General features: G+C 40.9%; 2 protein-coding genes and 2 long non-coding RNA genes across 10 annotated transcripts; 1 reads left to right on the plus strand and 3 right to left on the minus strand.

Annotated features, from left to right (window-relative positions):
* Window positions 1-537: 537 nt before the first annotated feature.
* p2rx3a (purinergic receptor P2X, ligand-gated ion channel, 3a) lies at window positions 538-56,977 on the plus strand. Of its 5 annotated transcripts, XM_035425771.1 has the most exons (13): window positions 538-3,665; window positions 5,844-6,654; window positions 7,695-7,830; window positions 7,952-8,023; window positions 16,348-16,414; window positions 18,815-18,908; window positions 19,116-19,193; window positions 28,397-28,535; window positions 51,574-51,710; window positions 52,212-52,305; window positions 54,312-54,377; window positions 55,042-55,119; window positions 56,345-56,476. In XM_035425771.1, the coding sequence occupies exons 2-13, from the start codon at window positions 6,533-6,535 to the stop codon at window positions 56,474-56,476; spliced, it is 1,215 nt and encodes a 404-aa protein (XP_035281662.1). In that variant the 5' UTR covers window positions 538-3,665; window positions 5,844-6,532. The 5 variants fall into 5 exon arrangements, 4 of the variants coding, with proteins under 4 accessions (XP_035281662.1, XP_035281666.1, XP_035281665.1 ...); XR_004766127.1 differs by lacking the exon at window positions 56,345-56,476 and having other exon boundaries at window positions 54,312-54,598; window positions 55,042-55,171; XM_035425775.1 differs by lacking the exon at window positions 56,345-56,476 and having other exon boundaries at window positions 54,523-55,165.
* Window positions 42,704-58,111, minus strand: LOC118231693. Its single transcript, XR_004766128.1, has 3 exons — window positions 57,703-58,111; window positions 45,872-46,035; window positions 42,704-42,763 (listed from the first exon to the last, which is right to left on the minus strand). It is a non-coding gene; the product is annotated as an uncharacterized LOC118231693 (long non-coding RNA).
* A 4,983-nt stretch (window positions 58,112-63,094) lies between these two features.
* Window positions 63,095-65,559, minus strand: LOC118231694. The gene is made up of 2 exons (XR_004766129.1): window positions 65,522-65,559; window positions 63,095-63,487 (listed from the first exon to the last, which is right to left on the minus strand). It is a non-coding gene; the product is annotated as an uncharacterized LOC118231694 (long non-coding RNA).
* A 32,443-nt stretch (window positions 65,560-98,002) lies between these two features.
* zgc:113229 (uncharacterized protein LOC550612 homolog) lies at window positions 98,003-109,049 on the minus strand. Of its 3 annotated transcripts, none has more exons than XM_035424647.1 (7): window positions 107,626-109,049; window positions 104,805-106,687; window positions 104,517-104,671; window positions 100,906-101,257; window positions 100,444-100,609; window positions 100,022-100,191; window positions 98,003-99,708 (listed from the first exon to the last, which is right to left on the minus strand). In XM_035424647.1, the coding sequence occupies exons 2-7, from the start codon at window positions 106,128-106,130 to the stop codon at window positions 99,532-99,534; spliced, it is 2,346 nt and encodes a 781-aa protein (XP_035280538.1). In that variant the 5' UTR covers window positions 106,131-106,687; window positions 107,626-109,049; the 3' UTR covers window positions 98,003-99,531. The 3 variants fall into 3 exon arrangements, with proteins under 3 accessions (XP_035280538.1, XP_035280539.1, XP_035280537.1); XM_035424648.1 differs by having other exon boundaries at window positions 100,148-100,191; window positions 100,906-101,326; XM_035424646.1 differs by having other exon boundaries at window positions 100,906-101,326.
* Between the last annotated feature and the right edge of the window lie 9,951 nt (window positions 109,050-119,000).

Here is a 119,000-nt window from a genome sequence, read left to right on the forward strand (position 1 = left end):
TGCTCTTTTTTAGTTTGCAATGAAATACTGAGAGATCCCATATGTAAAACAGGTTAAACTATACATGTCCTGGATCAAAAACTCCTTATCCCACAAGTGCATAAAATCTAAGGGTAGATATGCAGAACTACTAAAGATTTATGAAGCAAAATAGTAAGCAGTGTACCCAGTGTCTCCCAAGTCTATCCAAAATGTCTAAATTATGCATTGCTATAAATCACAACATAATCATGTATTTCACTACAAATCAAGTGTTTTGACTCAACTCACTTTTGCATAATTTGCAAGTGGGAATTACAAGCTTTTCATCGGTACAGTGGTCTAAAATATCTAGGGGTCCAGAAACATATCCAAAATCTCTCCTAAAATACTTTTTGTCCATTATAAAGCATATAAATGTGCCCCTTATGAAGGTTTAAGATGAAACATTGATATCAGATTTATAAATAATGCAAAAACATTATCACACAATGTGGTACAGTACCTAAATGTTAACTCTCGCATGTTTTTCTGTACTCTACAGTATTTAATGTTTTTTTTGTATGGGGATGGGATGACATTAAAACAATTTTCAACCGTCCACCACATTTTGGAAATGTTCCAGCTCACATCACATCCGGTGCATGAAACTCAAACCCTGCTGAAACTACCAACGAACGCTTACGTTACAGTGTGAAATATCCTCATTATAAAAAAACCACTAACCTATTTAAAGTCACTCAATTTAAAAAATAATGTATATAACTGAAATAGGTTGAGCAGAAACACATATCAACGCAGAAATCTTATCTGTGCTCAGTAGTGTAGGTACACTCAATCAGTCTTTGGTGTCCATATAACAATAATGACTCTCTTTAAGCTCATCTGGCACGCATCTGATGACATCATCTGTGCACGCAGCATTCTAGATCCCTGTCACACACCAACGGTGTGAAGATTTTCCCCCCACCAGGTATAAATGTGAGGGATAGCTATCGCTAGCTCTTTTCCTGCATGGTCTCTTCCTGCCCCTTTCACCCACTGTCCTTTGAGTTTTCACATACTGTGGAACTCCTATGGGCCTAACTCGAGTTCTCACAACTCTGTAGAACTAATTCAAAGGCTTGTAGAATGCCTAAGATTGCTGCTGTACAAATAAAGTTGCTGTACGCAGTAACCAGGCTCTGCAGACTTAGCTTGCCTGCTGCGACTAAAGGCTGTTTTATACTTCTGCATAGTCTGCATAGTTTGCGCAGTTTGCGTTGTGTGCGGCGCTCACGAACGGACAGATCATTTATACTTGTGCGGCATGTTGTACATGGTGTGCAGGCCACGTAATTAGATTTTATTACTGACCGTTATAGTTCTAAATAAAATACCTTCATTCATATTTCCAAACCTTCTAAATACTGCACCAATGACTACAAAAATGCTCAGCTGGATTTAACTTGTTGCAACGAAGACATTCACCTGACAAAAGCACGTTGCCTAAAGGTTTTGTGAATCAACTGTTATAATGCCAGTGACCTCACGTCGGCAGTCAACCAATCATATTCTTTACGGCATATGCGGGCACTGGTTGCTAACTGCGCGCTTTTAAATTCTTGAGGAGGTACTCGGCCTCAACGCGTGGTCTGCAACCGTTGCACATGCCGCACATTCCGCACATCCCCTACGCAGACCTATTTTTACGTGTACTACGCAGAAGTATAAAACAGCCTTAAGCCTAGCCCATCCGGCATGGAAACCAGTGCACACCTAGTGCTGCGCCAGCTAACCACCACAAAGAACCTTTCCGACGATTGACTGGGGGGATGAACAGTATCGCCACTGCTAAAGAACAAGGACTCGGCTTGCGCGCCACACACCTGGAAACCTCCACAATTTCACAACGCCAAGACTGTTCTCTCCAGGACCCCACAGCGACCACCGGAGGCCACTACCTGTGTGAATGAACAGACAGTAAGACTGAGCAAACTTTCCAGGCAAACAGAAGTTTAGCTTAGTCTGTATTGAGTTTAATGTGATATTGTGTGTTTCCATTCTGTCTTTTAAAATAATTTGCGCTGGCAATGTAATAGAACACAACCACACACGTGGTCTTCCTCTCTACCTCTTTCTCCCCGACCAACTTTCCAACCCTAACGACACCACACTCACAATATAGTCGATAGTGAAGAATAACTAGCTTTGTTGCGTGTATCGCTTAAGGCCTGAAGCTACACTTCGCTCTCCGGCACTACCGAGAGCAATACTCCTTTGTAGCTGAGCTAAGTTATTAGTCATGCCAGTAACACTATACATATTGACACTACACATACGCGCCTAACCCGCCATTTGTATGTGGCTATTATTGTAGCAGAATTATTTGCAAATGCGTAATCAGATTTGTACACAGATCTGTAAATGCGTACATAAATCTGTAAATGCGTAGGCTACTCAGATCTGTAAATGTGTACATAGATCTGTAAATGTCTGTATCATCAGTTACAACGCAGGCAGGCCTCTCAATTGGCTGTCTTTTTACACATGATTTTTGCTACATTTCTGCCGTGGTAGAGATCTGCAAATGCGTGTCGCGATTTGCAAATGTGTGTGCTGTGTGGAGATTTCTAGGTTAACTACGACTCCCATGGTGCACTTCAATATGAAACATCCAATCGCCGAGTTTAATTAAAATTCTGCGTATTTACAAATCTGATTACGTATTTGCAAATAATTCTGCTACAATAATAGCCTCATACGTTTGTCCTTCCCCCTTTCGTCCACAAAGGGAAACTTTCACTCACGTACCCGAACACACACACGCACCCCTACCTTCCTGTATCTAGCATAGCCTAGTTTTCCCCATTTAGATTAGTTTGTGTATGCTCTGCTTGTACTTTTGTTTAATAAATAATTTTATTAAGCTTCTGTCTGTTTTGATGTTGCTAGAACATGAGAATCTGCATCAAAATAGCCTATCCAGAAGTATATCCTTCAGGTAATCATAAATCTTTGATATAATTATTTGATCATTAATATTTGTAATATTGATTATTAAGTTCCAAATTTATGGTTGGATAGTCTAGATAACCGTAATTTTATGAGACTGATTTTTAATTGTTATATCGCTTTGCATGGGAATACAGAAGTATAATCCCGACGTAAGTGGTGCCCCATGTAAGGCTATATTGTCATTTCCCCAACAGTAGATAGAAACAGAGCGAGAGAATCAATGCTGTCGTTCTCTTCTGACTTGGTCCAGAAAATAGTATCAGCTGAGTCTATCATATGCCCTAGCCATGCTCAGAAGTTCTCAAGAATAATAATATTTTCCAAGAAATGACGAAAATCATTAATAACGTTTCGCTGGATGCAGTGTCTTTTACTGCTCCCACAGAGTGAATGCGTAAGGGGGCGATGATGATTCACAACTTTCAGATACACAGTGCTATAAAATGCTATTCCGAAAATAAAATGAGTTATATTATACATCGCCAGAAAGCTTATTCGGTCACCTACTGGATAGATTAATTCTCAATCAAGCCAGGTTGTACTAAAAATACCGTAAACAACGTGTGGTATTACACACAGCTATTTTGGAAGGTACCCAGGTGTCACAAATTAATGTATATTTCACAAACGGATTGTTGAAGACAATAAATGACCACAGGACCTTGAATGGAGCATGTGTAAAACCAAATGTGAGTATATTTGTTCTATATTTAGTCACAGATATTGATAATAGACTGCCATAATTTTATTCTACTATTATTCATCTTGTTAATTTCAGTGTTCAGTGAGTAGCATTTTTCACATCTGTACTGGGATACCTTTGGCTATTGTTGGCTTTATCTCGTTGCTATGACGAAATACAAATTTTTAGTGGTGAAAGAATGTTTTTATGAATGCCTAGATAGACACTATTGTCCAGTGGGTGGGGGGTGGGGGGTGTAGGTGCAGATGAGACTGCAGGGAGGGGGTGCTTGTTAAATGGAGGACAGGCGTGACAACGCTGGCACTTAGAAACTCAGCAAAGTTGTTTTCAGCATAGTTGTCCTGAATCGTCTACTAATAAAGCTAGAACACAGTGTTGGTGTTTTCAACTCATAGTTTGGTTGCAGGAGCACTGAAAGTATGAGTTGAACAATCTTATGACGCCGGCACCATGGCCACTAGGGGATTGCGGCAACAAGTTAAAGAACATTAAAAGTCCTTTTTTCGTTCTCTTTTCCTCTCTCTTCCTCTCCTTTTCTCCTAATTAAATTCTCCGATGAGCAAGACTGTATTTGTGTCGTTTATAGAGGAAAGTCCATTTCCTCTATGGTCTCTTCTCCTCCCTCTCATCTCCAGTTACACATAAATGCAATTTGAAGGGTGTGACCTCATTAGCCTCGTCTGTCCATTTATTGCCTCCAGCGATCATCTCTGTCTTTCTTTCTCTGTTTTCCTCTGTCTGTCTTTGTGCCTGCCCATATTCTAACACAAACTGAAACTTCTTCAGATTGCACCAAGGCTTCCCCTGACTCCCTATAAGTAACCTTTCTATTTCTTTATTTGGATTTCCTTTTGAATACTGTTGTAGTTAGAGCTTTGTAAAGATTTGCAAAGCTCTGTCTAGTTGTACTTTATTTAGTTGCAATACAAATTGCAATACAAACTTTTTGAAAGAACAGTTTAAGTTACATTACACTTATTTATTAATAATGGGCATCTGTGTCTTGGTTATACTGCATTTCTGTATTCCTGAGAGTAACACTCATGTTTTCCACTTCTGTGAGTTGCTTTGGATTAGAGCGTCTGCTTAATAATTGTAATGCAATGTCTGTCTGTCATTTGTTTTGGTTTCCTTTTTTTGGTTTTTTGGTTCTCTCTTGCCCTGGGTGTCTGTGTCAATAATTTCTGCCCATAAATGTTGTCTTTACTGAGTAAAATATTTGGAGAGTAAAGATACTTCAGGCATTGAGTGAACTGTGTAGATGCTTGAGAGATGTTGCATTTGAGAGAGTAACCTATGTGTATACTGCCATAGTTTCTCAACATAAGTGGAGTGTTCCTGAGCTGTCAGTGTTGTGGGGAAGGCACCCATTATTGGCGCTATTCTCTACCCACCCCTCCCCTCATGAGGTAGCAAGAAGAGGTGAGGACCATGTGCCTGTGGCTCATCGCGACTGACCAGGGCACCCACCGGGTCTGCACTAAGAGTCCTTACTAATGTACACACAGGCTGGGACCGGTGTGAATGCAAGCAAGACTGAAATCCTGCTCTGACCTTTAGTGCAGCTTAATAGGGTAGAGTGGAGTGCATTCTGGGTTCTTGTTTGTGTGAGATTGCATGGGCGCGTGCGTGCTGTATGCTAATGAGTCAGATTACAAAAAACAAACTGGTTTGTTCCACTGTGTTAGACAATAGTATAGCGCTTTAGCTGAGTGTGCAAGTACATTCCATTTCATAAGGAATAAGAGTTGATAAGTGAAGTAGGTATGAACTAAACAATAAGGGAAGGGACAGGGTCCCCTGTGTGGCCTCCTAGTTTAGTGACTAGTTATTAAGGTGCATGACAGTCATGCCTCTTCCCTGTGCTGCCATCAGTAGTAGAATGAGCTTCATACAGTGATCAGGACAGCAGAGACTCTGGGCATCTTTCTATTCACACTGATCTTTTATCTTTCTATTATCACCTTCCACACCCCTTCCAGTCCCCACCCTCCTCACCCCAACTCAAGCATTGCCACCTTTTTACTGCTGCATCTCTAATGTGCTGTTGTTACAGCACTGTACTCTGATGGGGCGGGGGGGGGTGGGTGGTGGTGGTCATTTTAAGTTGATAATTATTACAGTGTTGTACAGTGTTGATAATTATTTTTTTATTTTTGATAAGCTGTACTGCTCCTGGCTGTGAGTGCTCCTACCATGGCTTCTCTGCGCCCCGGTTCACGCAAGTACTCTTGTTGACTGCACTAATATTTTCCATGTTGTGAGTCACTTTGGATGAGAGTGTCTGCCAAGTGACAGTGTCATATGTCTCGTCATGTAATATGTAATGTCATGTAATGCAGTGGAAATGATGAACTCCTGTTGCTCTGTCCAGCCCCTTCCCCCAATCCCTTGCAGCCCCAGAGATATGTGTACAGGAAGAAGGGGGAAGTCATCCTGATAAGAAGATACAGAGATAGAAAACTCTAGGGAAAAGGAGGGGGAAATTGAGATGATTCATGAGAGATAGAGAGATGTAGAGATTGGTAGAGTGGGAATTGTGGTGAGAAGGAGAGAGCTAGGAAGTGAGGGGAGGGACTAGTAATAGAGGTAATGTGTGTGTGAGAGAGAGAGAGATAGAGAGAGAGGGAAGGAGGGAGAGAATGTGCGTCAACAGACAGGTGAAAAGACAAAACGGCTGTGGAGCACCAACCGTTTCCAAAGTTTTCCTTTAACCGTCTACAGAGGAGTAGGGAGCTACAGACAAAAAAACACCCAGACCAAAAATTTCACATTCACTGGCACACACTCGCACATGCACCAAGAGAGACAGGCAACACGCACACAGTCACTTAGTACAGAGTTCTTGTAAAGATGATTGGTTGTGTTCGAGATTTCTTCACTTACGAAACCACCAAGTCTGTGGTAGTGAAGAGCTCAACCATTGGCATCTTCAACCGCGTCGTTCAGCTGCTTATCATAGCCTACTTTGTGGGGTCAGTACCAAGAGTGTGTGTCTGTGTGTGAGTATGAAAGGCTGTGTGTTTGCGGGTGTGTGCGCGCCTCAGCATGTGCCTGTGTATTTCTGAGAACATCTGTTTGTGTGCGCCAGCATGTGTCCAAGTGTGCATATGTGCGTGTCCTTTTTGGCTTTAACTGCATTGCAGTCACCTGTATGTAAAATTGTGTGTGGTAGAGGTTTTTTACTCCTGTATGTAGAATGAGTGCTACAGGTTGTTAGCGCTGTATGTAAAATGAGTGTGTGTGCTGCTGGTTGTTAGCGCTGTATGTAAAATGAATGTGTGTGGTACCGGTTGTTAGCGCTGTATGCAAAATTTATGTGTGTGGTACCAGTTGTTAGCGCTGTATGTAAAATGAATGTGTGTGCTGCTGGTTGTTAGCGCTGTATGTAAAATGAGTGTGTGTGCTGCTGGTTGTTAGCGCTGTATGTAAAATCAGTGTGTGTGGTACCGGTTGTTAGCGCTGTATGCGAAAGTTATGTGTGTGGTACCAGTTGTTAGCGCTGTATGTAAAATCAGTGTGTGTGGTACCGGTTGTTAGCGCTGTATGCAAAATTTGTGTGTGTGCTGCTGGTTGTTAGCGCTGTATGTAAAATGAGTGTGTGTGCTGCTGGTTGTTAGCGCTGTATGTAAAATTAATGTGTGTGGTACCGGTTGTTAGCGCTGTATGCAAAATTTATGTGTGTGGTACCAGTTGTTAGCGCTGTGTGTAAAATGAGTATGTGTGCTACAGGTTGTTAGTGCTGTATGTAAAATGAATGTGTGTGGTACCTGTTATTAGCGCTGTACACAAGATGAAAGTGTCTGGTACTGGTTGTTGGCACTGTATGTAAAAGGAGTGTGTATGGGTACAGGTGGTCAGCCTTGTATATGAATGCAGCACATGTGAAATCAGTGTGAACAGAAAAGTCCATATATTAAAGAATGAACAGAATTGAACTAGAATTGGGAAATTGAATAAAATGAAATCAGCTGTGGAGTTTTTCTCTCTCTTTTCTCTTTGTTCCTTTCACCAGGTGGGTCTTTCTGCATGAGAAGGCCTATCAGGTGCGAGACACGTCCATCGAGTCCACGGTCATCACCAAGGTGAAGGGCTTGGGTCTGTATAACAACAGAGTCATGGATGTAGCGGATTATGTCACCCCTGCTCAGGTCAGCAATGCAACAGTAACTACAAATATTAACACCGCACTGGAGACTAAAGAGGCAAAGTGTTGCTGACAGTGTTGCTGGAGTTTGTTGCTGGTCTTGTGTAATTTATGTTTTTTTCCAGGGTGCCTCTATGTTCTGCATAATCACCAAACTCATCAGCACAGAAGACCAGATTCAGAGCAACTGTGCAGAGGTGAGACACTCTCACAGCCAAGGTTTTATATTTATGATTTTACCCCTCCAATATGGACTGTCCAATTAGTTTATGTTAATGCATACCACAGTACTGTCAATTAGCAAATACATAGACAAGCGTGCACTCTTCTCTGAAAAGTGGGATGTCAGCCTCACATTTTATTGATCATGCAGTCCACAAGTTAATCTCATACAGATATAGGGCTGAGTCGGAGAAGAAGGCTTCATGTGCAGATTATGCAGACAGACTGTTAGGTGCCCAATTCACTACAGGGAGTTTCTGATGCGTTAGAGGGGGTTGCTGGTAGGGATGGGCATTTGGATGATTTTTAGTGCTTTTAGTATCTGGGGAGAGCTTGGATAGAGTATTCGTGTGCGCATTTACTCCAGTGATTATTGCTATTTTGGCAGTTCCATTACTTTCCCCATTTTTACCATTTCCACGATTTCCTCACTTTTCTATGCTTTCTGTGGCTTTTTGGCAGTTTTTGATGGGAACTGTCAACCTTAACATAGCCTACAGTGTTATTTGTAGCCTATGGGCTAGGCCAGTGGCACCGGAACTAGCTTTGAAGTGGGGGGGCAGCACATGGGCAAGTAGCAGTGACGTCATGATTAACAACAAGGTCTCACACTTCGGTGTGGATGAAATTATTAGTAAGCCAATGTGTTGTATTGTGGAAATAACTAAGGGTTTTCGTATTTTGTTTAATTCTAAAAATATTACTAGAGAAAAGCTAATGTTACTGCTGGACATAGTGTTGGTGGGATGAGTCATTTTTTTATACAAACAGTCTACATCCCTTGTCTGCACTTTTTCCTGGCTAGCAATCTCAGCAAGCTAGCATGCTACAGTTGAGGCCAAAAGTTTACTTACTGCTAGGGTAAAGATATTCAAACTCAGTTTTTCACAAGTCCGCACATTTTATGTCACCATACATTTATTTTGGCAAGTCAATTAGGGCATCTACTTTGTTCACATCAGGGGTAATTTCAAAACAATCAATTAGAGACAGATTTATTTCAGCTTTAATTCACTATATCAGAATTCCAGTGGGTCAAAGGTTTACATACACCAAGTTGACTGTCTCTTTAAACACTCTGGAAGATTCCAGAAATTGATGTAATGACTTTGTAGAAGCTTCTGATTGGCCAATTGTCATAATTAGAAGTTAATTGGCACCTGTGGCTGTATTTAAGGGCCTACCTTTAGAGCCACTGCCTGTTTGCCCTTGATACCTTGTGAAAATCCAAGCAACTCAGCCAAGACCTCAGAAAAAAAATTGTGGACCTCCACAAGTCTGGTTCCTCCTTTCTAAATTGAAGGTACCATGAGCATCTGTACAAATATAAAAATCTTGGGACTACACAGACACTGCATCGTTCAGGAAGGAGGCACAAATGAACTCCCAGGGCTGAACGAACCTTGGTCCGAAAAGTTCAACTGAACCCAAAGACAACAACAAAGGAATTGGAGTTGGAGGCATCAGGTACCAAAGTATCTACATCCACCATTAAGAGAATCCTACATCGCAATGGCCTGAAAGGCTGTCGCGCAAGGAAGAAGTCCCTACTCGAAGACCGGCATAAAAGAGCCAGGATGAAGTTTCACCAGGATCACCAGGATGAAGACCTAGCCTTTTGCAGGAGTGTTCTCTGGTCAGATGAAACAAAAATTGAACTTTTTGGCCATAATGATCAGCGCTATGTATGGAGGAGAAAGGGTGAGGCTTTTAATCCGAAGAACACCATCCAAACTGTGAAGCATGGGGGTGGCAGCATCATGTTGTGGGGGTGTTTTGCTGTGTCCCTTTGACTGGTGCTCTTCAGAAAATAGATGGCATCATGAGGAAGGAGTATTATCTAGAAATACTGAAGCAACACCGCAAGACATTAGCTGGAAAGTTAAAACTTGGTCGCAGCTGGGTCTTCCACCAGAACAATGATCGTAAGCATACCTCCAAAGTTGTAACAAAATGGCTTAAAGACAACAAAGTGAAAGTATTGGAGTGGCCATCACAAAGCCCTGATCTGAATCCCATTGAAAATTTGTGGACTGAATTGAAAAAGCAGGTCTGAGCAAGGAGGCCCTCAAACCTTACCAAGTTACACCAGTTCTGGTAGGAGGAATGGGCAAAAATTTCGGCAAATTATTGTGAGAAGCTTGTGGAAGGCTACGCCAAGCGTTTTTGTTTAAGTTAAGAAATTAAAAGGCAATGCCAGGAAATACTAACAAAGTGTATGTAAACTTTTGACCCACTGAAAATCTGATATTGTACATAAAAACTGAAAGAAATCTGTCTCTTAGCTATTTTGAAATTACCTCTTATGGAACTAAAGTAGATACCCTAATTGACTTGAAATTAAATGTATGGTAACATGAAATGTGTGGAGTTGTGAAAAATTGAGTTTGAATGTCTTTAGCCTAGGCTAGTGTATATAAACGTTTGGAATCACTTGTAAATGCAGATGTCACTTTAGTTACTGTTCCTATTAAAACACTAGCCAAAATATACCAAAACTTAGTCACTAAAAGACTGTTTACGATTACATACATTTGGATTCCTTGACACACACACGATATAGTAGCTGAAAAATACTTCTGGTGAACAAATTCACTTGCATGTAGCCAAAACAGACTTGGCAATGTCTCCCGAAATATTTATTGAACTTTCCCACTGTTCGTTGGAGACAAAGAGATTGTAATTCTGCTTGTTTAACCTGAAATATGTCATTCAACCTCGATGCATCTGCCTAAAAGGTTTGTGATACATTTTACCCCATGTTAGGTTTTTCCCCGCTCTCCCCTACATTAAAGGTGTGCCGTTATCGTTGCTTTTGTGCAATAAAATCCGTGCTTGCTTGGCCCTGAGGTACAATCACACTTGAGTGAGTAGTTTTATACTTTGTTCACACATTTTACAGTAATGCTGTCTGTAACCCTGTGGCCTAGCCAGAAATCAATATTTGTGAGGGCCGTGAAAATATTGGGTGGACTAAGAACCAATGTACATGAGGTCTGAAGCATATGGCAAGCATACAACATAACTACACGCATACTGCAAAGGCTTTTGACTGACATGGACATGAAAATTGATCAACAAAATGTAAGCCTACATAAAACCCAAAATATAAAAGATAATTATCTGCTGAACATTTCCATTTATGGCCATGTGAAGCCTAGCCTACTGTCAGCTCACTATTGAACTGTTGAGCTTAGGGAACTAACTTTCTCTTTGCTCAAACCTCCACAACAAGCTGATTTAGCCCAACAAAGTTATCCAGTTAACTAGCGAGGTCCTCACTTCAATGGCTAGCCTTGGTTGTTAGTTTCTGAATTTTGCTTGTAAATTTCTCCTCTGTTGCTAAGTGTTGTTTTTTCAGTTCAATTTACCAGCTCCAGCTGCAAAATGCATAATGTATGTACATACATACAAACACACTCGCACGTTATACTTACTTTCTCCTGATAAACGTGAATGTGCTCATTATGCAAGATTGGGGACAGCAAACACTGGCACACATGCTCGCCACCAACGTGATGACAACCAAAGCCACTTTTCTTACTTGAGTTTATTATTTATCTTATTGTTTCACCACTAGCTGTTTTCCCTTCTCATACCTACACAATGGTGCTCGCGGGCTAAGATTAAACACTTCATTTCATCCAGCTAACACTGCCTATCTGCTGTATTGTTGGTGCATTTTGATATACTTTGATTTGATTTAATCACTCTGCTATCTCCGGTTATTAGACTAGTTATTAAGAGGCAGAATATAGCTTACCTTTGTGCAAATGCAGCTTGCTGTATCTCTCTGCAGTATTGACCTGTACATGTCTAGGCATGAAGTGTCCAAGTTTTATCCACAATAGACACCAGGTTTCTCTTTAGCTATAATGTTGCAGACAACGTTGGAGCTAGATGTGGGAGGAAGTAGTATATAGCAACTGTCTCTCAGCAGGGATTGGTGGACTGGAGTGTTAATCATCCATTTTCAAAAGGTCTATATTTTTGCAGCATATAATCTACAAGGCTGAACTTCAGGACAGTCTCTCAGACCAGCCTTTCCTACAAATGTAAACAACTGAATCATGCTAGCGACCACTCTGCCTTGCCTGCCTGAAACCCACATTGCGTCTGTTGGCGCACGATGAAAGGTGACATTTGAAAACAACCACCAAAAGTGTGTATGTGTGGGGGTTTTTTTAATTGTATCCAACTCGATTAAGTTATGAATACGATAGAAACGGCTAATGACTACTGACATAACAATGTTGATTGAATTATTGTGCTAGGCTAAATATTTTCTGAGTAAATTAGCAAATTCCAAAAACTAACTCCTACAATGCGAGGTTCACTGATCATAGAACATTGTGACATCCCATTATCAAAAAGTTGGGGACCCCCATTATCAAAAAGTTGGGGACCCCCATTATCAAAAAGTTAGGGACCCCCCCCCCCCCCCCCCCCCCTCCCCCACCCCCACCCCACCTGGCACCTGTGAAACAAAGTGCAACAATGTTGATTCTACAATGTGCTGGGATCAAGATTCCAGTCCTTGGCAGTTGTTGTAATGAAATGTTTGATGCCCCCTGTCAACAAAGTTGCTGTTGACCTCCCCTTCCCCCGTTACGGTAACGTGTCAGTAACAATATGCTTCAAAAAAGACTCAATCCTCGCAATGTATTGCCATCCCGCCAAGTTACAGTACTGAGAGTTTGGCACTTTTCAGGGTTTCCTACAGAACCAGACTCTCAGCCTTTAAAAACATTAATTTCTGTACCTTTGACCTCATGTCAACAGACAGAATTCACAGACAACTTCACACGTCCCCAAATAAAGCCCCAAACTTTTTGTATTTTTTGTTTTTTTCTTGTTGTTCTTTTTCCTACCAATTACATCGTCACAAATGCTCCAGGCCCACAAAGAATATGTTTCCCCTTTGAACATTTAGGTACATCAACCAATAAAAACATTAGATACACACAAAATTGACTTATACATAAGTGCACATATTTAAAAGAACAAAACTTTGCAGCCATGATGTCTACTTATCTTGTAGCTCACTGGGTAGCATACTTGCCTACGGAGGTTTTTGGATGAGTGACAGACCCGGGTTCAAATCCCCCCTTGGACTCAAGTGAACCTCTAACTCATTACACTGGCTTACCTTTGTACCTTCAACATATTGAGACCTTAAATCAATCTGGACTCTTACAAACCGATCCACGCATAGGTTTGCCCCATTAATATGCTGTATGCTTGTACACACAGGGCCGATTTACTTGAAATAGTTTAGGAAACATTGGGTAGCATTACTTTGGAATACAGCTTGTTTAATTTGTGTGAAGTAAGATAGCCAATATTGTTTCTTGTAACTTAGCATAATTTTGATATCAATACTATTATTGGCAGGCCTAGATTTTTATTGTTTGAATTAATGACTTATAGACAGTGCTTTTGTGTGAGTATATTGGCATTTTTGTACGTTGAAAACGTTTTTTTATTCAGATAACGTATCAAAACAAACTTTTAAGCAATAAACGGACACACGGTAGCTCAACCATGTTTTATTATTTTAGAAGGTCTAATGCAATTTGAGCATGATGTGTTTCATGCTCTAGTGAAAGTAACAAAGCGTGCTTTCTTTCCATGATGGACCAAAGTGATTAAATATGCTCTATCAATCGATGCATTTTACTGGTATTTGTACAGCAGCAACTCCCCGCTGATTTTTATCTATTTTTTTCACGCGCCTGTTACTGTTGCCGCAGTTGCGTATGTAATCTTGGTTGTTTCGTGCATGAGTTCTATTAATGTAATGTATTTAAAACAATTTAACTTTTTCAGTTTTTCATGATTTTCAACAACTTTACCGCGACTGCTGAATGACTAGCTAATATTTTCTGACAAACATCTAGCCTTAATTCTATTTTTACATTTTGTATGATATATACCACATTGTGGGTGGTGTTAAGAAATGTTTTTATTGTATATAGGCTATACAGTATAGAAGACAATAAAAACTGGAAAACGTATGTAGTGCCCTTGGAAGATGTTTGCCAATTTGATCTGATGTTTGCAATGTATTTTAATTAATTCATTAATTCTTGGATTTGGGTGGATGTTGTTCAGAGAGGCCAGTGTTTTTTTCTGTGCCATTCGTGTGGGGCTAGCTGCAGTTTATCCTATGCAACTGTGTGATTTAGATAATTGGTTCACGTGATAGAAGCTGATAAAACGAGAACTACTTTAGAAAGTTCACGGAGAGTGAAGGTCTAGTTAAACTTTTAGTGAACTCTCTGGCGCCTATTGCTGTGCTGATTAAAAGATATGTTGTCCAATCACGCTGCGTGATGGGGGGTTCGACAAGAGGTCAAGTGGAAACTAGTTAGGGGTTGCAGGAGAAGACTAACTGAAGAGAGAAGCAGATGTGCAGGAGAGATCGTAAAACTGTCTAGTGACATTTAGTTGAATGCACGTTTTGGAATTGATTATCGGTTTTCGCCATCGTCATTGAATTAAGTCGCGGTACGGGATGGGAAGGTGCGGACGTTTTGGTGTAAATTCCAGTTTTTCTTATTTTCTTCTCGACGAAGTGTTTTCTCTACTGTTTCGGGTAGCTAACCTGACGAGTGTGTTTGTGTCGGACCTGCATTCGGATCGCCAGTGACTTGTTTTCCTGTGTGTGTGAGTAAACCTCAACATTATTCTTGTGTGGATTCATATGAGCTCCAACATGCGCGCCAACGTATAAAGACAAACTGTGCACGAACAGCCTAAAACCCCGGGTTATTTTCTTTAGTTTGTTATTTTGGTTTCGTGTTCATTTCTTTCATTTAATACTGTGACAGTTAAAGGGGCCATGCAGTATGTATGGGCTGCCTAAGTTTGAATGGCGTCAAGTTGATGGCACTTTGGTGTTTTTTTTTTTTTTTTTTAAATAAATGCCACTATTGTAGTTAATGATATATTCAGGACTGTGTATAGTGTTATTGCATATTTTTCTCTTGAAATTGATTAAGCCCATTATAATTTGGTGTATTTTGGTATTGTGGTTTTACTCCTTATACATGGAGTCAAATGTTATGCACAAGTAGAGCAACATTTTAGGTTAATAAAATAACTGGTTCTTTGAGTGTGAGTGCTCAAAGTGGGGGCTCGTGAGTCAAAGTGTTTATGCATGGGAGTCATTGTTCACAAGCAGTATAGCTACATACTAACATCTTTAAAGCTACCTGAGGCCTCCCAGTCTCCCAGGTGAGATCCCTAGACATAGAGTAAACTGGTGCATCCCATCACAGCTCCTCCCATGCATTTTAGTGTATTAGTGGAAGTTTCATAGGTTTCAGTATTACCTATGTATATTATGTAAATGAGCATTGTGGTGGGAGGGCTACACGTAGCAATAGAAAGGATTACAAAATTTCTGCAAATCAATAAAAACCTTAAATGTATTGTAGACTGAAAAATCCTTACGTTTTAATGTGATACATTTTTTTTTACTTTAAACACATTTTAACATATTTTCAAAGCAACTCAAGATTGTTTAGAATCATTGACAGGGGTCATCATACAATGTTGTTGATTGGGCTTGTATCCTTTATGAGGCCTACAATGCAGCAAACTGCAACGTTTTAAAGTCACAATACCTGCTGAAATAACTACATTAGGATTTCTGAAGCTAACATCATTACCTATAAAACAACCCACTGCTAAAGCTGCCATGTAAAAATAAAGAATGAAACCAAACATGTTAGTTCATGTGAATTTATTTCAAGTAATATTCAAGTATCAAGTAATTTTTTATTTCAAGTTCATTTTTCCCAAGTACTGTATAGTGCTCGAGCAGTCCTCGTCTTTTGAGTACTCAAGATGGGGTTGCTGGTGTGCTAGAAGGGGATGCTGGTGCACTAGAGGGGGTTACTGGTATGCTGGGGGGGGTGCTGGTGTGCTTGAAGGGATTGTTGGTGTGCTAGACAGGGGTGATGGTGAGTTAGAGAGGGGAGCTAGGATGCAGAACCTCCTGCTGACTGAATCCTTCTCTCTCGGGAATTATGGGTGGCCCTACGGGGCAGCTGGCCACAGTCAGCACTGAATAGTGCCAGAACACTGGGTCCATCCACACACTGGCAATCATTGCATTTTGGTGTGTAAGTTTGTTTTTGTTTTTATTTTGTTTAGTGGTCCTTCCAATGTCCTTGTGATGAGCTGTATTGTGATATTTGACTTTACAAATGGAACAATAATGTGCTGCTCCACTGCAGGTCTAGCAGCAAGAGCTTCTAACCCCAAATTTATCCCTGCTGTCCTTGCACAGAGTGAGGTTAAGAAAGCCAAATGTACCAACAACAGCAACTGCACGGAAGGTGCATCCGCACCTAACGGTGAGTCGTGGCACCTAACGGTGAGTTTCTCCTTGCCCATAATAGCATATATTTTCTCACACCTACCCATCGTAGTGTCGTTAATGCACAAGGCAAGCCTCCATCTTCCTTTTGCTTCTGTTCATTTATGAGTGGCTGACGCAAAACTCTATGAATGAAGTTAGCTTATTACATCAGTGCTGTTCCGGTTCATTTGTGGAATGGTGTGTGTCTTGATGCAGCCTCTCCCTCTTTCTCTCTTTCAGTCTCTCACTCCCAGTTTGCTGGTCTGGCATGAAAATTTAATTATTTTATTGGCAAAGCCAAATAAGCACACACAACCAGTAGAATACACAGTGAGCCCCGTGTTGTTTGGGACAAAGCCATATTCTTTTCTTGATTTCGCTCAGTACTCCATAATTTTAGATTTTCAATCAAACAACTCATACAGTTGAGGCCAAAAGTTAACATACACCTAGGCTACAGATATTCAAACTCAGTTTTTCACATCTCCGCACATTTCATGTTACCATACATTTCCTTTGGCAAGTCAATTAGGGCATCTACTTTGTTCACATCAGAGGTAATTTTAAAACAATCAATTAGAGACAGATTTATTTCAGCTTTAATTCACTGTCAGAATTCCAGTGGGTCAAAAGTTTACACACACCAAGTTGATTGGCCAATTGTCACAATTAGGAGTTAATTCTGAGTTAATTGGCACCTGTGGCTGTATTTAAGGGCCAGCCTTTAGAGCCACTGCCTTTTTTCCAAGCAACTCAGCCAAGACCTCAGAAAAAAGATTGTGGACCTCCACAAGTCTGGTTCCTCCTTAGAAGCAATTTCCAAACAACTGAAGGTACCATGAGCATCTGTACAAACAATTGTATGCAAATATAAAAATCTTGGGACCACACAGACACTGCATCATTCAGGAAGGAGGCACAAATGAACTCCCAGGGCTGAACGAACCTTGGTCCGAAAAGTTCAACTGAACCCAAAGACAACATCAAAGGAACTGGTGAAGGAGTTGGAGGCATCAGGTACCAAAGTATCTACATCCACCATTAAGAGAATCTTACATCACAATGGCCTGAAGGGCTGCTGTGCAAGGAAGAAGCCCGTACTCGAAGACCGGCATAAAAAAGCCAGAATGAAGTTTCCAGGTGATCACCAGGATGAAGACCTAGCCTTTTGTGGGAGTGTTCTCTGGTCAGATGAAACAAAAATTGAACTTTTTGGCCATAATGATCAGCGCTATGTATGTAGGAAAAAGGGTAGGGCTTTTAATCCGAAGAACACCATTCAAACTGTGAAGCATGGGGGTGGCAGCATCATATTGTGGGGGTGTTTTGCTGTGTCCCATTGACTGGTGCACTTCAGAAAATAGATGGCATCATGAGGAAGGAGTATTATCTAGAAATACTGAAGCAACACCTCAAGACATCAGCTAGAAAGTTAAAACTTGGTTGCAATGCAGAACAATGATCCTAACCATACCTCCAAAGTGGTAACAAAATGGCTTGAAGACAACAAAATGAAAGTATTGTAGTGTCCATCACAAAGCCCTGACCTGAATCCCACAGAAAATTTGTGGACTGAACTGAAAGAGCATGTCTGAGAAAGGAGGCCCACAAACCTGACTGAGTTACACCAGTTCTGTCAGGAGGAATGGGCAAACATTCCAGCAAAGTATTGTGAGAAGCTTGTGGAGGGCTACCCCATGCATTTGATTCAAGTTAAGAAATTAAAAGGCAATGCCACCAAATACTAACATGTATGTAAAATACTGAAGTGTATGTAAACTTTTGACACACTGAAAATCTGATATAGTACATAAAAGCTGAAATAAATTTGTCTCTTAGCTATCATTTTGAAATTACCTCTTATGGAAATAAAGTAGATACCCTAACTGACTTAACACAGGAAATGTACAGTAGCATGAAATGTGTGCAGTTGTAAAAAATTGAGTTTGAATGTCTTTAGCCTAGGTGTATGTAAACTTTTGGTCTCAACTGTATGTGGTTAAAGTTTGTTTTCTCAGATTTTATTTAAGGCTATTTTAGTGCATTTTGGGTTCACCATGTAGAAATAACACTTTTTATATATAGCCCTCCCTGTTTCTGGGCATCACAATGTTTGGGACAAATGGCTTCACGGGTGTTTCTGATTATTTCCCATATTTCTGAGCCTCTTAATGACTTCCTTGACTTTCATTGGCACAACTCTGGTCCAAATGTTGACAAACACCAATAACAGATTCCAAAAGGCAATCTAAAGCCTAGAATCAAGAGTATTGAGCTAAATCAAGAAAAATAAATATTGCTTTGTCCCAAACATTATGGCACTCACTGTATCTCCACAAATGGATTATAATTGCATTATAAATAGCCTGCTTGGAACAACATCTCTCTGTCTCAGGTATAATGACTGGCAGATGTGTGGACTTTGACAACTCCTCAAAGACCTGTGAGATTCGAGGCTGGTGTCCTGCTGAGATTGACAGCTTAAAGATGTGAGGCGCTGTCCGTGGTGCTATCTGCGCAATTGCACACACCCTCACCCTGCCAATCATCCACCTGCCAATCATGCCCCCGCAGTCAATCACTGAAACATCTCTCCCATTCTGGACTCAGCCACCTGTAAATCTCTCTTCATCTCTCTCTCTCTCATTCACTCTCCCCCCTTTCTTTCTCCCTCCTTCTCTCTTTCATTCTCTCAGTGAGCCCATGATGGAGGTGGAGAACTTCACCATCTTTATTAAGAACAGCATTCGCTTCCCCCTCTTCAACTTTACCAAGTGAGTCCGACCATGATCAGTCCGGCCATGTTGAATCTGACCACAATCATTCCGACCCTGATGAATCTGACCAAGAGCATTCCGACTGTAATAAGTCTGACTGCAATGAGTCAGACCACGATAAGTCTGACTATGATAAGTCTGTCCCTGACCAGTGACCGCGATGAGGGACCAGGATGAGTCTGACCATGATGGGTTTGATTGTGATGAGTCTGACCATGATGAGTCTGTGCATGATGAGTGATTGAGTCACCCTTACTCATCCTTTATCTTTGTCCTCAATTGCCTTCCTTCCCTTTGGACATGTCTCAGCAGGGTTTCAACAATCCCTAAAAATTCTTAAAAACTTGTGTATGAGGGTATATGTGAGTGTGCATAAGAGTTTACATGCTCATATATCTACAGTAAGTTTGTACCATGATTGCAGCATGGTTGAAATTGTCTATAGGTCTCTGAGTGACCACAGGAGTCACTACTGCATCATGCAGGGCATACCCTGATGATTAAATCTCCTCCCCAAGTGATGCTATGACCAATCAAACAGCTCCCAGTGGTTGCGATAGCTCATTGAATGCTACACCTTTGGAACACAGGACATTTCAAAATCTGTGTTTTGTACTATTTCACTTGTATTCTGATAAAAATAACTTTGCCATAAAATGCCTAATTGCAATAATAGCACAATAGATGTTTGTCCTTTATAATTTTATGACACGTAACACAAGCAGGATGAAATAAGCTATAAAATAACACTTTGGCGTTGCGTAGAAAGAAATAGGAAATAGGCGGAAATATGTTTTTGGGCCAGCCTGTGAAAAAGTGGGTTGACTTGGTGGGTTTTTCAGAATACATTTTCCACATGTCTCCAGTGCTCCTTATAGTTATCCTATAACAAACTAACGGCAGTGCAGTCATCATCCTAACTGTTCCAACTCACCTTTGGGTGTTACAAAACATACAGTTACATAAATACATTTTTCTTTTTAACCCCTTAAGTGTAGGGCTCCTTTTTTTAACACAAGCCTGGAAATGACACATCCAAAAAAAATGGTTACTATTCTTGAACCCTTTTGACTGCAGACGTAATCCTGGTGTTTTCTGAAAGGCAACAATTGGAGTTTTTTTTCAAGGGTCAGAATTACTCAGAATTAGTAACATAAGCTCAAACACAGTGGAGGCGGAAGTTTTTTTTTTTCTCACCTCAAATATTTTTATTTTAAGTGGATACAGATGTGTGTGGCTGTGTCTGGTGGACTTTGAAACACAATGCAGCCCCAGCCACAACGCTGGACAAATCCTGGTTCAAATTTGATGACAATACCACCAAACATTAGCATTCTGCAATGTTTTCTTCTGAGCTAGGTCTCGGCATGTTTCCAAAAAGGCCATTAAAACCACCTACCTAATATTGTGTAGGTCCCCCTCATGCCGCCAAAACAGCTCTGATCCGTTGAGACATGGACTTCACCTCTGAAGGTGTCCTCGGGTATATTTGGATTTCTGTATATATTTGGATTTACTGTATATTTGTATCTGATATTTTGTATCTACTGTAAATTTGTATCTGTGTTATTTTGTTGTCTTTGATGCTGCAACAGTGCAAATTCCCCCCGGGGATAAATAAAGTACATTACTACTACTACTAATTACATTATTAGTTTTTATTACATAAAAAATTTGAAATGGATTACATTATCGGGAGTTATTACACTATTGGTAGTTTATTACACTATTAGTTGCTACAGGGCTATAAGAAGCTAAGATATTGTTAGAGGGTGAATTATTTCCACATGATTTTAAAAACTCTCGATAGGTCAGAGCTGTTTTGATGGCACAAGGGGGACCTACACAATATTAGGCAGGTGGTTTTAATGTTGTGGCTGATCGGTGTATATCTTAAGAACAACATCTTACAAACATGTTTTCAACGTACAAAAATACCAAGTTACTCACACATACAAACCACTAAAAGTCATTAACACTTCTAGGCCTGCCATTAAAAGAACTGATATCAAAATTCCGCCAAATTACAATAAATGGCTGTACTCCAAAGCAATGCTGCTATCCAGTGCTTCCTAAATTATTTCAAGTAACTTTGCCTGGTGTTTTTTCATCTTACCATGTGAACACGTTGTGGCCATTCAAAGTATATGTGTCGTATCTAAGTGTGAAATGGAAATCATTTATACCGGGAATAATCTTGCTGAATAATCTGAGAGAACACAGGGCCAAGTTACTTGAAATAATTTAGGAAGCATTAGGTAGCACCATTTCTTTGGAATACAGCATGTTTAATTTGTGTTAGGTAAGATTGTTAGGCCAATATTGTTTATTGTAACTTGGCGTAATTTTGATAGCAGTACTTTTAATGGCAGGCCTAGGTTTTTCAAGTGGTAATGTCTTATAATGGTTTGTATGTGTGAGTAACTTGGCATTTTTGTACATTGAAAATGTATTTTTCTTAAGATTCTTAATGTATCTTTGTAATGAGAAACTGATAAGACTAATTCACATACATGTAGACTATGAGAATTATGCGTACACATACATACATACATGCAAACATGCATACATCGTAGCCAGTCCCTGATGTAAACTGGTGTGATTGGGTGGCAGAACGAGATTTTGGGGAGGGAAAGTTTATCACATAATTTGTGATGAGTAGCGCAGCGGACCTGGGTGTAAAAATGCAAAGTAACCCTTTAAGAAACGCTTGTGGATGACTGTAATCCTTGTATTAATTTGTACAGTCTGATCAGTATTTACCGTTTAGCAGTGGCACTTTGCTATATACTGTATATATAAAATAAAGGCTATGTCATATGGCACGATGGCGCAATTCAAAATATAACAGGCTGGCACCGTCAGGAACGCAACAGAAATCCCCCTAGTTTATGGCCATCCAACGAGTGTTCATTTACAAAATTCGCAGCTCCTGAGCTGGAAAGTTGTGTACGCTTATGTCCTGCTTCGTTTTCTGTTTTTGTTCTGCGATGCAGTTTTTGTGTTTGTATGGTTTATAAGGCATTTTCATATGCTGAGTTGTATAGGTAGGACTCCTGTGTGCTGTCTTCCTCAGCTAGATCACTGACAACGTGACAATGTGAGAAGCAAAACTTGGTAACAGTTCTGAGAAATTGAAAACTTGACATTGGACAATAGCATGCACAGACATATTTCCCAGCAATCTTTGCATATCAGAAAATAATAGTAGTACTAAAGAAATGAACACGAATGATTGAATAGTTAAGACAATATGTTTTCTGCAGAATGCGCATTTAGGTAAAGTTTAATATGATCACAGACTATTGTACAAAGAAAATATACAAACCGTGACTGAGATGAGTGGTCCTTATTGAACGGTATATAAAACAGGTGGTTTGAAATGATCATATATGCAGTTGTTCAAGGAATGCATGAAATAGTCTTTAAAAACTGTTGTACAAATGTTGTTTTTTCACATAGACTAGTAGTAGTTATAATTGTGAATGCGTCATGTTTTAAAATGGAATGTTTTAAATGGGCGTTGTTGACACTACAGACGTTGTAATAGTTTGTATGTCGGTAGATAGAGAACAGCGCAAGGTAACATGAATTTAGAAACCTGGTGTTTGCTGATAATAACATTTTCCACAGTAGCCAAGTAAAAAAGTACGCCACAGTGGTAAGCTGTTGTAACTTAGTATGAAAAGCAAGAAATGTGTCATTAAATGCTTATGGCTGCCCATGTGTGAGTTTTGCTATTCAAGATTTTGATATAACTGAAAAAGCAAAAGCAATAGTTTAAAAGCAATAGGAAATGATTAGTTGGCAAATAAGTGTGTATAACAAATTAAAGATTTACATGAGCCTTAGGTTGGATTTTATCCTCTGACTTTGAGATTTCAAGGCAACAACATTACCAGTGAGCCACCAACAAAGTAGCTGTCCAACGCATTCATTTTCTAGGTGAAATATGTAAATTTTGCATGTGCATGTGAAACGTATGCATTGAACATTCCGATAGAATGTGAATGGAAATATTACATAAGGGAATGAAGTTATAAACACATACTTGGGCACGAACGGCTTTGCAATACGAAAAGGTTGTTTCATGCCATCATGCTCATGGTTTTAAATAAGCCAGGTCAGTAAGCACAACTCTGGTGCGGTTTTATTCCATATGGCCTGGCTATATTCTAGCCGGCTAGAAAACGTTAACATTGAAAGCAAATGTAGCCGGTTAACTGAATGTGTAGATGGTATGTCACAATACAGTGTATACGTTTGGTGAAAGACCAGCTAGATTTGGTGCAGAAGAATTATACAGTTGTAAAAGCAATAGTTGAAAAATAATAGACAATCATTAGTGAGCAAATAGCGTGCATAAGAAATGAAAGATTTGGTGAAGGATTCAATCCTGCGGCTCAGCGGTCCAAAGGCCACAACATTAACAGTGAGCCACCAACTAACTGTACTGAGTTGGAATTTTCTTGGAGAAAAAGATAAGTCCATTTTGCACTTTATTGTGTGGACTTGTGAAGTTGTTTGTGAATTCCGTAAGTTGACATGAGATCAGAAGGTACAGAAATGAATGTTTTTAAGGGCTGAGAGTCTGTGGTCATTGTGGTTATATCTGTTGGAAACTCTAAAAAGCGGCAAACTCTCGGTGCTGTATAGGTATGGGGCAGGCCATCCCAATACATCCCAATTTATTATAAATACGTAGGCTTACTGAATAATAAGTGTACTGAATAATAATACAAATATTTTGAGAATGTATTTAAATGCACGCCGATATAAAATGTAATTAAGTCCTTTGCTGAACTTCTGCAATCTATGCCCTCTGCTGTACATTCCAAGCTGTTTTCACTGCCCTCGGAAATATTTGGACGAGTGATTTTCTCCAAGGCCTCCAAACACGGAGTGTTCTGTCTTGACTTAGCAATTGAAAGATAAATTTGTTGTAAAACAACATTTGTAGGCATAAAGTCTCAGAAATGTTGAGACTAATGCACAACATTTGTAGCATGTACACTGAAAAAGGTATGGTTTGTTTCACAGGAGAAATAATGCATGTCTTTTTATGCAAGCATAATAACCGATACACCGTTAGAAACAAAATTACAAAAATTGTATAAAATGCTTCTCAATCATCACTACTGACAGTGTACCGGGCACAAGTTACACTGTCCATGTTGTGTCGTTGCATGTCCTATGGGCTATATTGAGGGACTGCTTGGCCAGGGCTGGTCAGAGCTTATAGGTGGGCTCGTTTTGCCCTTGAGAATCTATACAAACTGGAGATAACAACATTATTTTGTACACAATATTTTCAGCCTGTATGCTACAGCAAAACAGACGGCAATGATAATTCCTCCTGAGAATTTCTAAGTAAGCAATGGACATTTTATTGAAGTTATGGATTTTGTTTGCTGGAATTCTTGCGGTGACAAGCATATAGACTTTTGTGATTTGTGTTGTCTGGAATACCAAAACGCAAAGGTGAGGACCCCCAAACTTGTTCTGCCACCCCACATGTTAAAAAATAAGGAACCATGGTCACTAAAACATTGGCATGGAAAAACAGTTTATATAGGTACAACAGTGAGTTTTTCACCACTTTAAAATGGTGTATCATGTGCCCAGATTAATTGAAAATATCACTGACAAACACGCCTGCCACAGGCCACCGAAGTGGCTTTCCTTGGGGCCCTCCAGCACAGAGACACAGGGAGATGATGTTCAAGCAGTCCACATTTATTTACGAGGGTTTGGCAAGATGTTATAGCCAAGTGAGCAGATCTTAAACACTCATGACAGAGAAGCTCCCTTGTGTGGGTGGGGATGGCAGATTTAACCTGTGCGCAGTGATTACCTCACTACACACAGGTGCAGCCACTCCTGTTCCTGGGTCCAATTTGCCTGGCCAATTATCTAATTCTTAACCAATTATCCAATTGGCCAGGTCTAATTAGCTTGACCCAGGGCAGGTGTGTCTGCTTAAACCAGCCATCCCCACACCACATACCCCCAACTCTAAACTGAGGCCAAGGAGAATCCCTGGCCGAAGCCTACCCACCCCCACCCACCCACCCACCCACCCCCAACAAAGCCAAAAACAAAAATAAAAAACACTCCACTAAAGAGTCAGGGTGGGTGGCCCCGGAACAGTCCAGTACATGCTGTGACCCTCCCCCTCCGCCCTTCCTCCTCCTCCCTCCCGGAGCACGGGAAGTCCTGGGCTGCTCTGCTGGCTGGTGGGGGCGTCCCCGGGCTTGGGCTGTTCCAGGGGCTGTGGTGGGGTGGCTGGGCTGGTGGGCTTGCTTCCGTGCGGCACTGGGGACCGGGAACCCTCGTAGCTGTGGTGGCCGCCAGTCGGCTCTGCTGGCAGGCTGCTGCAGGCTTACCCCCTCATGGGCTCCGGGCAAACCAACCAGGCCAAAACAACGAACCAAAACACCCAAACGGACAAGAAAGGAAGCAAAACGGCGTGGCCACCGCTCGTGCGCCGCCCGTAGCTGACCCGCCTTCCCGGCCAAGTCCAGCTCACGGCGCGACCACCTCTCGTGCACCACCCGTAGCTGACCTGCCTTCCCGGCCAGGTCCAGCTCCTCAGCGTCCCAGCTGAGGATCGCTTCCTTCCCCTCCCTGGTCATCTTCCGCTCTCTGTTTTTGGCCTGGAGGATCCGCCCGAAGCCCTGTCGGGAACACCTCAGCTGCCCCTCCTCCAGTGTGCTTCCTGGCTGGCCCTCCTGTGCTTCTTTCCTGTGCTGGAGCAGCCCCACGTTGGGCGCCACTGTGGCAAACACGCCTGCCACAGGCCACCGAAGTGGCTTTCCTTGGGGCCCTCCAGCACAGAGACACAGGGAGATGATGTTCAAGCTGTCCACATTTATTTACGAGGGTTTGGCAAGATGTTATAGCCAAGTGAGCTGATCTTAAACACTGTCATGACAGAGAAGCTCCCTTGTGTGGGTGGGGATGGCAGATTTAACCTGTGCGCAGTGATTACCTCACTACGCACAGGTGCAGCCACTCCTGTTCCTGGGTCCAATTAGCCTGGCCAATTATCTAATTCTTTACCAATTATCCAATTGGCCAGGTCTAATTAGCTTGACCCAGGGAAGGTGTGGCTGCTTAAACCAGCCATCCCCACACCACAATCACTTAAAAAACTGAATGAGAAAACTGAATGTGAGAAAAGAGCAAAAACCGAGCAAGAGCATGAACCAAGTAAGAACCAGGCCTGAAGCCCCAAAATAGCAAACACATGAGGTAGAAAATTCCCAGTGGGGAGAAAAACCTTCAAACAGAGGCAAGAAAAAACTAGCCCATCTTCCACTGGCTAGCCTGGTGTAAAGTAGAAGTAGAATGGATATAACAGAAATGTAATAAGGGACCAATCACAGCAAATAAAATGGGTTCAATAGGTTACAGGTAATAAACTAACTGGAGTAGTAGAAGTCCAGATTGTATAATTCAGGATAGTGGAGTTTAGAGGGGCATGGTAATACATCTGGAGCTCCAGGCTGCATCAAGGCATGGGCATGAAGCAGGGCTGCATTTGTCCACGGCCAAGGAATGAGGGACAGGGCTGGAGCGATCCTGTGAACTCAGGGCGAGGGAGGGGCAGGAGCCCCAGGGGAAAAGAAACAGAGAAGATGAGGTTAGTCACTATAAAAATTCTCTTTACACAAATGGTAGTCTCTGTGCCAAAAATCCTAGAATAAACACTTGGATAGAAGCTCCATCAAGCTACTTATACAATCCACAGTCACCAGTGAGCAACCTATGATGGCTATGGCTAAGGCAGCCACTACTAACAGTCCTCCTACTGGAACACAAACCTGAGTGCAAATTATGTGGGAACCTTGCCGGGCTAACTCAGACCACAGAATGAATGTATTAGCCCTGCAAGGTTCGAACATAAATGGCTGATAAGCCAACATCTTGTCCTGCTTAATCAATCAAATCAATTTTACAGCAAGACTAAGTGCACAAGGAGAGCACAGGCTTCACATAAACCCAGACCAACAATGCAACACCCCTCCCTGTAAAGTGTGTCCCCCCTCATGACAAGCACAACATATTAGTCCTAATTATGAGGAAAAATGGAATTAGACAGCTGACATGGCCTACACAAGAAAGTTGAGGGATAAACAAGAGGTTAAACAACAAAATTAAACCCATGGATCAATCTATGCAGTTGTAATCAATCCAGACCATGTATATAGCATATAATGCTGGGTTAATGATTTAGCACCTGAAATGAAGCATAAGGCACTTTGGTAAACTGTCCAAGACATGTGAAGTAGAGGAAGCATGTATGTAAAGTATGTCTCCATAGTCTAAAATGGGTAAAGAAAATGTAGCTATACTGAGTTTCTGCATGATTTTATTACTAAAACAAGATTTATTCCTGACTAGAAGCCTAAATTTCTCCTCAGTTCCTGTTATTAATGTAACTATATGCAGTTTAAAAATAAGCTCAACATCAAGCCTAAAAAAGGGCAGCACAGTGTTTTTTATTGTCAAGGGCTTGTACTGTCATTAATTAGGGCAGAGGCTGCAGTAATTGTACTACGACCAGACCTGAAACCTGGACTGCACATTACTAAGTATAGTGTTGTCATGTAAGAACTGCTTGATCTGAGTATTAACCAGGGATTTCAAAATGTTTGCCAGAATAGGGAGTTTTTAAACGGGATGGTAACTATTTAGATCAGAGGGATTCTCACTTTTAAACAAAGGGAGCACATAGGGTGCCATCCAATCATTGGGAAGAGTGTGAGTCAAAAGAGACTGATTAAAAATGAAAGAGGATAGGCAATAAGATGTGCAGCTAGCTTCAGAAGCCTAGGGCTCAGGACAGCCTAATGGATCAGGACAGTGATTTTCTAGGATCTATATTCCTTAATGGTTCAAGAACATGAGCAGAAGAAATAGGACTAGAAGCAAGTGGCTCAGTTATAACTGAAGGTGGTGAAATTTCAGGCCTAATAATTTCTGATGACCCTGTATTATGATTATTAAAGATGTAAAATGTTTGTTAAAAAGATTGACAATATCATCCTTGTTAGTTATTGGCTGAATATCCAACATGATACAATTGTATATAAAAAATAAATGTTTCTTTTGAAAAAAGTGTCTTTAAGTTAAGTATTTGACCCGGGGGTGTGCTACTCTCTCCTCACTCTTTTCCTCTCCCTCTTTCCCTGCAGGGGGACCCTGCTGCCCAGCATCACAGTAGATGAAATAAAGAACTGCAACTTTAACATGAGCAACATCTACTGCCCCATCTTCAGGGTGGGGGACATCCTCAGCTTCGCCCATCAGGATTTCTACAGCATCGCCAACGAGGTGAGGAATTCCCTTTACCTGAACCACCGCCCCCAACTCTGCCCCAAATCCATTCTTATAGCGCTCATCACCTATTTTGATAACCCTCTGGTGAGCCAGAAGTGAAGAACTGCAGTTTGCAGAGCGATGAACACTAAGTATTAAAGGAAGCCTGGGGCAAGAATCATTATTACATGTCTGTAATATTGTTATTATCCAATTCACCGGTGTATTTGTGTACCACTTGTATCAAGATAGAACCTAAATTGGATGTAAATAAATTGCATTTTCTTTGCTAGGTACAGGTGTGACATGCTCATTTATCTCTGATGAATGCACTAGGACCAACAACAGCATATAAATAATAATATAAATTAGAAATAACAATAAAAAATACAAATATAGCTTCAAGCTGTGATACACGCTGTGATACTGTCAATATTATGCCACTATGGCAAAGATCTCATGGCCTAAGGGGTGTATGATGTACCACTCGCACTGCAAGCTTCAGAGGTTTCCATGTGGTTAGGCCAAAACCAGGAACAGAGGAAAATGGCTAAAAGAGCAGGGGGAATCCTAATTCCCAAGGAGAAAGAGTCCTTAGTTTTAAGCCATTATCGAACCATATCCCTCCTGAATGTAGAAGGTAAGATTTTCTTTAGTATAGTGGCACAGAGGCTAGCAAACTATTTAGAAAGGAATAGTTTAATAGATACTACAGTGCAGAAAGCAGGAATCCCAGGTTTTGCAGGGTGCATAGAACACACTAGCATGATATGGCACCAGATTCAGGCAGGCAAGATAGAGAAAAGAGATTTACATGTGGTATTTTTAGATCTGGCAAATGTGTTTGGTTCAGTACCGCCTTATTTGGAGTGCTTTTGATTTCTTTAGAGTGCCAGGGATGATTGTAAACTTGATGAAAGCATACTTCCAAGATATTAGAATGTGTTTTAGTACTACAGATTTTACAACAGCATGGCAGAGACTAGAGATAGGTATTATGGCAGGGTGTACTATTTCCCCACTAGCATTCACAATGGCGATGGAAGTCATTATTAGAGCATCAAAGTGGGTGGTAGGTGGGGAGAGACGGCAGGGCGGGCTGCGCCTCCCACCAATTAGGGCTGATATGGATGACATGACACTGGTGACCATGACAGTGCCTTGTACAAAAAGGTTACTAAAGAAGTTAAATGAGAATCTTAAATGGGCTAGGATGAAGATTAAGCTTAGTAAGTCGAGAAGCATTTCATTGACCAGAGGGAAGGTAATAGAGAGAAAGTTTTACGTAGATAAGGAAGAAATTCCATCTATAAGGGACAAGCCAGTGAAAAGTTTGGGTAGATGGTATAATGGGGAGTTGAATGACAGTGAACAGATAGAACAACTTAGGAAAGACGTTGTAGAGGGGATAGGAAAGATAGAGAAGTCAGGGCTTCCAGGCAAGTTGAAATTATGGTGCTTGCAGTTTGGTTTATTCCCTAAGTTGATGTGGCCATTGTCATTATATGAAGTGCCAATATCAAAGGTGGAAAGGCTTCAGAGGTTGATTAATTTGTATATTAGGAAATGGCTAGGAGTTCCTCTGTGTATTAGTAGTGTGGCATTGTATGGGAAAGGCATTCTCCAGCTACCAGTAACTAGTCTAACAGAGGAGTTTAAGTGCACGAAGGTGAGAACAGTGTTGTTGCTATTAGGAAGCAACGATACAGTAGTTAGTAACTTGGTCCCAAATCCAACTAGAGGGAGGAAATGGAACCCAAAACAGGCAGTACAGGAAGCAAAGGCAGCTCTTAGGCATACAGACATTGTAGGTAAGGTGCAACAAGGCTGGGGGGGCTTAGGGCTCAGCTCAGGGAAACCAGTATGGAGCAAAGTAGGTCCCACAGAAAGGAGGAAGCTGGTAGTAGAGCAGGTGCGTCGACAAGAGGAAGTAGTGAGTTGTACAAAGGCTGTGGCCCAGGCTAAGCAGGGACAGTGGATGAACTGGGAAAGTATAGAGAAGAGGAAGCTTAGCTGGAGGGAACTGTGGAGGATGGAGGAATATTGTATAAAATTCCTGATAGGGGCTACTTATGATGTGCTGCCATCACCACAGAACCTAAAACAGTGGGCAGATGGGGACCCGTCGTGTCCACTGTTTTCAAAGATGGCAACTTTGACGCATATTCTGTCAGGCTGTAAGACTAGTCTTTCTCAAGGTCGGTATACATGGCGACATAACCAAGTTTTGAAAAGCTTAGCGGCAGGAATTGAAAGTAAAAGAGTACAGGTGAATTCAGGATGTAATCGGGTAGAGAGTGCAGCCATTCTATTTGTCTGTGAGGGAGAGAAATGTAGAGGAGGTAGGTTTTTAGGCAGCCATGAGTCAGGCCACCTAATGGGAGCTAATGTGATTGGGAGATGCAGGCAGATTTGGGAGGAAAGCTCGTTGTACCAGGAGAGATAGTTAGCACTAACTTGAGGCCTGACCTAGTGCTATGGTCTGTGAGTCAGCGGATAGTCTATTTCATAGAATTGACAGTGCCCTGGGAGGATTCAGTGGAGGAGGCTTATGAAAGGAAAAGGCTTAGATATGCAGATGTGGCAGCAGAAACTGAACAGCGAGGATGGAAAGCTAGGGGTTGTCCGGTAGAAGTGGGATGCAGAGGGTTTATAGCTCGATCGACTATATCATTATTGGGAGAGTTGGAGATTCGTGGGCAGAGTTTGCGAAAGGCGGTAAATTACATGTCGGCAGAAGCATTGAAAGGAAGTCAGTGGATTTGGTTGAGGAGAAATAATGTCAGCTGGGGGCCAAAGTAAACAAAGGGTAAGAGTATTCCTTTTCTTCTCTGTTTCTGCTTCACGTGTGATATTGTTATCAGGACTAGTTCTGTTTTCGACATAAGGATAGGATAACACAAGGAAGTTCTGCATGTGGGTACCATGGACAATGAGAGCTAGCATGGAGGGGGTGGTTCTGGGACGCTGGAACTAACTGTTGAGCCTTCCCGAGGTGTCGTGGGCCTAACTTGACAAAACACCGGTGAAGGGAGGTGCCCACTTGATAACCCTGGTGATATGCTGGCTCGCACTGCCTATGTATCTACACGTTGGGTTGTGGTGGCCAATGGGGGGCCATGTGGTAGAGTATGTAGCATCCACATTGTCAATACCTGGAGCTCGCATCAATGGAGTACGGGTCTGTTGAAGTTGGCAATGCTGTTTGGGGGCCGCTATGGGCCATGTAATACATTCGTAATGTATAGTCCCATAGTATTGGGATGGCAGGTATGCCATCCCGCCAAGTTACGCCTTGGCGGGGGCATGCCCCATACCTATACAGCACCGAGAGGCACTTTTCAGGGTTCCCCACAGAAATAACCACAACAGCCACAGACACTCAGCCCTTAAAAACATTAAATTCTGTACATTCTGACCCCATTTCAACAAACAGATTTCATAAACAACTTCACATGTCCACACAATAAAGCCCCAAACTAAGGGGATTTTGCGTTTTCTCCTTCTTCTCATTCTTATTTTTCCTGCCGCCTATCCCACTAATAACATGTCTCCCCATTGGACATTTTACCGACACCCACCAAATCTTCACCTACACGACCCAATGAAAAACTTGCATACACACGCAAAATACCCATACCTTTTTACTCAGAAACATTTTCAGTACAAACAGCTAGTCCGCCTGTGGCCTAGTGGGTAAGGTTACAGTCTTGGGAACACAGGGTCCTAGGTTCAAGCCCAGCTAGGAACACCTTTCTTTTAAAGTTACCATGGTGATTTTCACACTTTCTCGGTTTTATGTGCTATTTGCACAAGAGGCATTGAAGAAACACAATGAGTAAAGTATTAAATATGTCCGTTCTGTATTTTTGGAGAAATATGGGTTTTAAATTTATTGTCCTATTTTCAACCGGTTGAGAAAGTTGTCAACTTGGTGCGTCACAAACACAGTAACCACTCCCCTTTCCACGCCCCGTAAACCCATGGATAACTCGAGACCCATAGTTTGCGCCGCTGGCTTACAGGCAAGTACAGGCTTACAATGCAAATATTTGACTAATGTTAGGTTCACTTAAATTAGAGTGCCTTTTAAGGACTATTAGATTATTTCTTGTTATATTCATTTAGCTAGCTAACTAACGTTAGCTAGCTAGGTAGTTTGCTTTCATAAGGCAATGTTATCGATAACGTTAGCTAGCTAGTTTGCTTTTATGAGGACGTTATAGTTGTGCTTTTATCTTAACTTGGCTAGCTAGATAGCAAAAATTATAATTGGATATAAGTCAACGTCCTTACCTTAGCTATCTATCGATACTTCATATACTACCAAACTAGCTAGCTTGTGAAAAGTCTCCCAAAAAGAGCACGTATCATGGGGGTAGCTATGGTAACGGGGCACGGTCTGTCAATCATAGCTAACTGACAGTTCTCATTACCACGCCCAGACGGTTCGGGTGAACTTTTATAGTGGGAAATTTAGGCTTAGAAAAATACGTTTTAAAGTACATTGAAATGACTGAATAATAAAAAAATTATACACATTTGTTTTGTTGTTGCCTAAAGACAACTGGGAAGTGTCACGTTCAACCACCATGTTACTCCTTTAACCTGCTTTTACCCTCACTAATAATTGTCTACTACTTCTCAATTATTGCTTTTGCACCATATCTACCAGCCGTTCCCCGAACGTATACACTGTATTATGACGTACTGTCTGCACGTTCAATTGTTAACCGGCTACAATATTGCAAAGCCATATGGATTCAACGGGAGCTCTTCTGCGCTTACTCGCCTGTGTTCTTCTTTAAAACCACGGACAGGTTTGCTAATGATATTTCACGCATTGCATAGCTATGTCATGGTGCTGCCCTAACAAAGTGACAGACTGGTAAACCTCCGGTTGAACGATTGAATCCCGCCTTGTCCTCAGGCAGATAATTTCCTCTTTTACACTAACGTTCTCATACGCTTATATTTGCTTTACCAAAACTCACTCATGGCCACCCATATGCATTTCATGACGGCAAATGTATTTCTTTCATTAAAAAGTTACACCACTTCACCGCTGTGCCATTTCTACTAACTACATTTCTTCACTTGGCTACCATACAAAACCTTCTTATCAGCAAATGCCACGTTTCTACATTCATGTTACCTCGCCCAGGGCCAAGTGACTTGAAAGAACTGAGGAAATATTGGGTAGCATTGCTTTGAAATACATCTTATGTCATTTCGGTGATTTCGGTGAGGCAAGATAGCCTATATTGTTTGTAGTACCATAACTTGGCCTCATTTTGATATCAATACTTTTGAGTAACTTGGCATTTTTGTATGTTGAAAACGTGTTTTTTATGAAATAAATATTCACAAGCATGTTAGACGTTCTTTTGGCAATGGCATTGGGTTTCTTCATTGAGCACTTTTCCTTAGGGCACAAGTATCTTGTGTTTATTTATTTTTTGAAAAAGGCAACAGTGATTTTTCATGAATTTATTAATTAAAAAATATATATGTATTGGGCCCTTTAGCACCATCATGCCATTCAATTGGGCCAATATTTTAGGGTTCGTCTAGGAGGAGATGACTTTTAAAGTTTTCAACAAATTCAAAACAACAGAAACCTAAAAATGCTGGATATTATGTGTCAGGATGAGGCAGGATTAAAATCTCTACCTCAAAAGGGGAGGGAATTGCAACTGTTAGAATATTGGAAATTAAAATGACAGTTACACCGATCAGCCACAACATTAAAACCACCTGCCTAATATTGTGCAGGTCCCCCTCGTGCCGCTAAAACAGCTCTGACCCGTCGAGAGTTTTTAAAATCATGTGGAAATAATTCACCCTCTAACAATATCTTAGCTTTTTATAGCCCTGTAGCAACTAATAGTGTAATAAACTACCAATAGTGTAATAACTCCCAATAATGTAATCCATTTCAAATTTTTTATGTAATAAAAACCAATAATGTAATAAGTAATAGTAGTAGTAGTAGTAGTGTACTTTATTGATCCCTGGGGGGAATTTGCACTGTTGCAACATCAAAGACAACAAAGTAACACAATCAGATACAAATTTACAGTAGATACAAAATATCAGATACAAATTTACAGTAGATACAAAATATCAGATACAAATATAAAGTAGATGCAAATATATACAGAAAACCAAATATACCAGAGGACGCCTTCAGAGGTGGAGTCCATGCCTCGAAAGGTCAGAGCTGTTATGGCGGCACGATGGGGACCTACACAATATTAGGTAGGTGGTTTTAATGTTGCGGCTGATCGGTGTATGATGCCGTCAAGTGTCACGGCCAAAATCATGAGTTGCCATAGAGAGGTACTCTCTACTAATAATCAAAGTTTTCAGGTCTCAGAGGAACCAAGGAAAATTAATAATAGCATTGTCAAAATGGCGGCTATCCCTAATGTCGGTGACCACTGATGTACGAATATATGTTCCAGCATCAGGTTGAGAATTTATTTGTGGCAGTCAACTCCGTGTAAGTGTTTGGGGCAGGGGGGTTCGGGATTGGTTGCGGAAGGATTGTTTTTACTGTTTACTAAACTGCATTGTTACAATTAAGAGGTTATTAAATTTGGATGTGCAGACAGTTTTGTTTTGGGCATTTTATTTAGTGTTAGGGCAATTTAGTGTAGTTAATTTTACTTCAGATGAAAATTAAATCTGTATGGCACTTTTGCTTCAAGTTGTACTGGCAACAGAGAGAATGAACAGAATGCAAAAGGAATCCAAACTATAACAACTTCTTCAGTAATGGTCTCAGTTACAGACAAACTGTTATGCTATCAGAATGCTTTGGAGGATAATATCGTATACAAGTTCTAATCATAAGTTTAATGGCTTTAAAGTCATTGGTGTCTGATATCCTAAATGACCTCATTTCTAAGCACAATGATTTTCATCATTTTCAATGAAAGAAAGTAGGCCTAACTGTTAACCATGATTGTTACTATATCAGTAATGTGAATGCAAATTATCTGTGGTGCGGTTCCTCCCTCCTTCTCTATCCTTCTTTTTTCAAAAAGGAATTTTTCGATACTCATCTGTCAAAAGTGAAAAGTTAATGTTTTCATTATCTATCTAAGCTGCAATAATGTTAGCTGGGTGAACACTGATGCTTGCTAAATGCTAGCTAACATTAATCCAAATAATGTTGATACGTTGCAGTCTTGGTCAGGGCAGAGGACATGTTCTTTTAAAGAAATGATGCAGTACAACAGATAAATTTTACTGATTTTGAAAAACTTTAAATATTTTGTTACCTGGCACAGATATGGTCACATGACTGTCCTTCTAATTATGTTTGTGTTTAGGCACTGTCCTCCTTGCTCTGCACTGCATACGCTGGCTGGGAGAGGGAAACTAAATGAGCTCACACAGTGAAACAAGAGTCGGCTGTATGTCACTTTGACATTAAAAAAAAAAAAATAAGGAACAGTAGTAAGGAAATGTATAGTGTGCTGCTTATGGAAATTAACAACTAAATACCAGAAAAACTTTTTGGGCAGGGGTAAATCTACAGTAATTAGACAGGCTGTTGTTTGGAAAACGCTGTATTACAGATAAGGAAATTGAGCAAGTTTTTAATGTCTAAAAGACAACAGTGAATTTTCATGAATTTAAAAAATGTACAGTGTGCTCTATACTGCACCACCATGAGACTCAATTTGGCCAATACGTTTGCCTGGGCTTTAGATGTACAGTAAGTCCCTATATACAGTGCCTTTGGAAAGTATTCAGACCCCTTCACCTTTCCACATCTCGTTATGTTACAGCCTTATTATAAAATGGATTAAATTCATTTTTATTCCCATCAATCTATACACAATACCCCATAACGACAAAGTGAAAACCGGTTTTTAGAAATTTTTACAAATTGATTAAAAATAAAAAACTGAAATATCACATTTACATAAGTATTCAGACCCTTTACTCAGTACTTTGTTGAGGCACCTTTGGCAGCGATTACAGCCTTGAGTTTTCTTGGGTATGACACTACAAGCTTGGCACACCTGTATTTGGGGTATTCCTCCCATTCTTCTCAGCAGATCCTCTCAAGCTCTGTGAGGTTGGATGGTGCACAGCTATTTTCCAGATATGTTTGATCGGGTTCAGGTCCGGGCTCTGGCTGGACTACTCAAGGACATTCACAGACTTGTCCCGAAGCCACTCCTGCATTGCCTTGGCTGTGTGCTTAGGGTCATTGTCCTGTTGGAAGGTGAACATTGGCCCCAGTCTGAGGTCCTGAGTGCTCTGGCAAAGGTTTTCATCAAGGCTCTCTCTGCACTTTGCTCAATCATCTTTCCCTTGATCCTGACTAGTCTCCCAGTTCCTGCCGCTGAAAGCCATCCCCACAGCATGATGCTGCCACCACCATGCTTCACCGTAGGGATGGTATTAGCCAGGTGATGAACATGTGCCTGGTTTCCTCCAGATGTGACGCTTGTCATTGTGGCCAATGAGTTCAATCTTGGTTTCATAAGACCAGAGAATATTGTTTCTCATGGTCTGAGAGTCCATTAGGTGCCTCCTGGAAAACTCCAAGGGGGCTGTCATGTGCCTTTTACTGAGGAGTGGCTTCCATCTGGCCACTCTACCATAAAAGCCTGATTGGTGGAGTGCTGCGGAGATGATTGTCCTTCTGGAAGGTTCTCCCATCTCCACAGAGGAACTCTGGAGCTCTGTCAGAGTGGAAATTGGGTTCTTGGTCACCTCCCTGACTAAGGCCCTTCTCCCCTGATTGCTCAGTTTGGCTGGGTGGCCAGCTCTAGGAAGAGTCCTAGTGGTTCAAAACTTCTTCCACTTAAGAATGATGGAGGTCACTGTTCTTTTGGGACGTTCAATGCTGCAGAATTCTTTTTGTACACTTCCCCAGATCTGTACCTTGCACAATCCTGTCTCGAAGGTCTACGGACAATTCCTTTGACTTCATGGCTTGGTTTTTGCTCTGACAGGCACTGTCAACTGTGGGACCTTATATAGACTGGTGTGTGGCTGTGTGCCTTTCCAAATCTTGTCCAATCAGTTGAATTTACCATAGGTGGACCCCAATCAAGTTGTAGAAACATCTCAAGTAGGATCAATAGGCCTTTATCACACTTCCTATTTCCCAGGAGGTTGGAATTCAGTGAAGCAGTGTATCTGTACTTCCGGTTTATCGAGAAGCAATGGCCGAATCCTCTCACCGGTGTTATTGCAGCGCACCTGGCTGCTCTAACTCAAAACAGAGTCATCCATACCTTAGTTTTCACGATTTCCCGAAAGACAAAGAAATGCGGAGCACCTGGGTGAAGTTAATAGGAGGGACGAAGGTCCTTCTTTTAACATAGTCTGTGGGAGCACGTTCATATGTGGCATGCACAGCTTACTGACAACTGATAACTTACAACTTAGCCTGCTAAAAAGTTAGTTTTACTGACAGCTGATAACATGAAATGAGTGTCTAATGTTGTGTTATGTGTGCGTCTGAGAGGCCGCCAGGCCACAAATTCTCCAACTGTCAGTGATTTGATGGTATATACTTGCAGATTGGGTCTTGTATGTGTGAACATGGCTTCCATTCTGCCTGGAAAGTAATTTTTTTCAGTGTCCAAGTTTTGTGAAAAATTGGAAATTGGCGGGAAAACGATCCAGACGAGAAATCACATCATAGTGTCCATGGAACAGAGAATCAGAGAAAAATAATTTGTGCAAATCGGACAAAATTGGAGTTATAAGCCGAAATGTGCATCCTTAAGTTATAGCACCCCCAGTGGTTGACATGGTCATTATTTTTGTCTGAGGTGGGGGGCCGAGCCTTCAAATGAGCATGTAAATGTGCCATTGCTATCATGTACGTTTTTTCCAGGCAGTCACTTTTAGCCCAAAATAGTCCAAATGTCTACTTTGCTGTGCTATAGTGGGTTAGACAGCCCAGCACACCCACATTTCTCCACTGGGCTTCCTTTTTTTAGTATATATTTACACATGGGGTCTGGCTACATGTGTGTATATGCGTTCCATGGTGCCCTTCGGATAAATATTTTTACAGTGTCCAAGTTTCAGCAAATAAATAGTGCCACCAACTGGCCGTTTGGTGCATTTTTAATATGCACCATATGACAAAAAGTATGTGGACACCCTTTGGTCTGGGGCTGTTATTCATGGTTTGGGCTAGGCCCTTAGTTCCAGTGAAGGCAAATCTTAATGCAATGACATTCTGCTTGTTTCTGTGCTTCCAATTAGTTGAAACTTCAGTTTTTCTTTCCTGTTTCAGCATGACAATGCCCCTGGGCACACAGCAAGGTCTATATAGAAATGGATTTATCAAGATCGATTTCAAAGAACTTGAGTGGCCTGCACACAGAGCCCTGACCTCATCCCCATCCAACATTTTTGGGATCAACTGGAAAGCCTGCTGCGAGCGATCAATTGGAAACTGCGAGCCTGGCCTAATTGCCCAATTAGTGCCCAACCTTACTAATGCTCTTCTGGCTGAATGGAAGCAAATGCCTGCAACAGTAAATGGTAAATGGACTGCATTTATATAGCGCTTTTATCCAAAGCGCTTTACAATTGATGCCTCTCATTCACCAGAGCAGTTAGGGGTTAGGTGTCTTGCTCAGGGACACTTCGACACGCCCAGGGCGGGGATCGAACCAGCAACCCTCCAACTGCCAGACAACTGCTCTTACCTCCTGAGCTAGGTCGCCCCTAGTGCTCCAACATCTAGTATAAAGCTTTCCCAGAAGAGTGGAGGTTGTTATAGCAGCAAAGGGCAGACCAACTCCATATTAATGCCCATAATTTTGGAAGAGCTGTTTGATGTCAGCTTTTGGCCATGTTGTTAGATCTTAATGGCCCGCATCTTTAGCAGTCCAACCAGTTATCACCAGTCCAAATGCACGTAATAAGCCGTTAAGCCAAAACCTGTGAGAATATATGTATATATATATATCAGTGGCGGCTGGTGACTCAAAAAATTGGGGAGGATAGGAAGAAAACCAACCCACGGCGTCATGTTATTTTACACTAGTTGGCTACTTATCTCTACTTTATTATGTTCAAATTATGTTATTTTCTTATGTTCAAATGTAGCAATAATTCAACTAGCAACTCTGAAGGAAAACCTCCTCTTAGGTTTGATGGGTTAGTCAGCGATGTAAGAAGAAAGACTAGAAACTATGATTTCTTCTAATACTCTTTTACTTTCTTCTTATCTTTTTATTTCACATAGGCCTATGGGAGGTCTCCAGTACCATAAAGACACAGAGAGCTCTCCGAATTACGTTTTAGATCCTTTTTTATACAATCAGATCTCCCTCTACCATGATGTATCTTCCCTCTAAAACAACCAATCCCAGCCTAGGTCACACTTATGTTTCACCAGCTAGTTTAACAATAACTGATAACTATTATATAATTTTCAATTTCAATAAATGACAGATATTTCAACACACACTTACAGAGGTATGTATATGCGTGACTTGAATAACAAGTATTTGTTCTCATGATTAACAATTGTTTACTCTTCCAGTTCCAATGTACATGCACTTTAAATGCATTCAATACATGCTGTAATCCAAGTGAAATATTCAACTCATATACAAACACACCAGCATGTTCTAACTGAATATGTGTATATTATTACTGTTGCTGTTATTAATGTGATTTTCATTTATTCATTTTAATAGAGTATAATCTATACAATAACAGATATAGCAAAACAGTTCTTTCTAGCTCGGTGTGCCCTTTCTCTTCTCTTGCAACTCAAAGGTCTTCTGCACAAGACTGTTTCCCAACATAAGTTACTTACAAAATTCCAATAAGTAAACGTTTACAATTTTCCTCCTGAAACTGGGATTCAAAGATTCTCTAGATCGTATGCATCAGCCTTTCCATAGTTACAAATTCTTAGACATAACATAGAACACCTGCTGTTCTTCATCGACCTTCACATAATCACATACATTAAATTATATTCTTGATCAATACAATCTTTAATAAGAACTTTTAAAAACATTAAAAGCTTATAGGAGAAGCATACTTCCACACAACCTAATGCAAACTTACTATACAACTAAGGTGAGGTAATGCACCCGAAGTTTATCCCCATCTTCCATAAGGAACAAATATCATATTATCATTTATACAACGGCTTGGCTGAATACTCGATTCTGATTGGTTATTGTTCTCAGGTTGTCCGTCCGTCCGTCCCGATTCTCGTGCACGCGATATCTCAGGAATGCCTTGAGGGAATTTCTTCAAATTTGGCATAAACGTCCACTTGGACTCAAAGATGAACTGATTAGATTTTGGTGGTCAAATGTAGGGTTGGCTCGATTTCCGGTTTTGCCGGTCCAATCCGGAGTATGAGCTTAAACTGGTTTGATTTTATGCGAACCGACTAAACCGGCATTTGTCATTATGAGACGTTCTGGCAAATTAAAAAGTAGCCTACATCTGCAACCTGTGCCGACGGCACTAAATCCAACTTGTATTTCATTAGTAATAAGTAATATGACGACGTGATTAACATAATATTGTTTGTTTATAAACGGAGCCACTAGTGTCTGAGTGCAAAAAAAAAAAAAAAAAGATTGACAGGCCATGCAATTTAGTGCCGAGGCCAGCAACAAGGAGATTAAATTTCATTATACGATGGCTTGGCTGAATACTCGATTCTGATTGGTCCAAGGTGGGCATTATTTCTCAGTAAAGGGACACCTTGGCATTTTAACAGTTCTAAAATCAATGCGCTACAAAATCAGCATTCTAAAGTAGTTTAAACAGCAAAATTATTCTTTCGCTTTTGAACTGTTGTTACATCCCCTCCCCTTTTAAATGTCCAATTTCACAATTGATGGCAACATTGAATCACATTTTTTACTGCTGCTTGCTTACGGTTGCCAACCATCCCGCAAATCTTAATCGTCCCTTATTTGGACAGTAGAATAGGTGTTCCGCATTTAACTCATGGCTACGGGACGCATTTTCATCCGTATGTTTGTGAACGACTGCGTTTATAGTAACTGCTGTTTTCAATACAGTTCAATAGTTAGCTAGCTAGCTAGCCAGGATAACAAGCATGCCGTGAGACCATTCTTACCTAAAATCAATCGTATTGGCTAGGTGACAAGTGACGGCGAACCTATCCTATCATAAATCTAGCTGGCATGCAAAACCCGTTTCAGAGGGTCTTAGAAAGACGTTGTGTGTACACTGCGCTACCACACCATTTAAAAAGCAAGACAGTGCTGGGAGATGAATTTGATTGACTTATGGTTTCATGCAGTTTTATTAAATAATGTAATAACAAAAATGACCAAATTGGTGCTAATTGTATGGTATAAAATGAGAAGGAACTATTTTCTCTTGATAGAATCTTTGTTTTCATTGAATTAAGGAGGTTTTTGCTTAACAACGGTGCAAATAGAACTACCAGAGAGAACCAGAGTTTTGCTTGACAATGGTAAAATAATATGCCCACACGTATGGAGTGAATTTAGTGCCAAAGACGTTTTTGAAGCTCACTTCCTGGTTTTGTTGAGAGACGTCCACGGTCCACCTGTGCGAAGTCAGAAAATGCAGACATCCCATTTCGTAGTGATTTCATTATGGCGTTCGCTATTTACAGCTACACTGATCGACCATAAAATAATCCTCCTCCTAAGTTTTGTCGGTAGCCAAGTCATTTTTACTTTTTCCTTTAGCCTACTTAACCAAATAATTAGTTGGCAGAAAGCGTAATCAGCTAACGCTTATTTGCTATATTGGGTAGTCCAGTATGCTAAAACAGTTCGCAACTTCGGCTACCAAGCCATTTGACTAGCAAGCTACCTATCTAACCCTATCCGGCAAATATTCAGTTTGTCAAACGTGTTTGACGGCTTGTCAGTCGTGTAGCCTACATTCCGTAAACCTGGGTCATGCTTCACGGATGTGACAAAGCTACTATAATCCCGATTTGGGATAAATTGCAGAATTTTCAGTTTCACGAAGCGAATTAAGAGTCTTAAGCCAGGTTTATGATTTAATTTGTTGGATAACATACAACACACGGTGAAATCACACACACAGAATTTAATGCAATTAACCATTATTGTAAGACTGGCATTTAGAAAGGAACATGTTTTTAGCATTTAAGAGACCGACAAGAGCATTTAAGCCAGTGGTTCTCAGAATCGGTCCTGGGGGCTCCTTGCGTATGTTGACTTTTCTCCATTGGTTTTGATGATCTACAAGAAAAAAACAAATAATTAGAAATTCAATGTACATTATTTTTGTCTTCATGCACCAGGTGGAAAACGTTCTCTACAAATTGCGTTGTCATATTTACACGCCTCCAGATCAGTTATTAAAATACTTGGTAGATTTGTTAATTACCGCGGATAGTGTTAATTCTTATTCGTTTAAAAGTGACTTGCAAATGATCGGTCAGCTAGCGTCACCCAGCAAGTGAATACCACAAACGGCGGTGGGGTAACATGGCTCATTAACTGACTCTGGCGAAAACCTATGGTGATAACTTGCTCGGTTAACAGCAGGTCTACCAGACAGTTATATGAAAATGAGCCTAGTCAAAAATCACCAGTGATTTTGCATTTGTTTGAATCCAAATTGTATTTGTTTGCAAATATAGTTTAATAAATTCCATCTTCTATTGTATACTACTTTTTTCCCTTTCTTTTTTTCACGTACTGGTCCATCTTTCCTGAACATCCCTCTGAATGACCTAGGGAAAGGTGACTTCCGCATTAAAACTTTAACTTATTACTGCAGTCATTAGGAAACAAGTTATGAGTTTTGCCCAATTTTAAAATGTATCTGACCTAACCTTGACATCTCTTCCTGCACTGATCTACTGCCACTAGCTTTCTGCCTGCGTGCACTATCCTGGACAGTTGGTAGAGCTTCCCTGGGCATAATTGGCCCTGCTGCAGGAGGTGGTCTCTGGGTCTCCTCCAGTGTGCGGGCAATAACAGAGACGATCCTCTGACTACTTCTCTCACCTGGGAATTCTGTTTAGAGCATGTTGAAAAAAACTGTAATGGGTAGTTATCTCTAGTGTTCAGAGTAAGAATACATTGTCCATCCACAGAAATAGCTAATCAAAGATGTTTAAAATTGATCTTCATGACAATATTAAACTATATTTGCAAAAAAATGTAATTTGGAATCATACTGCTATAGACAAGACACTCCAAATAAGTAGACGCTAATGTTTAATCATATCCATGCTCCATATTATTTTTAGCTACAAGCAATTAAAAGCCGACTAAGTCAATAACTATTTTAGCTTAATGTATATACAACAATAAGCTTATATATGCTACTTACATAGCAGTTTTCAAAACAAGGTTACAAAGTGCTTTAAGGATGCTTCATGGAAGTATGTTAACGTTAATGTTAAGCTTGTTGTTGTCTGCCTTTCATATCAAATCATAGTTAAAGTAATAATCTCGAAGATTTTCATTAAAATAAATCTCTTAAGTCACTATCTATCGCTGCATTAGGTAACACAATGGTGATTGAGCCTATTTTTATATGAATTTATAGTATTATTATTATCATAATTCATGATTAAAAAACTTGGTGTCTGTGGCGACATTCGCGGGAAAAAATCACAAGCGGCGCACAGTTAGTGATGCATTTTTCATCACCCATCAGTGGTTGGTCCGCCAGAGAGGGTAGGCAGAACTAACGCAACAGGCTCGCTCTTCAACTCACTTGTGTGTGAGCGGCGTACTGTTTTTTCCGGTGTCTGCATACGTTACAATAACAGAGAAAGGGGGGGTTGGGGGAGTTATGGAACCCTAAAAAGTTTTTGTGTAACATGAGAGATCATATTATTTGTTGATGTAGATTTCGTATTACATTTACTGACAATGTAACTTTACTAAATTACATAGCTATTTGCACAGCTAACGCTAGCTACCGGACCATGTCAAGAAAGACAACGTTGCGCACAGTATCCATCTCTCATATCAGGTAACGTTGCGTTAGCTAGCTAGCTAATGTAATTAACACAATCTAATGTCAGCTAACAATTAGAAAAAAATGCTAGCTAACGCTACCGACCGGTACCAACCTCGCAAACCGTCTCTCAAGTGCAATGCTACCTTGTTGCAACGTTGCAGTGTAGCTAAATTAAGGCCAGTTCAGATCAATGATTCGCAACGAGACTTGGTGCAACTTGCAAAATTCCAAGACGTCTGATTGTAAACGTTATAAAACTGCACTTGGCTATTTGACAAGGACAGTCTTTTAAAACCTCAGGGCAGGCAACGACTCTGCTACTAGCCAGTTCACACCGCTGCAATTTTCTCTGCAACATTCTAAAACCGTTTCGCCTCATTGCGAATCATTCTGAAATGGCCTTAACGTTACCGTTATTTACATTGCCATCGAGTTCATCAATATATTATAATGATCAGAATAAAGCCGGGGTATGTGGAGCAGAGCCGGGTCTGATTTCTGAAGACGTCATGCAGGAGAAAACTAAATAAAAGAATACGGCAGTATGGATTAGCATTGTTATTTTATCACGCGTCCCCATATGTTCCTTCAGCCTTTATGCCCTTTTTGATGAAATCACCTTTGTTTTTGTTTTATTCTTCTTGTTCTGATTGCTAATTTAACACCCAGCTCAGCTTTATTCTCGAACAGTTTAGCTAGCAAAACCAGAAACACCAGGGGTAACATTTTGCAAGGCAGCTGTTTCAAAAATACCACACAACAATCATTCACGAAAAAGACTGCTTATTGTGCACAAGATACATAATTGCACGAGCTACAGCGAATCCCGCAAATTCTTCTCTGCAGTGTAAAGATGTTCATACCGGGCAAAAGGTGGATAAAGAACGTTTGCAGAAATTGATCATCACTAATTCTACCCCAGGTTTGCTACGGCATTTTAACCCGGCTCGGCAGTGTAAAGACATTTTGAGTTAGCCTAATGTTAGACAACAAATGAGTATGTACATAACGTTACTTTTATAACAACCGTTTTTTATTCAGTAAATAGTAAGTGTTATAGTTGGCGTGCCAACTGACTGACGTCACACAGGCGACACTGGTTGGATCCGGTTGGATCTATGGGAAGTGAGGTCCAAAAACACACCTGCAATTACCGCTTCTCGCCATTGGCACCGCCATAGAGAACGAAACTGAAATCTTCGAGATTAACGTTAGCTAGCATAAAGTTGGTCCTAGACAAGCTGACAATTCTCAACCAACAATTACCCATTGAAAAGTTATCTTTATGCAAGTGACTAATCAAATATGTTTAAGTTTGATCATTATATTCAGTATGAATACATTTTAATTAGATATTAGCTACTCACCTGAGCATCCGCCATGCTTCATCAGCTCCCGTCCTCTCCAAGTATGGGCCGCAAAAGGCTATTCCTTGCTGCTCACTGATTGGTTGTGAGCTCCTCTTCCTCTGATTGGCTGTAGGTACCATAACTCTGATTGGTGCATACACGTGTGTATTTTTTTCCCATCACTACAAGGAAAAATAGTGCCAAAATGATTTGTATTTTTGTGTGTCCACAGCTTGAGATTTGTATTTTGCAATTTGTAGTCATACATTATTTTCCAATAACGGGACAGTCGTGGTTTATTCCTTATATCATATTACAACACAAAGGATGAATATAAAAAAGGGGCCAGGTGAACGAGAGGGAAAGACACATCTAATCACTGCAGGCTCTGAATGGGAATGAACCTCGTGTGTGCGTAATGGTGTCACTAGAATTAGCATTTTTGATCATGGTTATCCGTGGAGTTAGTCGTCCAGCAGTCTTGATCCTCACCTTTGCTGCGTAGTCCAAACTGTGGAATGGCTGTGACAACAAATAATCCACAAGATGTTCTTCCCCATCCCACTCCCTGCGTCTGCGTCCATGCCTTATTGTGACCCCCACACTCACGATGCCGTTAATTGCCTCGTTAGCAATAGCAGCACCACTCTCCTCCAAATCCATTCTCGTCGTTAGTTTAACAGTCCTTCAGGGCTGCTACAACAAGCTAACTGTTGCGTTGGCTAACGCAAGTAGCTAGCTACTGCTCGATAAAAAAAGGAAACGTAAATCTGAAAAAAGGAAATTTGGACAACCTTCTCTGCCTCTATGGACCAGCCTCCTCTGAAAAGGCATAAATAAAATGTAATTTTTTTAGTGATGTGTTTTAAAAGTAGTTCGCAATTTGCACGTTATACTAAAATACAGTGGTAGAGAATTGAAGATGAAATTTGGAAATTATCATTGGACCAAAGCGATGTCAATATTGTATTCTGGTTGTTGATTGGTTAGGGAGGACGTCCTCCGTTGGAGCATCATTTTACGTGTTTTGGCCAATAACAGATTAGCATGAAAAAAAATGAAGTACATTAAATTGATAGAAGTGATCTCGCCCTAAGGAGGACAGCAGGGGCCCGTCCTCCTCTGCCCCCCACCACCACTTCACACAGACTGCCCTTTCCCCTCTTGCCTGCCCTGCAGGTGTTGCTGTTGAAGCATTTTAATCAAAATTTCAATAATGGATTTTTTCCAAAGAAGAGAGAAAATATTTTATAAATGATACTGAGATTTGGTAATGGTTTATTTCAACTAATTACTCTTTTTTATATTTTAATCTCCCTCTTGCCTCTCAAAAATAGAGGAGGAGCAACCTCCTCTGCCTCTATGGACCAGCCTCCTCTGATATATATATATATTATATATATACATACATACATATACATATGTACAGTTAAGGCCAAAAGTTTACATACACCTTGGCTAAAGACATTCAAAACTCATTTTTCACAACTCCACACATTTCATGATACCATACATTTCCTGTGTTAAGTCAATTAGGGTATCTACTTTATTTCAAAAGGTAATTTCAAAGTAATTGCTAAGAGACAGATATATTTCTTATTAAATCTGTCTCTTAGCTTTATTGCTTTTATGTCCTATATCAGATTTTCAGTGGGTCAAAAGTTTACATACACTTTGTTAGCATTTGGTGGCATTGTTATTTCATTGCTTGACTTGAATCAAACATTACATCACATTTATTTAGCAGAAGCTTTTATCCAAAGCGACGTACAAAAAGTGCATATTGTGGTCATTGGACAACTACAAAACACACGTTCAATAAGGTACAATACTAATTTCATACAGCTACTTATAGCCAAGAACACAGTTCAGTTCACGCAGTGAACATTATTTTGACCTAACTTATGCGAAGCCAAACTAGGGAGAAGAACAAGCTACAATATTAGGACAAATACAAATTACAAAAAGTGCTGTAATGGGGGTACATGTAACATTAGTGTCATGAAAGGGGGATTTAAAGTGACATGATACTTGGGGTAAACACTTGGGGTAGCCTCCCACAAGCTGCTCACAATACTTCGCTGGAATTTTTGCTCATTCCTCCTGACAGAACTGGTGTAACTCAGTCAGGTTTGTGGGCCTTGTTGCTTTTTCAGTTCAGTCCACAAATGTTCTATGGGATTCAGGTTAGGGCTTTGTGATGGGCACTTCAATACTTTCAATTTGTTGTCTTTAAGCCATTTTGTTACAACTTTGGAGGTATGCCTAGGATCATTGTCCTGCTGGAAGACCCAGTTGCGACCAAGTTTTAACTTTCTAGATGTCTTGAGGTGTTGCTTCAGTATTTCTAGATAATCCTTCTTCCTCATGGTGCCATCTATTTTATGAAGTGCACCAGTCCCTCCTGCAGCAAAGCACCCCCACAACATGATGCTGGTGTTCTTCGGCTTGCAAGCCTCACCCTTTTTCCTCCAAACATAACGATGGTCATTATGGCTAAACAGTTCAACTTTTGTTTCATCAGACCAGAGGACATTTCTCCAAAAAGTAAGATCTTTGTCCCCATGTGCAGTTGCAAACTCTAGTCTGGCTTTTTTATGGCAATTTTGGAGTAGTGGCTTCTTCCTTGCTGAGCAGCCTTTCAGGCTATGTCGATATAGGACTCGTTTTACTGTGGATATAGATACTTTTGTACCTGTTCCCTCCAGCATTTTCACAAGGTCCTTTGCTGTTGTTCTGGGATTGATTTGCACTTTTCGCACCAAAGCACGTTCATCTCTATGAGACAGAACGCGTCTCCTTCCTGAGTCGTATGATGACTGCATGGTCCCATGGTGTTTATACTTGCGTACTGTTGTTTGTACAGACGAACGTGGTACCTTCAGGTGTATGGAAATTGCTCCCAAGGGTGAACCAGACTTGTGGAGGTCCACAATTTTCTTTCTGAGGTCTTGGCTGATTTCTTTTGATTTTCCCATTATGTCAAGCAAACAGGGACTGAGTTTGAAGGTAGGCCTTAAAATACATCCACAGGTACACCTCCAGTTGACTCAAATAATGACAATTAGCCAATCAGAAGTTTCTAAAGCCATGACATAATTTTCTGGAATTTTCCAAGCTGTTTAAAGGCACAGTCAACTTAGTGTATATAAACTTCTGACCGACTGGAATTGTGATATAGTGAATTAAAAGTGGAATAATCTGTCTGTAAACAATTGTTGGAAAAATTAATTGTGTCATGCACAAAGTAGATGTCCTAACTGACTTGCCAACACTATAGTTTGCTTACATGAAATCTGTGGAGTGGTTAAAAAAGACTTCAACCTAAGTGTATGTAAACTTACGACTTCAACTGTGTATATATGTGTGTGTGTTTGTGTGTGTGTGTGTGTGTGTTTGTGTATAAATCCCACTAATATATAAAACTCACTGACAAATGTTTAGATCTTAATCAGTTATTATTTTTGTATATTTAAAGACATTTAAAACCTTTTTACATAAAACCGTGGTTGTAAAACATTTGTACAACATTTTTACGTGCATGTCTTCACCAAGATCGTGTTTACAGTGTGGTATAAAGCATTTTAGTTTTACAAAGGAGTGTTTTTTTAATTACAGTGAAAAGGAGACGTGCTTTTTCGATTCAGGTTCCCAACCTACTGCCAGTATGCGATGATTTGTATCTCTCCAATGAGAGTGATTACACAGCACAGAGAAGTGGCTAATTTTTAAAATAATATTAAAACAAACAGCCGTTATTTTTTGGCAAATTAGTGATTTATATGGTGTTATTTGATCATACTGTAGCATTTAAGACATTATACATTAAAAATAAACAAAATTACCAGATGCATAGACACATTTGAATGCTGGTTAGACTGACCACTCTCCTAAAGTATGCCAGCCGATACCAGCCCAATATTAGCTGGGATTTTCTTTTTCCAAATAAGAATGATATCTCCAAATAACAGAGCTAAAAGTGTTCCTCATGAGATGGTGAGTCACCCTGAAATGCTACACGGTGTGACATTAACTACAACTTCTCAATACATAATGAAGGAAACTGTGCTAATGAGGAAAAATTGCACTCTGCTGCCCTCTACTGTCGGAACCCAACAAGTATTTCCCTCTAGCCAGCAGAACCTCTGCCTTGGAAGCAATTCATCAAATGAAAGCATAAACCACTGTAAATGTCTAAAAGACATCAGTTATAATTCATAAAATAATGCATTTTTAAAATTATGCCCTGTAGCACCACCATGTGACTCAATTGGGCCAATACTTTAGGGGTGAACTCCAGCTGTCAGTGCAAATATTGCTGCCAAATTTAATACATTTTTGAGAGTTATTCACATTTTTGTGATAAGCCCTGCCCACAGCCATTTAAATTGGCTTACTGCAGCCAGGTTGTTTTTAGTATTAACTTTATGATAAATTTTTAGAGAAATTTATTTTGCATTTGTCAAACACAGATGCCTTCTACCAAGCTGCAAAGTTCCATAGGTCTCAGCCATGTGGTTAAACCAAAACAGAATACAGAGGAAAATGGGTCATAGCATTTCCGAAATGGTGGTAATCCAAGATGGCAACAACAAAAGAGGTACAGATTTATGTTCCAGGTGAGGAAGTTGATCGGTACAGCAAGTTTTAAAAGTCTAAAAGACAGCAGTGATTTTTCAGGAATTTATGGATTTTTAAAAAACATTGTGCTCTATAGCACCACCATGTGACTCAATTGGGACAATGCTGTAGGGCTGAGCTCAAGCTTAGGAGTGCCAATGTAGCTGGCAAGGTGGTGCAGTGGGTAGCACTGTTGCCTCACAGCAAGAAGGGTTTGAATCCGGTCTGGGCCTTTCTGTGTGCATGTTCTCTTCATGTCTCTGCGTGGGTTTCCTCTGGGTACTCTGGTTTCCTCCCATAGTCCAAAGACATGTAGGTAGGAAAGCATGTAGGAGACTCTAAATTGCCCATAAGTATGAGTGTGTGAGTGAATGGTGTGCGTGCACTGTGATAGATTAGCGGCCTGTCCAGGGTGTAGCTCCAGCACCCCCCGAAACCCTGCCCAGGATAAGCAGGTATAAGCGGGGATTCATGGATAGATAATAATAATAATAATAATAATAGTAATAATAATAATTAGAACACTAAGACAATAGGGTTCCAGCAGCTTCACCGCTTCAACCCATAATAATCAGAACAAAAACAATAGGGACCTGCAGATTTGCTGCTCGGACCCCTAATAAAAATTTAAATCAGAACAAAAACAATAGGGTTCCAGCAGCTTTGCTGTTGTCAGAAATATGGGAAATGTACTGTGGATTCAGCCCAGTTCTGAACCCAGAACCTTCTAAGTGTCTGTTTTTCATACATTTTCAAGCTTTGATCAGAAATACATTACACAAACATAGAAAGGGTGTAGTGAATCTGTGATACCTATCATTTAGGCTGTAGTGTACTTGCTGTCCTGCGGTGATTGAATTTGCATGTCTGTTGACTTGAGTATCTCCTATTCTCTCACTCCCGCCCGCTGTACGACTGTTAATCAATGTGTATAACTGTATTGTAATCGTGATAATATTAAGAGAATGTGTGGCCAGCAGACATAATGGCATCAGAGAAAGATATTTCTTACTAATTGTACAGGTATAACTATTCAATTATTTGATTATTATATATAAAAGTAACTGAACTCTCTCACTGTCTCTTTGTCTCTCTCTTAGGGGGGTGTGATCGGTGTAAAGATTAACTGGGTCTGTGATTTGGACAGATCAGCAGAGGAATGTAAGCCTGCTTTTTCCTTCACCCGCCTGGATGCTGTCTCCCAGAGCAACACAGTGTCAAAAGGGTACAACTTCAGGTACTTAGCACAGCCGAACACCTGATCACTTGCTCAACCTGTAGAATACCGTACCAGTGACTCAATACTCCATTCAGCCAAGAATGACATTCCATCATTTCTCTCAAGTTTGACTGCTGATGTGTTTTATTCGTGGAAAAGGAAAAATAGAGAAAATACAATGCAAAATACACCTGGACTCTCTCTCTCCCTGTCCTCACTCATCCATCTGTCCACAAAAACCAAACTCACCATGGTTCCTGTAGATAAGTGTTTCTGACTCCAAGCAGAAAAGCAGAAAATCTCTATGCAAGTAACTTATTCCCCCTCTCCCCCTTCTCTCTGCAATTATGTTTTGATTGACACTTTTATGTGTTGCGGAACTGTGACAATAAAGGTGGTTTTAAATTCTCTCTCTCTCTCTCTCTCTCTCTCTCTCTGATTATGTTTTGCTTTTTTTTTAATCACCAATTGCATATGTTATCTCCCTGTCTCCGTCTTCCACCTTTCCGTCACACACAGGTTTGCCAAGTACTATAAATCACAGAACGGGACAGAATACCGCACACTCATCAAGGCATTCGGCATCAGATTTGATATAATAGTCTCTGGCACAGTGAGTCTCCACTGCTGATTTTGCTTCTCATTCTTTTACTGTTTAGCATGAAAGTGAGTGCCTGGTTTCTGTTATGTGGACCTTTAAAGAGCATAATTGTGCATGTGCTATACTCTGTGATTATATGCTATACTTGGTCTTCAGCATACCGGAAATGTCAAATGTTTCCATTTTAAATGCAAGAAATGTGACATTTTTCCGGGTAGTATGATATAACAGCCAGATGTTGACCCTCACGCTCATTCCATAGCCGCGTTTCCACCGCAGGAACTATACCCCGGAACTAGGAACCTTTTGAGGAACTCAGTGCGTTTCCACCGCAGGAACTAGGGTCTAAATTTAGTTCTGGGGGCTTTGTTTTACCCCCCAAAACGTTCCTGCTCGGGGGGTAGTACTTTCCGAAAGTACAGGAACCTTTTGGGTGGAGCTTTCAGCGCTGAACATTTCTGATTGGTCGAGTACTCGTAGCATTTGTGTTGTATTTATTTTCCGCCATTACCCGCCATGTTTGAAAATATGCAGCGGCAAACCAATTTATTTTCATAATAACTTCAAATCAAACTTGTATGTTATGCGGCGCAGTAGCCTACTTTTGGTTATAGCCTGTCAACGTCTTGGAATTATAACGTGTGCTCTTCTGTTCTTTTCTTGCTTTAGTATTCGTTTTATAAAATGCTAAGCATTCGTGCTGGGACAGCATATTACGTAGGCTACCAAAACATTCAAACGGATTAATTCGGTTGCTGAATATTTTCTTCCGGATTTTCTTTGTTAGCCCGTTGTAATTGACTCAAAACGTTTGATACAGTTATGTGAGGTATGCGGTAGTTCTGCATAATTAACATTGGTGATACAGTACAAGCAAACTGGAAATCACCTTCCGCACTTTTTATCCGGGTAAAATAACAGGTTAATTCTAGTAATCTTCCCTTTAGCTTTTTCAGACTGCCGTAATTTTACTCAATTTTACTGCCATTTTTCAATTCCACGAAAAGACCAGGAAGACTATGGACTCATTTATGGTGCATGGTTCGCATCTGGAGGGCACACTTCGCTGCTCGGCTAGCAGTAACTTCGAAGGAAAGCAAACGGTGGCTGTACCACTACTAATTTACATTTTCACGCAAGTCCGAGTTTTCGTTCTATTCTTGTCATTTTGCGATTAGACTATATGGAATTGACGGCGAGAAAGTAATAAAACAGCAAATTGTTTACAACGTGTGCATGTTTTCTGCTGTTAATGAATGTGTTTGAGAGGATATATGAAAATCAATAAATACAAAAGTAACCATATATAGTCATTGTTGGTAACCCGTTGTATATAAGTGGAATAAACCCCTCCGGGCTGTCCCGGTTATTAGAAAATAATGTAGGCTACTTCGGTGGTAGTATGGGGTTACAGAAGAAATCATATGACAGATGGACCGACGACAACGTCAGTGGGCTAATTTGCCTAATCTTCGCGGTACTTTAGACCCCGGTGGAAACGCAGACAACCATTGGCTGAAGGAACCTTTTAGTTCCTGGTAAAGTAGTTCCTGGGACTGAAAGTTCCGGGTAATTTTGGTGGAAACGCGGCTCATGTTCAGTGTTCCTGAACTACAGGAGCTCTTGGTTAGTAATGGAAGATTTCAAGCGGCAGCTTAGCCAGCTATACCTGTATAGAACTAGGTGGGGGTGGAACATTTCTACCATGCTTTGAAAGATTAGATATTGGGGGGGGGGGGGGAATTGTGATTGCACAATTGCTAGTCAGCCAGGATATTAGGTGGGTGTGGGCCACCCTGGCCCCCCATACCTAAGCCAGTGGCTCCGGTGCTGCATTTGCTTTTGGAAAAGCTTGGAATCTAGAATGTTCCAGCTTTCAGGGGAAGGGTTAAGAACCCAGAGTCAACCTTCTGGTTTGTCTATAGTAATATCTGAAGTAATATCTGTGATATTAGACTATATTTTACACACATTCCATAAATGATGTCCTCAGATTGTGTGTGTGTGTGTGTTAACAGGCACGGAAGTTCAGTGTGATACCAACTCTCATCAATGTTGTGGCTGCCTTCACCACCATTGGAGTGGTAAGGGTTCATACCATTTCATTCAGAACTGAAATGGTCCTAGCTTAAAAAGTTATGTTGAAATGCACATTTTAAGAATCTGAAGCCTTTAAGTGATTGAGATCATTACTTGACATTTTTACAGTGACATTATTTTTTTTAAAAGAGGTAATGAACGCAAATCTGACCAAGATAACAGGTGGAGGTATGAAGACTGACAGACTTCATTGTATATACTGCAGGTAATAGGTTGTAGGTAAAAACATTGTTGGCACCATTATATTTGTTTTGAGATCATGTCATGTCAGTGTGATTATTCCTTTTTCCTACAAACTTTAGTTTAAATTCATAAAAAGATGGACAGGCTACTAGCCACAGTCTGCACTCAGGATTTTATCCCAGACTGATGGACCCATCCATACCCAAAACAAGAACAGTGCCTGAACAGGATGAGCCACTCAGCAGCCCCTGTCTCTTATTTTCCTTTTTAAATTATGTGTAAAATGGTTGGTCTGGTAACAGAGGGGAAAGACACCCAAGACAGCTGACAAAATAGAGAAAAAATCTATTTGAACTCAACACACTTTACAAAAGGAAATAAGGAAATGTGTAGGTCAGGAGCTTTAGTCTGAGGGAGACCGCTGTACAGGGGTTCTGACTTTCATGCTTTTTATCTCTCTTTCAGGGTACGGTCCTTTGTGACATCATCCTTCTCAACTTCCTGAAGGGCGGTGACAAATACAAGGCTATTAAATTCGAAGAGGTGCATGCCAAGCCTGGCTGGCCTAATTGTCTTTTTTCACATTTTAGATTCTGCCAATGAAAAATTTTTTTTTCATTGCTTGAATGTGAATTCTCTGACTTGTGTGTGTATGTGAGTGTGTGCACATTTGTGTGTGTTTGTGTGTGCATGTGCCAGTGTTGCCACATTTCATTTTGGCTTTGTCGTCAGAAAAAGACCAAAAGAAGCAGAACAGCAGTTGGGGAAGCAGGGGTAGAGGGGGCTGGGGAGAGCGATTGTGAACCGGGGGCTCAAACGATATCTACACTTGCAAATTACATTTAAAGGGTAATTAAACCCTAGATCACTTTTTTTAGCTGTAAACATTTGTATGTCTACTTTATAATTAAACATTTTAATCCATGCTGTTATTTCTGAAATAATATCATTTGGCAGAAAAATAAATGGTAGAAAACATTTTGGTGCTGCCTTCTAATGTTTGAAAAATGCTTTTTGCATTCTGCACTGGCGGCCCCGCCCCAGTCATGATACTAGAGTATCCCTTTGGAGGTACTAGCACGTCATGTAGATGTCAATCAAAATATCCAGCCGGAAAATTGCTGCCACCCACAAATTTGTCCGTTTACTTTTTAATACAACGGAATACTGCCGAGTAGAGGAACTGATTTTGGCCCAACATTTTTCAAACCAGAGAAACCTGGCTGTCTATTCATAAACTTCCTCATATTCCATTTAAACAGTCCACTAAAATATATTTCTGAAAACATTTGAGGCAAGTAGAAGGCCATGTAATTGCTGAATCTTGGTTCATATATAATATGCAACACCTAGCTTGGTGAGTGGCACAGTGGTCGGTAGCACTATTGCCGCACAGCAAGGTCCATGGTTCGAATCCCAGCCGGGATGTCCAGGGTGTGTTCCTGCTTCTCGCCCAATGCATGCTGGGATAGGCTCCAGCACCTACTTGTGACCCTGACCAGCAATAAGTGGTTATAGATAATGGATGGATGAACACCCAGTTTGGCAGTTTGATCTGAGATTCATGAGCCAGGCACAACTACATTGTACAAATTAATTTGCACAATGAATATGAAAAAAGGGGTCCCTTGTTACACTTTAAAATAAGCAGCCAGAAGAAGCCCAAAGTCACATTTTTTAAGCAGACTTGGCAACTATGGCATGTGCCTTCCTGTTTGCTGTATCTCTGAATTTTCTGTTTCTTATCCCTCTTCCCCTCTCCATCCAGGTCTCAGAGGTTACAGACTCTCTCTCCAACAGCAACGAGCTCTATCAGGGAAGTTCCACCCAGCTGTCAGTCCAGCAGTTAGGGAAACACTCTGAGGACTCAGGGGCTTACTCCATTGGACAGCATGGCTGATAGACAGTAGCTCCCAGCCAATGGGAAAAGTCAGAGCTGTGGAACAGGGTTGGGTGTATCCAATCCCATAAGTTCCTACGATTGCACTCTTTTGCATGGCCATGCCTGCGTTCACAAATAATCAACAGACTAAACTCTCAACCTCTGACCCGTCATCAAAAAATGCTATTCGAAACCTGCCTTTCACTTGGTTTTACTTTCATCTTATGATTGTATTTATTTTATGATCTGTAACTTCTATGTGTATCTGTAAGTGCCACCCTGTTGGCTGTTGCACAAAGAAACACTTCTGAATGAGACACACATTTCTCCCCCCTCTCTACATCTGTGTACATAGTTTATTTTGTTTTTTTCCTTTGAATTTGGCTGTCAATACTGTGCAGATGATAACATGTAATGGCACTGAGTGAGATGGTCATATGAAATTTGTGCTTTGAACCCAGGGCATGTTAATGTGCCTTGGTGACTAAGAAAGTGTAAATAAACTGCTTCATATCTCAATCTTTCACTCTCTTTGAGTGCTTGTCCGTGTCATGCGTACACATGAGAAAGCAGAGGTGTGCATGTATGCATGTGTGTAAGTGTGTGAACGTGTGTCTGTGTCTGTATGAGCAAATGTGTGTGCATGTATGTGGTATTATTGAATAAAGAGGTGGACTATGTCATTCTCTTTCTTCATTAATACTAGAAAGGTCAGAGCTGACACCATTGAGGGTTTTGACTTTAAAATGCGAATTACTCCAACACAGCAAATGAAATGCCCTCCTTCCAAGACTTTTCCTAAATATCTGGACTTAAAATAACTGTGTTGTTAGAATAAAAAACAACTCATTAAAAAAATACAGGCATTTTGTCCCATTTTCTCCACAAAACCTCCCTGCCAGGTAATAGGTAAAGCGGTGCTTATACTAAGGTGTGAATGGGTTGCTGTCTCCTCTGGCACGCTCTCAGTAACTGAATGACCGACACATTGATACGAATTGCTGGGTCAAGCGCTTTTGGAAGTAATTTCATATACATATAATCAAACATAATAAATTCACTGCAATCGTTTGATGAAGTTGATTTATTTTTATTATTGACTTCAGCATGGGGATCAATTGTGGGCATTGTAGTCACAGAAATGATGGGTTTATAAACTGGATAGACTACAGGATGCAACATTACTCAAGCGAAAGGGACCAGAGGAAGCTCTGGAATTACTAATAAATGATTTAATCTTGTACCTGACATGTGAGCTGCGTGAAAATTACAAGAAGTCGAAGAGAAGCAGCAGCTGCCAAAACAGCCACGCTAGCAGCATTATCTTGCACACCCATCACTCCTGGGAAGAAAACACAGTGCCAAGTAAGCAAATGCAATTGGAATAAGGCTAAAGACAACTGCGTGAAAAGCAATCAATTTGTGTGCAACCCGTGCTCTCAAAGTCAACCAAAGATGTGTGTTGTTCTCTGTTGAATTGATGAGTAAGAGGAGAGAGACAGTACATATGTAAAAGCTTAAAGGGGAATTGCACTTTATAATGCTTAGGGGCTCATTTTCACACCTACCTGGAGTTTTGTGTGCATCCCAGACGGTTTTTAGGTTGCTTGCACTTGCTTCAATATTTAGATTATTTTAGTTGTAGATTTTTGATTCCTGTCTCTCTCCCCCCCCTCCCCCCCCCCCCCCCAACCAATAGAAGCCCATTCAACATCAAACTCCACGTTAGACTCATTGTAAACACACGTCCCTGCTTCTCATGACTGGTATTGTCCTTCTAATGAATTCGTCGCCCTTCAGTTTTCGATTAGTTACTTCATTTTAAATTTCTAACAGCAGAAACAAAGACCTGTTTTTTTTAGCGGAAGTCCACATAGCAGTACGGTTTCCCGTTTTTTCTTCTTCTTTGATTTTGTTTCGCACCAAAATCGAGAAGAAGCAAAGCAAAACATTCTGTTAAGGCTCATGCAGATATTGGCAGACTATGTCATACAAGTTCTAGGCATCATTTCGATTGTCACTCTTGCTAACTTCTTTCATGTGTCAGAGATGTAACGTTACAGTCTTGTAGTTTATCGGATGCGCCAAGCCCTATACCTCTGTGTTCAAAACAGGATTTTACGGTAACGTTACTCTCAGCGAGACACATGCATAGACTATCACACATGAACACCAGTCGTCAAAACTAGGATTTCCATTAGCTAACGATAACTGACATTATTACGGTATATAGCCAACACACTTACATTTCCGAGAGAGTCCCGTTTGGACCATCCGGTGTGGAATGTCATTTCCAATTGATCCTTGGCATTCGGAACAAAGTCTCCAAGACTCCGGGGTTGGTGACAGCCGAGAAATCAGAGTGCCCTGTCGCTAGGGTTGCCACCCGTCCCGTATAATACGGGATCGTCCCGTATTGACTCAATACGGGACGCAGTTTGTCCCGTATTTTCGTGCATGTCGTTTCATATATAACACTAGGTCTTCAACGTGCTGAGAATAACATTCAAACCAGTTTTACAAGCGGAGTTGAGAAGTGTAATTTTACTCTGCGCGCTGCTGCGTGACGCCGGGCACCCACCGCACGCGTAGCGTAAGCGGCGCGTAAGCAGCACGGCGAAGCAGCACGGCGCGGCGCGTAGCGTGTCTCCACTGGTTCCGTTTGTGTCGCGCAAAGGCTTGCTTAAAGCTCTATATTCCTAATAGCTCTGTAATCACGACTGTTGATTATGGGTAAGTGAATACTTGGTGAGAGACCTTTTTCAGTCTGTTAATATGGTAATATTTTTTAACACATGTAAATACGTGAGAAAGTAAATGTCATGCCCCCGTGTTTCGGTTGTCATGTGGATTTCCTTGTGTTCCTATTATTTCTGTTCCTTGTGCTTTTGTGTTCTTCACCATGTCTTTGCTTTTCCCCACAGGGTGGGCGTGACCTTTCCCCATGCACTCCCTAATGACTTCCAGCCTTCAGCCATTTTCTCACTCGTTCAGGTCGCATTCCTCACACCCTCCCTTATTAGTTCTAATTAGTACCAGATTATAAAGTCACGCTTTTTGTTTCGCCCCTTGCCAGATCGTTGATTTGTTGCCTAGCTTCGCACCACGCAATCCGCGCATAACCCAAGCCTAGTTCTATTTTCCGTACCCCGTTTCTCTGCACCTTCTTCGTTTCCCTTTCCTTGCACTGTTCTCTTGGCCACTGAGTTTTGTTTATGCACTTTGTTTCAGTGTTCCCCTGTCTGTCGAACCTACGTGTTTGTCTTCGTCGCGTCTTGTTTCGTGTTCCCTTGTTCCCCCCAGTTTACCTCCCCAGCTCCAACCTCCCGGTCCAGCCCGTCCTTCGCCGGCCTTCCAGTCCCCAGCCCAGCTCCACCACCGAAACCGGAGGAATTCCGTCCAGCGCCACGCCCAGCCAGATCCCGGACCATCTCCTCACAAACCCTCACGGCCCCTGCTCCAAGCCTGCCCGGGTTTCTACCGCATCCCGTTCAGCGCCACGCCAAGCCGGATCCCGGACCTCCTCACCAACCCTCACGGTCCCTGTCCCAAGTCTGCCCTGGTCCCTACCGCCCTCTGCCGTGTACTCAATAAAACCCCTTTCCTGAATTCCATCTAACTGCTGTCACTGAGTCCTGCATTTGGGTCCAGGCCGAGCCCGGCTCCTAACAGTAAACGCTTTAAAGAATTACCATAAGCTTAAATTGCAACGTAGCCTACATAATAATCAATCTCAAACTGCATTAATTTGCTTGGTTAACAAGCGTACCAACTTTGTGAAGAATATGTAATGCTCATAATAATAATAATCCATAATCAACTATTGGGAATTCCGGTGTCTTGTTTTCACGTCAAAACATTTATATGATCATATTTAGTAAAATCAGTTAATCGTCAAAAAGATAATAGCGTAACAGTTTAAACTTGAAGGGATATGAACACCACAACGTCATGAACACCGGAAGCTTTGAAGTACAAGTGCAATAAAGGCTTGCTTACAACTTCATTTATAAAATAGGTGCATTTTCATCGGCAAGACCACTTTTTGAAAGCACGGCGAACGAAGACATCGGAAAAGTCATATAGGCTGAGCAATGGTTGGTTAAAAACTACCTTCCAACACTCGAGCTAACAAACCGCTGCTCGGTGCATTCACTTCTACATCAAATATAAATCAGAGCATGTATACCTAGCATTTTAGAGCATATTTCTGTGTATAAACAGGCCATCGTGACGCGCGACAAGCCGGAAAACTAGAACAGAAGCGAAAAACTACGCTTCAGTTCGCTTGTGTCGCGCGAGCTTCGCAGCCGGTTCGCGACGCGTTCGCATCTGGTGGAGACGACGTCGCCCGCTGCCGTTGTAATAACAGTACTTCAACTACGCTTCAGTTACGCACGTAGTGCGCTCGCGGTCGATACGCGTGCGGTGGATGCCCCGCTTGAGAATGCACGTTACGTCAGTGTCATCATCGCTGCCTCACTGATTGCCTGTAAGCTGACCAGATTTCTGAAATGAAAACCGGGGACATTTCCAGTTCGGCGGTCAATATATTAAAATATCCAATGTTATTATCTATGAAATAAAAAAGGGGGACAATTCCGGTTTCATGTATTTTGACCATGGTAACTGTTATACTGTAATAAACTATGGTACTGAAAAGACGTTTGTGGTGATGTGGATTCACTTGACAGTCATGCTAGCTTCTGGCTGAGTTTTTCCACAGCAGTTTTCTCTAAAACTAGCGTGAGCAAGTAGTTAGTAGAAGAAGAAGAGTGATATGCTGCTATACCAAGCAGCCCCCTCTGTTAGCCAAAACAAGCACAACGCGATTGAGACGTCAACCGGTAAGATCTGCTGCCCAGTCTTTCTTGCCACGTAAAATATTATTTCACTTTGCGGTCTGTTTTTAACGCACAGTTAAAAACGGGGACAGCTCCATTCGGGGACAAGCCACCAAAAACGGGGGCTGTCCCTGTAAAAGGGGGGTGGTGTGGTCACCCTATAGGGAAGTGAAGTGGCTCGCTGTTTTTTATATTTTCACGATGTCTGCAAGTGCGCATCTGGTGAAAAAAAAATTGCACCCTATATCAGCCTGCAAATTAGCCAGCTCTTCTTCTGTGTATTCCGGCTCGAAACGATAGGGAACAACAATCCCATGATCAAAAACAAAATCTCCTTTGTCTTCAGACATTTTCGGTTTCGTTAACTAGTAGTAATACAACACTACTTCTACGACCAACCTAGTTTTATTGTCTGCAGGTACGCCCACATCAGAAGTCGCACAATGATATGCATCCTTGAGTTCGACACTAAACTGCCTCCTGGAATCTACGTCCTTCCCGGGTGCTCACACGGGAATCAAAAAATCTACAAATATCTAAATATTGAAGCAAGCAACCTAAAAACCGTCTGGGATGCACTCCGGGTAGGTGTGAAAATGAGCCCAGAAGTGTTATAAAGTGCAATTCCCCTTTAATCAAAATAGGAAAGGAAGGTGTGATGTCCCTCGCTCTCTGTCTGCCAGTGCTTGCTCCCTGTTCTGGTTTTCTCTTGCAGGTGCCTGGTGGGCGGAGTTGGGAGGGCCATCACTGTTAACCTGGAGCACCTGGGCATGGTGCTCTCAGGGCTTAAGAACGCCCCTACTCCAAACAGATCGAGCTCACTCTCTCCCCATGCACATTTGTTTGGTGTTTGTCTTTGGTTTTTCCATCCAACACCTCCGCACTACACCTTACACACATCCACTCACCTACACAACTGATCTTTACAGACACACACCATTGTAACTTTTTTTTATTAATCCTGTTCATTTGTCCTTATTTACAATAAATTGCGTTTTGTTTAATGTTATCCTCGTGTATCCCTCACTTTTGTCCCCCCTCTGAGCCGGGTCATGACAAAGGGAAGAGGGAGAGCGGAATTTGTTATAAAGAAATTACTTTTTTAAAATATTGCACGTTGTGTTTCTTTAACTACTTTCTCCATTTTGTGTTTTACTTGTTTTGCACATTTTAGCGCTTTCCTAAATGTGCCTGTAATATGCCTGAGTGGATTTTCCCTTACCTCTATATAACAAAACCGATATTATTTAGAAATAAAGATGTTGAAATTGCTGCAGCTGCACCCTTGATTTCAATATAATAGTTTTGCTACATAATATTTCATAATCTTTATGAAATTAGGTTGCTGTGGGTGCTGAAATCGATGCTGTAATGCTGGTGGTTTAAGGTAGTAAAAAATGCAGCCTTTGTGGTGTTAACTAAATCTGTTAACATCAGTTCTATCAATTAATCTGTTTACCACGCTATCTGTAGTTCTGTTCTACTGGTTCCATTCCAGTTCTCGTGCTATCAAGGTAATGTTACAGACCAGCTGGGTCATAAGGTTACGCCCTGTCTTGGGAAATCTAGGCTACCGCTTGGCCACCTATCTGCAACATAAACAAAAAGACACAAATGCTGTTCTACGTGAATGCATTAGTGTGATCGTTAGTCCTAACAATGTGTAGTGCAATTAGCTTGGGGAGGACGCCACAGAGAGGTCACGTACTGTTGGTAATGGTTTTTCTCACTTAGCCCGGATGGTGTTTCATAGGAACAGCCCTTGCGTTTCGTTTTTTTTCAGAATTTTTTGTTTGGTGGTGGTGTTCCTGAAACAATATGGGTGGATTTCCCTAGTCCACACTGCCGGTCCGCCTTGAGCCTCCTTCTTTTTCCCTCCTTTCCCAGACACCTTTACACTATTCAAATGACTTGCCAGTCCGTGACGTCCAACTGGAAGTCAGTTCTGTCCGTAACCAAGTGAAATGGAGTTGAAGGACTGTATGACTATTCCTGGTTAGGTGTAGTAGTGTCACAGAGGGGTGCCGGTCAGGACACAAGGAAGGAAATGGACAGCTGAATCTTCTTTGCAATATTTATTTAGTTAACAGTGCACACCTGGCCTTTGTTTTATTGTCCATAGGAATTACTCATATGAATCTTGGTGTTAAGGCTTGCACATATAATAGTTGCATACGTGTGTGGTCTAAACGAGAAAGGAGAAAATAATAACAGAAATATTACAAATAAGTTCTCTCAAAGGGTTCACTTGTCACATTAGTGCAATGCCACTTTTTCCACAAGATGGCGATCTAACCATAAAGAAAGCTATAGGCCACTATCATCATAGCTGAATTACAGGAGGCGAGCATAGACACACCATCATAGGGAGCTAGCATACACGCAAATGGCGATAACTAAATTACTAACAGTGCACACAAAGTACAGCATTTAAAGAATAAACAGAAATTATTAATCTGAATAATTAACTCAACAATGAAATGCGCTCCGCTGATATATAGGAACTAGCGTGAGGCATATACATAGCCGATATAGACCGCACTGGCTTACATCGTTACGTTATCTGTTAACAAATAACAACGACTGTATAACAACAGAATAATGTAACTCACTTGTTTGTTAATTACGCACACTGAAATTAGATTATTAAGGGTAGTTTGTGACAATGAAGTCTCAAGGGAAAGGCAAACATCAGAACGTTCTCCACTAAACTTGTGATAGTGCTGGAAGCTATTGCTACTCTGAAACACAAGCTAGTTGCACCCCAGAAACCTTCGCGGCCAGAATGGTTAACGGGACTGTCGTAAATCAACTGCAAATACACCGATACACTATAAATATACCGAACATATTCCAATACAATAACGAATAATACTGATAATATTCACCATGAACAACGATGCCTTTCTTACACCAATTGACAGGCTTATTTCCTAACAGTAACTATACTACATCCCTCCTTTTGTTCAAATTAAATTATCCTGTAAACAATACAGTCACAAGTTCAAAATGAAAGCATCAAGTTTAAAACATTAATCTCTTTTTACAGAATACGAATCTCATAACAGAAATATTTATTTCTGTTCAATCACGTTTCAAGTATCAAAATGAAATCTCAGTACAAACAATCTTTTTCCTCACTACTCAGTACGTTCTATCTCATAAAAAACACGTTTTCAACGTACAAAAATGCCAAGTTACTCAAAAGTATTGATATCAAAATGACGCCAAGTTACGGTACTACAAACAATATAGGCTATCTTGCCTCACCGAAATTAAATAAGATGTATTCCAAAGCAATGCTACCCAATATTGCCTCAGTTCTTTCAAGTCACTTGGCCCTGTGTTTTGTAATCTTACCATTTTACAATGTCATGCAAACTTTGTGTAGGATCAAAGAGTCAAATATTTCGAATTGCCTCATGGAACACATTGAAATTCATGTACAAAACTGCTGCTGAGTAACCACAGGAAGCATATTTCTCCAGAAAACATGTTTATACTTGCTTCTGAACTGAATTTGAGTACATGTACAAGTTATTGTATATTTGCTACGTACAATAAATACTGCATGTAAAATACATATTGTACGTACATACAGAACTTCTTTATCCCCATGGGGACATTTCCCTCGCAGCATGTTACATTCACATTTACGAACACACACTTATACCAAGACACATACTATCATTCACGCAACAGAAAGGTTGGGCAGCGAAATACATACATACCAATACAAATTGGACATATACACGCCTATTCAATCAATCTTGACTGTGAGACAGCCATCCACGTATATGTTTGGCCTGTCCATGTAGTCCATGCTTATACACACAGGGCCAAGTGACTTGAAAGAACTGAGGAAATATTGGGTAGCATTGCTTTGGAATACATCTTATTTAATTTCGGTGAGGCCTATATTGTTTGTAGTACCGTAACTTGGCGTCATTTTGATATCAATACTTTTGAGTAAATTGGCATTTTTGTACGTTGAAAACGTGTTTTTTATGAGATATCATTTCTTTTTACAAAGCGTTTTATTATGAGAGTGGGAAATGCGAAGTGACCCTGTAAGAAACGGTTGTGGATTATGGCTGTCCTTGTGTGAATTTGTACAGTCTGATGAGCGTCTACTGTTGAGCAGTTTCAGTTTGCTATATATGTAAAACAGTGGCTGTGACAAAGAAACGCAGGTGAAATATGGCATGTATGTACTCACGGATTTGACGGCCATCCAACAAGCCTTGATTGAGAAAAGAATCAGCAAGCACGTAGAATTAGAGCTGCCTAGGTCGCAACTTGTGTACCCTGCTTTCCTGCTCCGTTGTCTGTTATTTCGTGGAGGAGCACTTTTAGTGTTTGTAAGGTTTTTAAGGCATTTTGATAGGCTTATCTGCAGGTGGGAATCCTGTTCGCTGTTTTGCTAAACTAGAACCGGAAAACTTGATAGTGGAGAATAGGAGCAGACTGCCCCAGTAGGCTTTGCGTATGAGAAAATAACAACAGTGTGAGAGAAATTAGGATGAAATGATAAAATTGCGTAGTTGAAACAATATGTTTTTAGCAGAATGGGCATGTAGGTGAAGGTTGACACGATCACAGACTATAGTACAGAGTAAATAAAGTGACCATGAGCGTGCTTAGTTTCTTCACGGAATGGTATATATAACAGTCGGTACAGAGTATTAGCTGTTAAAGTGGAGGGTTACGTAACGTGTGAAACTTACTGCACTAATGTGCTTTTTTCATGTTTAGTACTTGTAGTTATATTTATGAGTGAGTCATGGTTTTAAATGTAATTATTTAATGGGGAGTTGCAGAACGTACATACGTAGTAATTGTTTGTATGTGGCTAGATAGGGAACAGGGCGAGGTAACATGAATGTAGAAACGTGGCGTTTGCTGATAAGAAGGTATTGTACGGTAGCCAAGTGAAGAAATATAGTTAGTAGAAATGGCACAGTGGTGAACTGGTGTAACTTTGTAATAAAAGGAATACATTTGCCGTCATGAAATGCATATGAATGGCCGTGATTGAGTTTTGGTAAAGAAAATATAAAAGTGTAAGAAAACGTTAGTGTAAAAGAGGAAATTATCTGCCTGAGGGCGAGACGGGATTCAATCCTTCAACAGGAGGTTTACCAGTCTGTGACTTTGTTAGTGCAGCACCATGACATAGCTATGCAATGCGTGAAATATCATTAGCAAACCTGTCCGTGGTTTTAAAGACGAACACAGGTCAGTAAGCACAGAAGAGCTCCCGTTGAATCCATATGGCTTTGCAATATTGTAGCCGGTTAATAAGTGAACGTGCAGACGGTACGTCATAATGCAGTGCAAAAGCAATAATTGAGAAGTAGTAGACAATTATTAGTGAGGGTAAAAGCAGGTTAAAGAAAGGTGTCCCTAGTTGGGCTTGAACCTACGACCCCATGCTCCCAAGACTGTAACCTTACCCACTAGGCCACAGGCAGATTAGCTGTTCAAACTGGCAATGTTTCAGAATAAAAAGGTATGGGTATTTTGCGTGTGTATGCAAGTTTTTGATTGGGTCGTGAGGGTGAGGATTTGGCTGGTGTCGGTAAAATGTCCAATGGGGAGACATGTTGTTAGTGGGATAGGCGGCAGGAAAAATAAGAATGAGAAGAAGAAGAATGAGAAGAAGAAGAAGAAGAAGAAGGAGAAAACGCAAAATCCCCTTAGTTTGGGGCTTGTGGACATGTGAAGTGATGAAATCTGTCTGTTGAAATGGGGTCAGAATGTACAGAATTTAATGTTTTTAAGGGCTGAGTGTCTGTGGCTGTTGTGGTTATTTCTGTGGGGAACCCTGAAAAGTGCCAAACTCTCGGTGCTGTATAGGTATGGGGCATGCCCCCGCCAAGGCGTAACTTGGCGGGATGGCATACCTGCCATCCCAACCCAATTTAATTTCTTTTAACAACATTAAGAGAAGCGATTCAGTTCATTGTAATACAGTCAATGTTTAAGTGTCTCTGTAACGTACAGGTTTCTTATCAACTCTACAACTTCTAGTGGTTACTTTATTTTGACTAGTAACTACAGACTCTGGGTACACTCTGTAGTGCACTCAGTTGACCAAGGATACTGAGTCTCTTGTACATCTGTAGTTCCAGTGTTCATGGAGGTTTCTGGAACATCAAGCTACACTGGAGGTGTGTGTCGAAGATGTTTCATGTTTCTCAGAAGCTTGGTGCCATCTATTGACCAGTTCAAAAGAGTTTTCTCATGTGTTTTTGAGTACCGGTAATACATAGAGTGTCTCTTAACTTGGTATCCAATTTCCCATTGTCCATACCCGTAAATGAAAACAACATCACCAACGTTAGAGTTGCTTATGTTTCTCTGGTCTGCATACAGTTTCATTTTGTGTTTGTACTCCTCATAGTGGTTTTGAATGTTTTTTGGAATTTCTTTTTCCTTTTCCCCTTTCTTCTCCGTGTTTGGCAGCTTTGTTCATATATCACGCCCAAATAGGAGTCTTGCAAGGGTTTCTCCTGACACAGTGAGGTGTAGATTGATAATCTAGGAGAATTGTTGGACGTTCCTCCTTCCATTTATTCCCTTCTCTTGCAGCAGCTCTGAAAGCTTTCTTCAGATATCTGTGAAATCATTAAATCTTAACATTACTCCTTGGATAGTAAAGTGATGGACGTATATGTTCGATTCCACATGCATTCAGAAATGATTCAAATATCTGGCCTACAAACTGCTTTCTGCTATCAGTAAAAGCAGTTGCTTCCAATGAGTAAACAGATCTAGCCAATGTCTTACTGAGCTCCCCAATGACTGTGGCTGTAGATGTTATTTATTTTTTATTTAACCAGGGTAGGTTCACTGAGCACGGATGCTCTTTCGCAGGAACGCCCTGCTTCACACTCATAGACATTCACGCCTGGGAGCTGCTGAGTACAACCACAATCCTCTATTGTTGGCCACTGAGCAGTCCCACTGGAGGGAGAGAACATTTTTTAGCCAATTAAATCAGGGGATGATTAGGTGGCAAGTTTTTGCAAGAGCCAGATCTGGGATTTTAGCCAGGACACCGGGGAACCCCCTACTCTTTGCGAATAGTGTCATGAGTTCTTTAATGACCCAGGACCTCGGTTTAACATCTCATCTGAAAGACGGCATCTCCTATAGCACAGTGTCTCCATCGCTGCACTGGGGCATTGGGGTTTATTTGACCAGAGGGAAGATTGCCCCCTGCTGGCCCACCAACACCACTTCCAGCAACAACTCAGTATTCTCAGGTGGTCTCCCATCCAAGTACTAACCAAGCCCACACCTGCTTAGCTTCCACCAGTCAGCAGGAGCAGAGTGAGTGGTGGTATGGCTGCTGGCAAAGAATGAATGCAAATAGCATTCAGGAATATTTTCTCCCTTAGTATTTTGGGATCTAAAACCTACATTTCGGTCTTATCCGAGTTCAGGAGCAGAAAATAAGAAAGCATCCAAACCCTGATATCGACAATACAAACATCCAACCGTGAAAGCGGCAGTGCTTCACCAGGTTTCATTGAAATATATATCTGTGTATCATCCGCATAGCAGTAGAACTGCTGGTCATAGCACTGATCTTTGTGGAATACCATATTTCATTGTTGAGTAGCTAGACTCTTCTTCTTTTAATTTAACAAACTGTACCCTGTCACATAAGTATGATTTAAACCATGCGAGTGCCTACCCATGAAGTCTAACACAGGCCTGGAGTCTTCATGATCTATTGTATCAAAAGCTGCACTCAGATTGAAGAGTACAAGAACCAACATATAGTTATGGTCGGCTAACAATAGTAAATCATTAGTAACCTTGAAAAGCGCAGTTTCTGTGCTGTGGTTGGGTCTAAACCCTGATTTGAATATTTCAAGGATTACCGTTAGAGCTAAGGTATGAACTCAGTTGCTTAGCAACAGTTTTCTCCAATAATTTTGATAAAAATAGAAGATTTGAAATAGGTGTATAGTTTTCCATTTTGTCAGGTTCTAGATTTAGTTTCTTCAGTAAAGGCTTAATAATTGCCACTTTTATATCCTGTTGTTAGGGATGTGTTAATGATTTTTAGCATGTGCTGCCCTAGTACACGAAAAAGTTCTTTAACCAAATTGGACCGAATGAAGGAATGGGATCAAGCAGACGGGTAGTCGATTTTGAGGACATAACTAGTTTAGATAGCTCATCCATGCTAATGCGTGTAACAGTTCAGCGCCACTGTTTGTACATCTTCCTGTTGTAACCAAGCACTGGGCTGTTTATTTATACTAGCAGGAGTAATGTATGATGGAGGAGACAGTTTGGCGAACTGGTCTCTAATAGCCTCAATTTTCTGATCGAAAAAGTTAACAAAATCATTGCTGCTATGATCAGAAGGTAGGGAGGTCGAACGTTCTGCCTGCAATGTAATCACAATGGGAGTTCCACGTACAAACATAAAACATAATTGGCATCTGGGCTCACTTTAACAGGTCATTTAACAAGGAAATATACAAATCAGACTAGATAGAGCAATTGAATCTTTTCAAAAGTGCCCTGATAGTTCATCAATGTTACCTTTTTACTTTAGAAATCAGGAATTATTAGGCAAACCTGACTGTTTATGAGCATTTCTGCCTGCACATAACGCTTCACCAAAATGAGTGGTGAAAAAATCGAACCACATTGAAAGCATTATTACTCATTTCACCACAAGAAAAACTCACTGTCAAATGTTTAAAATGTTAATTGGTTATTAGTTATTGATACTTTCGTATGTTTAGGTGTCCTAAAAACGTTACAGCTGCCAGCGTCCTGAGGGACTTAGAATTCTACAGCCATTGCAGGGAGCGACATGGCACCAAAAAAAAAAAAAAAAACCGGCGCAAAACTAGAAGAGTGCACTCAGTAGGGTGCAGATCTCCGCCTGGCGTGTTAGCTTTGCTGACGCAACAATAATGGCTACACAATCAATGCAACCAGACAAATACAATATTACAAGTTTTTTTTACCATGTGCCACTGAAAACCCCAAAAAACGCCGATTCAGTGAAGTAACGCTAAAGGTGGTGACATGTTAGCTAATTTCATTTATATCAGCCATGATGTGTTAGACAGAGCTAACGTGGATGTTATAGTCTGGAACTTTACAGTAGTTTCAAATCTGGACAGGAACAATTCCAAAAGACCAGCGATGTAAAATGTCAATTTCAACGTGAAAATTCCAACAGAATAATTGCCACAGATTCAAGCATTAATGTACCCTGTTAGTTGGCGGATTGTTTTGTTGGCATTTTCACGTTGAAATTGACATTTTACATCGCTGGTGTTTCATTCCAAACGGAAGCAGTTGTTGACCGCTTACAGCCCCTACCGGCCGATTAGGAGGAGTGAGGAGTTAGCACTCAATGTATTTCAAGGGACAATGATGGAAATTAATTCAAATAAAATACTTGTTGTTGACCGATTTGCAAAATATTCGAGAATTCAGGTCCTTGGCCTGCTGTCAGCATGCACAACAAGTATTAGGCTGATCGGCCTAGTAGTACGTGAGATTAGCTGCGGACAGATACACAAACACACACACACACACGCAACCAAACGCATAATCCCCTCCAGGCTCACGCCTGGCGGAGATAAAGATATAGTAGAGGAACTAAGGCCCCTAAAAGTTTAGATCCCCATACCCGAGGTAGAACAAAGCACAACCATGTTTTTTCATAACTTTAATATGTCTAGTTTTTTAAATGGATGGTTGTATAAAAATATTTTACTGCAAAATTACTGTTTTTTGGTTGATGTTTGGATCCTCCCCAAAACCGAATGTAGTGAAAATTTAAGCTTCTCCAAAAGGGACAGCGTCTGCCTTATCACATGTATCTCTGGGAATAATGATCAGAATATCACCAAATTTGGACTGGACATTCACAGACAGTTATTGCATACAATATAGCAAAGATTTCATCAATACCTTTGTCCATCTTTAAAATTTATAAAAAATCCAAAAGGTATGTATAGGTATATATATATATGTCTGTCATTATTAAAGTAAGGAGACCAATCACCAAAAAATGTCATTTATATGTACCAAAGACTATATCATTAAAGTGGGTTATTTGACTATTCACTTCACCCTCTGATGTCACCAGCCCCTAACAGGTAACTAGTGCAGCCAGCACTTCAAACAGACAAATACAATGGGGCCCTATTGGTGTAAATGTGTGAAGAGAAGGACACTAATCATAGATTAAGCCAAAAACTATATACATTTAATGCAAACAGGTTCAATGGACATTTCTTTATCGTTATAAATACACTCTTTCTATAAATTTTATGTTTTCTTTGAATAACACTGACAATATACTGTATTATGATAATATGAGGAAACAGGCTGCATGACAAAATTATCCAAACGATTTAACTGAAAAATTTGACGGAATGAATTGGGAAAATCAAAGATGAATCATAAATTTGATCCTAAATGAATAATCAATTATATGCAGTATAGATATACAATGTGACCCAACATTTTAAGTTCTAGGGTGCATCTATGGCGTCATCCACAATTCTGTTAGGGCACTCTAGATAGTTACAGGTACAGAATTCAGTGCATGGCAAGCCAGCTGCAAAACAAGGACATTTCTTCTGTTGACTGCATTGTTTGTCCTTGCAGTAGAGATGTGTTAGATCTCGCACTTCTTGCGGTGCTGCTGACTTTTCATACATCACTGGTTCCATGACTCCTTCTGTCAACCTCCAGCCTTTCCCCACAGGACTCCAAAGCACTGAATTTTTGTGATGGCTGTGGCACCAAATAGTCTACTTGCCAGCAATGTGAACCCGGAAATGTTGAGTACCCCAAAGTTTTATGTTAGAAATGTACAGTATGGGTCCCCAGCATTTAGAAACTGCCGGATGCTAACTTGCATATGTTGGGCAATTTGCATAATTAGCATTAATTAGCATAATCTCCTATATGGACAATATTTCAGCAACCGCTTGGCCGATTTGGGCAAATTTTAGAGCGGTTATTGAGGATGCTGAATCCATTTCTGACATTTTAAACCAGAAGTGGCCATATTTCAAATCCCAGTGGGCCGATTTTGATGAAGTTTAAGTCAATTTAGAAGTTTTAGAGGACGCTGAATCGATTGGATTGGACAGATAACTTATGTATTTTAAATAATTGAAATAACTTCAACTCGGTTATAAATTGTAGGATATTTATGAACACAATTATCCAAACGATGCAGAACATGTACATTTTAATTCACAGACCATTACACTCAGAGGTGACTCACAATTGGGTATTGGAGGTAACAAAGGCAACTACCATACCAGAATAACTAGAATAATATGACTATGGCTGAATAATATCCTCAAAAAAGAGACTCCAGCATGCTAGTTACGTGGCCCCGAGCAACATAGGGGCAACATAGCTCAGGAGGTAAGAGCGTTTGTCTGGCAGTCGGAGGGTTGCCGGTTCAATCCCCCGCCCTGGGCATGTCGATGTGTCCCTGAGCAAGACACCTAACCCCTAATTGCTCCCAACGAGCTGATTGGTACCTTGCATGGCAACCTTTCACTGTTGGCGTGTGAGTATGTGTATGAATGGATGAATGAGAGGCATAAATGGTAAAGCACTATATAAATGCAGTCCATTTACCATTTACCAAAAAAAGAGAGCAGGGAATATAATACAAGTAAAAAATGTTTAACAGGTAGAACACGAGTCCTGGAACAGGTTTTAAAAGACAAGTATACCCAAAATTATCAGAGCAGAAAACTCTATGTGCACTAGTTAAACAACATGTTACAACTGGAAAACTTTCATAAAGCAAGAGCGCCTTGCACTTCTACTGCTCTTCACTGTTATAAACCATATCCTCATCATCAACCTCATCCTCATCGTCTGCTCTGTCTTCATCTTCTTCTCCAGACTCTACATTCTTGTCATCTTGCTCTTCTTGCTGTGAATGTTTGAGCGGGTTGCAACATGTACTATCATAGCCTTTGCAGAAGCAGTAGCTGGTACAGGCCAGGCCTGCAGCTGCGCAGCTGCACTTTGCTGTTGTACATGGCTTTAACCCAGCTTTGCAGCTACAACTGATAATGTTCAACAGGGCAGGAGAAGCAACGGGGCTTGCACCCAGGACAGGCATGATGACTTCTCTCCTTCCTTCTTGTCCCATCCAAACTTGGTGATGTCCACAGCTGGTGGATCAGGGCGGTCTGCTGCTTTCCAAAGCAGTAGCTGTAGATGGGCACGTCATCCATGGAGGTGCGCGCTGTAGGAGGCAGTGTCTTCAGTGCTGGGGGGGATTTGTGCTTTCGGTAGATGTCATATCTGGCGACATTCAGAGATGCCAACTTCCTCTGGTTGTACAGAGCCAGGAAAAACCCCTCACTGCCTCTGTGATCTGCAAATCAGTAGCTCCCTCCTCTCCGATGAATTGAAGCAGGTCACCAGGTACTACTCTCATGGCCTTGAGCGTGGACACCTTCCCTTTCCCGGGGGGATAGGAGGTGGTGTCACACCCAGAGAAAGCGTGCATAGCCAGGATGGAGCGACACTGCTCATCCAGATTCTCTACTGTCGAATTGACGTTGAGAACAGTGCCATCCCATCTCTCCATCTACTGGTGACATGTGATACCCACCTTCCAGCACCAATAGACCATGAGCACAAACACATCAGGGTCGTCGCTGAGAATGTGGACAGTTGTAGCTCTGCCGCCTGGCTGCATCCAACATGTATGAGATGAGGGAGACGTCAGCCTCGTCATGAGTGACAATACTGTCTGCTCTGCTGACCATCTGAATGTGATCTCCTATGCTGTGTGTGCACAGGAGCTTGCCCAGCTCGTTTGTCTTGTTCTTCATTACTTTGTCGCGGCTAGGTAGAGGGGTTATCAGTGAGAGTTGGTACTCTGTTGAGCTCTCCTCGGCTCTTCTCTGCCTCTCATGGTCTTTGGCAGAGACTTGCTAATACCGGTCAAAGATGACAAATGTTTGGGTGATGTAGCGATTAAGCCGGCGCCCCATGCTGGCTGCGAGGTCAGCCACGGTGCTTGACGATGGCCACACCACGTGGTAGATGAGATGCAATGCATTAACGAGTACAACGTCTGGTGGGTGGGGATTGGGGACAAGGATTCCAAGACGCTGGACGATCACAGACTTGTTACCCTTTCTGAGGCATCCATACTCTGGTCTTGAAATGAGCTGCAGGTTAAGCTCAAGCTTGGCACCCTCGTTTCCTTGGCTGCCTATAAAAAAATATTTCAAAAATCTTAACTGTTAATTGCACCTGTTTTAATACTTAATCCGTCATGTCATGCTGGTTACATGTATGTATCTCTGTCATTCTGTTTGTGTATGTAAGAGATTCTGTCTCAATGGGACTCTCCTGGTAAAATAAAAGTTAAATAAATACTCGTCGATGATGGATGCAGGGACTGGGCCGAGCTCGTAGTCAAACAGGGCAGAGAGCTCGATTCTTCTCTTGCTCCCCACCACCAGCAGCCGAGCAAACAATGCTTCAAGGTCACATATGATCTTCCCATTGACCTTCACTCCTTTTGTCTTGAATTTCATTGTCACCACCTTATTTGAGATGGGCACATGAAATCCCCCTGGAAGCGATGAAAAGAAATGTCCTGTCCAATCTTCAGTGCATCTTGCACATTCACCTTTCCATCCGCCACCTGGCCGTTTATGATATGGTGGAGGGTAGAAGTCTCTGTGGTGAGTGGGTGGGAGTTTTCCCATAGCACTCTCAAGATTTTAGTCTGGTCCTCTGCTTCCAACTCCCGCCGTCCTTTACCCTCTTCTTTGTGTCTGTTGGGGTTCATTGTCTTATCCAATGCTTCAGCATTGTCGTACATCTCATCCAATGACTTGGAGAGATGGGAGCAGATGCCGAAAGATTGGATCCACACGGCGACCTGCTCAGGGTTGGTGGAGATGCCCTTCCTGCCTCCTACTCCCTTCCCTTGCTTGATGCATGTCTGCTCCCCAAACATATCTCCACTCATTGCAACTGCACCATCTGAGTGGTGGCACACATGGCTTCCGGCAAGGAGGTCATTCTTGGCAGTAGCAGAAAGGGGCTGCATGTCGCGCAGATGCCATGTGATCCATCTTAATTTTCGATGATGGTTTGTGGTAGTTTGTGGTGAAAACTTGTGATTGTTTGTGGTCAAAAAGCTGTTCTGTTTCCGTGTCTAACTAGGATTCTCTAACAGGTGCAGCGGCCTTCCACTAATTAAATAGACACTTCCTATTGCAGACACAGAATCGGTCGAAAGGGGGAGCTTTCTAGAGGTCAGTATACACTGGTAACCCAGGTAAGTAATACATTAATATTCAGATTCACACTTCCACAAACTACCGCAAACCATCATCGAAAATTATTGTCACAAACTGAAAGAAAGAATTTAGGATCAATATATTTTGTTTATCACATTGAAGAGCCACGGAGAATATTTTTGTTGAATGTTAATGCATAATATACGCCATTTTTGTTTGAATTCTAACTCTGGATCTCTGCATTTGCTCTATCTTGGATTGTGCATCATTAACCCCGCTCCAACTTGGACAGTTTCTATTTGAAAGGAGTCCTTTCTTTTTTTATTTAGTTATTATTTTGTTAAAAGAAGCCACTATATATCAAGTAAAAAAGCTACATAAAAAGGATTTACAAACGACTCCACGAACGCACACTGGAGACCGTTCATATCGGAACAACAGTACAGTGCCAGAGTCAAAGGATAATTCGCCAGTCGTGACTAACCACAACAAATTAATGAAAGGGCTGATCTGACTCTACAACTACTATGGTTTACTGTTGATATACCGTCAGATGGGAACCAACTAGCTCACTAATTAGCTTACTGTAAGTTGCTAATCAATGGGAACATTTTCCTTTTTCTGTGGTTTCCAATACTTAATAGCAGATCTTACCTTTTTTCTTATCTGGAAGGATTCCACCTTTTTTGTGAGTATGCTAAAAGTGTGTCTGCTTTATTGACAGTCTTACTCTTCTCAAATGTATGGGACACTGTAGACAGAGGTCACTGACACCAGCTAAACCTAAAGCCCTGTGCGTGCACATTAAATCATTCCCCAAGAACTGAAATTGTAACCTTTATGTTAATTGCATCCTACTTAGGATAGTATGGAGAATATCACTTTATTTAATGTATCATATGGAGAAACTAGGTAAATATTAAAAGTAGGAATGATAAATAGTAGGCTAAATGTCATCTTTATATCACTGATTTGAATGGAACACAACATTAGGCTATATATAATATGGAGGACCCCAGGGTATTTCTATACTGTATATAGCCTAATTTATTATTAATTTATGATTATGATTAACTTAGATTTTTTACAATTCAGTCAGTCAAAATTTTCAATTAAATCATGTGAAAATATTGTGTCATGCAGCCTGTTGGCTCATAGTATCATATCATATGTTATTCAAAGAAAACATTAAAATATAAAGAAATAATGTATTTAGAATGATAAAAAAAAATGTTTATTATTATATATATTACAATATATAGTTATATTATATCTTGTTTTTTGGCTTAATCTGTGGTTTGTGTCCTTCTCTTCACACATTTACACCAATAGGGCCCTATTGTATTTGTCTGTTTGAAGTGCTGACTACACTAGTCACTTGTTAGGGGCTGGTGAAGGTGAAGTAAATAGTCAAATAACCTACTTTTATGATAAGATAATAGTCTTTGGTACATATAAATGACATTTTTTGGTGATTGGTCTCCTTACTTTAATAATGACAGACATATATCAGGGCTGTAGTACTCGAGTCTTGGTCTCGTCTTGGACTCGTAGTTAATATGACTTGGTCTTGAATTGGTCTCGGGAGTGAATATGACTCGATCTTGAATCGGTCTCGGGAGTGAATATGACTCAGTCTTGAATCGGTCTCGGATGAATTGGTCTCGGAAGACTCGTTCCAAGAGGGGACGAAAAGCTGCGTTCGAAATAGCATAGCTAACGTTACATAATATTATTGTTTTTAGTTGCGAAGCAACTCTACAGACACTTCTGTGTGTGTGTGTCTAGAAAAATTTTGACACCGCATTTCCATGAAAACGAAACTTAGCTTGCTGCAGTGAACTCAGACATTCAGTGCTACTGCAACCAAAGTATGAGTTAAAAACAGAAATACTTTTTTAGTTTCAGTTGTTTTAGTTTCATTAGTAGACGGTACACAACAACTATGCCGAATACGTAGTTTCGCAGCGCCACCATTGTCACTCTGGTCGGTCATTTAACACGCGCCCCTCCCTGCAGTCTCATCAAAGCATTTCTGTTTTTGGCTGGACCACAACAGCGGGGCCAGCCCTACAAACGCAAATGTCTGTGACTGACTGACTGAGTGAGTGATAGAGTTACACCGCGCACGTCTGTGACGTCGGCCGGTTCCAGGTTTTAACCTGGTTTCATTTTAGCTACCATTTAAACTGACTATGACAGGAAGATATCTAAATGAAGAGGAATAAACTAGTAGTTTAAATTGAATTGAGAAACGCATGAAAGAAGCTCAACGTAAGTCGTTTGGTACTACCACCGTAAACAGCTTTTCTTTTGTGAGAAATAAATGGCAAGTTAGCCAGCTAACCGCATTTAACGACAAACATGTTATCGCTAACGTTAGCCTTTATCAAGATCACACATCGTTAAATTTCAGGTAAAAGTAGAGTGAGTAATTTACAGACTTTTTGTCCTGCTGACGTTTATTTATCTGTTTTCCTGTTGTGACTGATTAATTTTCGTGGCTTGCTAGCAAACTCTGCTCTGACTGCTACTGATCAGTGATGGATGTGAAGCCAGGGTTGCATAAAGTTCACGTTAGTCTATAGGTCCCAAAGTAACGTTTCATTATTGCAAAATATTTCAAACTCGAATTTTGTGTTTTCTAAAGTGTTAGTCTAACTAGTTGGCTAGGTGGTGTAGTTAGTTGTCTGATGCTATCGTTAAGAGGACAAGAGGTCTAATTTACTGTTGAGATTAGCCCAGTTTAATTTAGCAGATGTTAACCTAATAGTTACAAGCATCGCTGTTTGCTTTGTATTAGTCATGATTTAGCTGTACACTTTCACCCAAAGTTAGTCTACAATAGACGAGTTTACGAATTAACTTGGCAAGAATTCTGCTTTACTCGAGTGTGTAGATTGGACGGCTGATCTATTTCTTTATGTAGACTATTTATTATATTGGAAAAGTACTTGCACTGAACTTTTTTTGTTGCCTGGACTGCAACAGCAGGGCCAGCCCTACAAACGCGAATGTCTGTGATGAAGTTACACCACTGGTCGGCCGAGTTATGAAGTTACACCATTACATTAGTCGGCCGGTCCAGCCATATACTAGGTTTTGACTTGGTCTTGTTAACTTTGGTTGCAGTAGCACTGAATGTCCGAGTTCAGCAATCTAGGGGCTTTGCACTAAGCGGTTAAGCTACTGTATGTGACCTAAACAAGACAGATCTCTATTTAGCAAAACTAGAATGGCTTACTCAAATATGAGTTCCAAAAGTACTTTGTCTTTTGTATTATGCATAAATTTTAATCTAAATACAATTCTAGTGAAATAACTACATTATATGCATTATGGTCATTAAAGGTGTTTATTTATTCCGAGTTATTGGGATGACAGGTACGAAATCCTGCCAAGTTACAGCTTGGTGAGGTGGCGTGCCCCATAGTTATACAGCACCGAGAGTTTGGCACATCTCAGGGTTCCCAACAGAAATAACTACAACAACCGCAGACTCTCAGCCCTTAAAAAGGAGTTACAAGTATTAGCCAAAACAGACCCTTCACCAACCTGTCCTCTCTTAATCTGTCAATGATCGCTCAATTATTAATTTCAATACGGCGCCCATTTATAAACCCAAATAGACCGTGGAAGAATGCTTTTTGTCCGTCTCTCCTCTCAAAGAGCTTTTCTAGCCCGTCTGTCCTCTTGCGTTAGGTTATCCGCAATCCTTATTAATGCTTCTGTAATGAATGCCGATGACGTCGGCGGTTCATTGCGCAGCCTAGGCGCAGCCTAATTAAGGCAAATTAATGTCACCTGGGGGGGTCCGTGGAGGTTTTGATAAAACTGAGAGATGGCCGGGCGTGTGCTCTCTTGGTGCTCCTGTCCTGTGTTTTGGCGGCGTGCTGGTCCATTTGAGCAATGGCTCCATGTCTACTCCCTCTCTTGCTCTCCCTTTTAAAATGTGTTTCTTAATTATTTGAATTCAGGTTTTTATTATTGTCTGCACTCTATCTATATTGTGTTCTCCCTGGTTGACCCATAGTCTATTCACGTGTGCTGTGTATTTGTGTGCTGTATTTATGCCAGCTAATTAGGGGTCCAAGCAGCGAAGCTGGTGGAACCCTATTGTATCTGTTAGGATTATTATTATTATTATTATAATAATAATAATAATAATAATAATTATTATTATTATTTTTCTCTGCTAAAAGTGTCTGAGGCTCAGCAACCATAAGTCCTAGAGCAACCAAATCTGGCAGGTGAGTTCCTATGGCCCCCCACTACTCAGGCACTAAAAATCACCTATGTCTGCCAGATGGTGGCGCTATAACAAAGGGTCATGTTTAAAAGGTCATAACTCCCACACCGTAGATCAACACAAAACTTCATCGACCGATGCATCTGAATGTGCTCTACAACTTTGCTATTGGGACTACCTATGTCCGCCATTTTGACTTTTTTATTAGTTGGGGTGCGGAAGCGCTGGAGCTCCAAATCTAAGTGCTACGACATCTAGTAAACTTCTTTACAGCAAGCGACATCCATGGCGACGCAAGTAATCTGACACCGTAGGGTCCAGTTTTTATCAGTGAGGGGAGCGTCTGAACGTCGGGGAAGCAATGGAAGAAAAAAGTGTGTTACTAAAAGCTTTTTGACAGAATTAATAATTACTTTTCTTTGGCATGGGTCCTTTTGAAGACAATATCTGGTGAGTTTGTTTACTCTTTGAATCTGTCTGATTTATGCTGAGAAATAGCTAAACCATTTTATTGATAGTTCTGTGTAAACGCGCCAAAACACGCTGGTATAATAAAACACTGACGGTAATACATATGTAGTCCGCTTCGTTCCGTTGCTACCATAATATAAACTATCTTGTATCTACAGCTGCAGTTTCTCGTTGCAATTACTAATATTGAATATAAACAAAAGATGCAATTTATGCTGTACTCTGCCAATGTCTGAATAAATAATACGGTACTCTGCGCGTAGGTAGCATGGACGGCGAGTTGGTCTTTCATGTTTTGCTATTAAAAGTTTGTTAGTAAAAGCTTTGAGAAGATGAATCATTACTTATCTTTGGCATGGATCCATTTGAAGACAATATCGGGTGAGTTCGTTTAGTGTTTAAATCCGTCATTATGCTGATAGAAATCGTATTCTCAATTTTATTTTCTAAATTGACTGTAAGTTTAGGGTTGTAACTTGTTAGCTGTTTCGTAGGTGACTTAGTTAATGCACTCGTCTTAACTATTGCTTGCATTTTTGCATAGACTGCGTTGTTGCTGTTCTTGTTTGTGTTAGTGTTAATCAGTTTAACCTACAGGGTCCAAGTTGAACTATGCGGTTGTTCCCTGCACTTGGAACGGTAGGCTACTGCCCTCTAGGGTTTTCGACACACTTGTTCCTGGTTATGGTTATACACTTTGTTGTACGTCGCTCTGGATAGGAGCGTCTGCCAAATGCCTGTAATGTAATGTAATGCAATATTCCGTAGCAACAAGATAAACCAGACATTAGCCCTAAAATATGCCAATACAGCAGTGAAAACGCTGCTCACTGAATAACGAAATAAACGAGACAATTAAAAAAAAAAAAATTATACCATGTCATTCTACACTCAATATCTGGGACTACACATTTAATAAATATACAATCTTACCATTGGTTTTACGCGTAGATGTCCCTTTTGTGAATGAGTGGTCATATATTGTCTTGGACAATCCGTTTGTGAAAAATACGCGCATCTGTGACGCCTGGGTCAGCTATCTTCATAAATAGCTGTGCGTAATACCACACTTGTTGCTTACGGCGTTGTCGCCCTTTTTAGTGCAATTTGGCTTGATTGACAAATCATTTATTCCGTAGGTGAGAGTATAAGCTTTCTAACGACGTATAACATGTCTGATTTTGCTTTTGGAATAGCGTTTTATAGGTCAGCGTAACCGAAAATTCTCATCTGCCAATGTCTAAATAAATAAAACGGTAGGCTGCTCTGCAGCCAGCACGCAGGTCGCGAGTTGATATTTCGTCTTTTGTTTCGTTTTTTCTCAATGTCGTCTTTATTATTTGAAATGCGTATTTATGTGTTATTATTCTATCTGTCTCTGAGGCGCTCTGAAATGTGCATTCTCTGCTAAGCTGAGCAATGGATTGGAATATGTGTCTGACGTAGTGTTGCACCGTATACTGAAACTTCAGCACTTTTTCGGTCCTTAAAAAAGAAACTGTTCGATATTAGAATATTCCGACGTTCGGCAGTTTTGAGTCAAATGTAAAAGCCAGGGAAACTTGTCTCCCGCGTTACTGATTGAGAGGATGAAAAGTGTCATTTGTCAGAATCTTCGCTAGATAGCAGTAGCAACTAAGGTTGCCAAGTGAGGTGACGTGTGCTTGTGCCTTCACTTCGCTGATACAGCGCAGGCTTCGACTCAGTTGACTTCAGTAGCAATAGGTGTTCTAATTTGTCAATATTTAATTATAGGAAGATGCTGTATTGTTATTGAAATATGCTGTTTTTAGATCTATTTTAAAGTGAAAGACCTGTTTAAAGATAATTTACTTTACAATTGTTTAATTTTTGAAGTAGGCCTATATTTAATATAGTTTTCTATGGTTTAGTGTTGTAACACTATAGTCCTATGCTTATTGATATGTTGAACAGGCTTCAACTTAAATGTTGTTAATAAACCAGGTTTTTAATAAATTGTGAATTCGAAAATGAGATCAACCCTTGTGGACATTACGTTTCTGATCTATTAAGGTAATTTCAGTATCGTTAGGTACCGAGTATTGAATCAGTATCATTTCACTATCAATTATCGTGATTCTAAACCTGGTATCGGTTTTAAAAATAAAAATTTTGGTATCGTGACAACACTAGTGTGACACCTTTTTTAGTTGCGGCATGGAAGCGCTGCAGCTGTACATACACGCCGGGCCACATATGTGTTACGACATCCCATCTAAGTGTTACCACATCCCATCTAAGCGTTACGACATAGTAAAGGCCTTTACGGGAAGCGGCCAGGACACATCTATGGCGACGCAACCAAGTCATCCGGCAGCGTCTCTTAGCACAAAATTAGGCCATAAGTCATTAATCTTTTATACAATCATCATGATATTCAGTAGATATGTTGGGTGAAGGCATATGATCACAAGGAAAAAGCCATTTTAAAATCGCTCCATAGGGGGCACGACGGTGCCAATGCTTGGACCCCTCCCAACGCCGCTTGCGGCTTTAATTATTATTGCAGTGCTGTCATCCTCACTTGTGTACTACTTGTATTGCAACTATTTATGATTGTAGTGCTGTAATCCTCACTTGTGTATTAGTAGTGCAATCTCACATGTGTGTGCGTGCCCAGACGTAGGTTACTGGGGAGATACCAATCCACTACATCCCATGACTAGCTCTTTTTAATAATAGCCTAAATAAAATATATAAATTGCCATACGTTTTTCTTCAGTCATTGTTTTCCCCCCTTCCGGACCTTACCGGATAAACAAAGGTGGTGGCAGCAAGCGTTACCCATTGTATGTTGTAAATCTGAGGTCCGCTACACTGGTGGCAGTGGTGGGATCATTTCCAGTCATAATTATATCTGCTGGGGGTTGAAATCATGACTGACGAAAACAATGTGCCCCCCGTCGCTCCTGAACGTAACCATAGGCAGCGCCCAATATTCATGCCTAAAGTTTTTACCGGTGAAGGCTGTGATTGGAGTGATTGGCTTGATCAATTTGAAGCAGCCGCTGACGTTAATTGTTGGAATGATGCAAACAAATTGAAATTCATGACTTTATTACTATCCCGCAGGGCACGCAAGATTTATCGAGGACTTCCTGCAGTAGCACAAACGACTTTTGATGAACTTAAAGAGGTTAGGGGTAGATATCTTAATAATTCTAGTACCGAGTCACACAGAGTTGATTTTGGCAATAGGAGAAGACTGTGTAAAGAATCCGTGCGTGACTTTGGTAATGCTGTTCGCAGGTTGGCCGAAAAAGCATACTCTAACTTGATGCCAATACGCAAGACATTTTAGCACTAGATCATTTCACTATGCATGTAGGCGAGGGGGATCTCCGCATTCAACTATGTAGCGCCAAACCATCCAATTTGGAACAAGCTATTAATTTAGCAGCTGAATTAGAGTTAATTTGGGACTTTGAAAAAAAAACCAGCTAATTGACTCCCCTGTAAGGGGTGTGGAATTAGGTTGTGTCCCCCCTGGGGTAAATGCACATGGGCAAGAAATTTTAGATATGGTTCAAGCATTAAAACAGGAAGTACAACAGTTGAGGGATACCATTAATGCAACCCCAAGGTTTTACAGTCAAAACAGGGAGAGAAGCTCAAGTTATAGTGGGGGACCGAGTGGAGACAGGGCTACTTGGTCTAGAATAAATGATGGGGCTAGAGGGAGGAGGTCAAGTCATAGTGGAGAGCAGACGAGGAGCAGAGCAGAAAATGCTAATTACGGGGCAGTTGACAACCTTGGTGGTAATACTCACAGGGCGTGCTGGGAATGTGGGTGTGATCGCCACCTACAGCGTGACTGCCCCTACCTGCAGGGAAACTAGAACAGGTGGGCAATGAGGGTCGGTTGCCTACCTGTGCTAGCTCTGATGAGAGACCTGATATATATTTGAAATTTTACAACTCAGGACATAGCATATATTTAGATGGGGAATTTAATGGGGAGAAATTATGTCTTTTGTTAGATACTGGAGCCCAGGCTAGCCTTCTTGATTTAAAGTTTTGGCAAAAACGCTGTGGCAAGACTGAAAGTTTGCAACCCTATACTAAAAGAATACTTACCGCTAACGGCAGGCAGCTTTATGTTGAAGGAAAATGGGCCAGTTCTTTTAAGCTGGATGGAATGTCCGTAGACATAGATTTTCTAGTGGTTAAGAACCTCAGCCAGTCTGCACTACTGGGTATTGATTTAATGAGAAAATAAAAAATGGAAATTCATCTGGTGGATAATTACTGCAAGGTTTTGGGGCGACAACTCCCCCTAGTGTCCAATCTGGCTGAGGACTCTGTCAGGCGAGTGATCGTTCAGGATGATGTAATTATTCAACCCCGCACTGAGACTATTGTTCAAGGGAAGGTTGAGGGTTTGCTGGACTCAGAGATAGAGGGTGTTGTCGAGCCAGCTAGTGGCCTTACTGAGAAATGCAATGTCTTAGTAGCAAGGGTCCTTACTACTGTCAGGCAAGGGGTTACCCCTTTAAGGTTCATCAATCTCACTGTCGAGCCGCAGCTTTTGCGCAAGGGTACAAAGGTGGGGGAACTTAATGTTCAGACTACGGTGGTGAATGCATCACAATGCCTCAACAGCGAAGAGGTCCAGTATGGCAAAGTTATAGACTTGATGCAAAAGTTAGGGCTCCCCAATGGACAGCTTTCTACATCTGAATGTAAAGCAGTAGAGAAACTAATATATAACAATTATTCTGTTTTTAGCCAGGGTGACCATGACTTGGGAAAGACACCCTTGGTTTACCATAAAATTAACACTGGTTGTGATGTTCTGTGTAAGGACCCACACGCAGACCAGGGAAATCCAAAAAATGTTGTCTTTATTCAGTCCGAGGTTCGAAGCCAGGTAATCAGAGAGAGGACGGTACCGAATCGAGTTTCCAAAAGAAGTGAAAAAACAGGCAAAAAATCAAAAACCAGGAGATCAGAATGGCGAAGGTACAAAGGGACAGGCGAAAGAGAAGTCAAGGCAAAGCGAAGGTCAAACCAGAAGCAAACAAAACCAAAAGGGGCACGCAAACTCAAAGTCGTACAAAGGGGTGTCGCAGGAATCTCGATAGACAAAGGCTTACTAACAATCGGCACAATGAATTCGATCAACGTTCTGACACTGAACCGGTGGAAAAGACTGACATTTATACACTGGGGAAGATAACAATCAAGGAGGGGTTAAGTGAGTGAGGGAGGAGTAACAAACAACATCCAGGTGAAGAACATTAGGAAAACTAATTAAATGACAGGGGACTGACAAAACGCGGACTGGAATCACATAGACCACAATGATAATAGACGGCCTGGGTTGAGCAGGTACAAACGCGTGCAGAGAGAGAGAGGTGCAGTCAGAGCAAGAGACAGGTGCAGGCAATTGCAGAACTCAGCGTTAGAGCAGGCTAGAAAGAAAAGGGGCGGAGCTACAGCGCAGCATGGAAAAGGGGAGACTGGTTAATGTATTAGTATAGTGATCTAAACTATCAAAAACCCAAAACTAGTGTGTGTTAGTTCATTAGTAATATTCACATGTTAGTATATTAGTGAGGTTAGTACTTTACAATCTATAAGTTAGTAAGGATTAGTAGAAATTAGTAAAACTAGAAATAAGTAGGAAGTAAGTAAAAACGAGACTGGAAGGAAGGGGGGGAAACCACGAAAACCCGGAACCACCCGAATAGTGAAATCACACAAGTACAGGGGAGTGAAGCAGCTCAGGGAACACAGACACAGAGACAGAACTGGGGAGACAAGTGACCGGGAATTACAGACTACAACACTGGTTCTGCCCAAGATGTGCACTGGAACACACAAAGTGCACTGTGTTCCAGTGCACTTTCAAGGGGAGGTTGCATCACACCTGCAAGGGATGGAAGAAAGTGGAGTCATCCAGAGGTCCCACAGCCCCTGAGGGGCGCCAGTGGTGCTCGTCAAATAGAGAGATGGTGGACTGAGGTTCTGCGTTGACTACCGGCGCCTAAATGAGGTGACTGTTAAAGACGCTTACCCCCTGCCCCGTATAGATGACACATTAGACTCCCTAGCTTCAGCAAAGTGGTTCGCAACACTGGCTACTGGCAGGTCGAAGATGACCCAAAAGATTGTGAGAAAACCACTTTTGTAACATGCCAGGGGGTCTGGGAATTTACGGTTCTACCATATTGTAATGCACCTAGCATATTTCAGCGTCTCATGGAATTGGTGCTGGCTGACTTACAGTGGGTAACTTGTCTGGTATATCTTGATGACATTATAGTATTTGGGAAGACTTTTGACGAGCATCTCTACAGGCTTGATGGGGTCCTCCGGAAGCTGGGAGAGGCTAACTTAAAAGTGAAACCCTCCAAGTGCCATCTTTTTGCAGCAGAAGTCTAATACTTAGGACATGTCATCTCACATGAAGGTGTTGCAGTCGACCCAGGGAAGATTGAAGCTGTGGAGGCGTGGCCTACGCCGACTAATGTGACTGAGGTACGGAGTTTTTTAGGCCTTGCATCATACTACAGGCGCTTTGTAGCAGGATTTTCTGAGGTGGCCCGCCCACTCCACAAGTTGACAGAGAAGAGTGTGCGTTTTCAATGGACACAGGAGTGCCAAGATGCCTTCCAACAGCTGAAGGGCAGGCTGGTGAGTACCCCTATCCTGGGCTTTCCTAATCCAAGTGAAGTTTTTATTTTGGATACAGATGACAGTGATTTAGGCATTGGGGCAGTCCTTTCCAAAAAGATTGAGGGAGCAGAGCGTATCATCGCTTATGCCAGTCGAGCCCTGACCAGACAAGAACGTAACTATGCAACTACAAAGAAAGGACCGTTGGGCGTAGTGCATTTTACATCTTATTTTAAGCACTATTTGCTTGGTAGGAGATTCCTACTTAGGACTGACCATAGCTCATTGAGATGGCTGCACAACTTCAGTCAACCTGAGGGGCAATTAGCAAGGTGGCTTGAACAGCTAGCACAGTTCACATATGATACTGAACACAGACCTGGAATAAAGCACAATAATGCTGATGCTCTGTCTAGGAGGCCATTTCAGGCTGCAGAGGAACAAGGTGTGGCTGGCTCAACGGGGCCCCCACGAACTGCGGGACCACCAACCAAGGGTGAAGGAATCTTTCCGATCTCGGATGCTGCAGGTGACCTGGACCCAAGAGCAGTGTTGAACATTCAAGAGGCAGAGGAACTGAGCCCTGATGAGGAGCCCTGGGACCTGGCAGAGGCCCAAAGACAAGACCCTGAGGTGCAAGACATCATTCAGAGGAAACTGCGGGGAACTAAGGGGTGTAAATAAGCCGAAGGGTCAAGAACTCTGAACAGACTGTGGGAACTGTGGGACCAGCTGGAAGTGGACCAGGGTCTGCTTGTAAGGGCAGCCAAAGGACTTTTGGGAGTGGGAAAGCTTAAAGAAAAAGTCCAGGCGAGGTTCTTTTGGCCAGGGTGGTTCAGGGACCTTGAGCAGTGGTGTAAAGCTTGTGAGGTATGTGCGACCCATAAAACCACAGGGAAGACCCCAAGAGCTCCAATGATGCCCTCCACTGTATTATACCCATTTAGGCATGTTGCTCTAGATATTATTGGCCCTTTACCTTCTACCCCTTCTAATAACAAATACATTGTGGTGATTGCTGACTATTTTTCAAAATGGGCAGAGCCTTTTCCCCTAGCTAACCAAGAAGCCATAACAGTTGCTAAGGTCCTAGTGGATTTCTTTTTAAGGTGGGGGGTACCTCATGTCATCCACACAGATCAGGGGAGAAATTTTGAATCTCTATTGTTCAATGAGCTTTGTAGGCTGCTGGATATTGACAAAACTCGTACATCACCATATCATCCACAGTCCTCCCCTTCTCGGCGTAAGACATGTATTCACCTCATTTAACTCCTTCTAGATTTTATCATTCACAACACGTTTGTATTAAAGGCTTAGTTTGTATGCCAGAAGCTGTGCTTTCATTGTATATGGACTTTTACAGCTTTTGTTTTATATTTAGTGCAAACTTCTACAGATTATTACTCTTTTGACCAAGATCTGGCCGTTATTAGTTCTACATATACTTCTTTTGTTAATAATATACTCCATCTTGGTGGTGATGGTTGGTGATCTTAAATGTGTTTCCTTCCCACATTCCCCCATTTGGAACTTCTAAGTTCCATGTCTATTGTGACTAACTGTAGGATAAACTGTGCAGATATCACTGACATAGTGCAGGAACATAACTTGATATGCAGACTAAAATGACTAATACATAGCCTTAACCTCAATGCAGAGACCGCGGAGCACTCTTTTTGTGCCGCCTCCTGCACGACAGCCCATGTGGTTAGCCCTTGCGGCACACCCCATGCCTAGCCTAATCCTAATACACATCTTTATATTCCTGCACTAGGACTCTTGCGTTTCTTAGCATTCATTTAATATGTATTTGGTGTACGTTGATTAATATGTATTCATGTTACTACGTGTATAGATCACATTTGGCAAACTTTCCCCAAGATCTGTTATCAGATTCCGTCCGGTCTGACAGCAAAACACTATCTCATGACCTTAGCGATCACCAGGGGTCATCAACGTGTCCGTACACGGACAAACATGTCCGTGGCAAGACTTGTCTGTGTCCGTGGCAAAAAAAAAAAAATTGATTGGGAAAAAAGTACATTTTTCCCATGATAATATACATTGCAATCATTTTCTTGTCAAAATGTTGACAATCTAATGTTTTCTGAGACTAATATATTAATTTGGCCACAGTGCGACTGTAACCTAGGTTACATCACGTTAACAGTGGGGACCATAGACATATGTCTATGGTTGGGACGACATGTGCGTTAATATGTAAATTAAACTCACCCAATTGCGCGCATTCTCCTACTATGAGTCGCTAACTAGACAGCTAGCTGCCCTAACGTTACAGCCCCTAAAAATGACCAAACGCGCTTTTAATTCTTCATGGGAGAAAGACTTTTTTGTTTTTTTGAGAGATGATGGGTTGATGGAGTGTATAAAGTGTGGTCAGACAATGAAACAGCTAAAGTCAACAACAGCGAGGGACCACAGTAAGAAGTGGTGCAAGAAACGAACGAAAACGGATGGTAGCCTATGTCTTCTGTTGAAAAGGAGCAGTTTGCTAGCAAGGCCAAAGAGGCCAGGACGGGGCAAGTTAAGCTGATGAATAGCTTCGTCAGTCGAGAGAAAGTTGAACAGGAAAATGACCTCACTTTAGCTTTCGGACTTGCCAAAGCAAAACTGCCTTTTACAGCGGGTGACATTTTCAAAGAAATTGCAAAAAACGTTGACCCGAAATCGTCTGCGTTCAGCAGTGCTAGCACTCTAGCCAGAAACACAGAAAAAATTGGGGAGAAGTTAGCAGCTGCCAGCCTAACTAGCGTAGGGGAAGCCCATTTCGTGCATGTAATGTGTAATGAAAGCACCGACTGTACTGATAAGACCCAGTTATTGATTTTCCAAAGATTTGTGGATATCAAGGCCAAAGAAATTAAGACCGAGTTTTTGAGCCTGCTCGAACTCACAGAGAAATGTAGTGCTGACAACATTTCTAAGGCCATCATTGACCATTTTGATCGTGAGAACTATCCAACCAAAAAGCTAGTCGGTTTTACATCGGATGGTGCCGCTGTAATGCTCGGATGCAGCCAGCAGGGAGAGGGCAATGTCGCAGCTAAGTTAAAGCAGCAATTTGGAGAGTTGTTTGTGCAGCATTGCATGACACACAGACAGGCGCTAATGTCTAGAGATGCAGAAAAAGAAATACCAGTCTTTGTAGAGGACACTATAAAAGCTACATTGTCACATTTTAGTGGCCCAGCTAGAAGGAAGGAGTTCTCCCGCATCTGTGATTTAAATGATGAAGAATACAGCCACCTGGTCACTTATAAAAAAACTTGGTGGCTGAGCCTTGCAGCCTGTGTAGAGCGCTTTGTGGAACTTCGAGTCAGCCTCGTACAATATTTTGAGAGCACTGCAAATGGAAGCGAGGGTTCTGTTCACTATCAAGAAAGTTGCGGTACGGTGACAGAATCCCAAATTCATTCTGTACTTACTGTTTCTTAACTGGACTTTGCCACAGCTGGCTAGAATGAACGAGGCCCTACAAAAGGAGAACGTGAGTTTGTACTCTGCCTATAATAACATCCAGAAATACATGCGTATAATTCTGAACCCATTCCTGTTTAACAGAAACGATAACACCTTGTTTATTGATCCGAGACTTAAAAATTCCAAACGCGAGTTTGAACAAGTTTATTGACGAATGCAAACGTGAACACCATCTCTCAGATTCAGAGATACTGAACTTCAACATCACGTTAGTCAACTACGCAAAGAGGCTACAAAGTGCCTTCCGGACGAGATTCCCAGAAAGAGAATTGGTCAAACAAATGCTCTTTCTTGATCCCCTGAACCCCAAACCAACGGAGAGCGATGTGGCAAACATCGGTATAAGTATTCACAGTCTCCCACATTTGTTGTTTTTTTTCATCTGTACTTGGGTAACAGACCCACTAGTTCCTTTGCTACATTAAACTACCTATTTTGAAATGAAGACGTGCCTGCATTTATTTTTCTACTTACAAATGTACGGCGGAATAAATTGAACTCTTAAAAATTCCACATTAATCACAAATCCTTTCATAATCTGCCCGGTGAAATTATAACTTTTTAAATGTTTAATAAAAAGCTGGATTTTCTTAAAATTTACAGGCTTATACAGATTCATATACTCCTATAGTAGTCCACATACTCAGATATTATGCATTGAGATATACAAATATATAATTTATCTCAATAAATTTGAGCCTAGGGAGCAGTTCTTCAAAGATCAAGAGTGAGGGAAATGCCAAATTAAAAATGTATAATTTATTTAAAAGATTAATAATGTGAATCAAACTGGCCTAACTGTGAATTTTACCATGCCATGACATCAGATTCATACAGTAAAAAACCATGGCAGTAATGGTATAACTACCTGGAAAAGTTGACATTGGTGGAATTTTTCTGTGGAATTTACTAACTGAAATGGCGATTTTGGAGGATTTTTTCAAATCTGTTGCATGAATACCTGGCAAGGTGGACTTCAAGAATCTGGTGGAGTTTGTAGAAAACAGTTTAATTTAATTATTTTATATAACTTTAAATAGCAGCATGTACAGAATTGAAAGGAAAATCTGGAGGATTTTGCCAACCTATAATTTCAATTTCCTTGTAGTAAAAATGCACAGAATATCTTGCATGAATTCCTGGGAACCTGCACTGAAGGAATGTTTTAGTTTGCTGAAAACAGTTTGTTTATATTATTTTATTGAATTTTAATAAGCACCACCTAAAGAATTTAATGGCCATTTTGGAGGAATTTGCCATCCCATAATTCCAAATTACTACAGTAAGAATGAATGCAATCCATTGCTTGTATACCTGGGAAAGTGGTCTTGAAAAATCTCATGCAGTTTTCTGAAAAATAGTTTTTTGTTTATATTATTTTATTGAATTTTAAATGTGGCATGTATAAAATGGAATAGCCATTTTGGAGGACTTTACAATCCCATAATTCCAAATGCCTACAGTAAAAATACACAAACATCTTTGCATGAATACCTGGGAAGCAGGACATCAAGAATCTAATTGAGTTTTCTGAAAACAATTTAATGTGATTATTTTCAACCTGGTGTCATGACCCATTTGTATCTGTTCTATGATCCCTATCCCTCAAATTTGTTACTTATGTTACAAATGACATACTCCTCTCATCGCGTGATCTAATGAGTTTCTCCAAATCAATTCGGACCAGAATGACAATCTGCCATTTTTCTTTCATGGATCAATCAATAAAGGCAAGCTAACATCGATATTGAAATTCAAACACACATTTATAGAAAACCTGTCTTATTTCGTTATTGCATTTGGATTACAATATGATGAATCATTCTCTAGCTATTTAATCTAATCTATCCCAATTGTCTTCTATTACTTGGCTAACTATCCAGCTGTGTCTCGCATAGCTATCAATGTAGCTAGCCAGCTATATGTCAATTTAACTCAGTGAGGCTGCAGTATTATGAATAGTAATGGATTTTGCTTGTGAGCAAGCCATCAGAGTGTATAGATTTCAGTTCTTCTGAAACCTATAATGTAAGTAAACCAAGTAGATCTGTGTAATTAAAAATTCAGCCGGTCAGGTATCGAGTATCACTTTGATGTTTATGGCGGCAGCTATGACACTGTGGCCTGCAGGAACTGGACTTGAGTAGTGCTGCACTATAGTGTTATCCAGGGTGATGGAGGTCCTTGAGGAGTGCAGACTTGGTAGGGATGTATAGAAGCTCAGTCTTGGCCAGATTGAGCTTCAGGTATCAGCTGTTCAATCAGAATGAGATGTCACAAGGCAGGCTGGTGTGTGAGTAAACCTGTGTGTCTGAAGGGGTAAAGGAGAGAAACAGTTAAGTGTCACCAGTTGGGTCCAATGAACAAGTGAGCCAGCAGAAGTACTGAGACATCAGCATCTGCTGTAAAGGGAGAGAATACACAGAGAGATGCTAAATATTGAGAACTTCTGAGCATGGCACAGACATATGTTGCTGATAGACCTAGCTGATATTGTTTTCTGGAGTAGGTCAAAAGAGAACAGCATTGATTCTCTGGAGGAGAATGCTTATGATAACAGATAAGATTCCATCGTCCATATGTAAATAGTACTGCTCAAAATATTTTGGTTATATACATTATTTTTAAATTGAGTGTTTTAAATTGGTTAGCGCTATTTTATAATTAGGGTATTTCACATAAGCATTCATTGGTAGCTCAGTTTTGTTTATGTTTCATGCATTGATTTTATGTGGAGCTGGAAGATTGGCAAAACTTTTCTGACAATGGAATATTATTTTAATGTCGTCCCATCCCCATGCAACAAAGAAATGCATACTGAAGAGTACAGAAAAACATACGAGTTAATCATTAGACTTTTAGGTAAGTGTACCAATGTGCCACAATGTTTTTGCAGTATTTATCTGATATCAATGTTTTATCTTAAACTATCATAAGAGGCAAATGTATAAGCTTTATAATAGACAAAAAGCATTTATTCATTTTTGGAAACATTTTGTATATGTTTTTTAGATCCCTGGATATCTTAGACTCCTGCACTGATGGAAAGATAGTAAAATAATTGAAAAAGTGAGATACATGACTATGTTGTGATTTGCAGGAATGCACAATTTAGACATTTAGTCATAGTTATAGATGAGCCTGCAGGGAAGGGGTGCTGGTTAAAGGATGAATGACACAACAATGGTGGCACTTAGAAACCCTGTATTTGGCATACTTGTCTTGTATCATCCCCAAAGCTCCTAGTCTAGTCTCTCATTCACAGAGAAAAATGGGGTAGGGTTGGGGAACTTTTTGTGAATTGACTACATTACAAAGGTCTTTGCTCCATAGTTAGTGTTGGGGTTTCCGTTTTGTCTTTCCTTTCATGATGAAGATCCAGGCATGTAGAGAGGGCTGCTCCGCACTTTCAGGAGTGTTAAACTCAAATGGCTGGAGATCAGGCAAAAACACTGCGCGGCGCGCGTCTGCCCTCTTGTCTCCGATCTTCCTCTGAAAAATAGAGGTCTGGCTCATCACAACATTGCAGAGGAACTTACCGGTGGCTGTGCTTTAATTCACATAAATTTTAAACCGCAAATGCAACTGTTTATGTTTGTCAATACATAATGTGGTGTGGCGCCCAGGAGCACGTCCCCCTCTGGCCGCATCTGACACTCTGTTCCACTACACTGATGTCTTACCAGCCCAACCTGCAGCACCATGGACAGCACTGGTGGCATGAGGCCGGTTTTTAGCACCACCACTCCCTCAAACCTGAACAGCATTGCAAGGTCTCTGATTCAATCATTCAATCAGGTTGCCAGCAGCACGCCTATATATGCCTCGCGGCCTCACTCTCGAGGAGAGCTGGGCTTCCCTCTCGCAGAGACTAACGGTGTTAGTCTTACTCTCCCTACAGACTCGGAGGAGCCCTTCCTCATGGCCTGAACCCTCGTGGTATCATCGGACCCTTGCCTACCCTTGTACAGTCTTAAGTAGGCAGTATACTTCGTATGAAGTAAAACTTTTTGAGCAAAACGAAGCAATCAGAACAACTGACGAACAAAAAGACGCGGTGTTGTGTGTTCGTATGGTGCAGTGTACGACGGCCTCCAGGGAGAACTTTTCGAAAAGTTCTTTCTTGTTCTCCGACCTCCCCCTCTCAGCTATTGGTCCAAATATCACATAGTTGGTTACGTCACGGTTGAGTTCAGAGGGCTGAATTCACATGCTAATATACGGAGAGTCAACGCCAATCTCTCTTCTGTAGACTAGAGATGGGAATTCTGTGAGTTCCCGCATGTTTGATGAATGGTGCTACTCGTTTCAGCAAGTCATCAAAATGCCTAGCACTCATTCGGAAATAAGAGAAAGTGGACCCCCTTGTCTAAACTCGCATTTGCCGAATGTACAGACAAAACTCTACATTCTCCGTCCTACTCTGATTTAGAGGGCGAACGTCATCTTCTTCGCCTTTTTTTCTTCTTTTGCATAGCTAGATTAACTAAAGCCACTTTAAACACTTCAAACTTTTTGTTTTGTGTTGTGATCTCGCGTAGCCCTTCTCTTTATACAACCATGGCATAGCCGCGAGACGGAGGTCTGGTTGGGATTCCAGCCCCGGTTACTGCCTCGTAATTATTCACGCCCCAGCGGCGTGGAGTGACTTTAAACGGTGTTCTCACTGAGTATACCGACAACAGTGTTCATGGACATGTTCGCCGGTGGTTCTCAATCCTGAAGTTCTTTCTTCTTACTGAGTATACTGCCAGCTTTACTGCCCACTATTAACTTTTGAGTTTGCGGAAGCCTCATTTGTGTTATTTTCTAATCTCGCTTGTGTTTTCACAATAAAAGCCCCTTCACAGGCACTTTTTCCACCCTTTTTGCCTCATCTGTGCCACGTTCCTGTAGTAGTACACTACAGTAATTTGTTGTGAACTGGTTGTAAATTAAGGGTGGTGCAGTGGGTAGCACAGTCGCCTCACAGCAAGAAGGTTGTGGGTTCAATTCTCGGCTTGGGGCCCTTCTGTTTGGAGTTTGCATGTTCTCCCCCTTGGTTTCCCTCGGGTACTCCGGTTGCTTTCCACAGTCCAAAGACATGCAGGTAGGCTGATTGGAAACCCTAAATTGCCCATAGGTATGAGTGTGTGAGTGAATGCTGTGTGTGCCCTGTGATAGATTGGTGGCCTGTCTGTTATGTTTCTGTTGTCACTTCACTTTCTAGTTGATTATCTGTTTCTCTCCTACACGATCATTGTTTCGGTTTGTAGTATGGGCGTGGTTTCCTCTAACTCTCTCTCCCCTTAGCTGATCACTCTCACCTGTTCTGACCGCATTCTCATGCACTGGTTAATCACTCTCATTTCATTCACCTGTTCCCTGTTTGCATTTTCAAGCTGTGTTCAATTATCTCTCATTTCACTCACCTGGTTCACATAGTATATATTCTCTGTTCCCCTGCTCTTCAGTGCCAGAATGTGCCTCTGTTTACAGTGCCTTTCCAGCGGTTTTCTCTTGTCAGTTTGTCTCGTGCTTGATCTTGCCTGTTTTCCCGACCAATAATTTTTGCCTGCTGTCTTTGCTTTGTTGATTTCCTGTTTTGACCTTTGCCTGTTTCTTGATTTTGATTTTGTCTTCTGTTTTTGTACTTTTGCCTCGGTGGATTTTCTGGTTTTGATCTTTTGCACGAACTGACTACGAGACTGCCTGCTGTATTGTGTTGCATTAAACATCTCCTACGGGAGTTTTGCCGCTTCGCTGTCTGCATTTGGGTCCACCCAACTTCGACTTGTGACACTGTCTAGGGTTTATTCCTGCCTCTCGCCCAATGCACAGTGGGATATGCTCCAGCACCCCCCGCGACCCTGCTCAGGATAAGCGGGTATAGATAATGGATGGAGGATGGTTGTGAATTCGATTGTAGCTTTTTATACACATTTGATAGTGATCTCTTTTGATAGTATTTTATTTCAAATTGTTTTCACCAAGATAATTGCTTTCGTGGCACTCTCTTGCTTCATTTAAGCCATTTTCCAAGTTTGTGAGACCCACATCCAAAGTTACAAGCCAGCACCCCCAAAATGGGTGAGGATTGGCCAGATTTGGTATCGTGCAAAGGGGTTACGACAATACATTTGATTTGTTTTCAGTGTGTGTCATCAGTGTACCTTGGCCGATTTAAACTCTGGAACATCAAAAAAAGGTACTTTATGCAGTTACAAAACAAGGCTAGTATTGTGGTAAGGTTGTCAGTTGTACAAAAAGAAGTACATTCAAATTAGTATGTGTTATTTTACCTCCTCCGCAACAAGCCGTGAATTATACTCAAATTATATAGCTACTTTTTTTTACATTTTTCATTTTCCCATGGCAATGTGGCACATGGCACACTATAATGTGGTCATTAAATGTGTTGTGTTGTTTGTTAACAGGTTGTTAATGTTTGTCACTCGAGATGTCTTAAATTAAAAAAAAAATTATTTTATTGCCTTCTAAAGTTGTAGAGCTGATGATTTCCTGCCTGTGTGTGGGCATTCTGTGGTGTAGGATGCTTACTGGTATGGGTTTAAGTTTGTGGGTCTTGTTTCCCCCTCGACTTTCTCCCATTGCGTAGACTAAATCTTAGCTGTAAAATTTTAATTCAGTTATTTCCTCTCAATTGGGGCTAATATGTTGTGCTTGTCATGAGCAGACACACGCTTCAGTGGGAGGGGTGTTATTAGTTTGAGTTTATGTGAAGCCTGTGTGTACTTGCTCCTTGTTGTGTACTTAGGCTTGCTGTAACATTGATTCAAAAAAGGAAAAAAAACTTATTTATATAACTACAGTACCAGTCAAAAGTTTGGACACACCTGCTTAAACTAGTTTTTGATTGAAAAATGATTAAAAATGCTTTAAACTGTATAAACTTGTCTATAAACACTTAATATTTCTTTATATGATATCTGTACTTATATAAGCAGATAATCATAAGTGAGTTGCATTTAAAAGTTAAATTTTTAAATGAAAATGGAAATGTTGTAAGCTCACTGGGAGGGGGGGTGCATTGTTTTGTTATTTAAATATCTTGGAACGTACTGGTGTTCATGATGTCATGATGACGTCTATCTTAACAGGTGCTCCAGGACCTGTAGAACTTTTCATATTAAAAAAAAAATAAAGACCACCCGCCATATTTCAAAATGCATGGGATTGTTCCTACATCAGTTTCACCCTTCTACCCTTCATTGGAAATATATGGTACTGCATGTGGTGAAAATGATGTAGGAATATACCCTATACGTTTTATGTACCACCATAAGGGGATAGAGTTGGAATAGTTAGGATAATGACCACATTGTCTTTAGGAATAGAGTAGTGTCATAGGGTAACTCTAAGGAGCACCGGAACAAGCAAAGTGAGTGTGGATGCATGTGAGTGCATGCATTCCAAAAAGATCTACCTACTCAGCCTACCCACTTTTTCACAGGCATACAAATTCATTTTTGCCTACACCACTGTAACTTATGCAACATGAGTGAATAAAATAGAAAATGCTCAGTATCAAACATTATTTGTAGCTTATTTCATCCTGCTTCTGTTACAAGTGACATAACGACATTATGAAGGACAACCATTTTTTGTGCTATTATTGTGAGTTGGCATATTATTGCAAGAAGTTATTTTTATCAGAACACAAGTAAATTAGTGTATGATAATGAAGGCACTCTGTTCATCAGTACAGGCTTGTATGCTTGTGTTTTTCTGTATTACACCTTTTTTTTAAAACCCTTAATAAAATTCTTAACGCAACACAGCACCAAATTTGTGGTTTCAACAGGTTCCTTATGATTCACTTAAAAGACATTTTGTTCACACAAAATAAACAATGACAACCACATTCGTATCACACCAGTGCAGACCTCAGCATGAGTAAAGTCAATAATAATATTTTTTAAAAGTTGAAACTACCATCCCCTTTCAGATCCCCACAAGGAGTGAATCATCAACCAAAAAGAAAGGGGAAATGTAATTCATTGGCTTGGGTATCTATATCCACCAGCATGGAAATTTTACAATAAATATTAGCGCAACTAAATTCTTCCGTCCACCTTCCAATACTTAACCAAGGCAATAATTAGTTTATGTGAGACATCCACAGGTCATCTCAAGATCCTAAATTTATCCTCTTGGTATAAGATGTAAGTTCAAAATTGGATTGATATTCATTGGAGTTGCTGATCAATGTAAATCCAATGTGTATTTTTGTCATTTGGTTCAAATTACCCCGCAGGCCCCACAGCTTTAAACAGTTTAAAACATCGGATATCTTTGTCTACTGTGTAGACAGCACAGGAGGAACACCTGGTCAAAGTGAGCTTTAGGTTGATGTGAACAGTGGATATTGTCATACATTTAACAGCAGGATGATCTAGTATGTTCTCGACAGAGGTAGAAAGCCCAGGCGTCAAAAAGTAAAAGTCCTGTCAGGTGTTCCTCCTACCATGAACTCAGCCAGCTGATTTCACTAATTAGCCTAATTCCTCCTGGCTGAAGAATTGTGATAATTAGCAAATCAAGATGATCGAAACAAAATACAGGGGAGGACGTTTACTTTCTGAACCTGAATTTTCCACCTTCGGTTCTCAAAAGTGCCTTTCTCACTGAAAACCACATCGCCCCATCTTTGCTCAAACATCTAGCTTTTGGAAACACTTGTAGGTGTATTTGAAGGGGTTGTTTTTTATTTATTTATTTATTTTTTTGTTGCAATGGAAGCTAAGGGCGATATGAGTTGCAGAAAATTAATTTTGTTCTGCATATTTAAAAAAATGTTATTGTGCTTTTAGAGAAGATGCAGATAAAAACATATTTAATATTTTAGCCTCATAGAAGTGTCAATAGCACAATTACTTGACTCCTAGAATCCAGTGAGTAAACCACAGAAGGACACAGACTACAGATGAAAAAATTAAATGGCCATACTGGAATGCTCTTCTTTACCAGGATCCCAGTGAGTTTCAGCTCCTAGTCACAGAAAAAAGGAGGTAGGGTTGGGGAATTTGAATTGACTACATTACAAAGGTCTTTGCTCCATAGTTAGTGTCGGGGTTTCCGTTTTGTCTTTTCTTTCAGGGCCAAGATCCAGGTATGTAGAGAGGGCTGCTCCGCACTTTCAGGAGTGTTGAACTCAAATGGCTGAAGATCAGGCAAAAACACTGGCTGCTCGGCAAACCGAACGCGGCGTGTGTCTGCCCTGCCGTCTCCGATCTTCCTCTGAAAAACAGAGGTCTGGCTCATCACAACATTGCAGAGGAACTTACTGGTGGCTGTCCTTTAATTCACATGAATTTTAAACCACAAATGCAACTGCTTTATGTTTCTAGCCCTGTGTTTGTCAATATGTCATTTGTTGCAAACTGGTTGTGAATGAAATTGTAGCTTTTTATGCACATTTGACATTGAAGTCAAGTGAAGTCACCTGTATATGCTCTGGAAAAAATATTCTCTCAAAGGATAATACCATATCAGTCTATCTATCTGTTACAGCGTGGCAGGTTAAAGGTATCATTTTTTAATGGCTCCCCACCTTCTTAATGACTGTTTCACTGGATGTGGATGACTCAGAGTCATGCACTGCAGAGGACCGCAAGGCAGATCGTGGCGAGAGGGGCAGCGATGAGTCTTGACAAATATACAGAGGTATCGTACTCACTCTTGTCCTGTTTGTGCCCTCTGCTGCCTGCAAGCCGGTATTAACTAAGAGGGAGGAAATATTGTGTTGTGTGCATTGTTGTAAAGAAAAGGCTACAGCTGATTGAAATAATCAAGAGTTGTATTTTATAACAAACATTTTTGTATTGAAACCTTACATCAGAGCAAACTATACGTATCCAAGCCAGAGGATATTGGTCAGAAGATATAGGCTGCATAGTAGTCATTTGAAAAGAGTAGAGGACTTAGAAATTAATAAATGAGAAAATCTCAGCCCAGAGCCTCTACACCTCCTACCTGTGGAATTCCCTTCTCTGGGCTCCGCCCTTCCTCCTAGCGCCACCCTTTCTCCTTCACCCCGCAGCATTGACTCTCTGTCGTTTCTTGTGCCTGAGGAGTGATCTCTCTTCCTGTTTGAATTGACCCGGCTCATTTGGGCAGAATTTTCCAGAACCTCCACTGGCTGAGGGAAACAGATTAAAAGAACTGAGAGAAGCTTTGATGCAAATAACCCAACTAATAATATTTAAAATACCTGTTCATTCACTTACACACACACACACACCTGCACTCACTCTCTTTTTTCTCTCTCACACACACACACTTTCAGTCTCTTTCTCTTTCACACCCTTTCTCTTCATACACTCATACACACTTGCTCAGATGCACTCGCTCTCACACACAAGAATATTATGAACATTACTACATTGGCTAGATCTAGAATCTTTGCAGCATCATTAGAATGGTAGTGTGTTTTACCTTTGTAAAGATGTTGGAAGAAGACTCTGGAATACTCTCATGTGACTGGTCTGTGGCCTGTACCTGGTAAGACCTCCATGAGCCAGAACTAGCCCTGGGCTGAATGAGAATGTGTTCAACAGCCTCCTTGTTGGTTGCTGGATGAGAATTTGCATACATCTTCTGGGTGTTTCTGTCCAAGGTACAGTTGGTGTCTCCTGGTGTGAAATCCCATTGGCTATCTACACTCCTGCACTCCAATAGAATTCTTTGCATTTCTCTCTCTGGTTGGTCTTTTTTCTGGTTGAGCTGAGTGTAGCAATCTCCCCCTATTGCTGATTGACTTGTGGTCTCCATGCGTATGGGGCTTCTTCTGACAGACAGAAAATTAGACCACTCCTCCCCTGCAAAGATCTCTTCTATGAAGTTGGTTGGAGCAAAACTAAATTCAAGTTAATTCAAAGTACAGATCAAAGGTGTAGGAAATGCAATATTAGAAACAATTATTTCCTTTCATTTATTTCAAGCCAGTGCAATCATAGATGCCTAACTCACTTGCTTTTTGTGTAACTGCTTTACCATTTAATGTGTAAGATCACAAATATGTGATTAGAAGGTTTTTAAATGAACACTATAATGCTGATGTGAAAAGCACCTAATTAAGAAAAATTAACAGTTTGTGAAAATTCTGGGATTGCAATTGTGGTTGGAACAAAAACGAGCATGCACAGTGAGCCCCCAGGACCAAGGTTGAGAACCACTGCTCTAGAACACTGACTCAAAATTCTGAAAAAATACAAACCTACTTTTCAAAGGGTTAATTCCAGACTAGAGACATACAATTACAATCATACAATACATGTGATGTAAGAGTAAGGTTTCATGAGCACTGTAATGGGCAGGGCAACAATGCACTGGGTGTGCTCATTTACCGATGCCGGGTTCCCTCCTGGCCATGTGATGGGAGACCGGGAGGGAACATCACCACTTGTTGCTGCTGCATAATGCTGCATATGGTCGGTCTCGTCAACTTGTAAAGTCGGAAAAAAAGCATATGACCAAGTTGTAGGTTTTTGTGTTCGGTTGGTCATCGGCAACTGGTCAGTTTATCATGTGAACAATACATATGTCTGCTGAGATGTCAAGAAGATGGACCAATGAGATTTCCCACTGCAAGACATAAATAATGGACGCAAGCAATTCTGCTGTGTCTTGCCATTAGCAGCACACAAAACGTACATAAACCACCCTGAATAAATCTCATGCCCTCACCAAAGTTGGCAACTCTGCTTAAACATAATAAGGTAGATAAATGAAAGTTATATGGATATATTTACCGTTAACCTGCTGCATTGTTGCCATTGTACAGCTACTGAGGTCAGTCATCATTCAGAACTGGTTAACTTCAGTATCATGGAACTTGCTAGAGTTTACCACCAGTATTTACTACTTTGTTGGCCGTTCAAATGCAACTTCCTGGTGGCAAACTTGGAACTTTCCAATTTTACTTGTTGACGAGGACCGGCTGGACGCACCATTAGAATGAGCAGGTTGGCAGCCCTGCCGGAAGGACCCAGTTGAAATCAAGTGAAAACTCGGCCCAGCCACTTTGTCACATACTGACTGGGTGGCCTTAATCGAGGACATCATATGACTCAAACAACCAATCAAGTATCTTGTTCTGATGGGTTGACAGATGGATTCATTGATTGTTCTTTGGTTTAGAATTAGAGTCCTTGACAGCACATGGTAGCTCCACCTATTTTTCAGGAGCCCTTAGTCTCCCATCACTAATAACGGAATGCTGTAATTCCATATATCTTTGAGGAAAAAATATGTATATACTGTATTGGTTTCTTTCCTCAGAGATCTCACTTAAACTCTTAAAAACAATTGCAACCAGCAAAACGAGGCCATGTCTATCTATGGGAATACAACACAGAGTGAACATGTATGATTATCTGAACACAGGACATGGCAATAATAAAATTTTTCCAAAAAGTCATGAGGTTAAAAGGCATGTCCTTTGTGTCATTACATGTGTAATGAATCCATTCTCTCACTTTGGCAGATGTTTAATTTCAGTAGAAACATAGCAGATCTGTAGTAGTTTTTCTGTAACGGGGAAAAAAGGTGGTCCCAAGAAAAGGTTAGAATCACTACCTCCGTCCCTCGCCAACTATTTCATGAGATTTTGAAGTTTAAGTGCCAGATTTACTAAAGGACTGTGACTGCTTTTTGCGACACAGAAGTTGTTGCTACAAGGTCACAATATCTACATCGTATTTACTAAATGGTCACAATAAGTCAAAATTGGGATGTATTTTGTGGGGATTATGTTACTCTGCGGCTATCCTTTTGAAGCATTGTTAAATGTGTTTATGCATGTATACTGCTAAAACAGGATAAGTTGTATAATTATGTAAATTAGGCTGATTAAGTATTTCGTATAATTTATTAAAGCATGCAATAATTGTGTCTCCCCTCATTGTATAGAGTTTTAAAACTCCTGAAAGCAGGCTGAAATTTGCACGAATAGCCTATAGCTCATACACAGGATGCTGGAGAAGGGTGTCAGTATACACATCTTCCACAGTCAGATCAGTTTCCCTTGAGGGCTGCATGGGGCAGCGATGAACAAATGCATCTTCTGATGCATAACACTCTGGAAAGCAGATGGGATTTAAAATATGTTTTACACATTTGTACTAGTCTTGTTTATTTTCAGATATAACATGAAATTATATTTGTTTCATTGAACAGATGCATGACTTCTATTGAAGTTATCAGTTAGCATTTAGTATAAAAAGTTTTGAATTTTGTTTTATTATGCCTGATGCGTTAATTTTGTATGTGATGTCACAAATTTTTACCTTTTCCATTAGTGTTGTGTCCCATTCCTCAGCTAAAATACGCCATTGTGAAGCTGTACCTTATTACCTATATTTTCTGATCTGTAAGTTCGTGGTTCCCTCACTACTTGTGCCTGGTTGCTCCATATGCATTTCTTAGCACCTTGTAATCTGGATGTGTAAGTATCCCATATTGTTTCTGAGCCTTTTAATGGGTGTCTCCTACTGCAACAGAGCTGCAATATAAGAAATGTTTTAAATGTAGTAAATTTTAACAGGATGTTTAAGGAGAAAGGTCTTGGAAAATTTGTATGATACTGAATTTTTTGTTTGTCAACTTTTTAGAAATATATTGGGGGAAAGGAACCTCAGATATTCTGGTAACCCTGTATATCAGTGTGAAACTTTGATAGAGAATTCAGAGGGACACAAACTGGGGTAAAGGTACATTTAAAATAAAGTGGATAGTGCTGTCATAGCCTTTTACCTCACATGCTATATAAATATACTATTAAGGGTGGCATGCAAATGTGAAATGCATACTGTATGCATGACCTGAATAAATGAAAAGTCTGTTAGTGTAGTGCCCCTGAATGTTGACAAAGACGTTTTAATTACTGCAATGGCCCGAAACTCATTTTATACATTAGAGTGAACTTATGAATTTGCTATGACAACTTCTTGAGGAATCTCAACTCTGCATTCCTGACAAACCAGATGCAGAGAGGCCTTGGTTAGGTAAATTCTGACAGTTAGATAATTAGGCTCCTGTTGTCTTACCTCATGTGACATCCTTTAGTACTCCCTTCTGACTGAGTGGGAAGGGCTTTGTTTGGCCAATCTCTACTTGGTGGCTGAAATGTAAACTGCTCCTCCTTAGTAGGTGTGTCACTTGAATTTTTATCCATAATCCGATGCCAGGTTAAATGACGGAACTGTAACACAAATGGGTAAAATATATTTAATTGTAAATCACAGCAGACCTGTGGGGAATTGGGGGATATTTACATACGTATAAATCATATGCACTGGAAATCCAGAGAAAAACTGCAATAATATCAGACTCACCTGTGGGTCCTCTTTCTCCACATCTCTTTTCCTCTCATCTTTTACACCTGCCCCACTCCTCTGGCCCACACCTCTTTTCCCAAAATTCTTATGCCTTTCCCTCCATCTCTCCTTTATTCTCTCAGTCCATGTGGTTGTTTTCCACTCTGTTTCTCTCCTCTTCTTCCTGGAGAATGTATTTTCCCACACATTCTGATGAGGTGTGAGAGTTTCCAGGGTATTATCCCATTCCACAATGCCTGGAGTGCCACCATAATCCACCTCAAGACCACAGGCTCTTCCCTTACCCAACCTAGAATCTTGGCCCAGTGGGGGGAGTCCGGCCGCCATGTCCCGGCCGAGAGTCTGTGCTGAGATAATAGAATCATCATCACCCACGTTGACCATGTTCCAAGTTCCTGAATCAGAGCCTCCAGAGGTATCAACGGGGTTTGTAAAGTTGGTGGCAGCTTTAGGATTTCTGCTCTGTTTCAGAGCTGAAGGCAAATCAATGGGGTCACCGACTGTCCTCTTGTCTTGGAAGGTATCTGCCCCTCTTCTTTCCAGAGGTCCAGCTGGGTTGCTGGCACCAGTACAGTCCTGTTCTGGAATATTCATGCATGGGCGGGGGAAGGTAATCTCTCCCCCCTCACTGATCCTTCCCTGTTCTGAACCAGGAGGGGGTCCCATACCCCTCACCCAAGGAGACATCTGCATGGGGTCTCTCCAAATACCTGAAGTGTCCAGTGACCACCCCATGTCCCATCTGGCCTTGTCATCCACCAAATGGAGAAGTTCGTGCTGACCGTCCCTTTTGGGACTGTGATCCCACATTGTAGATGGGACACTGTTCCCAGAATGTGCGCAGAGAGGGGTCAGGACAGGGCACTGTGTGGGGAGGGTCTCCGGTGTCTGATTTTCCTTGCCCGTTTGGCAATCTTGGATAAGTGCATCCAGAGGGGCAGGAGTAGGGAGGGTCTGTCTCTTGTCCCAGCCAGGAATGCCACTGATGGGGTCCCAGTCCGCATCCAGGGGGACAGAACTGCCCAGATTACCAAAAATCTCAGAATTATCCTCAGAATCCCCATTTGTGTTTTTCTGACCCTCCACAGCTAGGGTGGGGTGAAATGCCCCTATGTCATCAGATCTACCCCTGTCCCATTTTGGATTGGGACGAAGCTGACCCCCGTCACCTCCCTCTGTGCCTGTCCATTGCTGCAGCGACTGCTGTCTGCCCTGATCATTCTCTGTGGAGAAGGCAGGGGACAAAGAGGGGGTGATCTGCATCCTCTGCAGCATGGAGAGAAGCAGAGACTTTGTGTCTGTGCCTGAGTTTGTTTGAGACATTTGGAACTGACTGGACAGGATGGGCGGCTAACACCTTTCACCCCAGATTCTGTGCCCCTAACCCCTCGAGTCTGTGCCCGTTACCTGCTCTGCGGTGCCCCTCACCTGCTGTGTCTGTCTGCTCCCCCCACCCCCCAAATCTGTGCCCCTCACCTGCTGTGTGTGCGCCTCATCAACTGTGTCTGTGTCTCAGTCTGCCTGCGGTAATATCCATTAACTTTCTGTGTCTTGCCTGTACAGCAGCACTCTTCCACTCTCCTGTCTTTTTCTTTCTTCACTCTTTTCTAACTCTAAATCCTTTGGTTCCCCCTGCACATCTCTGTGTCCCTGCCTCCCTCTCACCCTATTTCTCTCTCTTTCTATGTAGTTTTATCCTTCTCTTTCTTTTTCTCTCTACTCACTTATCCTTTTTACTTGCCTTGTGATAGAAAGAGAAAAGTTGTCACTCAGCCTCTCTTGGTTGGTCTCTCACTCGCCCCCTCTCTTCTCTCTCTCAGTGCAGACTCAGCCCAAGCTGAATTAAACCTGGTCTCTCAGCAGCTCACACTATTGCATGCCTGCAAAAGAAGAAAGACTGTTGTGAAGTGCATAGCATAAGTGTTCTTTATTAAAAGGTTGTTGTTCTCTGTCTCTCTGTATCAGAACTATGGAATGGAAAGAAATGCATTCCTCACATTTCGTAGGGAACCTGACTGACAGGAAAGTCATGTGACGTAGAGACTAGACCGGTTTAATCTCGTCTTCCTGCTGTCCCGGTGATGCCTGTGCTGCTTTTGTTTCTATTAATGCAATCAGGGAGGGGCTTCCTTGCTGATATTTCAGCGTCCTCACAAATATGGAGTCCCATGTGTGCATGGTGTGTGTGTGTGTGTGTGTGTGTGAGATTTAATTTTTGTATTAGAATTATTTACGAATATCAGGAGTTAGAGCATTTTCCAAGTTAAAGTTCTTGGCCAGTAGCTTCACAGAACAACAAGCTGCACCCGGATTTAATCAGGAAATAGATGGGAAATATGCATCAAGGTGAAGCCAAGGTTTTTTCTTTCATTTTAACCGTTTTTGTATTTATAAGCCATTAGGGTGTGATCTAAGATAGAGATTTTGTCGTGGTAAATGACAGCTGATTAAATGACAACTTGTCCTCATATGCTTTCGAAGTAAACCAAATCCCAAACCACACTCCAGTATGGTACATGGCGGTGTTTCCCCTGCATGATGATACACTGTTTTAAATAAGAAATCAAAAGACTCAAGCAAATATGTATTTGTTTTGGATTCAAATACTTTTCTGTGCTCTGTTGATCTTGCTTGGTGTAATTGAGCCTGCCAATATGACCAGAAGCCAGAGTTTACACTTTTTGAGAGTATTTAATTGCTTCCAATACAGTAGACAAGATCAGTAAAGCATAGAAAAATATTTGAATTCAAAACAAATATGTATTTTACCCAGGTCTGCTATCAAGATATATAAGAACTGGAGACAGCTTTCGCTTACCAGTGCCATTGATTCATATGGGAGCTGCTCATTGGCATATTAATCCAGTTCACGGAGGTTGCCATGTCTGACTATGGCGCTTCTTTGCACCACAGCATGCACAGTGGGTACCTAAATGTGAAGGATCACAGTAAACCGGTAAAATGTAGAGCAATGACATGAGGCGCAGGGGTGAGTTCAGAATTCACTGCTGAAGTTCTGTGGAATTGACTATCGATGTTTCCAAGAAGCTCGCACAGGATTTTATTGGGAAAAAACAGGTTACTCATTGTGAAAAGAATATTTTTTATGTGGCTTCCAACATTTTTGCAAATTAAAATAATTGATATTTTTATAGAAGTATTCAGCCACACTTGACTGTAACATTTGATTAGCTCATATTACTTATGGAAAAGCTGGCTGTAAGCTAGCTAGAAAGACTTGTATTTGTATTTGAAGCTAGCTAACCGATTAACTATCATGCTCGGAAAGCTAGTTAGCTATCTGGCTAGTGGCTACCTAACTGATAACTTGAGTAAAATTCTAAATCTTACTTGCAAGCTTACCATCTGCGTAGCTTTGCCATAATTCACCAACGTTACAGTCAAAAAGCATCATGCACTCTATCAGGCATTCTTGGTTATTGTTGCTAGCTAGCTGACTAGGTACTGTTTTGAGATAGACACCCAAATTCTGAAATTAGTAGACGTAAGGCTAACATAACCAGGTGCTTTCTGAAGCAGTAAATAACCTCGCTGTGGTTGCTAGACATTTTACCCTATGATGAAGTCCTTTAGCTAACAGTCCACTGATCTCAAACAAAATAGCCCACATAAATAGCTATGATAACAGCAAATATAATTCACTAGGCTTGGATTTATCTACCTGCTTTTTTCTGAAAGCATGCACAGCGCATGAAAGAAAGCAAAATATTTCATCAATATTAACTTAAGTTATTATTCACATGGAAATATACAGTCTGCTTTATATTATGTATGTAAACAATGTGTAGTAATAAAATATGAGCTTGTCATCTTAATACAGTATTGACTCGTTTTCATTTACCTCATGACATTTTCCATCGAGGTCAAGGAAAAGTGGTTAGGAAAAGACATAGGACGTAATTTATTCACTATTCGGACGCAGCCAAGCTCTCAGTTTTGCCACTGGATATGAAGTCGCCCCCTAGTGATACCTATATTCAGGGCTGGACTGGGACAAAAAATCAGCCCTGGCATTTTGGCCCAGACCGGCCCAACACAATCAATCACACACCACCCATCTCCCCTGAATATGTATACCAACTGTGCCACTCCCTAAAAACACTAAAGCCGTGTAATGAGTAAGAGGGAATCAAGGAAGATTAACCCCTTAGAACACATGCCAAATCTGGCCAACCCTTGCCCTTTTAGGGGGTACCCTATTTAAAGCTTTATAACTCCAGATGTGGACACCACAGAGACTTTAAAAATGGCTTAAATGAAGAAAGACATTTGTACCATTTACAATACTAGCTTAGATTACTTTATATTCATAATTTTGGAAGAAAAAAAGTGCCACAAATGCAATCGTCTAGGCAAAAAATCTAAAATGAATTTGCTCTTTTTTAGTTCGCAATGAAATACTGGGAGATTGCATATATACAGCAGGTCAAAGTATGCATGTCCTGGATCAAAAACTTCTTGAACACAAGTTCATAAAATCTAAGAGTGGGTATGTAGAACTACTAAAGATCTATAAAGCAAAAACTACGCAGTGTACCCAGCTTCTCCAAATCTACCAAAAATGTCTAAATTATGCATTGCTGTAAATCACAACAAATTCACAAATTTCACTACAAATCAACTGTTTTTACTCAATAAACTCACTGTTGCATAATTTTCAAGTGGTAATTCAAAGCCTTCTGTCAGTACAGTGGTGTAAAATAGCTAGGGGTCCAGAAACTTCTCCAAAATCTCTCCAAAAAGGAATATAATGCTTTTTGTCCATTGTAAAGCATATAAATGAGCCCCTTATGAAGGTTTAAGATGAAACATTGATATCAGATTTAAAAATAATGCAAAAATATTGTCACACAATGCTGTACAGTACCTAAATGTGTAATAATGAACTCTTGAATGTATTTCAATACTCTGTACTCTCATATGGTTTCTTGTATGGGGATGAGACAATATAAAAAAAATTTTCAACCGTCCACCACGTTTTGGCAATGTTCCAACACTCTTGTCATCACTGTTGCATGCATCACAAAAAACTATTACACTACTAACGCTTACATTACAGTGTGAAATATCCACATTATATAATACCACTAACCTATTTAAAGACCCTCAATTTCAAAAATAATGCGTATAACCTAAATATTTTGAGCAGTATAGCAATGTAGAAATTTTATTTGTGTTCAGTAGATGGAGACAGCAAATCAACGATACAGTTCAATCCGCTTCTGTTTTGCTCCAGAAAACTATGTCTGATAGGTCTATCAGCAAACATATGGCTTAGCTATGACCAGAAGTCCTGAATAATAATAGTATTTTCCAATTACGAATAATCATTGACAACGTTTTGTTAGGTGCAGGGTCTTTTACTGCTACCACAGAGTGAATGCGTTAGTGAATGCGATGATAAGAAAATTTCGGTTACGCTATTCCAAAAGCAAAATTAGACATGTTATACATCGTTAAAAAGTTTATACTCTCACTTACTGAATAAATGAATTATCAGTCAAGCCAGACTGTACTAAAAAGGGCGACAATGCCGTAAACGACAAATGTGGTATTACCAGAGACTGTAAAAAATATGGACAAAGCTACTGTCACCCATTGACTCTCCGTGGGTCTCTAAAACACGTTTTGAAGCTCAATGGCGGGCGTGGCCATGTTGTCGATTTGGAGCCAAAACCATAGAGTTAAGCGGTTCTGTGATTTTTACAATGTGATTGACAGTCCGGTGCGGAAAAACCCATCAACCTGAACGAACGATTGCAGAACGAACTTGAGGCTAGCTGACTGTCTGCCGTTATGTTTTAAAATATATTATCAAATGTTTACAGAGTTTAATTTCCATCTGTGACTGTAGGCTACTGTGTCATGTAATCACGTTATATGTATGACATTAATAATACAATTATGTTCAGTTATCTTCAATTTATGTTTCTCAGCAAAACGAATATGCTTAGCTAGCATATCAGCTTGCCAATGAGCTAGGTAAGCTATCCGTGGTTAGGTCACGCATTAGCAATATGAACCACAGGGGAAGAACATCGACTACACTGATGGTCAATCAATCAGAGATGTGTAGGCTACTGGTGATTTGACTAGGCTAATTTTCATATAACTGTCTGGTAGACCTGCTGTTAACCGAGCAAGTTATCGTCATAGGTTTTCGCCACAGTCAGTTAATGAGCCAGTAACTGCTCCATCGCCGTTTGTGGTGTTCACTTACTGGGTGACGCTAGCTGACCGATCGTTCGCAAGTCACTTTTTACCAAATAAAAATTAACACTGTCAGCGGTGATTAACAAATCTACCAAGTATTTTAATAATTGATCTGCAAGCGTGTAAATATGACAACGCACTCTGTACAGCAAGATTTCCACCTGGTGCATGAAGACAAAAATAATGTACATTGAATTTCTAATTATTATTAGGCTATTTTTTTTTTTCTTGTAGATCATCAAAACCAATGGAGAAAAGCCAATATAAGCAAGGAGCCCCCAGGACCGATTCTGAGAACCACTGTCTTAAATGCTCTTGTCGGTCTCTTAAATGCTAAAAACGTTCCTTTCTAAGATGGTTATTTTCGTTAAATTCTGTGTGTGAGATTTCATCGTGTGTTGTATGTTATCCAGCAAATAAAGACTCTTAATTCGCTTCATGAAACTGCAAATTTTGCAGTGTTTATCCCAAAATCGCGATTATAGTAGCTTTGTCACATGCGTGAAGCATGGCCCAGGTAGACATTTACGGAATGTACACGACTGACAAGCCGTCAAACACGTTTGAAAAATTGAATATTTTCCGGTTAGGGTTAGCTAGCTAGTCAAATGGCTTGGTAGCCGAAGTTGCGAACTGTTTTAGCATAGGCTACTGGACTACCAAATATAGCAAGCTGATTATGCTTTCTGCCAACTAATTATTTGGTTAAATAGGCTAAAGGAAATAGCAAAAATGACTCAGCTACCGAAAAACTTCAGAGGAGGATTATTTTATGGTCGTCTAGTGCAGCTGTAAATAGCACACGCCATAATGAAATCACTACGAAATGGGATGCCAGCATTTTCTGACTTCGCACAGGTGGACCGTAGTCGGAGCCACAATGTCAAGACCAAGAGGCGCCACCTCCCACCCTGTGACCATAGACTGTAGCCCCTACTGTAGCTTAGTCCTCCGCAGTAATCAGGAAGTGATGCAAACTGTACCTCATTGGTCCACAACAAATATTATAACAGTGCCCAAATGACACAATAAATCATGAAATCGACCCATGGACAGTCATAAGACGAATAAAATACACATATTGTGACTATTTGTTCTCATGAGAAAAAATTATTGACTTTGTATTTTGACCGCATTTGTACCGTAGACTTACGTGGAAACCGTATATGAAAACACCTATACTGGAGTCAACCGTAGTGGCGCTAGTGAGCAACCAGGAACAACAAGACCAGGAAATGAGCTTCAAAAACGAAGTCTGGTTTTGGCCGCTTGGGTATTACGCACAGCTATTTTGGAAGGTACCCAGGCATCACAGATGCGCATATATTTCACAAACGGATTGTCCAAGACTATATATGACCACTCAATCTCAAAAGGGACATCTCTATGCGTAAAACCAATGGTAAGGTTGTGTATTTTTTCAATATTTAGTCCCAGATATTGACTGTAGAATGACATGGTATCATTTTTAAAAACTTATTAAAATATTCTTTCACCACTCAAAAATCGTATTCCTTCATAGCAACAAGATAAACCCGTCAATAGCCTTAAGATATGCCAATACGGCAGCGAAAACGCTGCTCACTGAATAACGAAATAAAAGAGACAAAGTTTTTAAAAATGATAACATTCTACAGTCAATATCTGGGACTAAATATTGAATAGATATACAACCTTCCCATTGGATTTACGCGTAGAGATGTCCCTTTTGAGACTGAGTGGTCATATATTGTCTTGGACAATCCGGTTGTGAAATACACGCGCATTTGTGATGCCTGGGTACCTTCCAAAATAGCTGTGCATAATACCACATCTGTTGTTTACGGCATTGTCACCGTTCTTAATACAGTCTGTCTTGATTGACAATTCATTCAGTAGGTGAGAGTATAAGCTTTCTAACGATGTATAACATGTCTAATTTTGCTTTTGGAATAACGTTTTATAGGTCAGCGTAACCGAAATTTCCTTATCATTGCATTCACATACGCATTCACTCTGGTAATGGCACTGGAATGGAGTGTAGATTGGGGATTGCGCATGCGTGGAACGCCAGACAGACGCAGACCCTCAATTGTAGTATGAATGGAACCGCATGCGGTCCAGACGTAGCATACACGGACCGGACTCCACTGTGGTCTGCGCGGTCAAAATGACGAAATAGTGGACCTCAGCGTACGCCCGCCTTGGCATGAACTTCTGGTTGGATGGTGTGCTGAGCAGACGCATCCCTCCGAGCTCTGCAAACTGAGCCCAGATGTAATATTTATTGAAGGCAAAAAACTCCACTTTTACATTTTTTTCCCCCCGAACTCAGCCTAAAACACGATAAAAATTAAGAAACCTTCAGCATCTAAAACCCTCCCGTTCAAACATACTGAAGACGATCGAGAGCATAATTATGCTACATACAAAAGGTACGTCTTCAGAAGAGGCTACAAACACATCAACGGAAACTATACTGAACGCTGTCACCTCACTGGGAAAACGTGTGGACGACCGCATGGAGGAAATTAGCAGTCAGATGCAGCAGCATAGCACCATGCTAGCAGCGATAGCTAAAACGGTGCAGTTAAACTCAGAGGAGCTAAAAGAATGTAAGATGAAAGTAAAAAAGTAGAAAAACAGATGGAAATGCTCGGAAAGGAAAACGATGACATGAAGGGACGCATACTGAACCAAGAAAGATACAAAAGAAGATGGTGTCTTTGCATAAAAGGTAAAAAAGAAAAATTCAACGAGAATGTCAGAGCGGAGGTTGTGGAGCTCCTGTGCAAAATCGCACCTGACCTGGCGGCAAAGATGGAAGACGCGGTCGACATTGTGCAGTTGGAAGGGTGATAGAAAACAGGCATCGGCAAATCATAATTCACTTTGCTAAACGAGCGGTAAGGGATGACATCTGGAAGCGAACGAAAACCTCGCCAGTCTGCAAAGGAGAAGGAATCCGCTTCGCAGAAGACCTGACGCAAGAGGACTGGCAGTCCAGACAAGCGCTGTGGCCAAGAATCGAGCAGGCAAGGAAAGAAGGCAAGGCAGCGGGCTTTAGGGGACCGTACGGCTTCATCGACGGCAAGCGCAACATGGAAGTGTCTGCAGGTTTGGGCTGAACATTAAACTTGAACTGAACACACACTGTGGAAAAGTTCTGATCATGGGACTTCTATCTCACGGTTTTCTACTCCACCTCCTTAAAACCTTTCTTAAAAAGGTGTTACAGTGTTTCTTATGTGTTCTGTGTTCCAGCTGAAAACTGACATTTCTTTCTCTTCTTTTAATACAATGGGACTCAAAGACTCTATTAAACGCAAAGCTGTTTTCCTATTTTATAAAGGGTAAAAGGCTAACTGCATATTTCTTCAAGAAACACACTCTGATATATCAGACGTTAAGTTTTGGACTCAACAATGGGGTGACAAAATCCTTTTTAGTCATGGAACAAATCGCTCTGCAGGAGTAGCTACAGTCCCCTCCAAAAGTATTGGAACAGCAAGGCCAATTCCTTTGTTTTTGCAATTCACTGAATACATTTGGGGTTGAAATAAAAAGATGAACATGAGACAAGAGTTCAGAATTTCAGCTTTTATTTCCTGGTATTTACACCTAGATGTGTTAAACTACTTAGAACATAGCACCTTTGGTATCAGACCACCCAATTTTTAGGTGAGCAAAAGTATTGGGAGAGTACTTAAGTAAATGAAAGCAAATAACACTTATATAATATTATAATATTTGGTAGCATATCTCTTGCTTGCAATAACTGCATCAAGCCTGCGACCCATTGACATCACCAAACTGTTGCATTCTTCTTTTGTGAAGCTTTTCCAGGCTTTTACTGCAGCCTCTTTCAGTTGTTGTTTGTTTCGGGGGGTTTTTCCCTTCAATCTCCTCTTCAGGAGGTGAAATGCATGCTCAGTTGGGTTAAGGTCTGGTGATTGACTTGGCCAGTCTAAAACCTTCCACTTTTTCTCCCTAATGAAATCCTTTGTTGTGTTGGCAGTGTGTTTTGGGTCTTGCTGCATGATGAAGTTCCTCCCAATTAGTTTGGACGCATTTCTCCGTAAGTTGGCAGACAGAATGTTTTTGTAGACTTCTGAATTCATCCTGCTGCTACCATCATGAGTTACATCATCAATAAAGATTAGTGAGCCCACTCCAGAAGCAGCCATGCAAGCCCAAGCCATGACACTTCCTCCACCGTGCTTCACAGATGAGCTTATATGTTTTGGATCATGAGCAGATCCCTTCTTTCTCCACACTTTGGCCTTTCCATCACTTTGGTAGAGGTTAATCTTGGTCTCATCAGTCCATAAAACTTTGTTCCAGAACTTTTGTGGCTCATCTCTGTACTTCTTTGCAAATTGTAATCTCGTCTTCCAATTCTTACTACTGATGTTTGTATCTTGTGGTGTAGCCTCTATATTGCTGCTCTCTAAGTCTTCTTCGAACGGTTGATTGAGATACCTTCACCCCTGTGCTGTGGAGATTGTTTGTGATGTCACTGACTGATGTTTTGAGGTTTTTCTTCACAGCTTTCACAATGTTTCTGTCATCAACTGCTGTTGTTTTCCTTGGTCGACCTGTTCGATATCTGTTGCTCAGTACGCCAGCGGTTTCTTTCTTTTTCAGGACATTCCAAGTTGTCGTACAAGTTATCTCCAATGCTTGTGCAATGGCTCTGGGCTGCGTTTCCCAGAGTCTCCTTAGCGCTACGTGCGTCGTAAGTTATCCCTTAAGCTCTTCCTTTAGCTCTCGAGCTGTTTCCCAGCGTCTCCTTAACTAAGGTATACCTTAGTTAAGGTATACCTTTAAAAGGGGGGTCTGGGGCACTCGTAAGCTGTCCCTTAGCGCTGCGCTCCGCGGTTTCAGCCTTATTATGCCAACATTTTGCTTTTCAAATCGACAGTTGTACTACAGTGCGCATCTAGTAGCACATCTGCATGCGAAAATTACATAGATAGTTTAATATTAACTTTTTACGAAAATTAATTTTCCAATCAACGTTTCTGTGCATAGCACGTCGTGAGAATGTTGTCGTTTTACCTGTCTATCCACATCATGATGGTAATTAAGTATAGGGCCTATCCATGATACTAATCCAATTTGTGAAAAGAAAAAAAAAAGTTTTTTTTAATTTATACGTATTGGCGCTAAATTAGGATATGGCTTTTCTGACTGCATACCCTGTAGAAATTAGTTCGTTTGTGTGTGAGTCAATGATAAACACTGAATTGGAACAAACCGCCGGTTTATTAAGAATATAAAACCTGTGTGTGCAAAAACAACGTTGAGTGAGTCTACTTGCATGACCAAACTAGAACACGTTGATTGGCTAACCATAAACACACATACAGGTACAGTGGCTCATAATGGACAAACATAGCCAAATGATCTACATCCCCTTCCTTTAGCTCACGCCTCCTATATAAAACAAAATAGCACAGGGTAAATATCAACATTACGGAACATTTTTCTTACCATGTTGTTTTACGATTTTCGGTAAACAACACAATAATGATATTCTTGGTTAAACTGAAGATTATCCAACAGCAAATTAAGGTGGATGAACAAATCACTTTAACAGGTAGACCTATTGATAAGGCAGAATCCATCATGGTCAATTTCCACAGACGCGCTTTTGCCTTTCATCTACGATCATTTTTGCATTGCAGAGAAAAGTTTGCGGGAATCAGTGCAGTGCAGTGATATGCTGCTACAGTTGCCTATATATTGCGTGACAGAAACAAATTAACATTAGACCTTTGTTTCAATAAGAACAAAATAATTCACCCATATGTAGCCTATGTCCTTTTCCCTGGGCTTCCACGAAGTCCCAGACTATGGCTTATATGTCCCGATTGATGCTTTTTTTAAATTTTATCCTTTGTAGCCTAAATGTACGTATTTATTGAAACTATCACAACGTCTCGTCTTAACGGACTCTTAAAGAGATTAGCAGATGATCTCTAGTAGGCATAGCTTCCTCTTCTGCAATATTAGATTGATGTAAAATGATTATGACAACACTTGTTATATTAAAACGTCATTCACAAGCCTTTACAAGTGAGACAATCGATTCGCTTGGCATCGATTAATAAACTTTTCAGCACCTCAGTGAAGGCCAGCTCCAACTTACGATGTACCTTTACGTTGTACCTTAAGAGGTGCCTTAAGGTATAATCTGGGAAACACTCGTAAAAAAGCGGTTTCCCTTAAGAAGGTATACCTTAAGAACCTTCGTAAAACGTTAAGGTACATCGAAACTCGGAAACGCAGCCCTGATCGATTTCCCCTCTTTTCTAAGCTTGCTTTTCTCCCAAAGACAGCTCTCTGGTCTTCATGTTAGTTTATGTTTTATAACACAAATGCAGTTTTCACAGGCAAAACCCAAGGCTAAAACCAAGAGAAGACATTCAGAACTATTTATTGTTTAACCAATCAATCTAACAGGACACATTTGGGCAACAAGAAACACCTGTCAGTCACATGTTCCAATACTTTTGGTCACCTAAAAATTGGGTTGTCTGATACAAAAGGTGATATGTTCTAAGTTGTTTAACAAATCTAGATAAAAATACCAGGAAATAAAAGCTGAAATTCGGATCGAAAACAAAGGAATTGACCTTGCTGTTCTAATACTTTTGGAGGGGACTGTATATGTTTCAACAGATGTCCTGGTAAAGTCATAATTGATAAGGCAGACCATGACGGACATTGGGTAGCATGTGTTCTTGACATTGACAGCGTTCTTATTATTTTGGTTAATGTTTATGGATATAGTAATGATCATAAAAACAGAAACTTGTTGCATCAAGTGACAACAGTCATTAAGGAACTAAACGCAAACTTTCCTACTGATTATATATTGGTTGGAGGTGATTTCAATTTGACTCCTGATGAGTGGTTGGATAAATGGCCATCTAGATTTTCACAAGAACATAAGAATCAAACTATTGGGGATTTTATCAATAATAATAAATTGTTAGATATCTGGAGAACTTTAAACAGGGATATAAGGCAGTTCACTTGGTTTAAGCCTAATGGACAAGCCAAATCAAGGATTGATTACTGGTTAGCATCAAACTCAATCTTAAAGTATGTCACTGAAACCAATATTTCAAATAGCCCCGTAAGTGACCACTGTATAATTAATTTGAAATTAACAAATAAGAATAAAACTAATAAATCCAAAGGTAATTGGAAATTTAATGCAAACTTACTAACAAATGAGCATATATAAGGTCCAGAGCCAAGTGGATAGGGGATGGAGAAAAAAACACGTCATATTTCAGTAATTTAGAAAAACGTAGACAGGAAAAAAATGCGATTTGTAGTCTCATAATAAATGGGTCCGGGCACAGGAACGGAAGCCGGACGGGGTCCGGGCACAGGAACGGAAGCCGGACGGGGTCCGGGCACAGGAGGGGAACCGGGCGGAACGGAACAGGATACAAAAGACTGAACTGGACTCAAGACTGGAGACTACACTGGACTCAGAGGAAAGGGACTGGACTCAGACAAGAGACTGGGCTTGAGACAGACACAGAAACGGACTGACACAGAGACTGAAACGGGCCGAGAGACAGGGAACTCGACAAGACACAGACACGACTCACAGGCAGACATGGGACAGGGCTAACACAGACATGGAACAGACCAAGATACAGACACCAAACTCAACAAGACACCGAACTCAAGACAAGACTCACGGAGACTAGACTGTACTGGACATAAAACACGGAACGGACAGAGCCAGACACTGAAACGGGCTGAGACACAGACAGGGAACGGACTGGAAAAGACAGGAGCGGTACGGGACAAGGCAAAACACCGGACGGGACTAGACAAGACACTGGCGGGGGCTCACAGACGAGGAACGGACTCAGACGGACATTGGGACTGAATCAGACACGGCTCGGGTAGACACAGGCATGAAACAGACTGACACAGACAGGGAACGGA

This window comes from Anguilla anguilla, chromosome 7, assembly GCF_013347855.1.
Source record: "Anguilla anguilla isolate fAngAng1 chromosome 7, fAngAng1.pri, whole genome shotgun sequence".
In the NCBI taxonomy this organism is placed as follows: domain Eukaryota; kingdom Metazoa; phylum Chordata; class Actinopteri; order Anguilliformes; family Anguillidae; genus Anguilla; species Anguilla anguilla.

What these genes read in the sequence shown, in the direction of transcription:
- p2rx3a (XM_035425771.1), top strand. Translation starts at nt 6,533, where the DNA reads ATGATTGGTTGTGTTCGAGATTTCTTCACTTACGAAACCACCAAGTCT. An exon ending in CCCCTCTTCAACTTTACCAA is followed by an intron (nt 19,194 to 28,396) that starts GTGAGTCCGACC and finishes CTTTCCCTGCAG; the next exon opens with GGGGACCCTGCTGCCCAGCA. An exon ending in TCTACAGCATCGCCAACGAG is followed by an intron (nt 28,536 to 51,573) that starts GTGAGGAATTCC and finishes TCTCTCTCTTAG; the next exon opens with GGGGGTGTGATCGGTGTAAA.
- zgc:113229 (XM_035424646.1), bottom strand. Translation starts at nt 106,130, where the DNA reads ATGTCTCAAACAAACTCAGGCACAGACACAAAGTCTCTGCTTCTCTCC. An exon ending in ACTAAAGGATGTCACATGAG is followed by an intron (nt 101,327 to 104,516) that starts GTAAGACAACAG and finishes ACTTGAATTTAG; the next exon opens with TTTTGCTCCAACCAACTTCA. An exon ending in GTGAAACAGTCATTAAGAAG is followed by an intron (nt 99,709 to 100,021) that starts GTGGGGAGCCAT and finishes TCTGTTTTTCAG; the next exon opens with AGGAAGATCGGAGACGGCAG.